The 144,179-nt window shown below is 38.6% G+C and overlaps 1 protein-coding gene across 1 annotated transcript; it reads right to left on the bottom strand.

The window, feature by feature from the left end:
- Positions 1–4,483: 4,483 nt before the first annotated feature.
- Htr4 (5-hydroxytryptamine receptor 4) lies at positions 4,484–107,058 on the bottom strand. The gene is made up of 6 exons (XM_077796847.1): positions 106,982–107,058; positions 95,039–95,164; positions 93,613–93,813; positions 76,335–76,488; positions 65,478–66,046; positions 4,484–4,571 (listed from the first exon to the last, which is right to left on the bottom strand). Exons 1-6 carry the CDS (start codon positions 107,056–107,058, stop codon positions 4,484–4,486), a joined length of 1,215 nt encoding a protein of 404 aa, XP_077652973.1.
- Between the last annotated feature and the right edge of the window lie 37,121 nt (positions 107,059–144,179).

The raw sequence follows: 144,179 nt of genomic DNA on the forward strand, positions 1-144,179 counted from the left end.
AAAAAAAAGGTAAAGGGAAGGAGAAACTTAAACTGAATGAAATTGAACAGTAGTTAAAAATTTTACATAGTTTCCATTTATGTTCCCCAAAGTATGGAATGCAGCATGAACTTAAATCACACGAACTCCTAAAGTCTATAAGTTCATTCTCTTGTAAAATATCATCCTACCCTTCCAATTAGCAGGCAGAGTCCCACAGGGGAGGTGGGGTACCTCTAACAGCTCCTGGACAGGACACTGGACACTTGTCAACATAGAAGTTGAGGACAAGGTGGAATTGTTGGCATGTGGTTCCAACCTAATAGCCTTGTGTTGTTTTCATTGTTTATCTCTATGGCTGCTCTCTATTTATGGCAAGCAAACCTGCTTGTCTAGTTTGGATACCGATATAATGTTTCCTTCTAAAATCAATTTGTGCAAAGGAAAACTTAAACGGACTTAAATAATGATATTAAGTAACTAATAGTACAGGAAGGGCATATATTTGGTAAAATTCCTAACAGAGGCCTTCAGTGACCCGCATGAGACACCTGTGATGACCCTCCCAGCTTAGAGAATCTGAAGGCCACACCAAGGAGGCAAGTGCCCAGTAAGGACCAAAGCGGCAAGACGCACCTCAGTTGTTTAAATCCAAACCAAATACGGAGCCTGAGTTTTCAAGGCTGGGTAGAAAAGAGATTGCAAATTTTGGCCCAAGGAAGTAAATGTATTAATTTTTTTTTTCCTTCCTAGATCAGGTGTTTCAGGAAAGATTTTGACGCAGAGTAATAGAAAGAGCAAAGCAACTCTGATCTTTCACCAGAGAGCTCCAATACCAAGGAGATAAATGAGTAGACAACACAGCACCAAGAAGACATTATTATTTTGTTCTTACTTGAAGACAATATTAAAAGCAATTAAGTTACTCCACTCCCTTGCCCCTCCCTCCTCCACCCCACGCCCACCCCACAGGCCCCAGATAGATAGCAGCTGGCTTCCCAACGGAGCAGGTTAGCAGCATGAAATGAAAATGGTGAGGCGAGGTGAATTTCAGAAAGAAAACGTTTTTCTACAAACACACAGTTGAAGGAGTGGGTTTTATTTCATTTGCCTCCTAGCTGCTAGTGGAGAGGGCTGGAATGAGAGTCTGAGGGTGGACAATCCTCTGGACTGGAATCAAGGGGAGAGGAAGCACACCCCTTTATCTCAGGCACAATGGAGATGGTCTGGCTGCAGCATCCATTGCCTTGGTGACTGTCAAGACAATATGGCAGACTCCTTGGGGCTGTATCACCCTCAGTCTCAGGAGTATCTCTTCTTGACATTGCAAGCTTCCTGGAGAAGGAGGAGGAGGAGGACCTTCCTAGAGAAGAGCACAAGTTATAGGCCCCCACGCCCCCATCCTTGGACAGCTGGAAGTCCTCTCCTTTTGAGTCTTCCATACAAGATATATTATCTGGATTCCAGGAAGCCATAGTTTTAACTAATGTCAGGCTGGCAGCTGTCCAGGCAGAACAAATTTAATCCTATCCTTTGACTGTGGGCATTTGGCTTATCAGCTTATCACCATGTCATCTCAACCCTAGTCCAAAGAGATAGCAAAGCTTGCTTTTGAAGCTCTCTTCTGCAAGGGAGACCACTTTCTTGATAATGACAAGTGCTACTATTTTTGTCATTGCTGTCCTTCCCTAGTCTGGGGCTGTGTGTGACCTCCATAGACACCAATCATGAGCCAGCTCCCAGAAGCATGGCCAGAGAGAGTCAGGGAGAGGGAGAGGGCCTCCACACAGGGACATCTCATTTTCTTTCCTATGTTGTCATCTTTGGAATCTTACTGAATCCAAGTCACTACTTAATATGGAAGACCTGCCACTGAGAAATAATATTTTCCTTGAGCAGATAGATGTGCTTGCTAAGCTGCTGGGAAGAGAAGTATTTCACAGGAAAGAAATCCTACTGTGTTTAAGTATGTGTAAATGCACACCTGTATTAAAAAGTAGAGCCCATCAATGTGCAGGGCATCAAAGTTTACCAGCTCCTTGAAATTAATTCTAAGTGTATTTCTACTCACTGGAATATGATTCTTCTCATTTCTGTTTTATTCTTTCCCTAAGGAGTGCTTTATGCTTCAAGAACGGGGCTGTGTTCAAACAGCATGTGGAGAACTCGATACCTCCAGAGTCACCATTTTCTAACTTTTGCATGAAAAAGTGAAGAAACAAAATCCACTTGAGGAGAGGGATTAGTTCTTTACACAGGGAAGATTCTATAAATGTGGTGATAGACCATTCTCAGTCTGCTCAGGACTCTGAATGTAAAACCAGGTCATTGGTTGCCCTAGTTCTCCATGGGCTCTGATTGTCCCTTTTCAAGATATCTGAGGACAGAGGGAAGATGGATGGCTAAGAAGCTCTGCCCTCATGAGTTAAGGTGGTTCAGATTAAGGAGGCAATGGTGGCTTCTGAGATTCCTGATGTTACGGCTTAGACATCAGGTGTCCCCCAAAAGCTCATGTGTGAGACAATGCAAGAAGGTTTAGAGGTGAAACAATTGAGTTATGAGGGTCTTAACCTAAGCAGTGTGCTAATCCCCGACAGGAATTAACAGGTAGGGTGTGGCTGGAAGAGGTGGGTCTATGGGACATGCCCTTGGGATTTATATTTTGTTTGTGAAAGGATTCTCTCTCTCTCTCTCTCTCTCTCTCTCTCTCTCTCCTGGGTGCCATGTTCCCAGCTGCTTTCCTCTCACTGGAATATGATTCTTCTCATTTCTGTTTTATTCTTTCCCTAAGGAGTGCTTTATGCTTCCAGAACAGGGTCATGTTCAAACAGCATGTGGAGAACTTTATCACTCCAGAGTCACCTCTGCTACACACTTCCGCCTTGATGCCCTGCTTCACCTCCTGCCCCAAGGAATGGACTAAGACCTCCAAGACCATGCGCCCCAAGCAATCTTTTCCTCCTTAAAATTATTCTTATCAGACCATTTAGTCACAGCAGCAAAAAAGCTAACTAAAACACCCGAGGAAGAGAAAGGATCAACAGACCAAGTGGGAGGACAAGGAGAACTTGTGAAGTTTAAATTTCAGGCAGAAATTTACCTTGCAGTATGTGTTATGTATGTACCCCACCATCCATCTTCCCACCACCACCCACCTTCCAACCACCCACCTTCCCACCACCACCCACCTTCCCACCACCACCCACCTTCCCTGTCCTCCCTGTTTCACCATAAGGACCAGCAATTAAATCTTTTCAATAGTTCCCACCCCCACCCTCCTGCAACCAAAGGAAAGGCAGCTAGAAAAAAAAATGGCTCAGAGAGTCTCAACGTGGGGCATATTTAACTAAGATTAAGCCAGATGGTGACGGCTTCAACACTGAATGGGAAGTAGCTTAGAAGTTTGGCGGGAACATGATGCTACTACAATGTGTTGAAAATGGAACCCTGGAACTTGACATTTCCCCCTGTGGTTTTATCTCTTCCTAAAGGAGAAAACCTTCCTGACTGGACCGGGTGCTACTCGGCACAGGGCCCTGAATGTCCCTAAAAGTTGTCCCATGGGACACATCATTTCCCCCATTCTCAATCAACATTCTTGGAAAAGGATAGTTTTCCCATGGTCATGGTCATGGAAGGGAAGGGAATGAGGATTTATTTCAAATGACCCCATCATCAGTTTTCCCGTAAGAAAATGCCAACTTCAAACACACACACACACACACACACACACACACACACACACACACACACCCCAGATCAACGGTGAAGATGCCTTTTAGTAATGGATCTAAAACCTATGCAGCATCTCCAAAGTCTATCCCCAAAGGGTGGGAGACAAAAGAAGGAAGAAAATTTAAGTGTTCATGACTATAAACAAAAGCTCTTGATGCTTCACTGTCAGTCCTTCAGTGCTTCTGGACGACATCCTGGCACGGATGTCATCTGAACTTCATCCAGAGAGCTAGTTCACCCACCAGAGCACACCCAAAAGAAAATGGCCAGAATGGGAAAGGAATGGGAGATGTTCAGTATAGAGGGCAGATTGAAAGCGGTGGTGGATGGCAGGCCATTGTCTTCCAGTATGGAAGGGCTTTCAGGGGGAGAGGGGACAATTGAATGGCCCCTGATGGACAGAACTTCTTTATAATTAAAACTTTCACAGCACAGAAGCAACTGCATGGGGAGGCAGTGAGCTCCTGTCCCTGGAGACACACAAACTGAAATTGACCAACTTCCAGAGAAGCAATGAAAAGTGCTACTTCTGCTTTGGGTGGGAGGCTGGATCTGAAGATTCCTGGAATATCCCTTCACAACTCTGAGATCCTCGATGCTCTGGCCTTGGGTCCTGCCCAACACTCTCCTCTGTGAACCTTCAGAGGGCCCTCGGACCCAATGCCTCGTGCCTTACTGGTGACGATGAGGATCAGGCATGATGTCAAGGTGTCCTGTTTGTACAAACATGAATGGGAATGAATGACCAAATGGTGAGTCACATCCTCTATCAGAAGCATGATTCCAGGGACTCTGGGTCGATGTGTATGGGCAGTTTCTCAAGTTCCTGGTGGTGTCCACTATGCAGAACTGTATACCTAAGGAGAAAGGAAAGAAGGCACAAGAGTTTAACAGGCATCCTTCATAGGCACCAAAGAGAGCACCACCTCTGCTCTTGACTTCCTTTCTTTGCATGTTTCTGAGGGTGAGGTGAGATGGGAGTGGGATGGAATAGAACTTCACAGAAGGCCAAAGAACTCGGCTAGATTGCTCATGTTAAAGGTGAGGAAACTGTTCTGGAGGCGTGAGTGGGTAGCAGACTGGTTGGGGACCCAGATTTCTTTCCTTCCTCCAAAGCCTGGGACTCCTGTGCTATTCACCAGAATGGATTTTTATCGGAGTAGGTCAAGCTTCCTCTACCAGCCACAGCTTCATATTCAGCACTGTCAAATACTGAGATGAATAAACCACTCAGGGGCCTGAAATTCAATGTATTTGTTACTTTGATTCTTTCAACTATAAATTGATTTTGAAGCAAACAGCAAGTTAACTCTAAGCATTGCAGTGAAATTTACTGCTTCACAAGTGTTTATTATTTTTCTTCAGTGTCATACAGTTGCACTCAAAATGTTAATTGCCTTTAAATCCATCTCAATGGCAGGAGTGTCTCCTTAGCAGTCACCCAGAATCTAGCATCTGACAGTCACCCATATGAAATCTGTGCAGTTTAGTATCATGATCACCACCTACTTCCCTGAAACCAGCATCAAGCCCAAGCAGTGAGATAAACACCTACTAGATATTCAGCATCATTTGTTGGCAAAACAATGTGGCTTCTCATGCTGTGCCTTGATGCTTTGCTTTGAATTACAATAACTTAGTACTGACTTGTATTGATCGGTTTGTGCTAATCACTCTTTATGGATTTCTTTTTTTAATCTTTACAAAAGCCCCATGAGATAGTATTATTTTCATTTTATAATTGGACAAGATGCTGCCTAGTCAGGGTTGGTTAGTGACTTGCCCAAGGTAAGATATGACATCATGAAATCAAACCCACTCAATCCGATGACAACATACATTTGCTTAACTGGGCCTCGCACAACCATGGACCACATATAACTCTACGTCTAGAACAGAAGTTCTCAACAAGGAGCACCTTGCCTCCAGGGCCATATGGGAAGCATTTGTGATTGTCATCAAGGGGTGATGCTACTGGCATCTAATGGGTAGACCAGGAGTGTTACTGAACATTGTACAACCGCACAGCATAGTTTCCCACCATAAAGAAATACTGCTCCAAATGTGGTGAGATCAAGAAGCCCTGATGTAGAATAAGCAGTCCTCTTAGTTGGCTAGAAGCAGATCTTTACTGAGGGTCACAGACACAGGGAAGGGCAAGGGTTGGTGTCCACTGCAGCTGTTGCCAGGGCAGAGGTGGGCTGGGGGATGTGGCATACAGAACAAAAAGCATTTGCTACTGCTAGTCAGCTAGATGAGTGTTAGGGAAAAGTCAAAACAGGAAAGAAGAAAGGCTCAGATCACGTATCGTTAGCTGGGGTGTTCAGGAAAGGTCCCCATGAGATACACAGACCTCAGTGAAGTTAGTGCTGCTGCTGCTGAGCCCTACATTCTCCATCTCAAAACCCTCCTCTATTCCAGACACTGTCCTTCTGTAAATCCAATGAATTGCTCTGTTAGCTTTTTGTCAAACTCCTCAAATAGGAGATGTTAGAGGGAGACCAGAACTGGGAGAAGGAAAAGGACTTGTTCCCCCTGTCATTCCATCTGTGGTGGCTACTATGAGCATCAGCCCTGCCGCACTTCTTCACCTGCAGTAGGAGAGCCCTCCGGGAGGGGCTGCTGAGTCTCGTGCGTGGTCTTTCCATCATTCATGAAACAGATCATGAGATATTTTTTTTCCATTTCATTAGATAACAACTCTATGTTTAGTGAACACCTTCTTATGGTACAATGTTGTTTTAATAGCTGGTGTGGTTTGTCTCCAGTCAGAACTCTGTTACATTACTGAGAGAGGGATCATGTGCATACCTGGAAGAAAGATATTCCAGGTGGGGAACAGCAGTGCAAAGGTCCTGAGTCTAGATCCAGCCTGGTATGTGGAAACACAGCAGGGGTAGGAGGTACTGAGGGGGAAGGATCAAGAGGAGCAATGGAAGGTAGCCAGGGCCAGGTGGTTGGGTGGGCTTGCAGATCCCTGTAAGGCTTTGGCTTTTGTACATGTGAGGAGTTTCAGTAATGGTCCCAAACACCTTCCAGTAGGCTCCCTCTAGCTGCTCTATTGAGAATACGTCATGCATTGCTTAACGATACCTTTGGAGAAATGTGCCAATAGGTGATGTCATCATTGTGTGACCATCCCAGAGTATCTCTACACAAATCTAAATGGTAGACCTACTACACACCTTGGCTCTGTGATATAGCCATTGTTCTTAGACGACAAACCTATATTGCAAGTACTGAATATGTAGACAACTGTAACACAATGGTAAGCACAATATACTAGGTAATAGGGATTTTTCAGTTCCATTATAAGTGAATGAGACCCTATCATCATTTATATAGCCAACCATTAACTGAAATGTAGTATACATGGCACATGGCTATAGAGGGGATGGAGGTGAGACAGCAAGACCAATTGGGATTACAGCAATAATCCAAATGAGAAAAGGCAGTGCCTTGGCCCAAATGGTAGCTGCAAAGGTGGTGAGAAGTGATCAGCCTCTGGATATAAAAGTATGACACTCAGTAGAGTTGTAATTGATTTAACCAGAAGGTTAAGCCTGGCGTGAGTGTGTGTGTGTGTGTCTGTGTGTGTCTGTGTGTGTCTATGTGTGTTTCCCTTGCCTTATCTCATTCACTAAAGGACTCCATTATGCAGCATGGTGACCAATACCACAACGTGAATCCAATGGACCTAGCTCCCAATCCTGGCCCTACAAGTTAGCAGCTTGTGATATTTGGCAAGTTATTTCATTTCTCTTTGCCTTTCTTTCCTCCTCAGTGACTGAGGGTAATGATCCCCAGAGACAGTACTATTGTAAGCTTCAATAGCACAATGTAGCACAGGGTCTGGCACACAGTTGAAGCTCAATACCATAAAGCTAAACTCATTCTGTCCACATCTTTTGCTCAATACCTGCTTCAGCCAAGAGTAAGCAGTAATAACGATGATGATATATGCATGGCTCTCAATTACTTAATGTGTTCTTTTGTTTTCTTTGTAGGGAAAACTCAAAAGGCCTCAAGATGTAGAAGGCTCCCTGGTTTGGCCTTTCCTTCCTCCCTTATCAGAATTGCAAGGATTCTTTATCTTCATGCTAGAGCAGCAGCAACTGTTGTCTCCATCCATGGACTCCTTTCGTAGTCATATTGTCTTCAGGTTAAGCCAGGCAGGCAAAACGACCAATCTTATAAAGAAAAAACAAGTGGCTCCAAGCAATTGCGTGAGGATCCTGGGCATCATGGTGAGAGGCAGGGCCTGGCCAGGCCTCAGGTCAGACTCCCACCCTTGGCTTGTCTTGAGCAGCATTGCTTAATGACTTAAATATGGATCTTCAAAAGGGGACTCCAATCCAAAACCCCTGAAAAGTGTGGATATACTCTGGTATCTGAGGGGGAGTGATATGCCAAAAACAGATGCCTATGCATAAAAAACTTTAATATTCATAGTAAGAAATCATGAACAGCTCATTATATTCAGGAATTAGGATGCTTGCCAGGTAAAATTTGTAATAATTACATACATGACTTAGTTTATTTCTTTTGCTTTTTGTAACTGTAAGTGGCAGGCACCCTACTAAGATCTATTTTATAGATGAGAAAACTGAGGATCAGAGCAGTTAAGCAGTCACAGTGTGCATGATAATCATACTCTTCATCTCAAAGCATATTCCCCAACTTTGTCCTGTTCTACAGCTAAGAGATCACTTTCCCTGACAGTAAATGACACCATTACTGAATATCTAGCTCAGAGGTAGAGTGATTGCCTAGCATGTGTGAGGCCCTGGATTCCACCCCTAGCACTGCTCCCACAAACAGAGTTCGCTGGTTGAGAAGGCAACCCCATAGCTGTGATCATGTACGAAGATGCACTGTCACAGAATGCAGGGAAACTTTGCAGCCCTGTGTACTCCACAGCAGCCTCCCACACATCTTTCCTGAGTGTCTGCTTCCTATGTGCTAATGAGTCACTTGCCAGGAAGACTAGAAAACAGGGGTAGGACTCAGGTGGACACTCAGTGCAGGCTCCTTTATTCAGAGACCAGCTGAGAGGCAGCAGCTCTCTGCAGATGTAGGGGGAGAAGATGGATAGATTTTCCACTCACAACATCTGGGTGGACCTCTTGCCTGTTTATGGTGGGTGACATGCACAGAAAGGAGGGACTAGTCTTAGCCTTTTGGCAGAATTCACCACGTCAAGACAGCATCTCAAATGCATCCCATTCTGAGGTACTGTCAAGGTGGGGACATTCCCAAGTCTCCATGTGGTACATATTTTTAATTTTGGTGCTTTTATTTTGATAGTATATAACATGAGCAGATTTGGAAATCATCTGGATGGCTGCCCATAAATGCATACTGTCTGAATTCAGGTCGACTGCCCCAATGTTGCAGTAACAGTGGAAAATTTCCTGCAATGTTTTTCTAAGAAGGGGACTGGAATCCCTAGTAGTCTATGGACATGTTCATGGGCTTCTACACATCCTGGATGTGGGGAATACCGAGAGAAAAGAAAACACATAGCACAGCAGGCAAACAGAACAGAGTTCAAATCTCAAATCTCTAGTTATGTGACCTAAACATGGAAGTTAGTCCCACTCCCTAAAATTAACATCTACAAATGCCTTAGCAGAAGAGGACCCACAGCGAGTGGAGAAATCTTCACTGGAAAGACAAACAAGGTACAGAAAACATGACTTTCTTAGAGTCAAAAAAAAGTAGGTAACTGTGAAATGTTACGAATATGAGCTCCTGAGGAGGAATGCCAAATTCAAATCCTTGCTTGGCCACTTACTAACTCTGGATTATTCTGGTTGATCTGGGCACTGATTCATTGAAAACAATCTTAGGAACTGATCAAGTGTGTTTGCTCACTGTTAACTGGTCACATAGCTGAAAGAGACTTTTTAGATGGCTTTACAAATAATCATCCCCAAAGAGAAATCATCATCTGTCAGGGTGGCCAAACTCTCACAACTCTGTTTGATGAGTGATCTGACTGGGTGTCCGGCAGCTCCCTTGGTGGAAAGCTGCCCCCAGGTGAATCTCTGTACCTGGCGGCTTTAGGTCCTTATGAAGAAGCACTGTGGTTTCCCAAGCAATGGCAGTCCACCAGGAAGTTCCCTTCAAGATGGGTTGTTTTTTCCCTTTACAATAATTTACTCAAACATGACAGGGAGCCACATCAGGTTTGGCAATTACCTGAGTCTACCATCCATTCACTGAGCAATTAGCATCACACTTACAGCAGTCTGGACACGGTAATTAGTAACATGGTAATAGTCTGCCCAGCCTGGCGTTATCGGGAAATGATTAGACTGCATCACACATCACCACAGCCCTCCCCTGCACCACAGTGCTGGCTCATGCAAGATGTTTTAGTTATTAAAATATAAGTTGCCTCAATTTAAAGAGATTCAATCCTCAGGCAGGTTCAATCCCCAGCTGGGGCTGTAGCTCAGGGGTAAACAATTTACCTAGCCTGTGTAAGGTCCTGGGTTCCATCTCTAGCATCGCCCCTAGACCATCACCTCTACGCCAAACTCCTCTCCCCTGTAAAAGCTGGAGTCTTAAAGACCTAGATATTAAGATTTTACAGTGGCTATTTTTTTCAATGTTCAGGAAGGAATGAGACTTTCAAGTCCTAGGACTTTTTTCATTCAGCCATTTAATTTTAAAATGTATTTTGAACTGGGCATAGTGTCACATGTTTATAAATCTCAGCTACTTGGGAGGCTGAGGCAGGAGGATCATTAGTTTGAGGCCAGTCTGGGCAACTTAGTGAAACTCTGCTTTAAAAGTAAAAAAAGGGCTGAATATCTAGCTCAGAGGTAAAGTGATTTCCTAGCATGTATGAGGCCCTGGATTCCATCCCTAGCACTGCAAAGAAAAAAAAAAGTATTTTGTGTATCCCATTGTGATTCAGACACTACAGTGTCCTCATGGAGCTCACAGTGTAGAGTAAGAGACCCACAGTCAGGTGTAAAATTATAGTCCTGAGAAATGTTAGGAGTGAAAGATATTTGGTGGCATTAAGAGAGTGCGTCAGGGGAATGTGGCCTTGTTAGGGTAGGGTCACCAAGGAAATGACAGGAAAAGAGAACTGAAAGATGACTTGTTAACCAGACCAAGGGGAAGAGCATGCAGGCAAAGGACCAGCAAGTGCTAAGGTCCACAGTAGTGGGACAGAACAGGGTGGGCAATGGTCTGAGATGAGGTGCAGAGTTCCTAGAGGCCACCAAGCTAAGGACTGTTGTCCTCATCCTGAGAGCAGTGGGAAGCTGGCCAAGGCTGTAAGCAGAGGGAGCTCAGGAGGACTTTATGCTTTACAGAATCACTTGGCTGTGGTATGGAGACTGGACTGGAATGGGGGTGAAGTGTGAGCCCGGAGGCAAATTACAGGGAGTCTTAGTCTCGTGTTCCTGCTGTAGCAAAGTACCATGAACTTAGTGGCTTCTATGATGCAAATTAATTATCTTATAGTTCTGGAGCTTAGGAGTCCAAAATGGGTCTTACAGGGCTAAAACCGAGGTATAGGCGGAGTCGTGCTCTTCTCGAGGTCTCTGTGGAAGAATACATTCCTTCCTTTTCCAGTTGGTAGCGGACTCCCACATTCCTCGACTTCTGGTCCCACTGCCCCAACTTCTGCTTCCATCATCAGAACTCCCTCTGGGACGCTGATCCTCCTGCTTCCTGCTTCTGAGGATACTTGTGATTACAGTGAGCGCACCCAGAACATCCCAGACGATCTCACAGTCTCCAGAGGCCTAATCATATCAACAGAGTCCCTTTTGCCACGTAAAATAACATGTTCACAGGTGCTGAAGGTTAGGATGTGGACCTCTTTGGGTGGTCATTATTTTACTGACCACAGGTGATTTTTTTTTTTTCTTTTAAATACTGGGGATTGAACTCAGGTGTACTCTACCACTGAATTACCTTCCCAGGCCTTTTGATGTTTTGTGATAGAGTCTCACTAAGTTGTCCAGGTTGGTCTTGAACTTCTGATCCTCCTATGTCAGTCTCCTAAATTGCTGGGATTAAAGGTGTGTGCCACTAGGCTGGGTACCCACAGGTGATTTCTGAGGTGTCCAGAGATGTCTGTGGCTCAGAGTGGTAGTGGTGGAGGTAGAGAGATGTAGCGGGCTTCAGGATACACCTTGAAGTTACAGCTGAAAGGACCTGATGATGCACTGGAAGCAGGGCCAGTGAGGGCTTTCCCCGGCGCAGGCATGGGCTGGCAAAGGCACCAGGCGGGAAACAGTGTGGAGTGGTGAGCCGTACTTGAGCAGTGGTGAGGAGAGCTCACACAGCGGGGCAGAGAATTCCGAGAGATGAGGCCCAGAAGGAGGTGGGGCCATCACTGCTGAGGGTCTTAGCAGACGGAGGAGGCTGAATGCTGAGGTGATGGAGAGTGAAATGAACACTGCTGCACTGGGGAGAGTGGCCTCAAACTCATGATCCTCCTGCCTCAGCCTCCCAAGTAGGTGAGATTGATAAACCCGTGACACTCTGCCCAATCTCTAGACCAATCTCTAGAAGAGGAAAGATGAGGTCCTGAGCAAGAGAAGCAGTAAAGGTGGCAGGAGGGACGAAGACCTTGCTCAGGGCGATGGGCCTGCTGCCATCACTGACTCCAGGTGGGACTGGCTGAGAAGCAGTGTCCAGAGCAAATCTGGGTTTTCAGGTGGGCCAGAAAGTGAGTACAGATGCCATTGACAACAGGATCCCCTCCCCCACTGCACTGCCCCTGTCAGGAGCTAGACCTGGAGTGATCAGCAGTCTCACAGAACAGGGTTTCTGTTCTTCTTCAGCGTGTTGGTTGCTCCACTCTCACATCAGCTTATCTTGAAAATGGATGATCTGAGTTAGAACGTTAGACCCTGAAGAAACTCATGCTCCTTATTACCAGTGAAGGCCAGTATACTTCTTGTTCTGGCAATCCATAGACATCCCTGTATCTTTCCAGAAATGTGTCTTTGGTCTTCCGTCAATATGTATGAATGGACTTACAACCTGTGCTTGACACTATGAGTTACATTCTTGAAAGCATGCACCCACACTTTCTTCTTTCTTCCTGACAGAGACTACCTGTTGCAAGAGCAAAAGTGCCACATGCATGACAGTTAAGGAACTGGCTCGTGATCTATTCTCCAAACCTAAGTGTCTGCTAGGGGAGTCCTCTGGAGAATGTTTTAAATAATAGTGCAAGGATTTCATGTGACTGGGGTTATGTTAGGAGGCTACAATATCTGAAGCTGTGGCAGCCCTTTTTTGACCCTGAGGGGGTCATCCTAAGATGAAAAAGAACAGACTGAGAAGCAGGGTGGAAATATGCAAAACGAAAACTGCAAAACAAAAAAGAAAAATGCAAAAATCCTGATAAATGACCTCATTGTTTATGTTAATTTCAAGTAGGTATTCTAATCCTTGAGGGTCAAAGTGTTCTCGATGATGTACCACCCATGATGCCTGACTTGCATGTCTATGCCATCTTCTCACATTCTACCACATCTAAAATCTACCTACACTTTTTGACCCAGATCAACATCCCTCTCCTTCCAGAAGCCACCTACACATCTATCAGCATTTATTTTCTGTAGGAACACAAATTTTATCTGCTAATGTCAGGGGTCAGATAAGGCACATGTCTGACCTTCTGATGTTTCTGAAAGGCACAGTTTACATCTTAGGAGACATCTTTTCTTAAGACAGTCATTCAGCCCTATAGCTGACTCTGCACTGTGTGCTTTTAAATTTATTGTATTTAATGATTTTATTGTCTATGCTGTCAGTACCCTTAGTTTGTAAGTTTGTATCCCACAGCTGTGTAAACTGAAACTCAGAGTTTAAGATTTGCCAGAGGCCCCTCAGGGGTGACTGGTGGAGCCAGGCCTGGAACCTCGGCAGGTTAGAATCCAGAGCCCCTTATGCTATTAGTGCTTCTCAGCCTTGTTTATTTTTAAGATTTTTAAATATAGCCCTTGATACCTCACAGAAGGTGAAGAATATCATAGAATCTATGGAAATATTTGTTGGATAATAACAGAAGGATATGATCTTCTAACATTGCTGGGCACTTGAATGAGTTACAAAAGATGTGGGCAAATATTCTCCTGTTGATCTTCACTGAGCCCTTATGTGTTACACATGCAGAAAATCTCCGCATCTGTAATGTCTCTTTCCATTTCTCTATGTTCTATGCTGTGTCTTCTCTGTGGGTGTAGGGGGAGGTACAATCCCCTCCACACAGTCCTTTTTTCAGTCATAGCCCCGAAGTAGACTTGTTTTGGGGTTTTGGTTTCCCTCTGTGAAGGACACTAGAAAAATCTTGCTCACAAATCCCGAGTGGGGACATTACCATGGAAACCCTGTGGTTGAAAAGCCAGGGACTGTGCCGTGCATGTTTGTATGAGCCTCCTCCAGCAGCACTTCAGTGATGCAGCATCTCCACTATCTAGACACCTGCACTGGTTGCTTTTAAAAGACTCTGAGTCATAGCACTGTTGTCACAAAAGGTTTGGACTTGTCTTGTTGTATTTCCCAGTTTTTCTCTCAGAAAATATTTAAGCTTAGTTTCCCGCAACACACAGAAGAATAGAGACTGGAAACTAGAAAGAGAAGGGAGATATATAATGTTAGTACTCAATGAACTGTTGGAAGGAAATGGTAGCTGACATTTAGCAAAGAGAAATGAAACCATGAAAGTCAACAAAAATCAACACAGAAAGACTATGGGGGCCATTAACTGTATTTTAGAAAAATATTTCCATATCTCCCAAGGCCATTACTTTACTGCAGGATAATTTAATGGAAATTTGAAAAGATTACCTCAACAAAGTCATTTCAAAACTGATTTGATACTATTTGACACTGGGTAAATCCAAATAAAGTCTACAGTTCAGTTAATAGTACTGGGCCAACTCTCGTTTTCTATTTTTGATAAGTGTACCGTGGTTATGTGAAATATTAGTATTAGGAAAAGCTCAGTGGAAAGTATACAGGGTTTCTGTACTATTTCTATTCTCTACAGAAGTAAAATTATTTCAAAATAAATTGTTTTTGTACAACTGAAATATAAAAGCATTTTCTAGGCTAAAAGTTGAACGAACTGAAAAGATCAAAGGCTCTTCTTAGATATGTTAGAGAGGTGAGGTTGCTGGGCAAGCTACTGACTCCAGACAGACAGACAGATACAGAAAAGAAAATTGACTGGGGCAGAAAATTCCCTGGGAATCAGTGCCAGAGTAGAAATATCTAAACTGCAATTATCCAATTGCTAGAGGCTCAGAGTGGGCAAGTCTGAGAGAGAAAAACTCCAGGGGACCCTGGTAATAGGGGACCCCCCACATTTGTGTGAGTTTTGCTTCCAGGAGCTCAACGAATTTTCATAGTCAATAGAGAAAAATCCCCTTGTGCATCTGGCAGGGAGAGGGAACAGTAATTATTTCCAAATACCCTAGAGCATTCTGTTCTTTTTAACGAGGTCTGCCTAGCACCATATCTCTAAAGGCAGTCCCAGCACATCATATCCAGCTATCAAAAAAAAAAAAAAATTCAAGGCATACCAAGAGGTAAAAAATACAGTTTAAAGGGTGAATCAAGCATCAGAAACAGATGTGGAAGGCATATTAGAATTACTAGATACAGAATTTAAAACACCTATGATTACTATGTAAGAACTCTCATGAATAGACAGCATGCAAGACAGGTAATATAACCAAAGAGATGGAAATTCTAAGAAAGAACCAAATTCTATGGATCAAAAACCCTGTGACAAAATTGAGTACTGCCCTTGGTAGACTTCACTAGACTGGACTCGACTGAGGAAAGAGTCTCTGGACTTGAGAATATCTTAACAGAAAACACAAAAACTGAACAGCAAAGAGAAAAAAAAATACTGAGAAACTAACAGAGTATCCAAGTATCAATAACTACAACAGATAAAAATATGCACAATGGGAATACCAGAGAAGAGGAAGGGGAAAAAAGAGAAATATTTGAAGCAATAATGACTGAGAATTTTCCCCAAATTAAAATTAGACACCAAACCACAGATCCAGGAACCTGAGAGAATACCAAGCAGGACAAATGCCAATAAAATTATACCTGGCATATAATATTTGACTAAAGAAAATCAAAGATAAAGAAAAATATCTGAAAGGAGCCAGAGAAAAGAAAACCTTATCTATAGAGGAACAAACATAAGGATTACATTCAACTTCTCAAAACCATGCAAGCAAAACAATAGCGTAACAAAATATTTAAAGTGTTGAGAGAAATAAAAAAAAAATCTACACTTATCTGGAATTCTGACCCTGTAAAATTGTTCTTCAAAAGTGAAGAAGAAATAAAGACTTTCCCAGAAAAAAAATTAAGGAAATTTCTTTCTTGCCACTATACTTGCAATATCTTGCAAGAAATGTTAACAGAAATTTTTTAGAAAAAGTGAAAATAATAGAGACCAGAATTTAATATTTACACAAAGAAAGGAGAGCATCTAAGAAAAAGTTAAGATAAAATAAAACCTGTTGTTTTTTCTTAATTCATCTGACAGATAAGAGTTTGTTCAAATGATTACAACAATATATTCCATTATGTATGTTTGTATGTGAATATGTGTGTATGTGTACCTACAGGATAAAGAAGGACATTACATAATAATGGGAGAATACTACAAGACGACATAATAATCCTTAACACGTAGGTATCTAACAACAGAATGTCTAAATTCAGGAAGCAAAACTTGGTAGAAGTTCAAGAAGAAACAGACGAATCAACTATTGTAACTGGAGACTTCAATACTCCTCTATCAGAAATGTACAGAGGCAGAAGCCAGAGATTTAGGACATAGTTGAATTCAACAGAACTATCAATCAATAAAATTGATATCTATATATTACTTAACAACAGAATAGACATTCTTCTCAAGATCATATGGAGCATCCTTCATTGTAGACCGAATGCTTTATAAAACACACCTCAACAAATTAAAAAAATAGAAATCATATAATGTCTGCTCTAAAACCACAGTGGAATTAAAGTAGAAGTCAATTAAAAAAAAAGATAGTTGAAAACTTCCCTTGTACCTCCCTCACCAAAAAAAAAAAAAAAAAAAAAAAACCCTTGGAAATTGACATATTTCTAAATAACTCATGAGTCAAAGAAGAAATCTCAAAAGAAGTTAAAAAATATTTTGCACTAAAGGAAAATGATAACATAACCTAAAATTTCTAAAGATGCAATGAAAGCAGTACCTGGGGGGAGGGAATTTAAGACATTGAAAACATATTTAGAAGAGAGAAAAAATCTAAAATCAAATCTAACTTTCTATTTCAGAAAACTAGTGGGTAAAAGAAAACTAAATACAAAGTAAGTACAACAAAAGATATATTAGAGCAGAATTCAATGTAATTAAAAGTAGATCAATAAAAAGATCAATGAAACTATAATGGGGGTCGAGGGAGCATGGGAGGAAGAGATGAACTTTAGACAGGGTAAAGGGGAGGGAGGGGAAGGGGAGCGATGGGGGTAGGAAGGATGGTGGAATGAGATGGACATCATTACCCTAAGTGCATATATGAAGCTATAAATGGTGTGACTCTACTTTTTTAAAAAAATATTTATTTTTTAGGTATAGATGGACACAACACAATGCCTTTATTTTTATGTGGTGCTGAGGATCTAACCTGGGTCCCGCCCATGCTAGGCAAGTGCTCTACTGCTGAGCCACAATCCCAGCCCAAGTGTGACTCTACTTTGTGTACAACCAGAGACATGAAAAAATGTGTTCTATATGTGGAATATGAATTGAATCACATTCTGCTGTCATGTATAACAAATTAGAATAAATAAAATTAAAAAAAGAAAGATCAATGAAACCAAAATCTAGTTCTTTGTAAAGGTCAATAAAATTGATAAGCTTACAGTCAGTCTAGCTGAGAAAAATGGCAGGAATTACTATTATCCAAAATGAAAGCAGGGACATCACTACAAATCCCTTGAGCATTAAAAAGGATTATTCAAGGAGACAACTCTATACTAACAAATTTGATAACCTAAATGTAAGTGGACCAATTCCTTGAAAGATATAACCTATCAAAATTCACCAAGAAGAAATAGAATTGGCTTATATCTACTTAACTTAATAGAATAGGGATATGTTCATTAAATCAATGGAATCCCTAATTAATAGCCTACTGAAACACAACAAAGCAGCTCAGATGTGTTCAATGGTGAATTTTACCAAACTTTTAAGGAAGAAGTTATACAAATTCTCTACAATATCTTTCAGAAGATAGGAGCAAAAGGAATATTTTCAAACTCATTAGTCAGTGTTACCCTAATACTAAAACCAGACAAAGACCTTACAAAAAGAAAATGATTGATCAATATTCTTGTTAGTCCATTTTGTGTTGCCATAACAAAATACTCGAGGCTGGGTAACTTGTAAAAAAAAAGGGGGGTGTTTATTTGGCTCATGATTCTTGTGGCTGGAAAGTCCAACAGCATTGCACTGGCATCTGGTGAGAGCCTTTTGGCTGCATTACAACAGGGTAAGTGGCACATGTGGAAGAGCTACCATGGTGAAAGAAGAACCAAGAGGTTGAGCCAGGAGAGTGGAAATTGAACAATCTAATCTCACAGGGTTGAAACTGGTCCCATGAGACCTGACCTACTAATTTCTGAAGGTACCCTCACCTAATGGCTTTCCACTAGAACCACCTCTATTCATCATCTCACAATATCATTATAATGGGAATTAACCTTCCAACACACGAATCTTTAGGCAACCATATCCAAGCCATAGCAATCACTCATAAACAAAGAACCCATAAAACTCAATAACATATTAGTAAAATAAATCTTACAGTGTAACAAAGGGTTGTCCAACACCAGATAGGGTTTATCCCAGGGATGCAGGGCAAATTTAACATTAGAAAACCAATTAATATAATCTATTCATCACATCAACAGACTAAAAAATAAAAAACACATGATCATATATATAGATCTGACAAAACCTAAAACCCATTAATGAGTAAAAACTCTGAGTAACATGTATTGCTGGTGGGGATGCAAATCTGTATAAACACTTTGAAAAGCAGTATGGAGATTCTTCAGAAAACTGGGAATGGAACCACCATATTACCCAGCTATCTCACTCCTTGGTATTTATCCAAAATAATTAAAATCAGCATGCTATAATGATACAATACTGAAATGTTTACAACAGCACAACTCAAAATAGGCAAATTATGGAATCAATGCAGATGCCTGTCAATAGATGAATGGATTAGGAAAATGTGTCATGCATACACAATGGAGTTTTACTTTTACTCAGCCACAAAAAAGAATGAAATAATGACATTTGTCAGTAAACAGATGGAAATGGAGAAAGATATGCCACATGAAATAAACCAGATTCAGAAAATCAGCCAAATGCTTTCTCCTAGGTGTTTTCTCTCATAGAGCAAAATAAGGGAAAAAAGGTAGGGAGGGGATTGGTTATCATAAAGATAAAGGGAAGATCGGTGGAGTAAAGTGAAAGGGAGGGAGGGAGGAAGGGAAAGAAGAAGAAATATGGGGTAAATTAAACAAAATCACATTACATACCCACACAAAAGCACCAAAGGGATTTTTATCATTTTGTATATGTAGAAAGTATCCATCAAAAACAAATAAATGAAGGAGTGAAAGAAGTTCAGTGTAGAGGAAGAAGAATGGGGGAGAGAGGAGGGAAGGAAAAGTGGAAAGGAATAGATATTGAGAAAAAATAAATCTTCTGTATTTCGTCCACTATTGCTGTGTGGAGAGAAAAAAAAAATTCCTTCTTTAAAGATGGCGGGCTGCAGAGAGGCCGCATTCTGTGTCGCTCTGTGATCCAGATCTCACCTAATCAGAATACTGCATCTCTAAGAGTGTTAGAAAACCCCTGTATAGCTGCTCTCTGCAGAAATCACCAGTGCTGTGACCCCGCGCAGGGCTCCAGGCCTTAGCATTCAAGCACGATGCCCAGCATTTGAGGAGGACTCCTGGCTCCCAACATGCAAAGTCCGAAGTTCTAGCCAATGGAGGGCTTGTGAGTGCCTTAGCAGAATCACCTCTCAACACATTTTCAGATCTCCAAGACTTTACTCCACTCCCATGCAGGTCACTCAGCTGCTACCTACCCACAATACAAGCCATCACCTGGCTCCCCCCTACCCCACCAGACACCCTGGTGCTGAAAGCAGACTGCCTCCATCTTGGTCCAACATTTTCGCCATATTAGGTAGGGGCAGCTCCCAGATCAGATCTTCAGTGGCCAGAAGAGTTCTTGGAACCCTACAAGAGCACTACAAACCTATAGGGTAAAAAAAATAACACCCCAGACCCATGGAGCTGGAAAGGAAGACACGAGTAACATGAAAAAGACAAGGGAAGACAGTGCCCCAAACAAATCAAGACACCACATCATTAGAATCATTGGCAGCCACAGCAGAAGAAATTATAGAGAAGGAGTTCAGGATATACATGGTTAAAATGTTCTGTGAATTCAAGGAAGATATAACAGAACAAATACAGGCAGTGAAAGATCACGTCGACAAGAAGCTACACAAAAAAATACAGGAAGCAAAAGATCACCTCAACAGGGAGATAAAGGTTAAAAAAAACCCCAGAAATCCTTGAAATGAAAGAAACAATAAACCAAATTAAAAGCTCAAATGAAAGCATCACCAACAGAGTAGACAAGTAGTCCACTTGGAAGATGGGACATCAGAAAATAAAAACAGAATATATAATCTTGAAAAGAACATAGACCATACAGTGATAATGGTAAGAAACCATGAGCAGAACATTAAGAAATATGGGATAGCAAAAAATGACCAAATTTAAGTGTTATTGGGATACAGGAAAGCATAGAGGTCCAAACCAAAGGAATGAACAATCTATTCAATGAAATAATATCAGAAAACTATCCAAACATGAAGAATTAAGTGGAAATACAAATTCCAGAAGCCTACAGATGCCAAATATACAAAATCACAACAGATCCACACCAAGGCACATTATAATAAAAATGCCCAACATACAAAATAAGGAGAGAATTTTAAAAGTCTCAAGAGAAAGGAATCCAATTACATATAAAGAAAAACCAATTAGGATAACGGCAGATTTTTCAACACAGACCCTAGAAGCTAGAAGATTTTGGAACAACATATATCAAGCACTGAAAGAAAATGGATGCCATCCAAGAATCTTGTATCCAGCAAAATTAAGCTTTATATTTGAAGATGAAATAAAAACCTTCCATGATAAACAAAAGTTGAAAGAATTTATAGCTAGAAAACCGGCACTAAAAACATCCTTGGAAAAATATTCCATGAAGAGGAAATGAAAACCAACAATAAAAATCAGCAGAGGGAGGTAGTACCCTAAAGGAAAAACTAATCAAAGAAGAAAATTAAGTCAAGTTAAATAATAAAAATGAACAAATATGGCTGGGAATATAAACCATGTCTCAATAATAACCCTGAATGTTAATGGCTTAAACTCACCAATCAAAAAAACATAAGCTAGCAGATTGGATTTAAAAAAGACCCAACAATATGCTGCATCAAGGAGACTCATTTGATAGGAAAAGACATACACAGATCTGAAGGTGAAAGGTTGGGAAAAATCATACTACTCACATGGATTGTGGAAGAAAGCAGGGTTTCCATCCCCATATCAAATAAAGTAGACTTGAAGCCAAAGTTAATCAAAAGGGATAAAGATGGACATTACATACTGCACAAGGGAACTACACACCAACAAAACATAACAATCATAAATATATATGCCCCCAAATAATGTTGCAGCTATGTTCATCAAACAAATTCTTCTCAAGATCAAGAGTCAAATTGACCACAACACAATAATCTTGGGTGATTTTAACACACCTCTCTCACCACTGGATTGTTCTTCCAAACAAAAGTTGAATAAAGAAACTATATAGAATTCAATAATGCAATCAATAACTTAGACTTAACTGACATACATAGAATATTTCAACCTGCATCAATCGAATAGGATATACTTTCTTCTCAGCAGCACATGGATCCTTGTCTAAAATAGATCATATTCTATGCCACAAAGCAACTCTTAGCAAATACAAAAAAGTACAGATATTACCATGCATTTTATCAGATCATAATGAAATGAAATTGGAAATCAATGACAAAATAAAAAATAAAAATTACTCCAACACCTGGAGACTAAATAATATGATACTGAATGAACAATGGGTTGCAGAAGACATCAAGGAGGAGATTAAAAAATTCTTAGAGGTAAATGAGAACATAGACACAACATATCAAAATCTCTGGGACACTATGAAAGCAGTACTAAGAGGAAAGTTCATTATATGGAGTTCATTCCTTAAAAGAAGAAAAAGTCAACAAATAAGAACTCACATTACATCTCAAAGCCCTAGAAAAAGAAGAACAAATTAGCAGCAAAAGCAATAGAAGGCAAGAAATAATTAAAAATAGAGCTGAAATCAATGAAATCAAAACAAAAGAAACAATTTAAAAAATTGACAAAATAACAAGTTGGTTCTTTGAAAAAATAAATAAAATTGACAGACCCTTAGCTACACTAATGAAGAGAAGGAGAAAGAAAACTTAAATTACCAGCATACGTGATGAAAAGGTAATATAACAACACACACAACAGAAATACAGAAGATAATTAGAAAGTATTTTGAAAACTTATACTCCAATAAATAGTAGATATTGAAGGCATCAACAGATTTCTTAAGTTATATGATTTTCTCAGATTGAATCAGGAAGATACACACAATTTCAACAGACCAATATCAAGTGATAAAATAGAAGATGCCATCAGAAGCCTATCAACCAAGAAAAGTCCAGGACCGTATGGATACACAGTTGAGTTCTACAAGACCTTTAAAGAGGAACTATTACCAATACTCTTCAATTTATTTCAGGAAATAGAAAAAGAGGCAGCACTTCCAAACTCATTCTATGAAGCCAATATTACCCTGATTCCAAAACCAGGCAAAGACACATCAAAGAAAGAAAACTTTAGACCACTATCTCTAATGAACATAGATGCAAAAATTCTCAATAAACTTCTGGCAAATTGAATAAAAAAATACCAAAAAGATTGTGCACCATTATCAAGTGGGATTCATCACAGGGATGCAAGTTTGGTTCAACATAAGGAAATCAATAAATGTAATTCATCCTATCAACAGACTCAAAGATAAGAATCATATGATCATCTCAATAGATATAGAAAACGTATTTGACAAAATACAGCACCCTTTCATGTTTAAAACACTAGAAAAACTAGGAATAACAGGAACATATCTCAATATCATAAAAGCTATCTACATTAAGACATAGGCTAGCAGATTGAATTAAAAACAAGAGACCCAGGCCAACATCATTCTAAATGGAAAAAAATTGAAGGTAGTCCCTCTAAAAACTGGAACAAGATAGGGATGCCCTCTTTCACCACTTCTATTTAACATAGTTCTTGAAACACTGGTTCGAGCAATTAAACAGATGAAAGAAATTAAAGGGATATATATATATATATATATATATATATATATATATATATATAACTTAAATTAGCAGTATTTGCTGACAATATGATTCTATACCTAGAATACCCAAAAAGCTCCATCAGAAAACTTCTAGAACTAGTAAATGAATTCAGCAAATAGTAGGATATAAAATCAACACCCATAAATCAAAGGCATTTCCGTATATCAGGTACAAATCTTTGTAGAGGGAAATGAGGAGAACTACCCCATTTAAAATAGCCTCAAAAAATACTTGGGAATCATCTTAATGAAAGAGATAAAAGATCTGAACCCTAAAAAAAGAAATCAAAGAAGACCTTAGAAGACGGAAAGATCTACCTTGCTCTTGGATGGGCAGAATTAATATTATCAAAATGACCATGCTACCAAAAAGCACTATACAGTTTTAATGCAATTCTGATCAAAATCCCAATGGAATTCCTCATAGAAATAGAAAAAACAATCAGGAAATTCATCTGGAAAAATAAGAGACCCAGAATAGCTAAAGCAATCTTTAGCAGGAAGAGTGAAGCAGGTGGCATCATTATACCAGACCTTAAACTATATTACAGAGCCATAGTAACAAAAACAACATGCAACATGGTATTGGCACCAAAAAAGACTGGTACAGAATAGAGGACACAGAGATTAACCCACATAATTACAGTTATCTTATGCTAGACAAAGGTATATGGATTGGAGAAAAGATAGCCTTTTCAACAAATGGTGCTGGGAAAACTGGAAATCCATATGCAACAAAATGAAATTAAACCTCTGTCTCTCACCATTCACAAAACTCAAGTCAAAGTGGATCAAGGACATAAGAATTAAACCAGTGACTCTGCATCTAAAAAAGAAAAAGTAGGCTCTAATCTTCATCATGTTGGATTAGGCCTCAACTTCCTTAATAAGACTCCTATAGTGCAAGAATTAAAACCAAGAATCAAAAATGGGATGGACTCAAGCTAAAAAGTTTCTTCTCAGAAAAAGAAACAATCTGTGAGGTGAACAGACAGCCTACATCTTGGGAGCAAGTTTTTACCCCTCACACATCAGATAGAGCACTTATCTCTAGGGTATATAAAGAACTCAAAAAGCTAAACACCAAAAAACCAAATAACCCAATCAATAAATGGACCGAGGACCTGAACAGATACTTCTCAGAAGAGGATACATACAATCACTCAACAAATACATGACAAAATGTTCATCATCACTAGCAATTAGAGAAATGCAAATCAAAAGTACTCTAAGATTTCATCTCTCTCCAGTCAGAATGGCAGCTATTAGGCATAAAAACAGCAATAAGTGTTGGCAAGGATGTGGGGGGGAAAGTACACTCATACACTGCTGGTGGGACTGCAAATTGGTGCAACCAAGATGGAAAGCAGTATGGAGATTTCTTGAAAAATTGGAAATGGAACCACCATTTGACCCAGCTGTCCCTCTCCTCCATCTATACTCAAAGGACTTAAAGTCAGCATACTACAGGGACACAGCCACATCAATGTTTATAGCAGCACAATTCACAATAGGTAAACTGTGGAACCAACCTAGATGCCCTTCAGTGGATGAATGGATTAAAAAATGTGGCACAATGGAATATTACTCAGTGATAAAAGAGAATAAAATCATGGCATTTGCAGGTAAATGGATGGAGTAGGAGAAGATAATGCTAAGTGAAGTTAGCCAATCCCAAAAATCCAAATGCCAAATGTTTTCTTTGATATAAGATAACTGACTCATAGTGGGATAGGGAGGGGGAGCATGGGAGGAACAGTTGAACTCTAGATAGAGCAGAGGGGTGGGAGGGGAAGGGAGGGGGCATGGGGTAAGAAATGATGGTTGAATGTGATTGGACATCATTATCCAAAGTACGTTTATGAAGACATGAATTGGTGTGAATATACTTTATATACAAACAGAGATATGAAAAATTGTGCTCTATATGTGTAATAAGTATTATAATGCGTTCTGCTGTCATGTATTTAAAAAATAAAATCAATTAGGAAGAAATAAAAAAAAATTATTCTGGCTAGGCCCTCCAAAAAAAACTTTAAGTAAACTAAGAATAGATAGGAACTTTTTCAATTTGATGAAGAACATCTATTAAAAATCTTCAACTAACATCATATTGACTGGTGAGAAATGAAAGCTTTCCCACTGAGATCAGGAACAATGAAAATTAAAGCAACAATGAGGTAATACAGTGGGAAAGTGATAGTTACTACTTCTTTTCAACATCATATTGGAAGTCATAGTGATTGCAATAACACAAGAGGAAACATAAATTATATAGATTAAGAAAGAATAAATAAAACTTTCTTTACAGATGATATAATAATTATTTATGTCAAAAATGAAAAATGAATCTACAAAAAAACTGCTAAGCTAGTAAGCAATTATATCAAGTCAGAAGAATATGAGGTTAATATATAAAAGTTAGGGATTTTCCTATGCACTAGCAATTAACAAGTAGAATTTGAAACTACAAATATATTGCTACTTACATTATAAGTAAGCACCCTTCAAAAAATGTGGCACAATGGAATATTATATACCAAAATGCAGTGCTTTGGTATAAACCTAACAAAACTTGTAAGATCTATATGAGGAAACTATAAAACTATGAGGAAATACATTAAGGAAGAACTATATAAATGGAGGTATATTCCATACCAATAGGTCCAATATTGCCAAGATATTAGCATGTTCCAACTTTATGTACAGATTGATCAAAATCACAATCAAAATCTCAGCAAGTTATTCTGTTGGTAGGTAGAAACTGATTCTAAAAATTATAGGGAGAGGCAAAAATCCAGAGTAGCCAACTCAGTATTGAAGAAGAACAAAAAGAGAGGACTAACACCACCTAAGCCCTACTAGCAACCCACAGTAAACAAGACAGTGTGTGGTAATGGACAAAAACAGCCCATAGACCAATGGAATAGAATATGGAGCCCAGGAAACAGACCCACATAAATGCAGTCAGCTGCTTTTTGACAAAAGAAGAAAGGCAATACAGTGGGAAAGTGATAGTCCTGTCCACAAAGAATGTTCAAACAACTAGACATTCCCATGCAGAAGGATCTAGAAACACATTACATCCTTCTCAAAAATTAACTCAAAGTAGATCATAGGCCTAAATGTAAAATTTAAAACTGAAAACCACTAGGAGATATTATAGGAGAAAATATAGATTTTGGTGTTGACTTTTTAGATACCAAAGGCACAGTCTATGAAAAAAATAATTGATAAGCTGGATCTACTAAATGTAAACATTCATGCTTTGCAAATGATACTGCCAAGAGAATGAAAATATAAGACAGAGACAAGGAGAAGACATTTGCAAAAGATATATCTAATAAAGGCTGTTGTCCCAAGAATACAAAAAGCTCTTAAAGCTCAATAATCAGAAATTTTAAAATCAACGTGATTTTAAAATAGACCAAAGTCTTAACAGATACTTCATTAAATAAGATATATAGAAGACAAATAAACATTTGAAAAGATGTTCCACATGTTATTAAAGAAATGCAAATTAAAGCAACAATGAGATAATACCATTATACACTTATTAGAATGGCCAAAATTCATAATACTGACATCATCAAGTGCTGACGAGGATGGAAAGCATCAGCGAGTCAGGCATTGTTGGTTGGGATGCAAAATGGAACAGTCACTTTGGAACACAGTGTAGAAGTTTCTTATAAAAGTAAACATACCCTTACCATATAACACAGCAATTGAACTCCTTGATATTTATCCAAAGGATTGAAAACTCAATGTCAACACAAAAATCTCCACATGGATATTTATAGCAGATTTATTCATAATTGCCCAAGCTTGGAAGCAACCAAGATGTCTTTCAGCAGGAGAGTGGATAAATAAACTGTAGTGCATCTCACCACACAATATTATTGAGTGCCCAAAAGAAGTGTGCTATTGATTCATGAAAAAATACAGAGAAAATTATGCAAAGTATGAAGACTTGAATTGGGTGTCAACATACTTTATATACAGAGATATGAAAAACTGTGGTTTATATGTGATTAAAAATTGTAATGCAAAAAAAGTACATGTATAAAGTCATAAATTGGCGTGAACATACTTTATATACAGATACAAAAAAATGTGCTCTCTATGGGTAATAAGAATTGTAATGCATTCCACTGCTGTTGTATATTTTAAAAAGTAATAAAATCAATAAGAGATTAAAAAATGGGTAATGCAATGCAGACACACTTAAAAAAGAAAACATAAATGCATATTGCTAAGTGAAAGTAGCCAATTTGTAAAATAAAAAGCTATATATTGTATTATTCCAACTATAAGAAATTCCGGATAAAGAAAAACTATGGGGACAATAAAAATATCAGTAGTTGAAAGGAGTTGGTGGGGGGGAGAAGAAGCAAATATATTGGCAGAGCATAGAGGATTTTTAGGGCAATGTAATTATTCTATAAAATACTAAAATGATAGAAAATATTCTGTTTGAGACTATAATGGTAGACATATGTCACTATGAATTTGTCAAATGCATAGAATGTCCAACACCAAAAGCCCCTAATGAGCACTATGGATTTTGGGTGATACTGAGGTGTCCATATGGGTTCATCAGTTATAATAAATTTACACTCTGGTGGGGGATATTAATAATGAGGGAGGGTATGCATGTTGCAGGCAGGGAGTATACGGGAAATCTCTGTACCTTCCTCTCCATTTTTCTTGGACTCTAAAACTGCTTTAAAAACCAAAGTCTAATCCAATGAAGGGAGCAGGGATGGGAATAGGAAAGAAAGTAGAATGAATCAGATATAACTTTCCCATGTTCATATATGAATACATGACCAGTGTAACTTTACATCATGTACAACCACAGAATGGGAAATTATACTCCATGTATGTATGATATGTCAAAATATAATCTATTGACAAGTATATCGGAAAAGAACAAATAAAAAAAAATAAAATAAAAATTTCAGTCATCCTAGTTGAAGTGAGCTATATTCCATTATGGTTTTTAAAAAATACAAACTAAAGTCTATTTTTCAAAAACATGTTTTAAAGTACTTTGGTTTAGTTACAATCATTTGTTTAGAAAATGGGAAGGGAATAAAAGGCAAATTGGGACATGAATGATAGTCTAGATAAGGGACCACGATTACACTGGGTAAATTAAGTGCATCCCAGTGCTCATCTTCCATCACACTCAAGAAGGCTCTGCTCCCAGATAAGGGGAGAAGCCAAAAACATCATCATGAAATTGAGAGATAAAGCAAATCTCCCAGACCATATGAATCTTTGGCTGTCAAGTCAACAGCAATTAAGGTCCAGAAAAAACATGGTCTCTGCCAATGACCATGAGGCTTCTGTTTCCAGGTGCACACTCAGCCTCACCCAGTGAGGACAGGAGAATGAACATGAAGGATGGTAATTTTGCATGAAGAAATGAATGGATAGAGATGGACAGACTCACAGTACAGACAGGGACAGACTTACAGAGCACGTTCAGAGTTAAACAGGAACTGGTCTATTGCAGAAGAGCAGGAAGAAGCTGGAGACAGAGGAACAGCCACTTTGACTTGAAACAGAAAACAGCCACAGATGAGGGAGAGCCAAGCAGGATTTGAGAAAAAAAAAAAAAAAAAGAGAAAAAGAAAAAAAAAAAAGACAGAAACAAGGAGGTTAGTAGACATGTGATCTCAGTTTAAGTGAGCATTCCAATATTCTTAAAGTACTTTTAAGGGGTAGGAAAGGGTCGTAAGTATGGCACAATAGTTATGCCACACTGTATGTATAAAAAGAAATTTTTCAGACAATATCTCATATTAGTCTTGTAACAACTTGGGGCATTCATAGGTTACTACCTTAGTTGACCAAATATAGAATCTTAGCCTCCTGTTTTCATCCTCTTTACCCAATCTTCTATGATATGTCTATGCTGAAAAATCTTTGAAAATACAGTTGAAACCTGCATGTAGTCATAAATTTATTTAAAATTTTTTTTTATTTGTAAATGGATACAATAGTTTTATTAATTTATATGTGGTGCTAAGGATAGAACTCAGTGCCCTACACACGCAAGGCAAGTGCTCTATCACCGAGCGACAACCCCAGGCCCACGTGTGGTCATTTCTGATCGTCTAATATGATATTCCCTTTTCCTCTCTTGAATAAACATAGTATTTTCTGCTTTTGTGATTCATTTGACAATATAAACTGCCTTGTAACAGCCCTTGCTGTAGTTTGTTAAATGCCACTGTACATTTATTTAAATAGCGTGTTTCCAGATAAATTACACACCTCTGGGAGAAAGAAGCCATGACTTGTTCATCCAGCACAGTGAAGGATTTCACTGACCATTAGCTGAGGAATGGTGTTTGAGAGTCAAATGTCCAGAATTCTAATCTCAGTTCCATTCCTTAGTACCTATGCCTTAGACCATGCCTTAGACCTCCCATGGCTCAATTTCCACATCCACCACCCAGAGGTGATAATGGGACTTCCCTCAGGGAGTTATGGTGACTAGTAGGTGAAGCAAGATGTGTTCATCGTGGACATGCTGTGTTGTACCAAGAGTGCTCATAAAAATCAGCTCATGTTATTTCAGTCAGACTTTAAGTGAATATCATGCCTGATGCATTGGTGGTTTGAACTCCGCTTGTTTTCTTCCTTTGACTGGTTCTCTCTGGTCTTTAAATAGGCTGTCTTTGGCTTAGCTTTGGTAGCCTTAACTAACAAAGATGCCTAAGGGTACCATCTGAACACTCTTTTATGGAATTTTTCAATTTAATAATTACATGTAATCATTAGAAAATTGGAGAAATTCAGAAACTTCCAGTGACTATAAATAATCAGCTAAGGATTCTACCTTCTGAGTGACTGTTTGCTCAACATGCTTTTCTGGAAATCAACTTCTAGGCAATAAGAACCCAGTCACTTACATATCAGGAGCCTTGAGTTTCGGTGCACGATGCTGAAACCCTGCTCTGGACTTCCTACAGCTGGGGATTGGAGTATTCATATGGGGCTCAGGTTACACATGGGATGATATTACTAGAAACCATTATAAATCACTAATATTTGGCATATGTTATATTTTATATGTTATTGTTTTATTAGAGCTTAATAATAATTTAAAAATTCAGCAAATTTTATAATTTAATTCATTCCCATATTTTCTTTTCAACTTAAGTAACAATATTATTTTTCTTGGATATAACCTTAAAAGCCAAATGACTAAACTTTCCAGAGTAATATATATGAAAGTCTTGAGCAAATTCTGGCAAAAAAGAAAATTTTCTTATGAAACCACAGAAGGGGATGTGATGCTGATAAATGCTTGTTTTTTTTTTACATAAAGATGAAATTTAAATATTACTATAATATAAAATTTTTGACTTGGGGAAGCAGTACAATTTTTGTAACACCCATTACAGTCTACGACAATCTTCCTGAATTTGCAGAGTTTTACTGCATGCAATCTCTGGCTGCTTACATTTTCACTGGCTCGAGTGAGCATGTAAAAGTGCTCAAAAAGAGATTGTCACTTAACATCTGTGTGAAAAATGTGATCTTACAAAAGCCTTTATCATCATTAATTTATTCTCTCCTCAACACAATACCATGATGTTGATATTTTCAAAGTTTGAACACAAATGAAGTTTCAGCGTCCCCTCTTCCTACCCACACAATCAAAAATACTTCAAATGACCATGCTAGCCTGTGTGAGCTAGCTAATCTTACCTTTCTTTTTTTTCCCCCCCTGGGGATTGAACCCAGGGGCCCTTTACCACTGAGCCATATCCCATTTTGTTTTTAAATTGTAGATTGATACAATATTTTTATTTTATTTATTTGTATATGATGCTAATTATTGTGGGATGGCCAGCACCCTTCCAAATTAGTTCCCTGCTCAGAAGGTTGTGAGCCACCCGAGAAAACGAAATTCTGAAATATTTAGTAAATAAATAAGAGACAGGGCCAGAAATTAGGTTTAAAGGAAGTGGAGCACCTGATAGATCCAGTCCACGTAGGAGCTGATACTGAATGACTAGAAAATGGCTGCAGTCCTTTATTTAAGGGAGAGTACATCAAAGGCAGGGATGAGATTTCAGCAAGTAGATGCTTGCTTCATGGTGTCTTGCAGTCAGCAGGTTGATTGGCATCTTGGCAAGCCACACCCATCTCTGAGAGGCTGTGTGGCTATGTGGCTCTGGCAGATCACCCTATCTCTAGTGCAGTGCTGAACCTGGCAGAGTTAGGTAGAACATCACATTTTATGGGCATCTCAAACCAGCAGGAGTACCTTGGAGTGCCCAGATACCAGACTTTCCTACCCAATGGCTTCCATGTTGATTTGGTTCATGCACAGTTCATGGATGACTTCCGGCAGCTGAGGATTGAATCCAGTGCCTCACTAGGTAGGCAAGTACTCCACCACTGAGCTACAACCCCAGCCCTTTCTTGAGGCTTGTTTGGTATAGGCAGAGTCTTAGCCTGTCAGCCTGGCACAGAGCTGAGATAGGAAGAAGCAGGAAGAAGCAGGAAGAAGCATCAGAAGCAGCAGCTTGGTTGCCATTTGGCTGGTGATGTGATATGGCCAGGGATTGGTTGGTGCTTAGCCAACTGCCTGGTGGTGGGTGCTAAAAAACTCAAAGCCAAGGCTTACATGGCAGACAGAGGGAAGGGCCATGCAGAGAGCGAGAGCCCCGAAGTAATAGCTCAGGGTGCTCCAGTTGCTCCACCCCTGGATCTGCTTTGACATTCTAAGGACCCTGACCTTCCCTCTTTACTCCATGCCCTTTACCCTTGAGGATAGCTTTGCTACTTAAAAGTATCTTATCCACAATTGTGAAGCTGATTTTCCATCACCTGGGAAGAAAGGACTATATCTGGCTACCGTAGGGACCTGTAGGTGTGTCTCCCTGGGCAAGGAGGTCATCTCATCTTCTTCTTCAGACTGAGAGCTCTATCTCCTGGACAACAGTTGAAGAGTAAGTCCCAGAGCTATTTCTGATCAAAACTTATTGCACCATCACAGGCAGATGTTATTTGCTTACCTGAACATGATGAGTCCCTATCTCCAGAATGTGTTTCATTCAGTCCACTCAATGTGTCAGAAACAATAATAAAACTTCTTAAGGGTAATTTTTATTATTTTTGCAGCATCTTTACCATAAAACACAAATTTACATACTGCTAAGAAATGGAGCATATTCGAGTCCACTGCCTTAAAGAAAACAACAACAACAACAACAACAACAACAACAAAAAAAACAGATGAGCTAAAGCTGTCGTAAATACTACATGAAATGATAGGGTGACACATAGGTATAATGACACCTTTTATGAGCTAATTTTGAAATGTTACCTACTGTTATAGTCATCAGCTCACTCTGATGCTTAACCACTGTGCTGTTAACACTCTCTACAAATATCACTCTGAGGGTACCCTGCTTAAATGAGCCTTGCCATTGTCTTTGGCCCAAACCAAATAAAAATTAGTTCTGATCTAATCACATCCGTTCTGTTGTCAGACATGTCCTGGCTCTTCAACCAAATACTCCTTAACTCCAGGTGCCTCTGTTTGTCCCCAGTGGCAGGTTGAGATTTGGCACATTCGGATGTCAGCTCTGCCCTGGACAGGGTCCATTGGAAAGCACTGGCTGCCTTTGGTTAATCCCTCATTGCAGCATAAACAGAGAGTTCCTCCTGGGGGGTTGTGTTTGTTTGGTCAAGGCTTTTTCCATTAAGTTTGGTCATCAGCAGTTGGCTGGTTACAAATGCAATCCTGAGACCAAATGGCTGGAATTCAATTATCCCAGCTTCCTGTCTGCCAAGCACAACTAGGGAGGAATGAACGTGGTCATGTTTGCCTCCTCCTCAGGCTCCCATGACTCAAAGCGTATCATTTGGAGAAAACTAACAAACAACAGATCCTCAGATATTTTGGTGGAAACTCAGGGAGGTGGGGGAAGAGAACTCACTGGTCTGGGATGCAAAATCTCTGGTGTAGGTCCACATGCTCTCTTTGTGTTGCCATGTCTATCTCTATTTCTCCAAGCTTCACAGTTTTTCATTTATTAGAGAGAGATCATAACACCAACCACTAGGCTGTTGAGAGCTTCTAGCAAGATGATGTATATGAAGAGCTTTGAAAACTATGATGAAGATGATGGTGATGGTGATGACAATACTGACAGCTGACAATTATTGAATGCCTGTGATCATACAGGTGTTCCATGTGTACTGTCTCACTACTCAAATAACTTTTGAGGATTTGATGATGATGTAGAGATGATATTAATCAGAACAGCCAACGTTTCTTACATGTTTGCCCATATACTAGCCTCCAGTCTATGCATTAAAGCTTATCAACATTTGCAACCTTACATCATGTGAAATGAGTACCATTATCATTTCCAAATTACAGATGGGGAAAAGTAGATATGGAAGTTAAATAATTTGTCCACAATCAGGCTGCTGAAAGGCCACATGCAGGACTCACACACAGGCATTCTGAATCTAGAACAGGATTTGCCCAACTTTTGCTATGGGGAAATAGATATCGGGCCACAAACACTCCTGAACTCCCTTTTTTTTTTTTTTTTCCTGTTGTCTGTTTTGTTGTTGTCATCATTGTTGTTACTTGTTTTTACACTTCTTTACAAATGTAAAAGCCATTTTTAGCTTGGAGTTCACCCCCAATGATGGCTGATGGCTGACTTGGCCCACAGTTCTGCAGTTTGCCAATGGTTGCTCTAGAAATAATTTCAGTTTTATAGACGAAAAAAACTAAAGATCAAGAGCTTCAGTAACTTGCCTTAGCTCATTCAGGAAGTGCTGAGATCAAGATTCTAATTCCAGTGTGTGTGCTCTCAGGAATTATGTCAGTGCACACTACACTGTCTCCAGGTATGCTGTTAACATATAAGATATGATCACACGGTTAGGGACTACTCACCTCAGACAATTTACAAACAGAATATGCTTTTCCCTCTTGGAATAGACCTTAGGACAAAACAACAGGCTGAAATTCAGCAATCCCAAATCCTAGCATAGTGCTTGACAGGAAGCAGGCATACAATAGATAAATCCCTATTGAGTGAAATAATTCTGATTTCTGATTGGACTAAGTCATTCTTCAAGATCTCAATCATTTGCTCAGAACTTCTGGACTTAGTGTTTGAGGATATAAATGAAGATAATGATTCATTCCTTAATCTAGTTTAAAGGGAACCTTTTTTTTTTTAAGAAAGCAACTTATGAGATAGTTTGTGTAGAAGTATTGGAAAAATATTTATGTGAAGAAATATCATCTTTATAAATAATAATTCAGTTAATAAAAGTGGCACTAAAGACTCTACTTATGACTTTGAAATAGATATATCACTAACCAGAGGAATGACAATAGAAAGAACTTTGTGATTTCATCATAAATTAACATTGTTGTACTCACCAATAAAGTCTCACATTTTTATTTAACCTTGAGATAAGTGAAAACTTGGAAATGTGTTTAAACTTTTTTCTGCACATGTGAAGAATTTTAGAGAAATGCCAACTATTTCATAAGCATTCCAAAGGTTTTATGAAGGCCTTAGATATTATTGCTATAGCAATCTTGTTTCTATGTAGTTTACACCTGATAAGAAAAGGGGAAAGATGTAAGTTGTTGGTGTATAGTGATTGGCACTAGGTTTTCTAGATGTTTCTGTCAGTGTGGAGCTCTGTTTTATCCTCATGATATCTGCCTGGTGTCCCGAAGTAGCTCCACAGTTCTACTCCTGGCATGGCTTTCTGGGTCTGATATCCATCTAGCTAATTACATCAGTTTAGGCTGGATGCGGCAACCCACACTCAGGAAACCCAGTCATAAAGGCAACCAAAGAAAACAGAAGTGGAAAATTTCTTCCATCTTATCTTTAGCTCCAAAATCAGGCCCACAGAGACAGCCATAACAAGCAATGCCTACTGAACAGTAGGCATTTAACAAAAAATTATTTAAATGAAGATAAACATAACAATGAAATTGGTAACAATTATTCCTTACATTCCCACCTGAAATATTAGAAAAACAAAAATAAAAATAGTCATATTTTAGATTTGTCCTCCAGTCTCATACCTGTTAGAATATAATGTCTCAATTAACCTCACTGGGCTCAACACTTCTTGCTTGGCTTTTGGTTTTTGTGACTATAGCTCTTCTCTCACTCCCATTAACTTGGAAGTCATCAAAGGTCATTGGACAAAACTGATTTATGTATCTCTCCTTTAACAGCACAAAACATTCATCAGGGGAACAAATAAAATTTGGTGAAATAAATGAATACAATTTGGTAATCTAGGGCACTTATTTCACGAGAAGTTCAAGATCAGAAAGATAAGTGGCTTGCCAGCATCCACCCAACTGGTGAGTACAAAATGCAAGGTGGAATCAGAATCCATATTTTTCCCCATTAGTCAAGCAACCACAGTAAAACAATCAGCTGAAACAGGAAGATCAGAATTGCAATGAAATGCCAGGAAATTAGTGAATAAACAGACTGCTTTCTATTGAGAGGGCTACTATTAGATGAGGCAGAATTCTAGAATGATTTTGCCCTTTTAGCTTTACAAGCTCAGTGTTTCCAGAGGCTTTGTGTTCAGGAAAGGAGAGGTAGTAATCAGGGTGTCCTTGATAAGACTTCTCATTCCTGGTCCCTTCCGCTGACTCATAACCCCCAAACTGCCCATGCTCTATCTGGCTGTGACAAGGGGTCCCACTAGCTCGGCCGTCTATAAGCTTTCCACTCAAAATTATGAAACCCTGATTGAGCTCCCTTTTATAAAACGTACTGGTGACTCACAGTGTACCCTGTGGTAAGTTCCTGAAGATGATTAAGAGAGACTGCTGTAAGGCTCTGGAGAAAGAATGTGGTGTGGAGGATGGGTGTGTGTTCTGGCTAAGAATTCCATTATTAAGCAATGGCACATGGGCCCTGATTGGACACTGTTGACAAGGAGATCATATACTGATGACTATCATGCTAATTCAGGGGACCAAGGCTAAATGATATAAGTGACATAAGTGACACTTGTACTAAGAAAGATTCAATTAGAATGAAATTATCCAATCTCAATAGAGTTTCTAAACAATATAGACAATTCTTTCCTTTCATTCAAGGCTCTGGATCAATTTAAATGGCTATTCGTCCAAGAAGCTGCTAGACAGTTATTCATATTACAAAATGTTAAGCTAGGGGAAGGTATTATGTCTTTAAGGTTGATTCTATTGCTTCTGTCTCTCACCTTCTAGACATATGGGAAAATAAGTGTGGATTCTAAGGACTGGCAAAACTAGGTTTGTGTCCTGGCTCTGCTTATTATTATTTGTATGATCTCTGGTCAGAAACTTTGTCTTATTAAACCTCATTTAACTTTTCCATAAATGGGAGTTATGTAAAATTACTAATAAAAAGCATAATAGAAACTATCGATTTTTGACTGGCAACATTCTAATTGAGATTATATATATATATATATATATATATATATATATATATATATATACACACACACACATATATATGGGTATATGGGTATATATATATATATACACACATATATATGGGTATATATATATACACACACATATAATACACACACATACGCATATATGTAATTTTATTTTACAACCTCATGAGTTAGGTACTATTAACTATCTCTGTTTTTATCAATTTTTATGAAGGAACTCAGAGAAATTAGTTAAGTTGCCCAAAGAAATACAACTAACAAGTTGGAAAGCTGGAATTCAATCCAGTTGATACTTTTTTTGAAAAATTAAATATTATTAGATTTGTAAAGTGTCTATGCAGTACTGACATTTCTGTGATGCTCAATAAAGTCTCATTCTTTTACCTTCCTAGAACATGAGGCATGACTGTTACCTATAAGAAAAAGGCATGTGAATTGGAGAAGATCATGAGACATTTTCTTAGACTCTCTGTAACAAGGCACTGAATGACAGCTAGAGTTCATTTTCCATCCAGGGTATCCTTCTGTGTATCCTTCTCAGACTCCATAACTGCATCCCTTAACATCTCTGTCTTCTTTATTGTCTTCTCGGCCTGCACTCTGTCAGATTAGATACCTGGCATAGAAACAGTCACTGTCTGCAATTTCTACCACTTCCCTGCTCCTGGTTTCTCAATACCCTCACCATATGACTCGACATGCTGTTTATGAATTTTGAATGTCACAGAATCCAGAGTAACAATAGCAACCGCTACACTTCAGTGAAAGCTTACTGTGTGCCAGAGACTGTGTGCCCTTCTTTATCTGCTTTAAACCACTGTGTTTCTTCTGAAAAAAAAGAAAGAAAGAAAAAGAAAAAAGAAAAAATGAAATTGAAGTTCAAAGATTTATGTTGGCTGCAGTCACACAACCAGTAAATAGTAAAGCCTGGATATCAATCTATGTCTAGCTAATGCTAAAAGTTGCCAAAGTCCAAGTTCTTAACTAGAGAAAATATCTCAATTTATAGATGGCAAAACTGAAGTTAGAAGGGGCAAGGTTGTGCCCTGACATAAGGAAATTTAGTAAGGATGCTGGGGGGAGGTAGACATTTCTGACATCTTTTGAAGATTCTCTAGTATATCCTAGCCTGAGTAACCCACCCATGGATGGCCACATTCATGACCTAATTCACCTTTTGTTCACTCTATGTCATTTAACAAATGCCATCGGTGGTAAAATGGTGGCCAGTGTCCTCTAGTATTATATAATGTCAAGTAACCCACACAATTTCAGTCTGATTCATCACTGCATTCTAAAAATACAAACCTCTAAGCTTAAGTTCGTTTTCAATAGACAGACATGGACCAGAAAAAAAACTTGCAATAAAGCAGGGAAGTAATGGTATTTTAAAACTCTAATCCTTTTTCTACTTGCAAGAACTATGATAAACATCTTGATTTTATTCAAAATTTGTCACAGAAAGATTTTCCTCTTATCAGAAGACTGCAGCTTTTGCAGTGGGTGGAGTATTAAATAGCAGGCCACAGTGAAGTTTGGGGCTGAGAGAATAAAGTGGGATGATGCAGGGAAGATGTTGTTAACAATTTAAAGCTTTGAATTCTTCTAGACAAATAAATTCAGTGAATTTACTGGGTAGCTTCAGTGTATAAAATTCTAGTGTTGGGCACTAAGGAGGAAAAAATAAATAAAGGTAAGCAATAAGAAGTGGCCATTCCTCAAGGATCTCAAAATTTGGTAGGGGAGCTCAGAAAAGGCATCATGAAGAAGAGACACTGAAAAGCATACCAAAATGTCAGAGAAGAATAAAGCATTTGGGGATTAAAATAGGTCAAAACCTTCCTGCTGTCCTGGAGCCTAGAAAAGGCTCCAAGGATAAGTGGCATTTGAGATGCACCATGTAAGAGATGCCAAGGGACGTGTGCCCAGTGGAAAGAACAGCTGGACCTGCAGCCTGAATGTAAAAATAAAGGCCAGAGAAAGCGTGTGGAACACGGAGCAGACTGCTTGCTTTGCAGAGATGAGGAGAAATAAGTGGAGGCAAAACTGTCATCACCACACTTAGAAAAATGGAGAGCTTAGAATCTGGTAGGTGATGAGGAGTCCATGAGGGGTTTTGATGGGGTTATGGAACACTCTAAAAAGTTTTATTTTAGAGCCTAAAGCCCAAGTCAAGATGAAAGATCATGTCAATCATGAAAGGATGATGTCAGTAAGAATGGAGATAAGGACCCGCTAGAGAAAATCTGATTATATAATCAAGCTGAATTTCCCTTGTTTCTGATAAGATCAATAGTTTTAATAGGAAACCACTTTCTGGCTGGCTGAGAATTTGTTTTTTTTTCCCTTCCAATCAGATACTATTTGGAATTAGTTAACTGAAAACCAATGAAGAACCTATTTATAAATGAAGAACTTCTTTATAAATTTATCTGTATTTGTTGACAGACAGCCAACACTCCATGGAGAGGAAAAGGGAGGCAAGGGGGAAGTGCACAAGGAGAGAGTCCATACATTTTAACGATAGTTCATGCTGAGAGAACAGGTGGACCATGACGTTTCAGTGAGTGATGGAGGGGATGAAGGCTTGACCTGGCAGGATCTGCTTTCCATTTCCAGCTCCAGGGAGTGTCTGCATCCTTGGGCAAATACCAGGTTAACATCTCTGTTCAGCTTGGTTTCTTTATCCACGTGATAGGAAAAGGATACTTACCTTATAGGGCTAAACCATGTGATGTGTAACCATTTCCCACCTGGACAAGCTGGACACACATAAATAACTGGTGAACTAGGATCAGGCTTTGTTTGCTTCTCTCATCCTAGCCCTTGCCATTTTCCTGCTTTCACTGAGCACCAAACACCCCTCAAGCTCATTCCTGCCCCCAGAGCATTTGCATTTGCTGTCTCTTTGCCCAGTATGATATTCCTCCAGATCAAATATATAACAGATGCCTTCTTGTCCCCAGTCACTGGCTTACTTCTTCCTTCAATTCTTCCCTAATTATTCCACGTGAAAGTACACCACTATTCCCTTGCTGATCCCTACTTTTTATTTATGTTCTTTATTTTTTAAAGAGAGAGAGAATTTTTTAATATTAATTTTTAGTTTTCGGCGGACACAACATCTTCATTTGTATGTGGTGCTGAGGATCGAACCTAGCGCCGAGTGCATGCCAGGCGAGCGCGCTACCGCTTGAGCCACATCCCCAGCCCTTTATTTATGTTCTCTAAAGCATATGTCAGTATCTAAACTTGCTCTATTCAGATGTACATGTTTCCTTGTTTATTTTCTAGCTTTCAGAGGAGACTTTGTCAGACTTCTGGCAATAGACCCTGGCATACTGTGTTAAAAAATAAAAAAAACTGTTGAATGAAAACCATAGCACAAATAGAAATGTCAATGCTAGTTTCTCTCCCCTGGATGTCTCTTCCAAAGTGAAGAGAGACAATGTGAGAGAAAAGTGAGAAAGACAGTCTCTCAAGGTAGGTTGTTCTGGAGACAGCTTGTGCAGGACATTTCTAGGGTCTTGTAATCTGCTTGGATGCAGCAGGTGCTTTTTGTACATGGTGAAGGATCCGGTTTCATTCTAGGGAGGAAGGTTCAGGAGGTAGGGTGATCTATATAGGGAAAAAGGTTTCTTAACTAAGTGAGAAGAATGATTCTGAAGTAAAGGTTGTCATCTGGAAAAAAAAGTTCACAGCAATGTTATGAACACTGTTTCAGAAAAACTAAGAATGGGTGGGGGGAGGGGACATGTGCTCTCACAGACCTTTAGAGGAAATTTCCTGGTCTAGCTGTTCCAGGCTTTAGGATCCCAAGAAGGCTCCTTCCAGGGCATGGTTTGAACCAGCAGAGATGGAGATCCAGACCTAACTCTTCTCCATCCTGCTTGAACTGCTTATGCAATGGGATTTAAGAAAGGATTCTGACTTGTAAACTTAATTGTTGCTTATTTCCTGCATTTTAAGTGGAAGAAGACAGAGGCCCCAAAAGCTCTCTGCTCCCTACTATTGGTGGGATCTCTCTAATTCCCCACATTCAGAAGAGAAGGGATCTAGATTTCATTGACACATAATCTGGTCATATGAAAGCTGACTCTAGGCGCCTGGGCAGTTCATAACATGAAATTAAAGGGGGGAAAAAAAACCACTTTCAGTACAGAGGCAAATGTTTAATAAACCTCTCATGCCAAGACCTCTAGGTATACAACTGTTTCACTGCAGTGAAGGGCTCCTGGTGATTTGTGTCCTGAGTGACTGGGTGAAATCGCTATCTTCTGCTCATGGGGTGACCTTGTCAGAGAGGTCAGATTTAGTGCTTGCAGACTTGATGAAAGTGACACAGAGTTAGCTGCGCAGGTAGGATCATATCAAATGGAGACCCCGAGCTTCTGGCTTTGTTTTGAAGGGAACTGATGTTGGAGACAAAATACTTCTGCTTCAAATGAAGCTTTTGGGCAATGCACTGAGCTCCTAGGACAACAGAGAAGCTCCGGAGTTCTGAGACATGGGAATCGACTTTGGAATTTTATTGCATTTTCAAAATTCAGTTATTAGCTTTAGGACTTATACTTTCCTTTAATATATAAGTTATAGAAACATGTACAGAATGCATTCAAATAAATACATGTCATTTATCAACTTAATCAATAAATAGAATTTATCTATTAAAAAAAACTGTGTAGGTTCCTGTTTTTCCAAGAACACATTCATAGGAACTGCATCAAAAAATAGGGAGCTTTCCATGGGAATGAAGTTAGAATTGATCCCAGTATCTTCAAAGCCTTTGCTACAAATAATCACAGACAGAAGTAGCAATCTCATAAAACCAAAGATACAACCATTATCAAAGTTTGTAATCCTTTGAAATTGTAAAATGAAGTTCCATGTTCTGCATCATGGCCCACATGTATTTTGTATAGTGATTATACAAGGGGACTCAGTGCATTATAAACTGTACAAAGTTGTCCCATTTGTTACTCTGCTTTATTAAAAATGTAAACAAAATTAAGGTGTTTGCTAAAATAGCATTAAACCATAATTAACACTCATTTACACAGACAGGAACAATGTCAAAAGTTATCTGATTCAGTATCTTAGTAGACATTTATGCAACCTTCTTTTCAGCTGGTCATTTATAGTGTAGTCCATGTTTGCTTTTTCTTTTTTAATAAAATTCATACATATATATATGTATATATATATTCAATTTACAAAGTGAAATGATTTCAATGGCCCAGGTAGTTTTTCCTTCAAATACATATATTTTTTCATGACAAGCAGGCATGTGAATTAAGTTGATATGACTTTGAAATGACATGAAAAATTAGGCTCATTCTTACCCAAATTAGCCTATAATCTTCCATTTTCTCCATCTACCCCTTTACTTTGGAGAACCACAAAATCCCTTTAAATGAATGTGGTTGTGGTTTAAGAATTTGTTTCTTGGGAAACCTGGAGTGACCAAATGAGGAGGGGCAGACTTGGAAGAATCGGTACTTAAAAAGCATCCTCCTACCCCCCATATCATTTTTGACATAAAAAGTTCATTCTCTAAACTAAATAAACTCAGCCCTTGAGAGCTCAGGCACAATCACAGTAACTCAAAACATCCAGAACACGGTGGGATGCCATTTTATGATTCATAGAATGCATTCACAAAGATTTTTTTTGAATCTCCACATCAACTTTATGAAATAGGCAGAAGACATTCCCCCTGAAGCCAGAGGTGTTCAGCAATTAGTTTGATTCACTCAGTTATTCGTTGCTTCAGTGCACCTGCCACTTCTATGCTACAGCCCTCCTCAGCAGCGTGCTCACGGAGACAGCAGGTAGGTAGGGTGCATGGGCAGCCATGGCAGATTGTTTGATTCTCTTCATTGGGTCCGGAGCTGCGATCTCAAAAACTTGATGCTCCCTTCTTTGTATTACAGAAGAACTATCCTCAAAATGGTGGTTGCTTCTGAGTGAGGGGGGATTGCTGAGCCTGGTGATGACCCCAGAGCAAGGACTTGGAAAATCAAAGGGGACTGGTCCCACCACAGTGTCAGGGTGCAAGTTAGAACTTAAGTAAGCTGTCTTCACATTTGACAAGAATAGATCCCCTGCTACGCTGATGACGGAGAGTCCCAGGCTCCACAAGGAGTGGCTCGGCAGGGAGCACAGTTTCCCAGCAGCAGTCGGGGGGCTGTCAATGAGGGTGCATGCTCTGAGGCGGCTTCCCTTCCTAAGGCGTGGCTTTCTCCCCAACAAAACTCAGCCTTCACAAGACACAGAATCTTCTCTTCTTCATTCCAAGTCTCTTTCCTGTCAAGTTCAATTCTAGAACTTGAGTAAACATCAACGGAAATGATAAGTGATGCTTCATGAGCAGCAAGAGAGAAGACAGTATGAAAGAGTATGATAAATAATCCTGAGATGCTATCAGACCATGGGCACAAGGAATGTTCAAGCTCCACAGCAGCTCTGGGAAGTGGCCCTCCCTCCTTGGGACCTTTGCTCTAGGCCAGTGGCAAGAGCCACAGACTCATCAATGCATGAACGACAACCAGGTTGATTGGACAAGGTCAGGGGTTGAGGAGGCCCAAATGGATAGTAGTTCCTTTGGAACAAAGCCAACAGGCAGGCAGGCCATGGCTTTTCGAGGTAGCAGCTGGCTGTAACAGTTTCCTGTTATCCTAGAAATGGAAGGAAATCTTACTACCCTAGTCCAAGCTTCAGGGTGCAGCTGTGGAAAGTGAGGTTCAGAGATGGAAGGACATTATTTAAGATCTCACAGCCTATCAGGAGCAGAGCCAGAGCTGGCATCAGATCCTCTGGCTTCAAGTCAAACATTGTTTTTTTGTGTGTGTGTTCCCAGCATTGCTGAGCTCTGTGCTCCCCCACCTGAGGAACTATGAGGGTGACCAGGTCACATAGTGAGAACTTCCCAAAGTTTCCTCCTGTGGGAGGCATAAGCCCAGTTCAAGGGTTTTCAGTTGGTACTGTGGCCTTCACCACAAGCTCACAGAAAAGATCTCAAAGTCTCTTAGTAAACATGTACAATGTTGACACCCTGCCCTAGCCTCGCTAAGAGATGTCCGGTTCTAACCCAACAGAAGGATGAGCATCTCAGAGCAAATGGGCCCATGGCCCCCGTACTAGGATAAACCGTCTGTCTTCAGCTCACTCCAGGCTTGCTGCAGAGACCATATTCCACTGACAGTCTCTACTCCTGTGTCTTCTGTGGTAAATAAATGGAGCATGTCCTGAAGAGACAGACTGACAGTGGACAAAGGGAAGAGCAAGTAGAAGTCTGCGACCAAGACAGGGGCTGGCCAAGAGGATGCTTGTTTGGACCCAGACACAGGGAGGAAAGAGTGTGAACATCTGGGACAGAACAGGATGAAGAAGGAACAGTAGGTAGTTTGGACATGACTCTGACGGATGTGACCAAGCCAGAAATGTGAGCACTTGGAACACAACTATGGCCAAGACAGGCACAGGGAAGATGTGTTTTCTGTGAGCAGACACAGCAAAGAAGGCATATTTGGAAACATCTATGATTGAGATAGGACACAGTGAGCAAGAGTGCTTGGAACAAGACTGAGACACAGTCACAGCCAGAGGAACATGTCAGGCATACTAGAGACTGTCAAGCAAGAGTGGAGACTCCAGGAAGATGGAATGTTGGAGAATGAAAAGTGCACCAAGGCCTTTCTGTCCCCTGACTCCCTCAAATCGCCAACTGCTGGAATCTCGGAGGAAAAGCCTGGTGTGCGAGGGGCGCCTGCACCAGCCGAGGAGGAAGGCCTCTGGTGACGTGAATGCCAGGTGCAGTCAGGCACACGCAGCAGCTTAGGACCTGGCCCTCTCTTGGAGCCACAGCTGTCTTCTGGGTCACTGTCCCCCGGGTCTAAGTGTCACTGGGCTGAGCAGCCACCAGAGGAGAAGTTGCTGGGGGGTGGCACTGACTCTCCCACTGGCCACCACACTCCACTGCATCCCTGGAGAGGAGAAGATTAGAGAACCTCAGTGTTGGATTGGATGTCAAGGAACAGGTTGTGAAAGAGCCCACCCAACGCAGGAAGCTTTTGCACCATGCTCAGCTTCCACCTAGGACTCTCCAGTGGCATAGCAGCCTGCAGTTAGTTTTGAACAACCTTAGCTGCTACAAATAGTCTACTGAGGTTTCAAGATCTGCCTTTGTACAACTTCTACTCAGTGAAACTACCATGTCCTCCAGACTCACTCAAAATTCTGCCCTCTGCCGATTATATCCTCCATTTTTTTCTCTTCCCCACCCTACATATACATTCCAATTTATTTAATAATCCATTATATATTACAGGTTTCCAGATTATATCCCATAATGAACTCTGTCTTCTGATCACAGTTCATATTATGATGATTTTTCTCAACATACAATAACAGAAGAAACACAACTTTTCACAGTGAGCCTGGCATATCATGCACATTTCATTATGAGTTTAGTTCACTTAAATGAATGCATCAATTTCAGTTCATTTTTAACAAGGGTGATATACAATTGGCTGATCCTGAGTTTGCTGCCAACTTTTATCTTTTGGACACAACAGTTGTCAATTCCTTTTCTATGGTTCTTTCCTCTGTCATTATAGTGGGCTTTATTTATTTATTTGAGCCAAAATAAAGGATATCACATTTGTCTCAGTTAAGCTTCATTTTACAGGCTTGGTCAATTGAGAGTGTTCTAAATTATAGAAGTTTCAACTTTTAAGATGATTATTATTTGGCACCTACTACATCTAGACTTCAAGGATTCTGCCAAGCACATAGGAAGATCAAACAGTCTATTGTGCTACCTAGGTCTTAGAGTGTATTGTCATCTGCCTTTTAGGTTTTCAATTAAGGTGAAATATTGAGCAGGACAGGGATAAAATGGAGAATCACGGTACACCACCATAGACTTTCTTCCCGCCCCTGAACATAATCCCCGACATGCCTGAAAATGGACCAACCAATGGCAGATGTTGCCCAGTACCTTGTTGAAATATTTTGCTAAACATCAAGTCTGTCCTAATTGATGGGAAACTTATTTGGAATGAACTTTTTAAATGAAATAACACTGATTCTTCTTCATGAATCATTTGTGCAATAGATTTCTTAGAATTTTAGTAAAAACTTATTTGAGTCTAGTTTCTGGAATCTAGTTTTCATCTTTCTTGAGAAGGCTGGGGCAATATTTACTGGTCTCTGGGCTTCCACTATTTCCCCAGTCCTAGCACAGTACCATTCAGAGGTGTTATCTACCAGCCTTTAAGATCCTGAGTTACATGATATGTCTTGGCTCAGAGATAGTTAAATGCTTTCCACCAATTCTGGACAGCAACTTTCTTCCTATAAGGCTCTTACTTACAGTTGGAAGTCTATTCTTATTGCAGCAGAATATACAATATTTCTTCCCTAAGTAATGAGATCTAACTATTTCTGGGTTTGCTACTTGCTCTGAACATAGCTTTTGATTCATTCTTGAATCAAAATAGTCCACATATTCCATGTGCCATTTGAAAGTGGAAGTTATCTGGATGACTCAAGATGTGCCCTCATGTCTTTATGTGTCCCTTATATTTTTATCTATTTCATTTGTTGAACATGATTATTAATAGTAAAAAATGAATGGAAGAGAGAAAAGAAGGAAAAGAAGGAAGAGAGGATTGCTCATCTCTTTTCCAAATTCTATTTGTAGCATATTTGTTATTGTTATCACAATTAGCAATAATAAAGAAAGCCACCCCTTAGAGCAGCACCCTTGGTCAGGCACTAAACCAGGTGCATTATATGCATTGATTCATGTATTTTGTGCCCATTTACCAGATTGAGTTTTCAGAGAGTTTAAATAATTTGTTCAAATGCGGACAGTTAATAAATGACAAGGTCAGAACTTACGTTTGGGTCTATTTTGACTAGAGTTTAAGGATTTTGCAAGCACATGGGAAGATCATCATTTCTAGGTAGCAGTAATTATAGGTAGCATAATTTCTAGGTACCTAGAAATTATGGTGCATTATTGTGCTTTTAGTTGTTCTGCTATATTGTTATTATCTTGAGAACTATCCCATTAAATCCAGTGTTCAGTTCTGCTGTCTCTCGAATTTCCTTGTCCCCCTACAAGCAAACTCCAGGGTAAGACGAATATGTAGGGGGTGATGTTATATCTGTCCCACTTGTGGGAAGCCTGTAGCGTGACATGCCTTCCCCTTTCATTGCAACACAGTATGCCTGAGAGGTTAAGATGGGACTCTTCCCCATAACCTCTCTTGCACGACAGAGAGCCACTGCCAATGGGGCTGATGTTTTTTCTGTGACATACAACTGAAGACACCACGTGGAAAAGGAAAATCAAAACAAAAACCCTGCAAAGATGGGAAGAAATTAGGGGGCACATACTCAAACAGAGGTGCAGGGTGAGTAAACATGGTAAAGAAGATCCTTGAGAAGAAAGGATGGAAGACTAGGCACGAAGACAGAGGCAGAGGAAAAGCACAGCTGGGGGCGTGGAACGAGTGTGTGGAGCCTGGAAAGAGGGCAACAGGGTCTTGGAGAAGTATCCCCAAAGCTTATATTGGCTCTCTTGAAAAATTCTTCTAGGGAGTCAAATAAAGATTGAAAAGAATCTCTGTTATGGTTTAAATATGAGATGTTCCCGCAAAAGCTCATGGGTGCAGAAAATACAAGAAGGTTTAGAAGTGAAATGATTGGGTTAAAAAAGCCTTAACCTAATCAGTGTGCTAATCGCCTGGCAAGGATTACCTGGGTGGTAACTGTAGGCAGATAGGGTGTGGCTGGAGGATGGGGGTGGGGGAGGGGCTTGCCTGGTCCCTGGTGAGGAACTCTCTTTGCTTCCTGGTGCCAGGTCCTGAGCCACTTTTCTCCACCACACTCTACAGCCATGATGTTCTGCCAAATCTTGGGCCCACAGCAATGAAGCCAGCTGTCCACAGACTGAGACCTCTGAAACTTGGAGCTCCAGATAAATGTTTCCTCCTCTAAAATTGTTCTTGTCAAGTCATTTGGTCACAGCAAGGAAAAACCTGTATAAAACATTCTACAATTGCTATTTGATGGCTGGTGCCACTCCTTTGTATTCAGAATACAGTGATATAGCCAAATAGAGGCACCGTGGAAAGGACAGCAGCCCAGCCTCTAACTCCATGGAAGACTCACAGCATCTCCCTGTCAGTGGAGCCAACAGGGACTTGGGAAGAGAGAAAAAGTGACTTAATGTCCTGGTTGACCCATAACAGTCAATGTTGACCTTATGATACTGATGTAATTATTAACAATTAACAGTTTAGTGTCATCTACCTCTTAGGGGCTTCATACAAGATTAAAAAATTCAGGATGTGTTGTACCACACCAGTAGAGACTGGCTTCCAGTGCAGCAGATCACACTCCATGCTCAGGGCTTTAACACCCAGGTGGCACCTTTCACTCTCAGCTCAAGGTCCCTCAACTAAACCAGCACATGAAGGGGCAGAGTACAGCACAATGAGCAGTAAAGCAATACATCAGAAGACAGGGACAAGGCTTCTAAAGCCTTTTAGCCTCCACCTGAGTGACTCTGATGACACAGTCCCTTTCCTGTGCCTCACTTTCCCCATTTGTTAAGTGAGGGGGAGGAGAATCTCCAAGATCCTTTTCAGCTCTGACATTCTGATTCTGTGAGTAGCAGGGATGGTGGGTGACAGACACAGGCCTTCTGATTGGGTGGCAGCTGTGTGTGGGACTGTTCTCCAAAGCTGTGGATAATTGCTTCAAATTTGGCTTTTAATATTCTATTGTTAGTATCTGATACTTTATATTCCATGTAGAGGGAAGAGGGTTTGCTGGAAACCCAGAGAGGGTAATTATTTTTTTGCATTTGTATTAAAGAAGATGAAAGACCTCAATTTTTGAATCTGTAAAATTACATTGCAATGCTGTTAAACATATCTGAGTAGAATAGAACATGGTAGGGCTGAGATGCCACAACTTAAAATGCAGTGAGATCACAACTGTCTCTCCTCAAACATATGCTTGATCAAAAACATTGGCAGAGCTACTCAAAGTCCCTGATGCAAAACATCATTTAAAAAGACTCCTTCTCCAATATTCTAACAGATGAGCTTTTTAAATGCAGTTTCTTGTTTTATTAGTTTTGATGAAATCCTTTGCAATTTATAACACATTTTCATACATTTTTCTACATTAAATCTTTAACACAAGTCTGTAAGGGAGGAACATACAGAGTATTATTTCCATTTCGGAGCAGGAGCAAAGTGCAATGTAGAGGCATGGACTAACTTATAGCTAATGGTGGATCTTATGCTGTAAATTGGGACTTTTGCTCAATTCTGTCCCCCAAATTGGGGTTCTCTATCCATTGGGAAAAACAGTAATCATTTGTGAGGTGGGAAGAGTTTTGTAATGAGGTTTAATTAATTGTCAATTAAACAGGCACAATTACCTTGTTGCATAAGAAGAAGGAGAAAGAGGAGGAAGAGGAGAAAGAGGAGGAGGAGGAGGAGGGAGAGGAGAGGAGGAGGAGGGGGAGAAGGATCCCTAGCTGAGTCATTTTTTTCCCAAAGATCCAAAAACTATCTACATAAGGATCGTATTAGTTACCTTCAATAAATACAGATTCCCAGGTTCACACCAGCCCTGGGAAGATAGGGAAAGAAGTCTGTATTTTAGAAAATTTCTCTCAACTGAGTCTGATACATACAGGAGTAGGAATTTCCTAAGCATGTGGATAGACAGTCATTCTACTCATACCTGAGGGAGAGCTGAGGTGGGGGGAGGGGGGCAGAAGAGAGAAAGAACAGATTAATCCAAAGGGCCAGAGATAGAAGTATAAGTGATTCAGTGGTTCTTCAGAACAGACTGGAATGGAAGCAATGAAACAAACTATAAAGTGTTGAGGGCCACAGACAAGTTAAGATGGCGCCTGGCACTTTACCAGGAGGAGTGGTTTGAGAAGTAATGCCAGCGAGCCATTCAGATGATGGAGATTCCTTAATGACTGACTGCTGTATCTAGATGATGTTAATTAAGTTAAGCTGTGTGTAATTATTAAGATGATGAGGATTCCTTAATGACTAATTGATGTATCTATATGGTGTTAATTGAAACAATGAGTTGGGTATAAATACCTCTGCTGTCCTACAATAAAGGGGCTCCGGCTGTTTCAACCTTCACAAGTTGCTTGTCACCCCCCAGTTATTTTGCCCAGCCAGACTGCAGCAATAAAGCATCCATGTCAGCAAAGTGGACAAGGGGTTATCTATTGGTTTTTATGACACTGAAGATGAAAAGGTAAGAAGGCACTTATAACAAATCATAATAATGAGAAAGCAAAATATGTAACGAGACATATGCAAAACAATATTTTCTAGGTGCTTTTTGTATGATGATAAATACAATACTTAGGTACCATGAGCTGATTAAAAGCTGAGTTGTACAAAAATAGTGAGTACACTGATTATTTAACAAACTTCTTGGAAGTCTGCATATTCAAAAGGCAATACCTCAGGTCAATTTTTGCATTTAACTTGGATTTACCATTAATCAGAACAGAATATTGCTGCTGGAAGACAAGGTTTTCCAACATGGTTGTGCTCCATGGGGGTGCCTGAGAATGGGACAGTATTAAACAGCTTGAATCACCACAAGGGAATTCAAATTATTTCTTGCACTCCTCTGCCTACTTTAAAGAGAAAAACTCCTGGTCCCACTCTACCTTTAACAAGTCTCAAATTCCTAACAAGTGGAGAGTAGCTCTCAAGCTCAGAGTCCTTGGCAAGCAAAAGGATCATGTTAAGTTTTGATAACTATCTTTTGTTTTCATTGCATCTATTTTTAATATCATCTTGTGTATATGTTTTTGTATTTAAGGTTATGATGCAGTTTCCTTTTTAAATACACTTATTTAGATTTAAAATGTATTTAAAGAAAAATAACAAATAAATATTAGCATGGGTAGAAGGTCAGTATGTTTTAAAAAATTGTGAAAGTAGTATGAAAACAATAAAAGACCCTATCAGACAGATGAGAAAACCAAATTGCAGAGGGCAATTCATTCCAGAAAGCAACACATCTTTAGGGCAGACACCAGGGCTTATTAGGTCACTGTTCTTTCTACTATTTTGCATGACTTGCAGAAGGGATTCCAGATAGCTTAGTTTGCACAGTTTGGGATACCAATCCTTGTGGCCTCTGGAGAAAACTATATTTCTAGGTTCTCTTTTAATCACTAGCCTCAGATATGTCTTTGTCCCATCATGCCAAGTGCAAGACCAAGGGTGACCTATTCTAATCTCAATATATCTTGTCCCTATTTCCCAATGTGCATATATAACTGAATAGTCAAGGCAATCTCCTCGTGAGTTTTTTCACCATTGTCTACCACAGTTCCTAACAAATAAAGAGATTAGAACTTTGTCTTTGTGTGGGTCAAACTGTGTGTGTCTCTTTTTTTTTCCTGAATCATTTCAACATGAGAGATTCTAAAAATATTCAGAAGAAAATGTCTTTAAGCCATAGATTTACAGTAAAAACTGCCAACATTTACTGAGTGATGCAGACTACTGTATAAGATCTATAGATTCCCTCATAAAATCTTTATGACATTCCTGTCATGTAAGTTTTATTATTTGCAGCTCTTGTTGAGTAGATTGAGGCCAACAAACTTGCCCAGGTAGAACTCTAGGGGGCAGTGGAGCTGGGATCTGAATTCAGCATCACTGAACCAGCACCACAGCACCCTCAACCACCTGACACTGGTCGCAAGCTGCTTTCCAGGTAAATGAGGTGCATAAAAATATTTAAAGTCTCATGGGATGAACTCAGCTTTTTAAAGAAGAAGAAGCAAATGGCAAAAGTCCAGAGGAAATTCTTGCTCAGAGATGGAGGATCTTGGATGAGGAAAGTTCAGAGAGATCATACTGGAACTGTGTCCAGAAGAAATATTAGTTGGGCTTGTGCAAGGCAGGAAAGGGAGACTGAGCATTCGAGGCAGCCAAATGGTCAGCAGCAGGAGAACTCACTATTTATCTGGGGGAAAGCTGAACAATCTTGTATGTTTATTGCATAAAGAGTTAGGTGAAGGCAGCAGGGCTACAGGGGGAGGTGGGGAGAACAGAGAACAGAGGAAAATGAGCTGGAAACAGAGATTGGGTACGGCCAAAAGGGTTTCATATGCCTTTCATTACTAGCTCACTGTAAGCCACACTATCACAGTTCAAGGTTACTCTAATACAACCCAATCCAGCTGGCATTTGCCATCTAAATCCCACATGTGTGAATGGCCTTTCCATCCTCTTGAGTGGTAGCATGCAAAACAGCTTCTCTCTCCATGTTCATATCAGACACAGTCCCCAAAGGAAAACAGATTCAGAAAAAAATAAAATAAGTTATAATCTGCAACCCTGTCAAGGAAAGAGCTCCCCAAATTCCCAAAATACTTGGATGGGCTTGTGCTCAATGTAGCATACACTTTCCAATAGTCATAGAAGAACTGAATTGAATAAAGAAGTTGCCCAGAATGGTCTGACTAATGTGCATGTGGTGTGTGTGTGTGTGTGTGTGCGCGCGCGCGCGCGAGTTCTAAGGGGAAGGCTTGGACCATAAAAAAGAAGTAGGAAAGTAAAAGCTTGGCAGTGCTTCTTAACTGCGGGGATAGTGCCTACATCTCTACTATATTCCAACCACCTAGATCAATGTCTCTGAACCCTATTTAGGCATGTAATAATAAGGCAATGTATGAATTGATGAATGAATGAGTAGGTGAGAAGTTGGACAAGGAGTTGGACAAAGGAGTTCTTCTGCTATATCATCTTAAGCAAACTTACATCCTCTAAACCTCAAGTTTTTTTTCTATAAAATATTGGGTTCAGCAATTTATTTCAGTTTTTTTTTAATTTTTACAAGACTTAGTCAAATAAGCTCCTGAAATTTCCATTGTAGACATTGCATGGATTGGGACCTCGTCATAATTATGTGCATACACAACTTCATACCAATACCTGTTTTGATTAAAACAGTTCCTTTTTATTGTTCATACTTACCAGTAAGATTCCATTTAAAAAGAAGGTTACTACACCTGAAAGAAAAGTTTAAAAACCACTGCATTACTTGAACTCTGTTATCACTTCTACCAATAAGATTTTAATCATTCATGATACTAAGATACAGGAAAGTAAGATTTGACCAAATTTTGCAACAACTATAACTGGTGGAACAATAGAATTCCTTGGATAATAACAAACTATCCCTTATTGGGAGTAGAAATACACAATTACCTAGCAAAAGAGTTGTAGAAGAGATCACTTTATTGGTTGGTGCTAGAGTTTGGACATTGAATGTTCCCCCAAAGTTCACGTGTTAAAGGCTTCTTCCCCAGTTTGGCGCTATTAAAAGGTGGTGGAATGTTTAGGAAGCAGGGCCTCCTAGGAGGGTCTTAGGTTATTGGGGGAGTGTCCTCGAAGGGGACTGTGGGACCTTGCTCTGTTTCTCTTTCCCTCTTATTTCCTGGCTAATGAAGTCATCAGTTTTGCTCTGCTACTTGCTCTGACCATAATGTACTACCTTGCCACAAACCCAAAGGGATGGGAATACTCAATCATAGACTGGAACGTCCAAAACTATGCCGAAACAAAACTTTTCTCTTTGTAAATTAATGAAGTCAGTATTCATGATGAGGAGCTGACTAACACAGCTGGGTTATTTGGCCAGATCACTTCTGATGCTGTTTCCATAACCGAGAATCAACAGCTCTGCCTTCTTGCAAGAGTTTTGAGTTAACTATCAAGGAACATAATGACTATTAATAAGGACTTTGAAATCTGAAGGACATGTGTTAGAATCCTACTCCTACCACTCACCAATTATGAGACCTTGGCCAAGTTATTTCATCTCTCGGAATTTCAGTTTCTCCATAAGTGAAATGGGGATAATAGTACCTAAGTAACTACTTATTACACATGACAATCCATATATATATATGTGCATATATGAGTGTGTAGGTATGTTAAGGTCTGTAAATAAGTCAAAAATAACACCTGGTATTTTGCCAGACAAATGTTAGAGTTCGTAAACAAGTCTGGATGGTGCCTGGCAAAATGTCAGAGGGAGTGGTTTGAGAAGTAACAAAAGTGAGCCATTAAGTATGGAGATTCCTTATTGGTTGATTGATGTATCTAGTTTATGCTAATTAAGATAAGCTGTGCAAAATGTATAAATGGCTCTGTTGCCCTACAATAAACGGCTCCTATTCCTGCTGTATCAACGTACGCAAGTTATTCGTCACCCCCCGGCTATTTTGCTGCAGCCGGACCCCGGCATAGGTATGTGTTCATGTGTGCTTACACATACATATCTGTGTGTGTATGTATTTATACATACACACACAAAGATCCACATACTTCTTTCCTCAAATTCAGATATTCAAAGATAAGGGCTGGGAATGTGAATCAGCAGAAGAGTGCTTGTGAGGCCCTGGGTTCGATTCTCAGCACCTCATAAAAATAAATACATAAAATAAAGGTATTGTGTCCAATTACAACTGAAGCATAAATATTTTTTTTTAAAAAAGAAACTCAAAGATAGACATGCCATTTTAAAAGCAGAGGGAAAAATAAAATTGTACCAGCCAGCAAAGAAGAGGAGAGTCTGCTCATAAAAGAACATGAGCAGACACCAAATATATTTGTTTGTCAGGTTTATCAAAATAAGGATTCACTCATTTCTTAGAGAATAAAAAAACTCTCCAAGAGCAATTCTAACTGTGAAATGTTTCTAAGAATCTTGTTAAAAATAACCTGAAATAGGCATGGAAAAGAGAAACAGCAATTCAGAAATAATTTTGTGAAAAGTCAATTCCTGGCACTTTGGTTGAATATAACGCAGAGTGTGCTCAGTCTGTTTCTATAAGGAGAGGCCATCTGATGAGGCTCCCTGCTCCAGGATTAAAGACTTTGCAGCATTCCCAGAAGGACAGAAGTGTGAACTTTCTGCATGCCCCCTTACCCCTCAATTTGCCTCCTTGCAATTGAAGCATGGTTCCTCCTCTTCACCAGCCCACTACCTAGGAATTACCCTGTTCTTTTTCAGGAAGACTTAATGGTTATTTTTGACAACATGCCATTTCTTTCATACCCTATTCTGAGAGTGAACCAGTGTTTTAGAAATAGAAGGCTTGTTCCTGCCTTTTTGTCTTATAGGAGGATGATGATTACGATTAAGAGAATACAACTTATCAATAATTTGATGTGCCCCAGGCTCTATGTGCACAGTATCCATACAAGCCTCATAACTGTCTTATTAGGTCAGAACCATCTTTGCCCTTATTTTGCTCAGAAAGATATTAGTTAGCATACCCAGAATCACTTAGCTTCAAGGAAGCAGGACCAGAAGCAAATGGATTTATCAAATACTAACTCCTGTGCTTTTATCCCTAACACTAAACTTCTTCAATGGTAAACAGGTTCCTCCCAGGCTAGGATGCTGCCTGTGCTTTTCAGAGGCTGAAGACCTTGTCCTAACTGTCTCTATATGAAAAAAAAGGAGGAGAGGTCTTCTTAATACCAACTCCATTTCGTTGCAAATCTTTAAGCAGTAATTCCATTAATATTCAAGGTCCAAACAACAAAAAATTATCTTGACCTATGGGTAAGACTAATATCTTCCCCAAGTGCAATTTCAGGTATTAAATCACTTCTATACTACTGAGCATCTATAGAACTTTGGATGACTGTCTCCTTTAGAAGTGTCTAAATTTCCCACCTGCCATAGATTGCTAGAAGAATCATCAAAAGAAGACAGAATGTCCCCTGAAATTTCCATTATCACTTACAACATCTCTACTCACAGGTAATCTTTCCAGATGTTCTCCAGCTTCAACCAAATGAGAAGACTGAAGTAGATTTTGTTCTTTCCTGTATTTTAGCTGAATTGTGAGAAGATGCCTGTGATTCTGGAACTCATGGAATTTTAAGGCAGATCTAAGAACATCTCATTCAGTATCTTACTCCTTCCTCAGAAATTCTGACTGGTGGCTGACAGGCAGTCAGCACTTTTAACTGGTCATCTGTCATCCAATTTTCTCTTTCCACTTTAGTAGGAACTCCCTGAGTAAGGCCATCTATTCTATTTTGAACTAAAATGTGAATTCTTATAACCTTAATTCTTTGTATCCTATTTCTATCATTTCACTCCATGAAGAACAAATCAGATGTCATTTTCCCACAGCAGTCCTTTAAATATAAAAAAAACCCAACCAATGCTTATGATCTGAGTTTTCTTTTCTCTAAGCCCAGCATCCCTTGTTTCTTCCACTGTTCTTCATATATCATGAACCCTGCAGGAAAAAAGTCACTGTATTTACCTTCTTCCAAGAATACTCCCATTTGTCATTTCCTTTTAAGATAATCTCCTACCACTTCATAGGCCTGGGACCTACATCATTTCACTATGGAGCAAACACGCATTTCCATGGGGGTATGGTTTTCCAGTGGGTCTCTTAGTGTGCTTTGGAGGCGATTCCTTCCTGAACAGCTGCTCTGACTAAATTGGGAGGGCTGTGTCCTTGCCAAGTACATGCTGTAAGAGAACAAGAGCATAGAGCCTGCCTTGTGGAAAGGCTTATCTGCAAGGTTACTGCCAACACTCCAGCCATGGAAGTTCAGTACCCTTTCTCCCAGGGAGAGCTCTGATCATCTTCTATGGGGCTCATCTTGTCTTGAGAATGGTAAGGGCTTAAAAAGACCCAAATGGTACAGAGGCTGTGCCTCCTAGCATTGTTGAAAACTCTCCTACTGTCCCCTGGCAATGACAGGAAATTCTCTGTTGTAAAACCCAGGTGACTAGTTTAAATTAGGGTTTTTATTTTAACCTTGGCAGAGTCTTGAAAATTGGGGTCAGGAAATTACTTATTGTGGAGAGCTGTCCCGCGTACTATCAGATTTTTACCAACAACCCTGGCCTCCTACCACTGAATGCCAGTGACTTGCCAGTTGTGACAACCAAAAATGCCTCCAGATATTGCCAAATGTTCCTTGATAAACAAAATCACATCAGTTGAGAACTGTGGCTTTAAACTCACATGATCTCCGTAGTCTAAGATATGAATCTAGGCCTACTGAGAGCATCATCTAATTCAATTTCCTCATTTTATTACTGCTAAGGATGAGGTCTGATTAGTGATCAATAAGGGATTAGAAGACAGGAATCCTGCTCTTTCCAGTATACTGGTGATTCTCAACCCTGCTGTTCAACAGAGCTTTTAAAATATATAGATTTCTGGTCTCCAATCAGACCAAATAAAATAGCATCTTTGTACATGGAGCCCAGGTATTATTTAAGAGCTCCCAAGTAGCTCTAACATGCAGGCAGGATGGAGGACCAGTACCTCCTACCATACTGCCTCCATTCTTGACCTCAGATATACCACTCTGGGCATTTCAAGATTTTAACATTATTTGGGGCTTGCCCTGCATAAGACAAGCATGCATAATCCTTCTTCACTGTGGGTGCCAACCTCAGAGGGCTGATACATAGAACTCTAGCACCCTGAGGGGAGGTACACCTACAGAGCAAAAGAGGGAAAACAAATACACACACAGTGTACTCAGCTTGTGTGGTATGGTTAGCATCTTTTATGTTGGTCAAAGAAATGCCTACAGGTAATCTGGAAGCCAGAAGGCTTATTCAAAATAACAGTCCAACTGTTCAGCACAGGGCACGATGTACCCAGGAAACAAGTCTTGCCTCATGTTGCTTAAATAATTATTTATAAACAGTGTGATTAATTTAACTAATTTCTGGCTTTTCTTTTAGCAGAGGGAGCTCTGCATTCCTTATTTAAAGAGCAGCATTTAGAAATAGGGATTTTTTACTGACTCATTTCTTAGGAGATACTTAAAAAGAAGTTGAGAAAACAGCTGTAAAACTGGAGAAGGCTGTTTTTATTCAGATGTGAAGGATGTCCTATATATACAATGACAATAGTTATAACGTTTTTTGATTCATTGAGTGCTTTCTATGTAATAGAGGCCAGGCTTAGCCCTGCACATATGTCATCCTAACTAACCTTAACAAAAGCCCTGTAAGATGAGTTCTAATACTATCTCCCTTTTCACATGAGGAAACAAACCCATAATATTTGGTCACATGCTCGAAGTCATATTGATACTGATCTGTAGATAACAGGCAGGACTGACCCCAGGTCTGCCAAATGCCAGCATCTGTAGCCACTGTATCAAAGACAGGAACTTATCCTCCACCAACATCTCAATGGGAGAGAAATGTTTCAGCCTAAAACCGTTTATCCTGGAGGTGACTTTAGGCCATCTGATTAACAGGTACATTCCCAAAACAGTCCTAACTTTTCTAATCCTGAGTATTCAGTGAGGCAAGTGGAGCTCGTTGGAAGTTGTCATTCTCCCTGTTTTCCTTGTGGGATTTCAAGATTATGTTTTCTGAGAAGTTATTTCATGTTGGAATTGGAGCAGGTTTGGGAATAGGGCCAATTTGTGGGTGCAGTCAGGTAGGGATCCAGGGATGGCTTTAATGCTATGCTGTTATTTTTAAATTCTCAATAACTTTTATATTTGAACTTGTGAAAATCAAGGGAATATGTATATATGAAGAAGTGAAATAAAAACAGTTGAGTTAGCTTTCTACTCTATTCTGGTAAAACACACACACACAAAATACATCAGAAAATATGACTTGTGTAATTTTGATAATTCTATGTATACATTAAATGATTCTATATTCTCATTTAAAACTAGTATTGTATGATATAGAGAAGAATTGTAATTGTTATGGGAATAACTATTTTTTTTTCTTCTAAACAAGGGTAAATAGATATAAAAACCAACAAAGAGATAGAGAGACACAGTGGATAAATGGAAGTTTTATACTTTTAGTACTTCAGGGAAATTTTCTCTGGTATTTTGAACTAGCAGTCCATGTTTTCATTTTGTTTGGGGCCTGAAAATCATGTAGCTGATCCAAGGGGGTTAAGGGAGGTAAGACAATGTCATCTTCATCTATCTTTGATTCACCTGGATTAAGTCTGCTTTGACTCAAAACAATGAGGTAAATGTTGAATCCAATTGTAACCTCCAAAGTTCAAGTTAAAGGGCATAAGAAATGTCTTTTAAATGTCAAGAACCTTTCCAACATTAGTAGAAACCTCTAAGGCTCAAAAGTGAATCAAACGTAAATTATTTCTTTATCTAGGGGTAAAAATCTTCCAATTCAGTGTGGAAAAACCTTTATTTAAAAAAAATCTGGGTGTGATGATTTGAAAAGTTGACAAGTATTTTCACCGTGGAAAACTACCATTTTAGCCACTAAATTAAAAGATATTTATTAACGCACAGTGGCACATCCCTGTAATCCCAGTGACTCTGGGGGCTTAGGCAGGAGGATCACAAATTTATGGTCAGTCTCAGCAACTTAGCAAAATCCTGTTTCAAAACAAAGAGTGAGTGGCTGGAGATGTAGCTCTGTGGTAAAATGCCCCTGGGTTCCACCTGCAATACTGAAATAATAGTAATAATAATAATAAAAACAATAATATTTTTTTGTGGCGCCGGGGATGGCTTTGCACATGCTAAGCAAGTGATCTACCACTGAGCTACATTGTGAACCCAATAATGGATATTTTAAGTGATGAAAACTTATTCCAGCATACAGTTCAGATAAACAATAGGCTATTCATCCTTCCATTCAACAAATTTATTAATTAAGCAATGTCTCCACCCTGGTAAACTAGGGAGTGAAAGAGACATGTTACTGCCCTCATGTACAGACGTCTGGAGATACAGACAATCATTTAATAAAAATGCAATTATAAATGCTGATAATTGTTACTTACAAAGGAAACAATAAAGGGCAATAACCTAGAAGAATATTTTTTATTTATTTGGGGGAGGAGCTCATTTTCTTTGACTCTTCTCATTTTTATTTTTTATCTATCTGATAATTTCCTTTTCTGTTAACTCTATATAAATCTGAATGTACTGACCTTCTGCATGGAAATGTCAAAGATCTATATAGTACATCCACTAGAATTGATTTATTTATTATTGGGCTTTGATTGATAAGAAGAGTTAGAAAATCTGAAGAAAAGTCACATTGCTTCCTTCCAGAGAGAATGTTCATAAAGTTCTAGAGCTCTTTTTGTACTCTTAGAACTTTTTGTAATCTTAGAAATGTTCTACATTTCCACTGTCTAATCCAGAAGCCAATTTACTACTTACAGGTAGAGGCTAATTAGCACTTGAAATGTGACTGGGATGACCAAGTAATTTAACTTGTAGTTTTATTTCTTTTTACTTATGATAAAATGCAAACAGGCACATGTGGCTAGTGGTTACCCTAGCCTACACAGCTGTTTTAAAAAGTTTTGTTTTGTTTTGATATTCATTGCTGCAACCAAAACACTTGACAAGAACGATTAAAGGAGGAAAAGTTTATTTGGGGGCTTGTGGTTTTAGCATTCGAAGCCCATAGATGGCCAATTCCATTCCTCAGGGCCTGAGGTGAGACAGGACATCATAGCAGAAGGGTTTGGTGGAGGAAAATGGCTCAGGACATGGAGCCCAGGAAGGAGAGAGAGAGAGAGCTCTACTCAAAAAGAACAATATATATAACCCAAAGGCACACCCCCAGGAACCCACTTCCTCCAGCAACACTCTACCAGCCCATAATTACCATCCAGTTAATCCATATCAGGGATTAAATTGCTGATTAGGTTAAGGTTCTTATAACAATCATTTCTCTTCTAATCCTCCTTGCATTGTCTCACATATGAGCTTTTGGGGGACACCTCACATCCAAACCATAACAGCTCTAGAGATCTTTAAGTCAGTGGAAAACTTGCCTATCTTGGGGCTTATGGGAAGATAAAGAGGGATGATCACCAAGAAATAAAGTAGGTGAACAATGAGTTCCCTGGAAAGTACTTCTAGAGGTTCTCACCTTCTTAAAAATTGGCCATGTCTTAAGTTTGAGTAAGATTGAACTTGGGAAATAGAAAAGATATCTAAGTCCTATAGGAGAGAAGAAAAACCCATCTCCATAGCCCAACTCTGTATGCAATCTCTGTGTTGCCTAATTTATCAGACGTCTGTTCTTATAATTATCTTTCCCATATGGACAGAACTGTGTAGTTAGCAAAATGATTTCACATCCACTATTTTGTTTGATTTTCACAATGAGATAGTGAGATAGGAAGTCAGGGATTATTTATCCACAAAACCCAAAACTGAAATCTTTAGCAGATTTCACAGAGAGAATCTCTTTCTAAAGTAATAGCACCTTGAGTCCCTGCTCTGCCTTGCATTATCTGAGCTAAGCATCATAAAGATGGTTAAACAGAGAAGCAAGGCCAGGAAAGAAGCTTTCCTTCAACCCCTTGCCAAGTACTGCAGTGTTGCAGGCATATTTAACTAGGCCCTCAGGAAACAGCAGTGAACAAGAATAGCAAGGTCCTCAGCATTAACTCAGTATTAAAAGAACTCCAAAATCGAATCCCCAAAGAATCCCAAATCAAATTAGAATAACCTGTTCTTACCACCTGTCACCTAGTCGTGGACACAAGGCATGTCTACGTAGTCATACTGTCTCCCAATTAAGGAGAACCATTTGTCTTAAACTGGGCATGGTTGAATTGAGGCAAGCTTTCAAAAGGAACTTTCTATTGCACTTTACTAGTTAACCTCAGATCAAACTTTTACCCTTTAAGAGATATTATAAGAACCCAACAAGCTACAATATGTGCCATAACCTGAATACCTAACTCGTCATTCTGATCCATGAAAATCTGGGACTGTCGTTCTTATAAACCACACACTAACCGATTATGCCACTGGAGCTCCAGGAGACTGTCATTCTTGAAGCTTAGTATTCATAAGCTTAATATTCATCTTCATTAAAATTATTTTACTAGCCTGACCATGATTGAGTGAACGGGTTCCAGGAATCTGTTCTTTTTCCAAGCTACTAGGTGACATTAGCACAATTAGCCTCCTGATCACACTTTGGTTATTTTTTCTTTTTAAATATTTCAGTCATCCTTCTAAAGAAATGACTTAGAAATGTAAGAAACATGGTAGAAGCTGAATCTACTTGGATAGGGAAGACTCAGGAATCTTGTGGCTAGATGAAGGAGGAATATAGAACCAAGAGTTCTGTTTGGTTGTATTATAGTTGAGATTCCTAACAGACATCTACATAGTGCATATGTTCAGGAAGCAAATTGGATCTTCTGATCTGGAGCCCAGAAGAGAACTTCGAACTTGAGATTATAATCGAAGGGAAAGCTGAGAGCATGAAGATGGCACTGCACTGGGTGGTGCAGTCAGTCATACAGAGGAAGAGCATGGTGGAGAAGAGTAGCAAGAACCAGGCACTGAACAGTTCCAACAGTGAGAGGCCAGACAGAGAAGGAAGAGCTCCTCAGAGGGATGGAGAATGGGTTGCTAGGACTTAGGAGGAAAACCAGAGAACTGCAAGGTTTAGGAAATATGATGCAGGAGGAGTTTTAAGAAATAAGCTGGGCTGACTACAGGAGGTCAAAGAAAAAGACTGTTTTCAAAATTGGAAATATCTAGAAGATAAAAGTTATCTAAAGTTAAAAACCAAGCAGAAGAAGAGGAGATGTATTGCAAATCAGATACTAAAGGATTAATATCCAGAATATTATAATGAAAACCAGAAATTAATAAGAAAAATACAACAAAGTTGTCACCGAAAGGATAAAGCATAGAAAGATATAGTTCATGAAGGTCAAATATGAAGAGTTAAGAATTAATTTAAAATAGTTTCAACCTGACAAGAAATCTGAGAATTGTGAATTAAATAAGAGTGTCTTTTTAATTAACAAAATGAGAAAAGATGGATAATAATCAATATTGGTGAGGGAAAAGACTAAATAACACTCTCATATCCTGTTAATGAGAACATAAAATTGCCACAGTGTTCTTGGAGGTCAATCCTAAATGTGGTCACATGTTAATTAACAATTTCGCTTTTTGTAGCTCTCAGAAAGAAATACTGGCACATGCACACACAAAAAAAATGTGTTCAGAGCTCTATATAGTACAGTTAGTAATAGCAAAAAATTGGAAATACCTACGTGCCCACTAATGGAAAATAATTAAATAATTAAAAATACGTTTAATATGTATTTTTAGTACAGAAGAGTATGGAACAGTTAAAAAAGAATGAGCTATATCTGTACGCTCTCCAACAGAATTATCTTTAAACTGTGCTGTTAAAGAATAAAAGGCAAGATATAGAGAAGTACATATCCAGTGGTACCATTTATATAAAATAATGGGAGAAAAAGCTATGATTTTATGCTTTTATGAATGTTTGTAAATACATTGAAAAGATCTCTAGATTAATGTTAATTGTTGTCTCTGGGGATAGGCATTAGCAGGATAAAAACTGATTTTACTTTTTTTTTTTTTTTGCTTTATATTTCTTGAATTCACCTGAATTTGTTGATGATGTACTTGTGGAATTTTTAAGAAAATTGCAAAATCATCTTAAGATGCATTATGTTAGAACAATTGGTTTGGAGAGCTCATTTGTGATTTATTCATCAAGAGTTTAAGTTCCTATATATATATCAGGTAACATGTTGACAATTTTGTTTATTTCTGTGAATCAAATAGGCACAACTCCTGTCCCTGTAAGAGTTACCCCGTAGTGGATTCAGGTTGGAAATAGTTTTTTCTTCTCTAAATAGGCTACATTCCCTTTACTAAGACTCCTCACCCCCACAGAAAAATACCTCCATCCGGTTTCCTGTACTTTCACGATCTCATGAAGAGGTGTAAGAAATAAATACGGAGGACACATCTGTAAGCTATCGCTAAACCTCCATCTCTTTGCTTGATGACATACTACACATTACGAAAAAATCAGAGGAAAAAAATTGTACCATGTTAGTAAAACAGGCTTTCTTGAGCTGCCCTAGAAACTTCCAAGTTCTTTCTGTGTTGGTGTCTGTGGGAAAAAGCCACCAACTTGTAAAAAACCATCTTAGGACATGTATTGCTGAAACATATGATGTTTGTAACTCACTGACAGCCTGTACTTAGGTAACTGCGAGCTTAAATAGCTAAAAAACTCTCCAGCACCCACACGGAAATTCTTATACGCACTTTGTGGTTGGATTCCTTCTCTGACACCCAGTAAGGCATAATAATTAGGAGAGACTATCAGACTCTTAGAGGATCCTTTGGGGCCCTTCCACCAGCTGGGACCTCCACACCACACTAAGGCTTTAGCTCCAAGACTGCCCACACTGGTAGCTAAAAATTGGATTCATGCTTCTGAGGAGTCTCTGTGACACTGTGTTTATATTTCACAGTAGTTCTGTTTTCTCTTCTTCTTTTCTAACACAAGTAAACGAAAATTCCCTAATTTTCAGCTGCCAGCACAGCTGAATACTGACATCATCAGAATAACTAAATGCTGGTGTCAAAAAGGAGCTGCTCTTTAGGAATTCCGATGTCTCTCAGGGCAAAAAAGAAAACATCACTGATAACTCACTTTGCTACAGAATGAACATCCGTATTACACATGAGTTTTAATAATCGAGAAAAATTCTATCACAGGGTGACCACAAAGTTCTCAGGGACTAGCTACTGAACATTCAACTCCAATGTCACTTCAACCTCCACCAACCTGTGTGACCTTGGGTAGGTCACTTGACCTCTCCATGCTTTCATATTCTATTTCCTTCTTCCTGTTCTTCTGTCTGCTTCCTGATATGCTCTCCATGTCTCAAATTCTTATAAAAATGCCTTTCTGTGAAGTCGTTTTTGAATTCCTTCAGCCAAAATCAGCTTTCTTCCTACTCATACCCTTCTTTGAGGTAGTACAGTCCTCTATTACATCATTTATCACATGGCATTACTATTGTATATTATTCTATTTATTTTTGTTGTTTATATTACTTTAGGGCTATCTTAGACTATCAGGCACCATGAGATTACTAACAGTTCTATTTATATTAATCAGATTATTAGTAATAGTATGAGTCCTTATTCTGTGTCAGGCCCTATAAATACATTATTTCTAATTGCCACAAAAATCCAGTGAGAATGACACTATCCTTATTGTTGTTTCTATATTTAAGGAAAGCAAATGCAAGAATGATTATACAGAAGGTGAGTAGGGGCACTGAGAATCAGGATAAGGACCAGCCTGCTTTAAGTCCATGCTTTTGACTATTCCTCTGAGATACTGCCTTTAGAGAGTGGCAGATCCCCTTTCCTTAGTGCTTACCAGGTGTCAGGATCTATGCTATGTGCACCACATGGTAGCTAATTTGATCCTCACAAAAATCCTGTGATGTAGATAAAGCAATTATAATCTGAAAAAAAAAATCAGGCTCAGAATTGTTAAATGACCTCCCTAAGGTCAGAGAACTAGGAGACCGGGTCAGAAGGTGGGTTAGTTCTCCCTCCACAGCCAGAGTCTTATCCCACCACTTTATTTCATGATCAAATGGTACAATCTTCCAGAAGCTCTGCAAACCCTATGCCAGTTTTCAGAAATAAACCTCCTGGAAACAGAAGGCTGGAGCATTACCCCTTATAAATAAAGCAAATGAACCAAATGGGCCCTGAACACTCACCTCAGTACATGCGTGGATCCGTTAATGGTTGTGGTTGAACAGGGGACAGTCTGGCCTAGAATGGAAGGTCTTCTGTAACGTTCATCGTCACAACAGAGGATGATGAGGAAGGCACGTCTGAAAGACTTGTTCAAGAAGGCGTAGAGGAAGGGGTTCAGCCCAGAATTGATATAGCCGAGCCAGAGGAAAGCAGTCCACACCTGCCCGGGCACAGTGTAGTCTATGAAAGGATCCACAATATTGGTGACAAAGAATGGAGCCCAGCAGAGGCAGAAGCAACCCATTATGATGCACAGGGTCTTGGCCGCTTTGGTCTCTGTCCTCATGCGATGAGTGCTGTGCTGGTCAGCTGGCTGGGGCCTGCCCTCTGAGGGGGCTCCTGCCCGCTGCAACATCTGGATCTGGTGGGCATGCTCCTTGGCGGTGACGTAGATGCGATAATAGGCCAGCACCATGAGGAGAAACGGGATGTAGAAGGCCACCACGGAGCAGGTGATGGCGTAGGGCTTGTTGACCATGAAGATGCAGTAGGTCGAGTTTGAGTTCTGGTTGAATTTCCTCTTTTCTATCTGAGAGTTGGAGGGAGACAGGAAATGAGGAAGGGAGGGAGAAAGGGAAGGAAAAAAGTGAAGAAACGGGAGGACAAAATGAGGAAAATATAAGAAAAGAGAGAAAAGAAGAAGAGAAAGAGGGGAATAGGAAAACAGAAAGAAAGGAAGGGGATTGAGAAAAGAAGAATTAGAGAAAAAGAGAAAGGGAAAGAAAGAAGATATATCAGCCACTTTGTTTTTCTTCTAAAGACAAGGATAAGATGCTTTATTTAAAATGATTGGGATGAATACCTGCATTTAGTGGGTTCAGGGGAGAATGGGAAACAGTGAGTATTACCTAGGTCTCAACGCGGGTTGAGTTCCCAGTTCCCTTTGGTCTTGCCCCACTCAATCTACGTAGAGAAGTCTCCTGTTATCCACAGGGGATACATTCTGACCTCCCTGGTGGATGTCTGAAACCACAGATAATTTCTTCTTTTTCATGACATTTGAGAAGTGAACCTCAATCATTATCTATTTCACTACTGACAGACATTTAGACAGTTTTCAGGTTTTAGCTATTTTGAATAAGATTGTTATGAATATTCTTTTTTTAAAAAACATTTTTTATTGGTTGTTCACAACATTACAAAGCTCTTGACATATCATATTTCATACATTAGATTGAAGTGGGTTATGAACTCCCAATTTTACCCCAAATGCAGATTGCAGAATCATGTCGGTTACACATCCACAATTTTACATAATACCCTATTAGTAATTGTTGTATTCTGCTACCTTTCCTATCCCCTACTATACCCCTTTCCCTTCCCTCACATCTTCTCTCTCTACCCCATCTACTATAATCCATTTCTCTCCTTGTTTATTTTCCCATTCCCCTCACAACCTCTTATATGTAATTTTGTATAGCAATGAGGGTCTCCCTTCATTTCCATGCAATTTCCCTTTTCTCTCCCTTTCCCTCCCATCTCATGTCTCTGTTTAATGTTAATCTTTTCTTCCTGCTCTTCCTCCCTGCTCTGTTCATAGTTGCTCTCATTATATCAAAGAAGACATTTGGTATTTGTTTTTTAGGGATTGGCTAGCTTCACTAAGCATAATCTGCTCTAGTGCCATCCATTTCCCTGCAAATTCCATGATTTTGTCATTTTTTAGTGTGTTATGAATATTCTTGTACAAGTTTGTATATGTAAGCCTTCATTTCTCTTAGGTATATACCTAGGGCTGATGTCATTGCGTCATAGGTAAATGTATGTTCACCTTTGTATGTACAGCCAAAAGGCTCCCAAAGGGACTGTCAGTTGACCTTCCTCCCACCAGGCTAGGAGAGCCCCACTTACAGTGCCTCCTCACCGACACTTGGTATCGTCAGTGTGGGGTCTTATCTCATTGTGGGTTTGCTTGATCCATTAATGGTTGTAAAGTGGATTCGATTACATCAGTAAAACACTCCACATGTCTGTGACTCTGCCGATATGTTTAGATTAGGATTTGTCTTATTTTTATAACTTTGGTACCAAAATCGTCACAGGCATCCCTGCCCAGGTGATTACAGTGCACTGACATCGCTTTCTTTAGAAACTGTGTGAGACTAAATTTCTGCTTCTGTTTCATGATTATCACTGATTCCCTCATGGGACCAGAGTATTGTCTTTATATGATGAAATACTGCCTAGCTCTTATAGGCACATTCTTCTTGGGGTCCTATCCTCAGTCTCAAGCCAAGTAAGTCATCTCAAGTTCCATGTGCTCTGCTCTCTGTACCTCTGTTCCTTGTTTGCCATCCCCCACCAGCCTGATTAAAATTTGGATCAAATAAAATAATCTGAATCCAATCTAAACTCATCAGGACCCTTCAGAATCTTATTGTGACTTTTCTATGTATTTTCCAATGATTAGTGATATCAATTACCATTTTGCCATTTAGATATCCTCTCTTATGAGGTGATTATTCAGGTATTTTCCCATTTAAAAAACTGGGTTGTCCTTCTTTTTCTTATTTATTCTTTATAGTTCACCTATATTCTGGATATGACTTATCAAGTTTATGTGTTAAAGTCTAAACAGTTTTCTCTTTTTAGAATCTGGTGATAGAACCTACACTTTTAGTTACACTCATTGTGGCCTGTTTTAGAAATCTTTGTTTACACCTCAGTATAAAGATATTCTCATATCTGTTTTTAAAGACATTCTCCTATATTTTATCTTAGCATATTATTGGGCTAGTTTTTGCATTGACTTCTTTAGCCCACCTGGGATTAGTTTTTCAATATGGTATGATGTAGGAGATAAGATTTAAATTTTACTTTATGGATAGCTAATTAACACAGTATCATGGATTAGAAGACCACCCTTCCCCAGCTACACCACAGTATGTCCTTGGTCATAAATCAGGGAATCAAACATCCATGGCTCTGTGCTTGAATCTTCTATTTTGTTCTCTTGATTTGTCTCTTTGTGCACTATACCATTTTAATTTGTAACTTTATTAATTTTGGATACTCCACATTAAAATCTTTGAACTGTGGGTCATCATCTTAAAGACTGCTTTGGTTATTTTTATATCTCAGTATTTTCATATAAAATCTAGTCATAGTCTATCAATTTCCATGGAAATCTTCAAAGATTTTGGTTTCTGGAATTATAATAACATGATTCAGAACATCTTTGCAATAATCCCTCCCTTTATGTAAGTCTTTTAAAATCTATTTCAGTAATATTTTATATTTTCTGTATAAACATCTTGTACATTTTTATTCATTTGCTCTTAAGTGTTTTAAGTTTTTATTCAATTTTAAATGATACCATATTAAAATTCTTATCCTAAGTTGCTGCTTGTATATGGAATTCTGTGAAGATCTTCTGGTGTATTGATTATGCATTCAGCACCTTGATTAAATGAGTTATTAACTAATAATTCATCTCTAGATTCTTGTCAATTTTCTCCATGAATATGCACATGAGTATTAATTTTTCATTTCATTTTTAATGCTTTATTGAATTTCAAAATATCTCTATTATAATTTTGAAAAAAAGTTGTAATAGTAGACATTCTTGCTTTATTTCCAGGTTTAGGGAGCAAACCTTCAGTATTTCACTACTGGGTATGACATTTTCTATATGAATTTTGTCAGTTTAATTGAAGAAGTTCCCTTTTATTATTTTGTTTAATGAGGTTTTAAATTTTTCTAAACCTGGATGAATATTGTATTTTATCAATTCAATGTTAGCAGTAGTGAGATGGGTCATGGGGATTTTCCTCCACTTCCTTTTAGTAGTCTAGTAAATTACATTAATTATTGTAATTGCATTACATTCCTTTATAGTTGTCCTGGACCCTGTAAGACACTAGATTTCTAAGACTGCAACTGTGAACACAGATTGCTGACAGCTCTACCTCAGTCACCTTCTCTACTAATAGATCTTTACTAAAAGGAGCCTCTTTCAGTGTCCCTTCCCCTGCTTGGGGTCAGCCCACACCATTGTGGTTATATACATAAATAAAGACATGGAAAAAATGCATGTGTACATACATCTAATATGTGTATATATGAAACACATATGCATATATATGCATACATGACACACAAATACAAAATTTTATTAGTTTTGTACGTATTTAGTACCTTGTTTTATAATGTAATATGTGATAGTATGTCTGACTATTCAATTGATGACTTTAACATTATGTAATATCTCTATCTCAAGTAATGCTACTTACTTTAAATTTTATCACAAACAGTAGGGCTATACCACATCTTTCATTAGTATTTGTATGGCATGTATTTTCCCAACATTTTATTTCAACCTTTCTGTCACTTTACATGTAATGGACATCTCTTCATGTAGCATATATATGTATTCTGCTTTGATTCAGTCTAAAAATTTTTATCTTTTAGCAGGTTTTCTTTGAAGAGTTTTTTCATTAATATTTACTATAATCACAGATTGACTTAGATCAAGTGTACTCTCTTACTGTTTTGTATTTATCTCTTGTGTTATTTTTGGAATAATCAATTTTTATGATATCACCATGATATTCCTCCCTCTATTAGGTTATGGTTATATATTCTTTCACTATCTTTGTTTTAGATGTTACAATTTAATTCATTCTACGTAATACATTTACCATGTCCTTGCTGATGCAAAGATTGTAAGCTCCTTACTTCAATTTTCCTACCCAATTCCTGCCTTTTATAGTATTGTTTTCATGTATTTTAATTCTATGTATGCTTTTAAAAGTCACAAAACATTAATATTAGTGTTGCCTGAACTTTCAATACTCTTTTATTCTACCTACTTCTGCATTTTTCCTGTTATGTGACATATTTGTATAGGTTTCCTTTATTGTTGTTGCTTTATTTTTTGACTAAAAAATATTTTGCTCCTGAAAATTTCCCTGTTTTTGCTTGCTTGAAAATGTCTTTAGTTCATCTTAAGTTTTGAAGAGTACTCTCATTGGATATAGAATTCTATATTGCAGATTTTTTCATCATTTTTAGATGTCATTACATTGCCTTCTCATTGCCATCAATTCATTGCAGGGTCAGCTGTAAGTCTTAACTTCCCTTTAAAATTAATTTATATTTTTTTCTTTAATTGCTTTGAGGTTTATTCTTTCATCTTCAATTTTCAGAATTTGAAAATATGTATCTTCTAGATAGTTTTCTCTTTTTTAACTTAACCTACTGAGGTTCATGAAAATTCTTGAATCTGTGACTGATGCTTTTTGTCTGTTTTGAAAAAGTCTTAACCACTTTTTTTTGAATATTATTTCTGTTCTCTGTTCTTCTGGAGAATATCTCTGTGTGTGTGTGTGTATGTGTGTGTGTGTGTGTGTGTGTGTGTGTGTGTGTGTGTGACATAATTGTTCCTCAATCTGGAGGTTTCTACACACCTACACTCCAGTTTAGATTAGGTACATTCATCTGTGTTTTATCTACTATTAAATTCATCACTCTTCATTCACTATATTTCTTAGTTCCAAAATTAATTTATATTTTCCTTTCTTTCCTTTCTTCCTTCCTTCTGTCCTTTCTTTTTGCCTCTTTCTGTATTTCTTATAAATTCTAGTCTTCCAGTAAAGTTCTCCATATTTCTCCTTTTCTGTTTACCTATATTAACTGCAGTTACTGAAAGTTCTTATGTAATAGCTCCACTATCTAGATTGTCTATGAAAATGTAATGTTGCATTTTTCTGTTCTTTGTTTTTGGTTCTTTATTTAGGAGTAGCAGATAATTCAAGAAAAAATGTGTACTAAAAATTCACATTTATCTCTCTGAAGCTTTCACCTCTCTAGAACTTCAGTCACTCAAATCTCAGGTAAATTGGCACCTTTAATCTCCAAAATATTCTCCCAGTTTAGAGAGACAATTATAAGCGCAAGGCTCTTGCTTTCCATTTAGCTTCTATCTCTCTCTCTCTCTATTCATGAATCAAAGACTTTTTTGATAAAATTTTCTTTTTCTATTTGGAATAATAGCTACTCAAGTCTCATTTGCCTTGGTTACTTTCCAATGCCTTCAAACAGTGTTTCATTTTATTGTCATATTTTAAAATTTGTTTTAATTAGTTATACATGACTGTAGAATACATTTATGCATTTTGAAATATCATACATAGATGGGGTATAATTTCCCATTTTTCTGACAGTACATGTTGTAGAATCACATTGGTATGCAGTCATATATGTACATAAGGAAGTAATGTCTGTTCATTCTAGTATCCTTCTTATTTCCATATCCTCCCCTCCCTTCAACTTCCCTCTACTTAAATCTAAGGTAATAATGTAGTGTCTTTTATTCAGTTTTATAATTATGATAGTTTCCATTGTATGCAGGAACCTAATTCTCCTTTCTTAATTTTAATGTGTTATTAATTTGGCTTCCAAGAAATTTATCTCTGTTTTCTTCCTTACTGTTTGTTCCTTTGAATACTCTTGTAAGGGTCTTTGTTTCTTAGAGGTAAATTTCACATGCAAAATAATAGCATCTTCCTATAACTCATCATTTTTTTACTTAATTTTGTTTTAAATAAAATTTAACCCCTGATATATATATTAGTTTCTCCTCACTAGATGTGAAGTGCCATAAGAGTTGAAATGTTTTTCACCACTGACTTTGCAGTTTTCTATAGAATATAGTCAGCATTCAATTACTGTTGCCTGAATAGAAAAATGAGCAAATAGGGTATGTATTGTGAACTCAGATTATATATTGTGAACTTGGATTTCAAAGTCATGAGGTTTCCTTTTAAAAATGAATATTAACATGTGTTGATTAGATAAAATTAACATGTAAAAAATTAGTATATTGCCTAAAATGTTTAATAAATGTTAGTGATGAAAAAACTCAAATAATATTACTAAGTAGGGTCTAGGTTTAGGAACATAGTGGAGAAACAGTCTAAGTTATTAATATGTGAATTTTTAGTGGCTTTAAATTTTTAGGGAGCTTCTTTTACATTATATAAATAACTGCATTGAGTTGGTGTGGTTGCAGACTTGTACAATTTGGGGATAAAGTGGAGATTTTAAGACAAGTCTACCTTTAAAAGAACAGGTGAGTCAACTGAGCAAAGTAAGTCCTTGGAGTAGGTTCCTGCCCTGGGCATTCTCTCTATGTATGTATGTGCAGATTTAAACATGTGAGTATACTTGTTCATTATTAATGGATTACATATTTGTAAATTTACCTGCTCACTAAAATTTATTTGTAGCCTCCAAAGATCAATTCTTATGGTGTTTCATTTTCAGACACACTTGTGCACAGAACAGTGTAGAATCTGAGTGCCTGATAGCCATGTTCCCAGTTGAAGTCAAACAGCAATGTTCTATCTTCTCATTCCACTTCTCAAGTGTTCTTTTTGCTCTTTACTGCCACATATTTTGCATTTTCATATGGGGCATTTTTGGTGATTTCTGTATTTATAATGGCCCTAAAGCTAAATTGCTGTCTAGTGTTCCCAAGTGCATGAACACTGTGATGTGAATTATCGAAAAACATGCATGTGTTAGGTAAACTTCATTCAGGCATGACTTATAGTGCCTTAGCCATCAGCTCAATGTTAATAAATCAACTATATGAATTAAATTGGTGTCTTTAAATAAATATAAAGGGAAGATAAGGCTGAGTATTGATTGGTTGATGAAAATGTGACTTGCTGAAATCTAACCCTCTGTTTCCCCTGGGAACAAAGATTTAGCACTTCCTAATTCAGTGTATGTAGTGACTTTATAAAATGTAATTACTATAAATAACAATGAGTTGTATATGTATTGGGATCTTTTAGCAGGTTCAATGTGCAAATGAGTGGAGAGATATAAATATAAAGCATATTAATAGAAAATAGATGCCCCCTTAACTGATTAGGTGAAGTAAATAGGGGGTGCCTCTATCTCATTCCCGTGAATGAAAAAACACTTCCCAAATTATTTCCCTTGGAACTTCCTCATCAGATAGTAAAAATGCTGATCCCTCACAAAAATTCCCCATGAACAAAAAGCATATGCTCCAAAGGTCTTCTCCACTAGGGAATAAATGTTGCAGAAAAATTAATAGCATAGACTCTAGAATGCAGTAAGCCTGGGCTCAGATATAGTCACCAGCAATTCTTACCAGTGACTTTGGTTAATAACTTAACCTCACTGAGCCTCAATTTCCTGATCTATAAAACGAGGACAGTAATAGTGTCTTCTTCATAGTGGTGTTGTGAGGCACAAGTGAGATTCCCAAGAATGGTGATTAACATGGGCTTTGATACACAGCACATACTCACCTTTTGTTGGCTGCTATTGTTTTTATTATTGGAATATCAATATTTTTTGGAAAATTGGATTTCATTTCTCCAAAAATGATAAAACTCACAGTCTGACAGAACTGGATTGGGATACTAGAAAATACTCTCATGCTCTTCCTGTTTGAATCCTCTTTCTACTTCTCTACTTTCCTGCCTCTAGTATTTCTTTCAGAAGCCCAAGCACTCTGATTCTGACACACCACATGAAAATCCTGGTCCAGGCCTTGATATGGGTGTATTTTCATGGACAAAGAAAAGGGCAGGACTAGGAGCTAAGAATGGGGTAGAGAGAGGAAGGGGCAGTTCCCTCTCCCACGGGTCCTGTGGAGCTGGAGCTCACCCTCAATCTGTCCTCTCTATTCCCCATCCTTCATTAAAAGGAATCCCAAAACTGATTTGAAATTGATTGCCTGAAAACTTCCTGAGGAGATAGATATCCCTGTTGATGAATACTATGGATTTTGATTTTCATTAGGATTTTGGTGCATCAGAGACACTGGCCTCTTAAAGAGCATCCAGGCACAGTGAGATGGTTCATTTTGTGTGTCAACTTGACTGGTCACAGAGTACCTAGACATTTGGTAAAATATCATTCTGGCTATGAGGATATTTTGGGCTTGAGATTTCCATTGGAAACGGTTGACTGAATAAAGCAGATAGTCCTCCCCAACGTGAAGCCTCATACAGTCCGATGCAATTTGTTGAAGGCCTGAATACAACAGAAAGGCTGAATAAGAGGAACCTCCTGCTACCTTATTGCTTTCACGCTGGGACATAATTTTTTTTTTCCTGTCTTAGATCTTGAACTGAAGCATTGGCTTTCCTGGATCACCAACTTGCTAACTATGGATCTTGAGACTTGTCAACCTCCATAACCACAGGAACAAATTCTTTATCATAAATCTTTTTCTGTGTTTCTCTCTACTGTTTCTATCTATTTACACACACACACACACACACACACACACACACACACACATACACACACAATTGATTCTGTTTCTATGGGAAATCCATAAACAAGGGCTGGGAAATGCCTGGCACACAGGTCGCATGTCCTCCTATACCTAGCAAACACTATTTCCCACTGAGAACAGTGACGGAGCTGGGCTCAGGGTTTAGTGCTCTCAACTTCTGCCCCAAGGCTCTTTTCATTTCCTGGCAGCCTCCATCCAGATGAAATATCCTCTTCAGGTCAGTGGAGGCCATATAGACTCTCAATGTGAAGTGGGACAAAGACTTTTCTGAACATATGACAAACCCAGGGATCTGACTGCTAAGCCTTGAATTTCTGTTCCACTAGTTGCAATTTGTGCAGCATTGAGAGGGCTACTTAACCTTGTAAGCCTAGGTTTTGTTATCTGTAAGAGGAGAAAAAATTATACTATTTCCAAAACAACGTTGTTAGGATTATATGTAAAGTAGTGTGCTGTTTAGCATATAGTAAGGTTAAAGAAAAGATTATTCATGATATTGTTACAGTGCTAAGGCATTTGGCATGGTGGCACATGCCTATAATCCCAGCTACTTGGGAGGCTGAGGCAGGAGGATTGCACATCTGAGGGCAGCCTTGACAATTTAGTGAGATTTTGTCTCAAAAATTGGGACAAGAATGAGATCCTAATTAGAATAAATTACACTCCATGTATGTATAATATGTCAAAATACACCCTATTGTAATGTATTTCTAAAAAGAACAAACTTTTTAAAAAAGGCAGGGAGGATGTAGCTTAATGGTAGAGTACTTGGGAGTCAATCCTCAGTACCAAAAATAAATAAATAAATAAATCGCCTGAATGAAGTTTACCTAACACACGCATATTTTCCTATAATTCACATCACAGTGCTCATGCACTTGGGAACACTAGACAGCACTTTAGCACTATGCTTTAGGGCTGTTATAAATACAGGTATCACCAAAAATACCTGTATTTTAGGGTATGAAAGTGCAACAGTAACCACCATGATCAAGTTGTGCAGTAGAAGAGAGAGATTGGGCTCCACCTACATATCAAGGAAAAGTTGGATTTTATAGCCAAGAAGCATGGTGGGTGAGAATCATTGGATGGAAAAATCTCTAAGAGGAAATATCAGTGGTAGAGGAGATCCTAACTAAACCAACATAACAGGATTCTTCCTGAAGCCAGGCCAGGCTGATCACATGTCACTTATGGATGATGGAGGATGAAGGACCTGACCAGTATTGAGGGCAGAGGGTTCTGGCTAAATCAACTTAACAAGATTCTTGCTAAAACAGCAATGTGAATATGGATATGAAGACTAAAATTGGAGGACTAGTTGTGAAGAAAATTCAGAAGACCATGACTAAAGTTGAGTCGAGGAGACTCAGTCGGTAAGCATTCAAAAATGTTAGCTTTTAAACAAACTGTCCCTGAGGCTACTGTCAGATTCTTCCTTTGAGCATTCACCCAGCTTAGTATTATTGATTGAAAATTCCAAGCAAACTTGATCAGATGGTAAACCTGTGGGGTTTGTGTGGATACTCACCAAATCAACTATGCCAATGTTATTCCAGCCTTGCATTATAGGGAGGAAAGAGATAAACATGGGGATGACCCAGCAGCCTCCCAGCATTAATGCGATGCGCAGAGGGGTCATCTTGTTCCTGTAAACCAAAGGCTGGCAGCAGATGGCATAATACCTGGGGAGACAATGGAGGGGATGGGGCCATGGGCAAGGGAAGGAGTAGGGAGAAGAATAGATGAGAGAAGAGGGGACAGAGGGAGGGGAAGAGAGGGGTGTAGAGAAGGGGAAATAGTAGACGAGAAGAATTGGAGACAGAAGCAAAGAATAAAAATAAGAAAGAAAGAAAAAGAAAGATAGGAAGGAAGGAAGGAAGGAAGGAGAATAATGGGAGATAAAGGAAACAGTAGACAGTACAGGAAGGGAAAAAGGGAGGAGAAAAGAACAGAGAAAATAAAATAAGTAATTATGTGATAATATATGTTAACATATGGCCAGTGTTCATAAAAATATACTTTAGATCTCATCTGAAAACGGTCACCTGGAGTGGCTCCACATCCCTCTTGATAACCCATTATCTGGAGATGTCTGACACATCTGAGGGTCTTCTCAGTTTCAGGCACAGTTTCAAAATGCCTGGGCATTTAGGAGCTTCTGCCCAGCCATCTGGGCTGCAAGTCCAGGCATCGTAGCTTCTCTGGTTACAATTGGAGGGGCCCATCCAGGCTTTGTCCTATGTCAGATTTGTTCCCTTCATTGTTTTTTTAAATTTTTTTTTGTATTTGTTCTAATTAGTTGTACATGACAGCATAATGCATTTCTAGTCTTTGTACACAAATGGAGCACAACTTTTCATTTCTCTGGTTGTGCATGATGCAGAGTCGCACCATATGTGCAGTCATACATGTACCTAGGATAATGATGTTCACTCATTCCACCATCTTTCCCGTACCCATGCCCTTCCCCTCCTCTCCCTTTCCTTTGCCCATTTTATCCACACACCCTCCCCTACTACTGATCAGCATCCACTTATCAGAGAAAACATTCAACCTTTGGGTTTTTTGTTTTGTTTTGTTGAGTACTGGGAATTAAACTCAGGGGCAGTAGACCACTGAGCCACATCCCCAGCCCTATTTTGTATTTTATTTGGAGACAGTGTCTTAGTGAGTTGCTTAGCATCTTGCTGTTGCTGAGGCTGGCTTTGAACTCACTATCCTCCTGCCTTGGCCTCCCAAGCCACTGGGATTACAGGCATGTGTTACCATGCCTGACATGGCCTTTGTGGTTTTAGGGATTGGCTTACTTTGCTTAGCATGATATTCTCCAACTCCATCCATTTACCTGCCATAATTTTATTCTCTTTTAAAATTTTTTTTAGTTGTACACAAACCTTTATTTTGTTTATTCATTTTTATGTGGTGTTTAGGATCAAACCCAGGGCCTAGCACATGCCAGGCGAGTGCTCTACCGCTGAATAATATTCCATTGTGTATATATGCCATGGTTTCTTTATCCATTCATCTATTGAAGGGCATCTAGGTTGCTTCCACAGTTTAGTTATTGTTGCCTTCTTCTTATCACCTGCCTGCACTGAGGAGGTATTCTATGTCTGCATTCTTTAAACTGTGGTCCAGGGATTCCTCTCTATTCTCCCTTCCTCACCCTGCATCAGAATTCACCTGAGGAGGCCTTTTTTAATTGCAGAGCTCAAGAGTCTTCTGAATCAGAGCCTGTTGGAGCCACCTGGAGTCTGCATTTGACCACAGGAGTCATTGCTGTTGTTTGCTAAGTATGTTCTATGTCTTTCCTAGGGGCACATGCACTTCCTGGCCTTAAGTTGGGGGAACCAAGTGACTGGTTTGGGCCCATGAGTCATGAACAGAATTCACATGCATTACTTCCGGGACAGCCAATTTAATTGTTTTTCTGATGCCAAGAATGTAAAATTCCAAATATTTTCTCCTCCATCATTTTCTACATATTGATTGAGAACCCCTATCCTCCTGGGACTCACTGCTTACCCTTTATTGAATCCACGTCCTTTCTACAGCACTTTCTTCCTATTTCCAGGTACAGGTACAATCTGCTTCATGAAGAGCCCTCATCTTTATCTCCCAGATATTATGCCTCTACATGATATTTCACCCTGAGAGACCATCCCTTCTATGCCCAGGCATGGCAAGGAATTTGCCAACATGCACAAGACTGTGGGAGATCAACTACTTCTCTTTGGAAGAGTCGTAAAATAAGTACAAAAAGACAGGCTAGAGACGAAGCCTTTTCTGTAAGATTTTTGCACTGTTTAATAATAAGCCACCCCTACATGCCCCTAATCTTATGCAGTTCACTTTGTTAATTTTTCCCGCCTCTCTTTTTTTTTAAAATTCAAAGCATAACTAATATAACAATGGCTATATTCTTTGAAGAGGTGGTGGTAGGATGGGTGGGGAGAGAGGGTGGATTAGAAAGAGCCCAGAGTTTGAGCAGGAGAATTGGGTCTTTCTGGAGCCAGGAGGGACAAAGTCTATCCTTCCCTCTAAGGTCTCAAGGAACTGCTGACTACATCCTGCAGGAAGTGTTACCTGGCCAGCAAGTCATGTGGGGTGTGCTGATTGAGACCAGAGATCCTGAACAACGGAGAAAAGAATGGGAGAGGGGCTTGTTCAGGAGCTCAGGTTTTCCATTGCAAAACTGACATGGTCACAAAATAGAATTAAAGACCATTCGGTAATGGAAAGAATCATGATGAGCTAGAATTCCCTTTATATTCTTATTATAAGAAAGGCAAATGTAGCTGGGTAGCTGACTTTTCTAAATGGTGACATTAACAGTCATTAGAGGTTTATTATTAACATAGAATTAATGACAGATTTAGAATAGATAAAAAAAGATGCCTTTTTTTTTTTTTTTTTTTTTTTTGTAAATTTGCCCCTTGCCTCATTTCCTGCTTGGGGTGTGTGTGTGTGTTGGGGGGGTCTACTTAATATTCTTTCTCTTTGCTCTTGGTAATAGTATCTCAAATCCTTTAGGAATTAACTCTTTTCCTTTGCAGTATTACTGGGAATAGTAATGGGATTCTGACTTTTCTACCTAAGGAGCAACCCAATCGGACCATCTTCTGGGACTCAGTGTCACGGAGATGACAAAGATGGGAAGCCAGTGGTGTGGCCCCATTCCACAGCAGCCTCTGGGCAGGGCTGGGGATTAGCTCCTGCCCATTGGATCTTTGGGCAGCTATGGTCCTGCATCTTCTCAGCTCTCATTCTTTTCTCCTTTTATCAATTAAATAAACAATTTCATATCTTATCCATAAATTCCATTTTGCTTAAACTGGTGTTATGGATTGAATTGTGTTCTCCCTGCCTCAAAAAACATGTTGAAGTCCCAACCCTCAGTACCTGGCAATGTGACCTTATTTGGAGATAGAATCCTTACAGAGGATGTCAAAAGAAGGTCATTCGGGTAAGCCCTGATCAAATTCCACTGACACTGTCCTTGAAAGAAAAATTTGGACATGAACACTGTTATACACAGAAGGAAGATAGCCCTGTGAAGCAAGAAGACCAGAGTGATGCAGAGTGATACATCAACAACCCAAGAGATACCAAATGTGGATGCTAGAAGTTAGGGAGAAATAAGGAAGAGTCCTCCCCTAAAGTTTTCAGAGGGAACATGGCCTTGGTGCAACTTCACTGCAGACTTCAAGGCCCTAGAACTGTGAGAGAGAATGGATTTCTGTTATTTTAAACCATCTGTTTTGTGGACCCTTGTTGTGACAACTTTCACAAGCACCATTGTTGAAAGACAGTCTGTTGCTTGCAACCCCAGGCCCTGCCTCATACAGAGGAGTGCGGATGGCTTTGGATGCCAGATATGTCCTTCATATCTTCAAACAAGTTCTTGTTTCATTCAAGACACTTCCAGATGATAGCTGAGGTTATCCTTCAACTACCACCCCAAAGAAGCAACAGAGGAATAAATGAAGAACAGGTGCCTTTTTTTGTTGTTGTGTTATTTATGACCTTTGAGGTTTGAAACCAGGTACCAAGATACTGAGAAAAGAGCAGACTTGAGAAATTGTGGATGGACCTCCAAAGTCACCAAGACCCAAAACTTCAAGAAAAAATTAAATTAAATATCTTGCAAGAAAGTAAGTGGGTTTGGGGAAGATATCTTACTTGAGGAGATTATTTTGATTTCAAAGAATGTTCACATTTACATGGAATTTACAGAAGAGAACTTTAGAAGATATGATTATACTGGTGGTCATAACATTTTTGTGAAAGCCTTTTCTTTTTAAAAAAGAAAATTTTATAGTTGTAGATGGACAGCATGCCTTTGTTTTGTGTGTTTATTTTTATGCGTGCTGAGGACGGAACCCAGTGCCTTACATGTGCAAAGCAAGCACTCCGTCACTGAGCTACAGCCTCAGCCCATGAAAGACGTTTCTAAGTCTAGCTTGGCCAAGGTTATTGCTGATTCCTGTGGCATAATAAACATTCCACGAACAATGAGATCTCAGTATTCTGCTAAGTTGTTCTGTTTCAATTTGCATTATCTACATTACTAGGAGCTCTTGCTACAGAGAAATAAGAAGTGGTGATATGTTTTCTTTTCAATTCAACTTTGAAGGGCATGCTATGGATATAGAGTTCAGTTTACCAATCCCCTATACATTTATACATGCAATCAGTTCTCTGGACAATGAATGCCTGCAATAAAGTTGCCTAGAGAGTTCCTTTCATAGGGAACTCAGGTGAGATACAGAACAGAAGTGTCCATTCACCCAGACAGTTTAGAAAATTATTCTTGCATGATCTGGGGTAGGTTAACAAAAAAAAAGGGGGGGGGAAATCCTTTATCTCTGTCTTTAAAAATCTGCAATGATTAAAAGGGAGACAAGAATCTTATTTAAATTTAAATTAGGTTGGCCAAATTATGATTGCTGTAAAATATGCAATCATGTCTAGATACATTTTACTTGAATTTTTCTCTACATCTACACCCTATTTCTCTTACAATAAATATGATTTTTAGGGCATGGAATATAAAATATTAGGCTTTTATCTGAAGCTCAAATTATACATCCACTTAAGTGTTCAAGATTTTTACCAAAGCTTTGACACCTTTGAGACAGCAATGTTAAATAAGCCACTTCAAATCCTCTCAATATTTTTCCTCATATCTTTCCTATCTTTGCTCTAAAGCAAAGGATCTAGAAAAGGTTCACTTGAGAACTGGAATTAAGTATGTGAACACGAACACCACTGGATAAAATAATTTATAAAAACCGAGTCTTAGTATTAGCTGACTAAGGGAGCTTCCTTAAAGTACTAATATTTACTGACAGAACAAGGTCTAGATAGAAATTGAATAATATTTTTTTATTCATTGTGTTTGCTTTTTAATTTCTATATTTGTCTTCCCATTGACCTTGTTATTAACAATACAAACAAAAATGTCCCATCATGAACTTCCCCTACAACACCCACACCACAACTAGACAGAAGTTGCTAGTCAAATTTGCAAGGTTTAGGAGATCGGCCAAAGCACACTGGCTGAGTTAATAAATCATAGCTACTACTGATTTCTTTACCAAAGGCTCTCCTGTTGTCTTATTCAATCCTCATAATTCCTTTTGAGGGAGGTACTGTAATTGCATCCATTTCACAGATGAGGAAATGGAAATAGAAGGGTCAGGAATGTTTCCAAGATCTCAGAAGTAAAAAGAGTCAATCTGGCTCTGGGCCCAGGCAGTCCGCCTCAAGGACCAGAACAAAACCTCTGTCACTTCATTCCTCTGTCTCTCCCAAATCCTCAAGAGATTTAATTATTGAAAAAGTTACTCTAAAAATAACACAAACAAAAAAATCAGGACTTAAAGGATGCTCAGAATTATGAAATACCAAATTCTACAAATATGAAGGGTATATCCAAGCTTGCGTAAATTTGCTAGAGACTGGGAATTCACCAAGTCCTATCGCGGTATACTCTAAACTTTAGGTGTCCTGAAAGTTAAGAAAATTACCTCTAATATTGAATTTATGTAACTTCCAATTTACCCTCTGGTTTAATTTAAAATTTATCTGTAATTGTTTTTCTACATGTTTGTCTTAAAGCCATCTGAAGAGAACATTTACATTCCTCTAAAGTCTTACTCTCTGCTGGTAAAAATATTCCTAGTTGCTTTCAACTAAAGTATTTTGCTTTTCAGGAGATATTTGGCAATCTATGGAAACAGTTTTCTGTTATCACAACTGGGAAGTAGATACCACTGGTACCCAGTGGGTAGAGCTCAGGGATATATTACTAAATAGTCCATACTGCACAAGGAAGTTCCCCATCACAAAGAATTATCGGGTCTATAGGTCAATAGGGCTGGGACTGAGAATTGAGAATCACTGGTTTAGATGAGGTGATTTTCACATTAGTAAACATTCCATATCCTTTCTGTTCTATAACATATCATTATCTCTTAAGAGTGGGGGACACAGCCACATCATGTTTATAGCAGCACAATTCACAACAGCTAAATTGTGGAGCCAACCTAGATGCCCTTCAGTGGATGAATGAATAAAAAATGTGGCATATATACACAATGGAATTTTACTCAGCATTAAAAAAGAACAAAATCATGGCATGGCATTTGCAGGTAAATTTTTTTTTTGCAGGTGTTGGAGAAGATAATGCTAAGTGAAGTTAGCCAATCCAAAAAAAAAAAAAAAAAAAAAAAAAACCAAATGCCAAATGTTTTCTCTGATATAAGGAGGCTGACTCATAGTAGGGTAGGGAGGGGGAGCATGGGAGGAATAGATGAACTCCAGATAGGGAAGAGGGGTGGGAGGAAAAGGGAGGGGCAGGGGATTAGCAAGGATGGTGGAATGTGATGGACATCATTATCCAAAGTACATGTATGAAGACTTGAATTGGGTGTCATATAAACAGAGATATGAAAAATTGTGGTATATATGTGTATTAAGAATTATAATGCAAAAAAACCCAAAATACATGTATAAAGGCATGAATTGTCATGAACATACTTTATATATAGATATGAAAAATTGTGCTCTATATGTGTAATAAGAATTGTAATGCATTCCACTGTTTTGTATTTTAAAAAAATAAAATCAATAAAAGATTTTAAAAAATTAAAAAATAAAGGAAGAACAAAAAAAAAGGAGTGGGGTGCCATAAGAGGAGCACAATACTCTGGGGAATCCTACAGAAAAGATTACAAGATCGCCTTCCACCATACACCATACCATCACAACTTTTTTCAGGGGGTGGGGGCGGTCTGGGTACTGGGGATTGAACTGAGAGGCACTTAACCACTGAGCCATATCCCCAGGCTTTATTTTTTTTTTCTTTTTGACATAGGGTCTCACTAAGTTGGTGAAGTTGTCTTCAAACTCATGATCTAGAGATAGAACAAGTCAAGTCTACATAGCTACATGTCTTTTAAATTGCATTTTTAGAGACTTGAAAACAATGGTAGAGGAGAAAGTGAAATCCAGGTGCTATAGGCAGCAGAAAGGCCTGGATAATGAAATTATATATATGATATAATTTACATATGATATATATATGATGTAATATGCACATAAAAATATAACAAATATAAGCTGTGTGTGTATCTATATAGTGTATATATCTATATATGTATGTATATATCTATATATATATATATATATATACACATACACACACATACTCATATGTCCACATACTATATAAACAGAGTATAAGTGAGCTGGATCATAGGGGTTTTAAGGCATTAAACATAAACAGGCTGGGCAGGTCTTGGAGCAGAGGCTCTCAAAGCTTCTTGTGTATTAGAATCATTTGGAGGGTTTGTTGAAATACAGATTGCTCATAAGTCTGGAGCAAGGTTCAAGAATTTGCACTTCTGATATGCTCGCAGGTAAGGCTTCTGCTGGTGGATTGGGGACAATACTCCAAAGCCCACTATCTTAGTAGTTTTGAATGCTAGGTTAGAAGGAGTTAAAAATATTATTTGAACTAGAAAATGTCCATCTCAATAAACACTACTGTCTGTCAAAATTAGCTGAATTACGACAAATTCTCAAGAAAATATTGATTTGCAGGCTAGATGGACAGTGTTGAGCAGGTAAAGCAATTGTCTCATCTCAGAACATATTAATCCATAAGGTCTATTCACCATGGGACATTTTCCATTCTTCTTTAACTAAAAAACTTTTATAAAGTAGTAAAATGAATATTCAAATGACAGGTAAGTTTCCAGATGGCCAGGATTTACTAAACTGTAGCAAGGTTATTTACAAAGTAATTTCTTATGCAAAACATTTCAAAGTATTGCTTGTAAAACTTCATTAAAATCCCTGTTGTACATCAGCTACCAGCTTCCCCAACTATAGCCATGTGCAAATGTGTGATCAAATTGCTTTTAAATGTCTCTGGGGACACAATTTACTTTGACAACTCTTAGAAGACAGCTGAGTATTTTAAGCTCTATACTAATCCATTCCCTGCTACTCCTGCAATTAAAGAAAATTCTACCTCCTCACTTCCTGCCCTCCCAACTACAGGAAAAGACAGAAGAAGCAAGGAGAACAACTTGGAATCCTATACTTTCAGAACTGTCAGCGATCTCAGCAGTCAACTTTGTGTCTTTGCAATTGGGAACTAACTATATCTTTACTTAATTACTTATTAACTCTGTGGTCAGACACTTAACCTCTCGAAGATACATTATCATCTATAAGTGGGGAGAACTATTCCTACCTTGTTGATTCACTTAGCGAGCGAATTGATCAAATTATAGTTGAAAACACAGGAAGCGCCTAGCACATAGGGCTTGCTCACTCTCCCTCCACACATATATTTGCACATACACATGCAACAAATACATATTTATTTTATAAATATTATAAATTGTATTTTATAATTACATTCCAAAATACATTTTGGAACTAGGGTCTCCACACTAACAAATACAATTGATGTTACTTGGTTTAACATCTCTCCCAATAGTGGATTCTAAGGAAGAAAAGGTGAAATGAGTTGAAGGTGAAGTGCTATGAGCAGAGGAGTTGCTTGTGTAGGATATGAAAGGCATACACGGTTGTTAAGTCTCTAAGTTTGGAGGTTGATGTTACATAATGAGGGATCACCCAGCAGGGGTTGGCAGGTCAAATATCACCTGGGTAATGGTGGGATTCACTGGCTGGACATCAGTTCTCCCTCCAGGCAATAGCCCAGCATGTTTTATGGCAGATCTGACTCCGGATGAAGAAACTGGCCTTTCTGCTCTTGGTATTTGCTTTTAGTATATTTTCGTGTTTTTTTTTTTTTTTTTTTTTTTTTTTTATTTCCCGCTGAGGAGGTAGAAAATACAGAAAAGCGGCAGTAGGCTTAAGAGAGAACTAAAGGCCTCTTCCTGTGGTCCCCAGGCTTGGCAAGCTGTCAGCAGGGGCACTCACCAGGAGCCAGGGACAGGAAGGGGGCTGAGAATGTATCCAAGGGCAGAGGCAGAACCTTGGGTTCTAGGATGGAAAAAAAACATAGGGTTGGGGAGACAGGAGGAGAGTCACTTTGTTAGAGATCTGGAGGATGTGGAGATGGGGTATTTGCAGAAATCTCAATCCCCTGTGCAATCTGCAGATTTAATGTTGACCGTGTCCTCTCTGTTATATATTCTTCTGGACATTCATGATAAGAGAACTTGCAAGAGGAGTATCAGCTGCTACGAAAGGTGTCTTCTTCAACTACTAAAGGAAAAGGGATAATCTGTCACAAATATCTGAAAACACCTTGGCAGGGGTTTACCTGGGTTAATGAGGTATATTTTGTAGCCTATGAACTGATTAATCTGCCAGCAAATACGGACTGATTATCTCAATAATTCTCCCAGACTGAGTTCAGTGGTATCATGCCCTGGAAAACCCTTTCTGGCCCTGAAAGCAGTGACTGGTTCCCAATCTCTGCCCTGTTTAAGTGGAGGACCTTGTCTGTGACACTGCATTTCTTTAATTGTATTGCAATTGCTCATTTTATTCTCGGTTGCTACAACTACTACTATTCCTGCACACATACCACCAACTTACTGAGGGCACACTATGAGGCAGGAAATGTCTTCTACCACATAGTGTGCCCTACAATTTCACAGATTAGGAAATTCCTGCAATGACTCTGCAACGCAGTTCTCAACACGCTCATTTCAAACATGTGGAAACAGAGGATCAGAGAGTTTAATACATTTGTTCAAGTTCATACAACCAGGATATGGTAGAAATGGGCCTTAAAACACAATTTCCAAAGTCCCTGTACTTCTAATACTGAGAAGTGGGACAAGGCCAGAGGATAACAATTCCATCTAGGAATAGGAGAGATGTTATGCAATGCTTAAGGATTTGTTTTTTTTCTGAAGACACAGGAAAAAGGAATATTTAAGAATAAACCTGGCAGATCAGATAATATTCAGAAATAATAATGAAAAAGCTTTTTGCGGTAATTCAGAAATAGGAAAAAGGAATAAAAAGAAGGAAGATGGTATCTAAAAGTTATTTATGGGAATATAGCAGCTATTTGGCATCGGTGTGATCATGGTGGACAAGTAAAAGATGACCTCAAAGAATTGCATTTAAATGACAAAACGATGACTAATAGATACAGTTTGATGCACAAAGTGGAAGAGGATATTAATTTACAGTGGAAATTTTCACTTTGAGCATTGGATTTGAGAGAACAGGAAGATGCTTAAGGCAAGATGTTTAACAGGCAGGTAGAGATAAGACTTTGGAGACCAATGTAAGGCAAAATTAAAGGAGAGAATAAGAGCAAAGTACAGTTGAAAAATAAGATGGGTGAGCTCTCTAAAGGAAAGAGAGGAGATTCCCAGGGCTGGAAGACTTAACACTCAGCTGTGAGGCAAGAGCCATCATAGCAGTCTCTAAGAATCTGCATTTGGAAAGGAAAGCAATAATGTAGCAATATTTGTGGCTAATGTTAGTTGAAGGGCTGCTAGATGCTATGCACTGGTCTATTTGCTCTTCATACCCTCATTTATTTATTCCTCACAAAGGTGTGTGTTGGTGGGATATTACCAATGAATACAATTTTACAGATTAAGTGGAACCCTGAAAATTTAAGTACATTCCCAAGATTATACCTCTGGTCAAACTAGGATGGAATCTAGGCAGTCTAGCACCCCAAGCTTTCTTCTCAACCACTTTCCTTATTAAAAAAATATAGAAAAACTAATATTAAAGTCATATCAAACAAGTACAAGACATACTTCGGAGCCTTCTACACACTCAGACAAACATTCTGGGAACATCCACTGTGTGCCTGTAATAGAACACAGCAGTGGATGAGATGGGCCAACTCCCAAGGAGCTCATACTCTGGGGTGAGACAGGCAAAGGAACCAATAACAAAACTGAGATGCTCTGCTTATATTCAATGCTCCGAGGGTGCTCAGTGGGAGAAAAGACAGGTCCTTGAGAGTGAAGCCGTTCAGTCATTGCAGAAGGTGACGCATCTTATCTGAGTAACTGATTTAGGGTGATGTTCACCGGGAAAAGAAAAGGGACTCAAGGCACAGAGTTATGAAGAGACACAACTTAGGGGAAGATAATAGCTCATTCATGGGTGGGAGGTGAGGTAGGAAAAGCAAACTGAGGACATATCGGGAAAAACACTGAAAACCAAGCTAAGAATTTAGCCTTTAGTTCATAAGGTATCACTGAAAAACCTTCTGGATCTTTTCACATGCTGCTTCCTCTAACAACCCCTCTCCTGCCCCTTCCCTTACAGGTACCTACATCATCCACAGATCTCAGCTTCAGTATCACGTCCTCAGAAGCCTTCCCTGCTGTGGAGACAGCATGCTCCAGCTTTTTTGACTTATTCTATTTCAATGATCAGTAATTTTACTGTAATTACCTATTTCCTATTTCTGCATTCTTCACTAGACTAAAAGCTCTGCAGCTCAGAGCTTTTTTTTTTTAATCATTCACCACTATATTTGCAGTGCCCAGAAGTGCTCCTAGCAATTAGTAAGCATTCCATAAATATTTGATGAAATGAATATAAAAATACCAGTTCAGATCCTCTGGCCCGAAATTCAATCCAACAAATACTACTATTACATACAAAGCATGAACCTGCCTGCAAAGAATGTGTGAGAAAAAGAAAACTTTAATATGCTTTCCTTGCAGAAATATACTCAATTCGATTGGGAAAACAAATGTCATTGTGTGATATGAGTTCACCATGACTGACACTTTTCATTTATACATTACAAAATTGAGCTATACTCCAGGGAGAACATTAAGAAATGTAGACACACATCTAGCACAGGATAAAATATGCAACCTTGGAGTCGGAATCAGACATTTTATAAGTAAAGCTGTTTTTAAAGAAAATCTGTGACTGAAGAACCTGGTGGAGGATTTTGCAGATAAAGCACATCAAGTTTCTGGACTGCCCAGAGAGTGATGATTCAGTTGAACAAATCACAAAGAAAATCTTGCAATGCTTACACAGAACAGCATCCTCAATGAAGAAAAGTATTTTTTAAAGGCAATTTCATTTGATTCTAAATATAGAACAAAGTGCAGCATGTTCAAAGAGAGGGAATCAAAATGGTTAAGTCTGAAAAAACATAGCACATGAGGCCAGTGGAAAGATCGAGGGCTATTTAGTCTAATGTAGAGCAAACCTGGGGATGGCACATCTCTGTCTTGTTGTGGAGACTCCAGAAAAATCTCTCTTGAACTTCACTCACCTAACAGAAGCTGGCATCTGCTCTTCCTGTCTGCCCAACAGCCCTCTTTCTGGTGGGAACTGTCAATCTTCCAAGTCATGTGCTTGTACAGCTGAAAGTCATGGTGCCTCACCTCTGCCCAGTAATCAGAATGTGTCATCCCAACACCATGGTGACTGGCTAAAAATGGCAGGTGTGACTCAAGCAAAGCCAACCAAAGTTCTTCCCTAAGAAACAGCATTTAGGTTTCTTGTCCTACGCATTTATGTGTCGAGAGTGGTTTTGGATATGTTCCCTATGCTATTTGCTTTCCGAATGGAAGAATCCAGCTTGAAAATGAATCCAACAGAAATCAGAGCTGAGAAACAGAATGGGGACAAAGAGGACAGATAAAAAGAGAGAAGATATAGATATAAGGAAGCAGAGAGGAAGACAGAGAAGGCAAGATGGAGACACAGAGTAGGAGGAGACAGAGTGAAATCTGTTGACATTGCTTCCTTCTTTGTAGACAGCCATGTCTGCCAGATTTTTCAGTTGAGTGAACCAAACAATTTAGTTCCGGTCACTTGTTGCTGAAAGAGGCCTTACTGATAGGCCATCCGATAAGCACGTTGGTAAGGACACTCTCTTCACACAATTCATTGGCATATATCCAAGAGAAAGTCCTTTTTAAAAACTTACTTAAAACACAAACTTGAAATATACTCACATAACAAGTCCACTTACTGCACATGAAGTGCTACAATTTACAGTGGTCACCTCAGGGCATGCAGCTGTGAAGGTGAGGGGGGAGAACTGGGGACATTTTATGTTGTTCTTGTAAACCTAAGATATCTTTACACATGTTATGCTCAGGTGTCATTTTGAGTTAAGATTTTTTTTTTAATTTGTGACTATTAGAAAAGAGATGAACTAGATCAAATGTGAGTTGTGGGATGGGTGAACAAAAATGAATGAGAAGGAAATCTGTTTAGAGGAGATAATAAGGGCAACCTCAGAGGGAGTATTTTGGGGGTATTTTGTGAGAAAACATTAGCCAGGAAGATCCTGTGCTCTTTGCCTTGCTCTGACTTCACAGGGGACTCCCAGCACTGAAGTCAGAATGTTCTCAAAGAATTGAGGAATGTGACACCCCAGGAACACTTGCAGCTAAAGTCCAGTCTGGGTGCACTTTTATGTGAGAAGGTTAAGGTCAACCAAAGGGGAAATTGAAGTTTAAAGGTGTATTTCAAAAATTAGTAAAAAAAATGAGTCAGCCCTAATGCCATTGACCATCCAATGTAGCCAACACCATGCCCTCCTCTCAACCCCTCATAACTTTATCTTTTAATGCTCTGGTGGAAATTCATTCCCCTTCCTCTCCCCACCCCCTCAATCTCTCTTTCTCTCCCCTCACCTCACTCCCTTCCCCCACCACTACTCCTAAATGTTCATCTATATATTTATTTTATAAAAGTGGAATTATGTTAAACATTTAGGTCTGAAAGTTGCTTTTTCTCACGTGACACACCTATTATCTCTTTCCATACACACTATTTCTCATGATTTTTAATGTCTTCACTATATTCCACTTTTATTTTTTCTTTTTTAAAATAAGCTCCTGTTTTAAAAAAATGTTTTATTTATTTTTTAGTTGTAATTGGATACAATATCTTTAATTTATTTATTTACTTTATATGGTGCTGAGGATCAAACCCAGGGTCTTTCTCATGCTAGGCAAGCACCCTACTGCTGAGCCACAACCCCAGCCCCAGTATTCCACTTTTAAAACAATGTTCTAGTACAGCTACTTGGCTGTTTTTCATTAACCACAGAACTTCAGATTTCAAAACGTCAACTACGCTATAAAGTTTTTAATGTCATTTTTGACCTCTCATGATCCATACTGTTGAAGCATTTATTTTAGTTTTGGTTTGAAAATAATTTTTAAGAAGGTGATAAGCTTTCATTAACAGGATTCAATTCTCTGGTGCCAAGGAAGAACAATGGACTGAGAACAGTAGTTGGAGAAAGGCATTGTGTCATATTGAAAGAGTTCTGCATTCTGCTTTGATCCAGGAGACTCATTTGGAGGGAATTAGGAACCCAAAGTGAGTGTTCTTTCCAAAGGTACTAGCCTGCATCAGTCACCCTAGAAGACAGGATGTCTTGCCAAGAATCTCATGGCTAACGAGGACATCGCACCTCAATGAGACACTTGCTTTGTGTGCTTTGCCACAGCCAGGCCCTGCCCAGTTGCCAGACAAGGAGGCACACAGCAAGAACTGGATGATAAAACCATATTCTTCCAAGTTAAAACACTGCCTTGCAATATTTAGGATAAACCCTCCAGCCCGATGAGAGTATCACTCTTGGGACAGGGAGCACTGGAAACAAATGACAAGTTTCCCAGGCTCCCAAAGAAAAGCAAAACAAAACAGAGCTATCTGACCCCATCTCACTTATGGTACTGGAGTGTTCAGTGTCCACTATGAGAGAAAGAAATGGAATTTTTGGCAGCAGTGCTCACAAAGAGAATGTGCCGATCACTTTGTTCAATTGCATTTGAAAAATATCTAAGTAAACATTTACATAATTACTGTCTATTTGCCAATATCTCCATTCAAATGCAAGTTCTGTGAGGGGAGGCATCATCTTAATATCCTACTGGAGTGAACACTCTGCTCCAGGTGGACCCATACTTCCCCCATTTCTTCCTCCATGGCTTATTGTCTTACCCTTGATTTTGCCCAATCCTCAAGGTGACCACTAGCCATCCTGTTCCCCCAACCTTGTCTATGTTCCTCTAATACTTTCAGTCTTACTGTTCATTTCAGCATCAATCATACATGCAGGTTTCAAGATATCCATGTATTTTTTATTTCTCACGTTTACTTCCTGTATTATAAACTTTCATGTGGTATATGCCAAAGACTTTTAAAAAGTCTTTCACTGTCTAAAGTTGAACTGTTGTAAAATTAAATAAACACAGTGTCAAATTATGACAGGTGAGGGATCTGGCAGTTTGATTTTACCATTGTTCTTTATCTCTAGCCATACAGTGTAGTTTCATTATGCAAGCATGTAACTTAGGCACCTTCAACTATATGTTCTTAGCAGAAGAAAAGAGTGAGCAATTTAAACAGAGCAGGCCGGTATGCTTCCCATTCCAATCAATGAGCAGATGTCCTGAGACCAGATGAATCTGCTGTTCTCTGTACTGATTTCAGTCCCTAGCAACACCCCCTCTACCAGTATAATTCTCTGGGAAGGTTATGATTTTACTGTTTTAAGGTAAATATTTTAGGTATTCCACAATCCATAATTTTGGCCAACAACTTTTCCTAGTCTTCAAATAAAGAAACAGTGATCTATCCCAAGATGGGGAATGCATGGAATCTGCACCCCACACTTTCTTTTGGAAACTAAATCCTTAGCTATGACTAGAAACATATGTTCCTGGAATCATCTGACTTTTAAATTGCATTCTGCCTTTATTATTCAATAAAAATAAGTAGGAATTGGAAAACGAAAAGTGCTGATACAAGTGATAAATACACAAAATCTCCAACAAATAAGGCAGAGATGCAAATCATTACACCTCCTGAAGTCAAATATGAAGAAAAAGAACAAAATTATGCAATAGAAATGAAATTCTAGACCTGGGTACCCAAAACAGGTAATTATTGGAAATTTTATTATTATCTTTAGTTTTCTAGTAATGAAACTGCAAAATCACATGCACATGCCTAGATATTACTACATAGATGTAGTTTAGGGAATGACCAAGTTCAAATATAAGGCACTATCATTTGGAAATGGTTCAGCTGCCCATCAGGCAGATGTATTAATTATTTTTTTCTTTTTTCATTTTATTTTGATTATGCATTACATAATACACTGCATGCTAATAATATACTGCATAACCTCCCAACAGGGGTAGATGACTCAGTTATTTTTTTCATCTATCAGGAAAATGCTTCCTTGAATCAATGTCCTCCAAACCATTTGGCATGCAATAATAATTACTCCATCAAACTCCACTGATAGGGACAATGGGAAATCTTTTTTTCCCCTTGAACTGACAGTTGTGTGCAGTGGCCACTCTGGGGAGGATAAGCAAGCACATGTTCATGATGTCCAGCAAAAATGCCCAACCACACCTTGACATACATACCTAAGGCAAAACCCTACCCCTGACTCCTTAAAGGTGATCTTGATTAAGATGCCTTAATTCTTGTCAATTGGTTCCCTTAGAATTTTGTTCATGCCATAAGTACAGAATTTAGAGCTATAGGGTAAACATGACTGCTAGTGTCTTTTGCTATCTAGATATCTGGTAAGTTCCCTGCAGCAGGTTCTAGGTCTTTCTAATATCTAGATCTGCAGAACCTTAGAAACCGCCTGTCTAAAATGGAGTCCTCTGTAAATTGAATGAATAATTGAATAACCAAATTTGCCTTTCTGAGATTCATTTCTTGCAATAAGTTAGAGAAGAAGAAAAGACATTGTCCAGTATACACAAGGTCACTTCCGACATCCCCAAGATTCACGAGACACCCTGCTCTCCCCTTACCTATCCAGGGAAATGCAGCACAGGTGAAAGATTGATGCTGTTGTGAGTAGGACATCTAGGGATGTACGCACAAGACAAAACATCTCTCCATAAATCCAGATGTCTTGAACCAGCTCAATGGCACCGAAGGGCATCACCAGCACCGAAACCAGCAGATCCGCAAAGGCAAGAGATACGATGAAATAATTAGTTTTTATTTTCCTGTGAGTGAAAAAGTATAAGGAAGATGAGAGAGAAGGGTGGGGGGAGAGAGAGAGAGAGGGAGAGAGAGAGAGAGAGAGAGAGAGAGAGAGAGAGAGAGAGAGAGAGAGAGAAGGGAGGGAGGAAAAGGAAAGAAGTCACACATTTAACATATTCTGAGATTCTGTGTGCTCATCTGCTCTTCTGTAACACGCTGAGAAGTTCCTGAGTGGTCCGGCCTCTCTGACTTCTTCAGACCCATCTCAGGTCCAAAGCCCTCTTTTTCCTTCTTCCTTCTGGTCACTCTTTGCATCCTCCCTTCCAAGGGTCTTCGCATGGGTTCCCTCTCTCCAATTACTGGCCCAGTTACATCTCATCCTCACTTTAGCCCCGAGCAGGGCATTCTCAGGGACCCTCGCAGCAAGGTGTTCCCCTTACAAACAGCAAATTTGAACGTTTTCCACCCTGAGACTGACTCTTGTGTGTCTCACATTTGTACCACCAGTCAGGATTGTGTTTTTACACCTCATTCACATCATTATTGATCAGTGCTGGCCTTGCTCAGAAAGGAACTGTGTCATGTGTCCCCTCTGGTGACTCAGTGGCTCTGACTTCAAATCGCACACAAGAACTACACACTGCATTTCAATATATCTTGGTGCTCCTGGTTACATCCCAGATCCATTAGTTCATAAACCTTGGTTGCTTATTATCTCCCTCCCCACAAATATTTTCAGATAAAAACCCCAGTTCAATGTGGATCTTAATAATATTTTTATAAGTATGTCCAAAATATTTCATGGGACATAATTACACCACATAGTAACATTTTTTTAAAAAAAAGCATTTTAGGTGATTCTAATTGTAGGCATGGGTGGGAATAATGAAGTAAAAACATAAGAAGATCCATGTTTAAACCTATAACCATCATTAGTCAACTGCCTCTTCCCAGAACCATTGGTAAAGTCAGGGGCTTAGATTCAATGTGCTCTCCACAATTGTGTATACACTGATCACAACTACTAAAAGCCATGACAGGGAAACAGATGGTACACCACAGTGCTTATACTGGAGATGTTTGAGTTGTAGGATTGTGTGTCATCCCTCTTCCCTTCTCTGTTTTTTAAAAACTATTCACGTGAACTTTTTCCTTCATAATTACAATGAAAATGTTGAGACCCAGCTCTCCAGGGAGATTCCAGAACTCCACTCCTGTTTCCCCAGGAGGTCCCCTGGAGTGGCTTACCGGAGCTGCCTGTCCCTGCACACAGCCACCATCACCAGCAGGTTGCCCAGAATGGCCATCAGGATGACTGCCGAGAGAAACGTGAGCAGCAAGACCTTCTCCAATGAACCAAAGCCCTCCTTGGAACTGGAAGACACAAAAACACAAAGAATTGCTGGGGACTGAGACATGGGAAAGAAAACTTGTCTTTTCCTCATTGACCTTCAGGAAGCAGCTGCAGCAGACATTTATCATGCACTGAATACATGCCAGGGTCTGAATCCATCAGTGGACAGGCCATCCTGGCTAACTTCTATATAATAAAGAGATGAGGCCAAAGAGGTGAACACACTAGCCAATGGTTGCACAGCTATTCTCCATCCGATAATAATTCATGGTTTCCCTTCAGAGACTACACCTCAGCAGGTATTCAGAAATGTATTTGGAAGATTACCGTTTCGCATGTCTAATCCAACTATATTATAAGCTGCACAAGTCAAGGACCTCAGCTGTTGTATTCACTGCTGTATGGTTAATGTGTCATTCACTTTTGTCAGATGAAGGAAGGATGGCGCTGCATGAATGAATGACAGTACCTGGAACCAGGGTCTGCAGGCATACAAGGGTCACTCTGTTTTCAGTACCCAAGTCCAGCCCACACAGAAGCCACTGTTCACAGGTGGGCTGCCCCAAGGAGAGGAGATCAGATTTTTTGAGGTGCAGAGGACAGACAGTAGCCAACCAATGAGCTGAGGGGCTTCTGCAGCTGCCCTCAACTCCACTTCTCTTGGTACCTAGCAGATGTCACTTTTTTACAGTTCAAATTTATTTTCTCGTCAATTTCAGCATCTGATTTAATCTACAAATTCTTCCTTCCTGGTCTAAGTCAAAAACTTGCTTTATTAACTTGAAGTGAGTGACCTCTATTAATGAAAGTATAATATCTGCAGGTTATTCCAACGTTACAGGAAAACATTTTATTTTAATTGTGTTAATAAAATGTTTGTTTTAATGAAGCTCCAAAGGATCTTAAAACTCCTGAACCCAAACCCCACATTTGGGAAATGTGGGGGAAATTGGGGATCTGAGCTGTCAGAACACATTAGAGGCTGCTCATCCTGGAAGCCCACCACTGAGAACACAAGGTCCAGAAATGAAGGATTATCTGTTCTTACTGAACTCCTTTGACTGATAAATCAAGGTAGGCACCGACCCTCAATGGCAGCAGTCTGTCAAGTCTGGCTTTGTTCCAACTTCTTCCTTTAGGCAGGCACAGGAGACAAAGTGCCAAATGGGATGAGAAACCAGCCTTACTGTGGTTGGAGAATGAGAAAGTTCCTCCACTATGTTGAGAAGGGTTTCTACAGATTGATTGATTTAAATATCCAGGGCTGGATACAGATGAAAAGAAAAGGTATGTGCTCCTAAATCACCCTTCCACATTTAAGTGCCAACTATCAACAGTACAAATATTGGACAGGGAAGATTTAATAAAATGTGGGAAAAGACAACAAAAGGATAATGTGGCCATGGAAAACTTATTTGATTTTAGGCCATATCAAGTAAGGTGAAGTATCCAACAAAGGAGGTGATGGTGGTTCTTTTCCTTGTGCTGCTTACAGGCTCTGACTCAGAGTCCCTCTAACCACCACCCCCCAATTAGGACCCTGTATTTGATGTATTTCTTTTCTCAAGTGCTTCTTAATTGACTGAATACTCCTTGTCATTCGGATCTCATATCAAATTCAACTCACATTTAATATGCTACTGCCAACAAACATTTTTCATTTCTTTATACCATTTGTTGTTATTGAAATGACTTTTTATTGATTATTTCTGTTTATCACCCTCACATATTGACTTTAGTTACTTTTATTAACTAAAGGTGCTGGGGATTGAACCCAGGGATCTTGTGTGTGCTAGGGAAGGGCTCTACCACTGAGGTACACCCCAACCCAGACTTTGGTTATCTTTTTCACTCTTCCAGTGCCTGGCACAATATCTAGTCTATGGTGTGAGTAGCATGTAGGTATATGTAGTACACAATAAATATTCTATTGTTTGCTGATTGAGTGAAAGACAGACTATGCTCATAATGGTGAGGTTAGTTTTTTCAACACTTTTGAAAATTGGTTGAAAGTATATGGGAGATTTTACCTAGTAAAGAGAAGTCACAGGGATAAGACAAAGCTGTTTTTTTAAAACTACCTGAAGGACTGTCATTTGAAAAAAAAAATTAGGTTTACAGACTCACTCATTCAACATTATTTTTTGAGCACCTGCTCCATGGTGGGCATCATATGACCCAGGGAAACAGCAAGAAGCAACTCAGAAGGCAGATGATAAACAGATACACATGAAAATATGAGAAATAGCAACTGGTACATGCACTCTAGGGAGAAAATCTGGAAGGGTGAGGAGGTCGGGACTGCCCGTGAGGGCTGGCTATTGCATAGGGGTTGTCAGAGAGGGATCAGCGGTAGATGTCACAGCTTATGATGCCTGGGTTGTGTGGTTAGGAGGGATCAGTGAGTGGGCTTTAAGCAGAGGTTTCCAACCCTAGCTGCAAAGTCTTCAAGGAGATTTTTTAAATGCTGATTCTGGGGCCTTACTCTCAAAGACACTGATTTAACTGATGTGGCTTGCAGCCTGAATATTGGATTTTTTTTAAGCTCTCAGTGATTCTGATGTGCAACCAAGGCTGAGTGCTCTCAGTAGATGACAGACAGATTTAGTGGTGGATGAAAAGAATCACCTAGCAACTAAAAATAATCTGCGATGCCTTCCTGGTGTTATATTAAGCTCCCCGGTACAGAAAGAATTGAAGAACACCTGGGCCCACTGAGATACAACTTCATGTGCAAGAGGACAACCATTAAATAAAAAAAATAAATAGAAAGATACATAAATAAATAAAAATATAACAAAGTTGGCATGAATGTAGGAAAATTGGAACCCATATACAATGCTGGTGGGAATGTAAAAGGGTACAGCCACTCTGGAAAGTGTTTTGTGGTTTCTCAAAAGGTAAAAAGTATATCTCAAATACTTGAAAACAGAGATACAAATGGACACTTGCATACCAATGTTCACAGTGGGATCAGTCATAAGAGCTCAAAGGTGGAAATTACCCAAGCGTCCATGAGCATATAAATAAACATAATGTTGTATATACATACTATGGAATATTATTTTGCCATAAAAAGGAATGAAGGTCTGACACATGTTGCAGGATGGTGTACCCTGAAAATGTTTTGCTAAATGAAATACACTAGACACAAAAAGATAAATCTATGATTCCAATTATATGGAAATCCAGAATAGGCAAATTCTTAAAGGGAAAGAGGTAGAACCTCATAACCCAGAGTTGAGGGGAATAGAGAAGTATTATTTAATACGTATAGAGTTTCTGTTTGGGATGATGGAAGAATGCAGGAAATAGGCAGTTGTATCAACAGTTTCACACTTTTACAGATGTACTTAATATCACTGAAGTATACACTTAAAATGCTTGTTTTACATATTAATGAAAAATTTCATGTTATTTATACTTTATTACAATAAAAAAGAATACATGGATGACCAGACGCCCAGACACTATTTGGGGCTCCTGTATGAGGGGCAGGCTGGGCTGGGTTGTTTTAGGTCCCTTTCTTGTCTACAACCCATGATTTAAACACATCCTCTAGTGGGAGGAAAGATTCAGAATGCTTGGGATGAACACATCTGGCTCCAGAGAGCATGTATTTCAAATCAAGAAGATGTCAGGATCAGAGGGCACCAAGTTCAAGATACGGTTCATTTGTGACAGGCCAATTAAGAGCCAGAAATAGCTCAACTGTAACCTGTGAGTGACAAGCAAAATTCAGCCACAGAAAGAGATCTTTTAATTAGGAAGAACTGTCCATTGAACTAAATGTAAATCCAATAACAATAATTAAAATAAATTAGGCATCACTTTTGTCAATTCATCTTTGACTCCTGGGTTGCCTCTGACGCCCTCAGAGTACTGTCAACTACTTACTACCAGCTGACTCTCATCTGGCCAAAGAGTTGTCCCCTACCCTGAATTGATTCCCTGACAGCTAATCTTATGAAAACTTTTACTCTCTCTTCTTTGTTTTAGCTTTTTCAGTGATCTTTCAATCCATTAATAAAGAAATTCCACAATTTGTTGTCTATGCTTTCCATTTTCTCTGTTTTTAACGAAAGAAAACATAAAGACATTAATTCTGGGCAAGATTCCACCTAGGTTAGTGTATGTGAGACTAGATTGTAAATGACAGAGTATAATACAAAGAACTAATTGTCATCAATACCAGAAGCCTATACAGGCCCCATAGCAGAGGAAGTTATAGGTTATGCTGTGTTACACACAGACACACACACACACACACACACACACACACACACACACACACTTTTTTCACAGGCAGGAAGATACTTTTTGATTGGTTTTGCACTGGATTTGTTAACAAGAACCTGTGTGACTTCCAAATACTTCTCTGAGCCTGTTTCTTCATGGATTAATTGAGAAAATTAGATTGAATCTTTCATTCATCAAATATGTATTGAGCGCCAACCACCTGCTAAGTAGTGTGCTGGAAATGAACAGAGTCCCTGCCTCACAGAACTCGTACAATGTACAGGGCAGTTAAGGCAGTCAATGCAGCCAGATCAGTGCTTCCAACTTTCATGTTTATATAAACCTACCAGGGATCTTATCAAAATGGAGATTCTGGCTTTGTAGGTCTGGGGTGAGGTCTGGGATTCTGTATTTCTGTCCAGCCTGAGGTAGTCATGCTGGTGCTGCTGGTTCCTGCATCACACTTGGAGTAGCAAGATTATAACAGGCCTAAACATGGCAGTGTGATAGAGATGAGTAGGATAGAGGGCAATGACTGGTAGCCAGAGAACACTGCAGATGATGTTTGGCCGAACTTTGATCTTTGCAGAGGATTCAGAAGTGAGAAATCAGAGGATTCGGGAGGAAGAGAGAAGAGCGGATGCAAAGGCCCTGAGACAGGCAAGACCTTGTGTTCACTATAACAGGGGAACAGCAGGGGCTGACCTATTGAGATAAGCTCAGAAAAGGAATCAGGAGCTACATATGCTCTGAGCGTTTGTCATGTTCTGGTGAGCAGTGGATGTTCTATTGGAAGGTAAATGAGAAGATACAGAACTGTTGTAAGCAGAGCAATGACAGCGTGGGGAGTGAATATGTGAGAACAGAGAAGTAAAACTGCCAGGGGTCCTTGTGAGAGTCCAAAAGGAAGTGGCCTACATCAGAGGGGCTGAGGTGGAGAGAAGTGGGTGGGATAAAGGTATATCTGAGGGGTAAAGGATAGATAAGACTAATAGATTGCATGGGTAAGTGCAGAAAAGTAAAAATGCAAAACACTTCTAATTTGCATACCTAGATAAATGTTGGTACAGTTTAATGAGAAGGGAAAATGTAAAGTGTGAAATAACTAAGATATTCAAGTGGGGGCGTGAAATAGGAGACTGGATATGTATCTGGAATTCAGAGGGAATGACTAGGCAGGGAGTGCACACAGGACGGCCAGCATTTCTCTGGGACTGAGAGTTCTGGAGAGGGATGTGATCACCCAAGAAGTAGGTCAGGGTCTTTAAGAACTCCACTACCAAGTAATGCTATCGCGAAGGAGGAGCTGGCAGAGGACACTGAAAATGTCCAGAATGACCAAGGAATGCCAGAAGAATGCATGGTATTGCAAGACCAAGAAAAGAAAGTTTGAAGTGACAAGAAAAAAAAAAAAAAAGAACAAGTGTTCTTGATAGTCCTCCAGAACTACTGGAGGACCACTTCTGGTCATAAAGGAAGCAAAGTAGACAGGACACCAGAGCAATTATTTTGCATTTCACATATTTAGCTTTGCAATAAAATAGTGCCAGCTCAGCCCAGGATCACGACATTCACGTGGTACATGGAAGGATCTGGAGACTAGTGTGTTAAAGGAAATAAGCCAATACCACAAAACCAAAGGTCAAATGTTTTCTCTGATATGTGGATGCTAACATACAATAAGGGGTGGGGACAGAAGTTTAGTAGAGTAGACAAAGGGGAATGAAGGGAAGGGAGGGAGGACGGTAACAGGAAGGACTGAAGTGAATCAGACATAATTTTCGCATGTTCATATGTGAGTACACCACAGTGAATCTCACCATCACATACATCCACAAGACTGGGATCTTAGAATAAGATATATTCCATGTTTGTATAAATAGATCAAAGTAGGTTCTATTGTCATGTGTAACTAAAAGAAGCAAATAAAAAACAATCTAAATAAAAATTATTCTTAATCACACACACACACACACACACACACACACACAAAAGGAGCGCCTCCTCTCCCATCTGTTGAGTGCCTTCTGTACAGGAAACATCCTTGAAAATGATACACACAGCATGTCCCAAAAGATCCCAAGCAGCACAAATGCTCCTGTGGAAAGTTCTTCCTCCATCCCTCCTGACCAGCCTGCTTTCTCTCACCAATAAACAGCCAGAACAAAGATTGCAGACATTCTGACTTAAGAGAGATAATACGTCTAAAATTACTTTTGTTCTAGTGGGAATTTTATTAATCTTAAATGTAAGGTCCTGGGTTTTTCTACAGTGATGAGATTGGTATTGACCAAGATGGTCCCAACATTCCATTCAGCTGGATTAAACTTTAGACAGGCTTCTTCCTGACTCTGGAGGCTCTGAGATCCCTTTCTTTGAGCACTTTAGACAACTGTAATTGGAATTCTTTCTTTGACCTTTCGAGATGAACAGCTTTTTAAAAGTCTCTCGACAGTTTTTACAAGCAATTTTTGATTTGATAGTACTCACCATTTTTACAACTAATTATGTCATGCATGTTCTTTCTTCATTACTTGCCATGAACATAATCCATTACTATTGGAGTGCTTGCAGGAGAGTTCAACTCATGATATTTGCATTGGCAATATCTTACAAAAAATATTATTAGCAGTAGTAGTAGTAATGCTTTTTGGTGTTGCTGTGGATTGAACCCAGGGCATCACAAACACTAGGCAAGTGCTCTACCACTGAGCTACATCCCCAGTGCTTATGTTTATCTGAATTAATTTTTAAAATATATTTGTATAAACAGCCCAATGAATAAATGGGCAAATGAACCAAACAGACACTTCTCAAAATAGAAATTAAAAATGGCCAAAAAATATGTGAAAAAGAGTTCAACATCTTTAGCTATCAAGGAAATACAAATCAAGACTCTACTGAGATTTCATCTTACTTCAGTTAGAATCAAAAACACCAATAGTAATGCTCAAGAAGATGTGGATAAAAAGAAACATGCAGTGTTGATGGGATTGTAAATTAGCACAACTACTATAAAGATATGTATAGAACTTCCTCAAAAAAAGTAGAAATGGAACCACCTTATGACCCAGCTATTCCACTTCTCAGTGTTTATCCAAACGATTTAAAGTCAGCATACTATAGTGATACTCCCATACCCATGTTTACACAAGCACAATTCACAATAAACAAGTTATGGAACAATAGATAAATGGATAAAGAAAATGTGGTATATATATGTCATGGAGGTTTGCTCAGACATAAAAGAAGAAAATAATGTCATTTGCAGGAAAATGGATGGAAACGGAGAGCATCATGCTAACTGAAATAAGCCAGATTCAGAAAGTCAAAGGTCATAGGTTTTCTCTCATATGTGGAAGATATAGATGAAAAAGGAATAAAAAAGGGATTCTAAAGAAAATACAAAAAATAATAATTGAAAAGAGGTAAGGAAGAAGAGAGGAAAAGGGGGAGTGGTACTGGCAAATAAAATGGACCAAATTATGCTATGTGCATGTTTAAATTTATGACAATGAATCTCATCATATGTATAATTATAATGCACCAATAAAAATAAAAAGACATTTTTCATTAAAGTAGAAATAGTACAGACAATGAATTTGCTAATCATTTCCCCCGCTATAACCAACTCAAGCAGCAATGAAATTGTAGCCTCTTAAAGTTATTTTCTACATATATATATATGCACTCTGTCCTCCATCCCAGGTTTATTGAAAGACTGGAACATACAAATGGACAACAGCCAGACGATAGATAACAAACACACTCTGACAATCTCTGCTGCAAATGGTCCAGAATGGTTATGACTTGATCTATGACTACAGACTTGCCTATTTTTGTCGTCCCACTTACGTTCAAATCAAGAACCACCAGAGAGAGACAAGTAGGCTCCAAAACCAATTACACAAGAGGCCCCACTTCTTGTTACTGTACCACTCTCACCCACCAGCAACCTCTAATCAGGGAGCACCGGAAGGCTTTTTTCTCTAAACTGCTTTTCTGCTTCCCTACTCATCTTTCAGGCTTTGGGAAGAGTTGGTAGCTGACCCTCTTGCTGTAGCACACTCTGAATAAAACCTTCTGTTTGTTTTCATTTGTGTTGTCTTCATTTATTACTGCATTCAAGATACATTCTAGATGTTATACTTAAACTAGTCATACATTTTAAAATTAAATATAAGTCTTTCTGGAGAATAGAATCTTCTTATCATTCATTTTACACTACTTTGAGTTCTTCCTGGAAATTTCAAGTTCTCTAGTTATTTTTTTTTAACAATATGCTCCCCTCCCCATTTTTTTTTGTTTTAGAGAGAGAGAGGAGAGAGGGAGAGAGGCAGAGAGAGAATATTTTTTAATATTTATTTTTTTCAGTTTTTGGTGGACACAACATCTTTATTTTATTTTATGTGGTGCTGAGGATCGAACCCAGCGCCAGGCGAGCGCGTTACCGCTTGAGCCATATCCCCAGCCCCCATTTTTTTTTTTTTTACAGAAGGACTGAATAAGACCACTTGTAAAGAATTGTTCCATAATAAGTAGCATCATAGCAATATTATTTCAGACTGGCCAACAGCATTAGAAATCATCTGGAGGGCTTAGTGAAAGCAGGGATTGCTGGAACCACCCAGTTTCTAATGCAGTACATCAGGGACAGAGCCACAATTTTTACATTTCTAATAAATTGGCATGTGATGTTGATACTACCAGTCTAGGGTCCCAATTTAGAGAGCCATTGACCTAGAACTTTGTAAAGGATGCCCTTAATCTTAATTTTCATTCCCACATTGTAAATTATGTCCTTATGTTACTAGGTTCAGAGCCCCTGCTTGGAATTGGGTAGATTTTGACACTGATTTATTATTGATCACCTATCGTATGACAAATAAGGCACTAAGGAGACTTTTTTAATGTTGGCTCATTTCATCTTCACAATTATCATGTGATCTAACATCTCGATGCTCCTTTTTCAGAAGAGTCTGGCATGCAGCATGGTTTAGAGACAATATCGTACAACTATCAAGTAGTGGAGCTCAGGTTTAAACCCTTACATTTTGATTGCAAGTCCAGTGCTATTTCCATTAAGTCTCAAGCATGCTAATTTATAACTGAATAAATTTAGCATAAAAAGACATGCTACAAAGTTTGACTTTTTGTCTAGAAAATTAAGATACCAAATGTTGATAATGATTCCTTTATATGCCTTGTTAAAAAAAAAAAAACATGCTGTCTATGGAAAATAGGAGAACAATAAGGAATAAATCCCCTGTGATGGAAATCATGCATAATGAAATTTCAATGTAATTTTAAAAGGACTCTTTCCTTGTTTTTGAAGACCTTAAAGATAAAGAGGAAAAGAAGAGGGGTGGTTGGTGCACAGCTGGTGAAGTTAGGCAATTTTCAACTGTGAACATGTGGAATAAAATTCTTACGGCAAGCTCTTACTAGAGTTTTGGAGGACCCAAAGATCACACATGCTGCAATCAGAAAAACTTCAAAGTCTGTATAGTGCGTAATGGAGTTGAAAGCTACCCAAAATACAAAGGATAGCAAGATCAAAGACACTGTTCTCTAAGGCCACAACCCAATGTAAACCCAAGTCATAACAGATGCCACAAGGTGACATCTATATTTGTGAAAGTCCACACTACTGTACAGTATGTTAACTACCAGGGATTTCCTTCTTGGAAACAAAATGCTGAATGATAGTGCACATGCATTAAAGGGGTAGCACTCACTTTGAGACAAGTCATTCTTTCAAGATTGTAACTGAGCAAACAGTTCCAGAGATAATTAATTTCTTTTTCTTTATATTTCGATTCTATATAGGGTTTCTGGTTTGTTTTGCAAATGTCTCTTTACCCACAATTGTTCAGGAACATGCTCCAAAAGCACAGAAATGTCCTCTTTTGTAGTAAAACACATAGCATGTTTTCAGTTTTTGACTGATTATTTCCTTGAAATTACTTCTGTGATGGTGAGAAATCCAGCACAGGAAAAAAGCCTGGACCACACGCAGCCTTTCCACTGTGGTTGATCATTTACCCCAAGGGTAAGTGCTCAAGGAAAGCAGAATTCCCTTCTCTAACAATGATCTGTACCCTAAGTTTTTGCTGCAGCTGGTCTGTCTCAGGTCTCAATTGCCAAAGCATTCAAGACTGCATATTTAGCCAGGATCCTGGCTTGCAAACTGTTGCAAAGTATTATGGTTTCCCTTCCTTCCCTTGCCTCTGATTACATAAAAATGTAATGTCCCAAAGAAGGGAGAAACTGCTTAATGTTATTCGATGTAGTGTAGCCAAACAATGGCCAGGGATTGAACCCAGAGGCACTTAACCCTTGAGCCACATCCCCCACATCCCCAGTCCTTTTTATGTTTTATTTAGAGACAGGGTCTCGCTAAGTTGCTTAGGGCCCCACTAAGTTGCTGAGGCTGGCTTTGAACTCATGATCCTCCTGCCTCAGTCTCTGGAGTCTCTGGGATTATAGGCATGAACCACTGCACCTAGATGTCTTTTTTTTTTTTTTTTTTTTTTTAAGGCTGTGTTCACACTACCCAGGCAAAACTGAGTAATTAAGACAGAAACTGTGTGGTCAGCTAAGCTGAATCTAATCTCTGGAGCTTTATGGAAAAAGTTCCATGACTCTGCTCTTTTGGATCCAGTGGTATTTGGTCTAAAGAATATAGTATAGGGCCACTAAGTTTCTAGACTAGTTTCATAGGTAATAACAAAAAACCCTCCAAAGGGAGCCAATTTATCTGGGATTCACTCTATCTTCTCTCACTAAGTGGAAAGCAACACCATTCCAGCTGACCATGCCAGAAAAGAAGCATCTTAAACAAATTTTTTCTTCTCCTTCACCAAAGTCATTAACTACTTTGAGTATCCTTTAGATCTCCTTACTTCTCTTCAAACTGCTGTCTCGAACCTAACAGAGGTCTTTCTTCTGTCTTTGCCTCGCTAGACTACCCCAACCACTGATATCCCACTACTCATTCTGTCTTTAGCCATTAGTTTATTACACGGCAGAAATTTAACGTATCTTAAGTTGGCTTCCCATCCTGTCTCAGCAAGTTGCAGATCTGTTTTTTCCAATTGCTCAGGCTAAAATCTGGAGATATGTCTGTCTTCCTCCCCTCCCCCTTTTTTTTTGCAGTGCTGGGGGCTGAACTGGGGGCCTGGCAATGCTAGTCAAGGACTCTACCATGGAGCTACAGTCCCAACCCTGGGGTCAATACTGACAAGCCTCTTTTCTAATACTGCATATATTTTAGCAAATAATTCAGATCTATCATCAAAATATATCCAGATTCTGACCCTTTACCAGCTGCTCTGCTATGGTCTCTCTAGTTTCAAGTGCATCATGTTCCTTCCCCTGGGTGACTGCAAAGGGTGTTGCTGCTCCTATTGTTTCCCACACCCAGTCCACTCCTCACCCACTAGACACAATGAGCTTTTTCCTAGACTATTTTCTAGTTATCTCCTGGGTATTTGCCCTGGTGTGGCTTGTCATCCTACTGAGCGAAGAACCCTTGCCACAGCCTAAATGATCTTACAAAACTGGCTCTTGGCTGCTTCTTTGACTTCTGCTCTTACCATTCTCTTCCGTTCCCATGCTGCTCCATCTGTGAAGGCTCCGGGCTTCCTTGTTGTTCCCAGAATGAGCCAGTCATGCTCTCACTTGAGGTCTCTCACCTGATGCTGCCCTCACCTGAGTCCCTCCATCCTCCTGGCTCTCTGTCCCGAGGAATCCACACGGCTTCAGGTCTCTGTTCAGATTCACCCATGCAGAAAGACATTCCTGGCCACACACATTTAAAATAGACCCTCCCCTTCCCTCACTCCCTTGTCTTGTATTATTGATCTCACAGCTGTTACCTGGCGTGTGCCACTCCACACACAGCCTAGAATGACTTCAGTGTCAGATCACTGAAAGCAGGAACTTGGTCTGTCACGTTTAATGATGTATAAAAGAGTGACCAGCACATGCCAGCACTGAAAAGGTATCTGTAGAACAAATGCATGAATGAATGAATAAATGAGCAAATGAGCTACCTTTTAATTGGTAGTTCAGCCTGTTCCCAACCATTCTCAGCACTGATGTCAAAATGTGGATTTTTCTCTTTTCAGGAAAAAAATTTGCTAACCTCTTCTCCCTGGTCCAAAATCCCGTGATGTCTCTCCATTACAATTTCAGTAAAATAACAAATCTTCAGGTAGATGTCATGCCTGTGTTGACCTCTTCCTATTCTTCCTCTTCTTTACCTGGTAAGCCCTTTCATGTCCTTTGGTACTTGGTTAAAATATCTTATTCTATGAGAGGCCATCCTCCACCCCAATATGTCTCTAAAAACTTCTATGCCACCCTATAATTACATATCATACCTTATTACAGTATTTTTAAATATTCATTTAAAGATGCTCCCCCCCACACACACTGTCTTACTCATTTGGTATTGGCACAGCCTAGCACAGCAAACATATTTAACAAATGAAAACACAAACAAGGTAGCCCTCACCCAAAAGAAGCTTAAATTCTAATAATCAACACAGGTGTTTTTCTCCCTTTTTCTACAACTCAATAGTCCTATTTAATCCTGTGTCTAAACCACTCCCTGAGTCAGGTATATCATGCCTACCAAACACCCATTTGGGTTACAGCTTATTGACTTCATATACCAACATCTAAAAAGTTAATAAGTTTCTCCAGAGCGTATCAGAGGCCTGTCACAGGTCATATACTAAAGGCTAACAGTTCTTCCTATTTTCTAGTCATCTCTTGGGCACTGAAGTTGTTGTGAGAATTAAGGAAATACACATAAAACATTTAGAATATTGTCTGACATGTAGTAAATACTCTATAAATATTATCTATTCTTTTTCATCTTTTCTTTTCATTTCACATATATACTAGCTAGAGCTGGTCCTTCTAGTTCACAGTACAGGAAAATACGAAGCCTGGTCTATGACTGATCATTATAACAGAATGCTGTAATTTGGCAGGGGCCTGTTGAAATGACAAGTATAAATTATATCCAGAGAATGGAGATGGTGAATAAGGATGTACTGAAGATTTTCCAGACAGAACTTGTAGAAAAGCAAATGTGGCAGAGCAGATAAGAAAAAAAAAATGTGCCGAAAGTTCATAGAAAGAAGGTGAAGTTAAGGGAGATGGTCATCATTATACAAAATACATGTATGAAGATATGAAAAAAAAAGAAAGAAGGTGAAGTTGAAAATTCATACAAATGAAAGGTGTAGGAATCTGGAGCATGTGGAGCTACTGTAAGCATAATAGAAGTAGGGAGTATCCAATATCTTGATGGAACAGCAGAATTTTTTACACTTCTGCTTTGTAGCTCACCATCAATGAGCTTGCACCCCCCTCCCTGTGCCATTACTCACACAATGCAGGAGAGAAGGCTGTGGAGGACAGGGGATGGAGGAAGGCAGGTAGAGAATAATGGTAGATTACCCGAGGTTAGACATGGACGTTCAGTACCTGGGTTAAACCTACTCACTTCTTCTCCTCCTGCACATGCTATTAGGCCTCTCTTAAGCCAAAGAGAGTGCTCCACAGTAGGTGCATCTAAAATGCCTGCTGTGGGGCTGTGGGTAGAGCTCAGCATTAGAGCACTTCATGTGAGTCCCTGGGTTCGAGCCTCAGCACCACATAAAAATAAAGGTATTGTGTCCATCTACAACTAATTTTTTTTAAAAAATATAATGCCTTTTGTGACCTTCCAGCCTGACAAACCTGTGAACTGTATTACCTACAGCATGTCCCCAGGTTGGTTGTAACAAAAGTTGAAAGAGCCTTAAGAGCATTCATGCTCCAAACCTCCACCTCTAGTATGCATTCTTAAAAAAAATTATTAGAGCAGTACATAAAGATTTATTTTCATTATTATTCCCAACAATGTTGTTCATTATTGGGAAGAGTGGAAACAATCTATATGTCTCAATTTGAGTATCATTTACATAGACAATTTAAACAGCCATTGAAATCCAGGTTTGAAAAGGATATCTAATGACTAGGGAAAGTTTTTCATAAATACTCTACAATGCTAAAAATAGGTGTAAAACAATTTAAAAAGCTCTATTTTCTGTAGGAAAAAACTCTATATTTATAATTAATCCAGAGAGAGAGAGAAAAAAAAGATTAAGATTGTGAACTTTTTCTTAAAACCACAAAATGTTTAGAAGGAATGAGAGGTTATCCTCCTTCTCTTTCCCAAGAACAACACTAAGATTTGTGTTTGGGTTCTCAGCAACTTTAGCTTGGGTTTTCAAGATGCAGGGCTGAAAATAAAATTTCCTGGCAGGAGCAAAATCACCTGATCTAGACTCAGAAGTAGCCAGCTGGGGAAGGATAAGGTTCAAGAGCTGTGACTTGCAGAAGGCAGGGTTTCAGATTTAAAAAAGAGAAGGAACCTCACTCTCTCCCTCAGTGCCCAGAGGCAGACCACTCAGATGAAAGGCCCCAGTATTCAGCTTTGCATGGAAGCAGCAGAGTCTACCACTGTGGGGGGACCAGGTAGAGGTGTTGGTGGCCAGTGCAGACTGAAAAGTTAACGCTCAGCTTGACCCCAAAAGAAGAAGAGGTCCACAAAGTGACTAAGATTAAATTTCCACTTCAGACCTTCCTCAAAAGGTACATAGAAAAGTTAATTAGAGGTTGAAAGAAATGTTTGATTCCTTACGCCTGATTATCATGGAGCAAAATTTAAATGCATGCTTGGTACATGTATGAGATATACATAGGTACATACCTATTCACATATGTATGTATGTATGTACATACACAGGTAAATGATACTAACACACGCAACAACACATTTATTATAATTACATTACATTAAACCCATATATTATAATTACATACATTCAACATAGATATGTCTAGGTGATGTTTTTAGAAGAAATTGAATTTCTTCTTTATACCTTTCCACAATTTTTCAAATGAAACGTATATTCCTAATGCACAAGTTATTTTTGCAAAATGCATTGTCTATATATCTAGCTTTGTTCATAAAATTGTCTAGATAAGTACATTGAATCTGCAAGTACTGTGTCTCCAACCAGTTATTATCTTACTAATTGGAGCTCCTGATGCAAAAAAAAAAAAAATCTATTGTAAATGTAGCTTTAAGCTGTCAAGCTTAAAGGAACAGATTCTCAGTTTTTGCCATCTACCTGAAGTTGCTATAAAGAAGTAATAATTTTAATATATTTTGCAAATTCTTTTCCTTTCTAGGGATACTTTAGAGTTTACAATTTCATCCTAAGTCTTGCCACTTCTTATCATTTGCACAATTAATACTAGTCCAAGCCACCATCACCTCAAACCTATTTTGTACAAGTTTATTTCTTACAGTAAGTTTTTGTCTTTCGACTTTCAGCCCTTATGGCCTATTTTCCACACAAAAGAGTTATGTCTCCAATACCTGAGTCAGAAAATGTGTGTTCCCTTCTCAGAATTCTTCAATGGCTTTCTATCTCAATCCAAATTCCTACCATGGTCTTCAAGAGTACATGGAATTTGGCACCTTTTGAGCTATCCTTTCTCCCAACTGCTCCATCCACAAAAGCCTCCTCACTGTTTCTCCAATATATCAAGTGCACTCTGACCTTTGCATGTGAAGCATTTCCTTCCCAAAATACTCACCTCCTAAATGTCCACTGGGTTCCCTCCTTGCCTTCAGTTAGGACTATGTTAATAGTGGCCTCATCAAAGAGGACACTCCTGACCACCATGACTAATGCAGCCTACTTTGTCACTCTTATATTCTCCATGCTGCTCTAGTTTCTTCATGGCCTTTATCTAACATATTGTACATTTTAGTGTTCATAATCAATGCAGAGGCTTTGTGAATTTTCTTGGCATATACTAGGCATCCAACAAATATTTGAATAAATTATGTAATGAAGGATGCTGTTACGGACTGTCTTGGAAATATGGTTACATCACTTGCTACAGTAATGTGTATTTATCCATTTTGATCAAAGTGCTGCTTTCAGATACTTCAATCATCTACTTGCAAATCAAATGGGTTATTTTTTGCACAAGGCTTGAGAGTATTACATCCAACAGAGGCCATAGAAGTCTGTCCTCATCAATTCCATTGTCTTTTTCAAAACTCAATTCAAGCATTATCTTCCCAACCACAAAGTTTAGGGCTCTTAACCACCCTCAGCCTCACTATTTATTCCATAACATTGTGTTCCATAAGTATTATAGGACTCATTTTCCACCAATTATTTCTAGTTCATATTCTCTTATCTCTTTAGAGAATGTTTAAGTATAGATGAGGTTCTGGTCCATTAGTTAACATACAAATCAATATTTGATGCATATTTACGACGCTTGGACTACAGTGCAGAATGAGACAGACGTGGCCCCTGTTGTCATAGGGCATGTCATGTTTTACACACACACACACACACACACACACACACACACACACATATATATATATATATATATATATCTTTTTTATTTTCTCTTCATTTTTATTATTTTTATTAAACATCATCTATGAACTTACCCAAAGATGCATGCATTTGCAAGTTGTTGGGGTAACATAAAACAATAAGAATTAATTTTCGCTCATCAGATTGGAAAAATACTACACAGGTAATCTTTTACTCTGTTGTGGATGTGTGAAAGGGCACTCTCAGGACCTGCTGTGGGAGGATACTTTGGCAAGATTTTTTGGATGCTAATTTGGCAGGAGCTTAGCAATTTTTGAATGCACATTTTCATCTATTTTGTGGAAACACTCCAACACTTGCTCAGGAGTCCAAAGATGCAAGTAGAAGTACAAGTGTTGCTATCTTGTTTGTAAAAATGAGCACTTGGAAACAGTATAACTATCCACAAATCCACGAGTAAATCATTAAAAAGTCACACTTTGATACCCTTAATTACCATGTCTATGCCAAAAAGAATAAGAAGGGATAGGGATTCTTATATGTGTAAATAAAAAAAACACATAAAAAGTTGCAGGCAGGCAAATGAGTTGATAATAAAACCAAAGAAGTTGTAGAATGGGGACAGAGAAAAAAGATGTAGCTGTTTGATTCATCAGAAGGTTTCAGCTGTATTTGTAATATTATATATACCTAGCTCATGGGAACACAAGTGTTCTTTCACTTTTTTCACTACTTTTTGTTATATCTGAAATATTTACTTCCTGCAATAAAAAGATGCAACTCATATATAAAGAACACAAATAGACTTTAAGTAGATACATAGATTTTTAAAATTATAGCTAAATATACATGGTATGATATCATAGGACTCCAAAAGAAGACAAAGTTGAGAGAGAAAGACAGATGCACATATGCATGCATGCATGTGTATCTGTAGATACACTCACACATATAAACACACACACACACACATATATATAAATATACACACACACATATATATAAATATACACACACATATGTATATGTACCCAGAGGCCATGGTCATAAAAATGGCCATCCAACTGTTAATTACAGCTATTTGGGGCAGAGAAATGGAAGGTGAAAGGAGGCATTTTCTTTCAGGATATTATTGGATCTTTAATCTGTAAGAATTTGTATGTTTATGCACTGCTTGTTCAACTGAAGATTAAGACTTCCTAACCAACGAATTCCATCTTCTCTTGCATTTTTTAGTACTCACAAGTCCCACTTCACTCTAGAAAGTTAATACATTACTCTTGCCAAATAGGTCATGCATGAGAGTATCAAGTTCTCCAAGCAACAGGGTAAAAACAAAAAACAAACAAACAAACAAAAAAACCCATTCCTTTGTCTACCTAATCATTTGGACATGCGCCCAACAGAATATTTGATAATGCACTTATTTGATAATGCACTATTTTAGACATTACGAAGAGATAATAAGCTAGTCCCTTTCCTCAGGAAGCTCAGAGGTTACTGGGAAGAGAGAGATGAATCCAGTAAGCAAATATATGGAAAATCAGAGCCTCAGTGGATGCTATAGGTGGAAGTACACATGGCAGCCTTGAGTTGATGGGAGATTAGAAAAACGCTTTTAACAAGGAAGTGGTCAATGAGCTAAGATTTAAAGGAGAACAGGAGTTACTGAGAAAAAAGGCTGTATGGTTGTATGGTTGTAAGTGTAGCAGTGAGAACTATGTGAGTTAGTCTAGCAGATTAAGAAAGAGCACAATGACAGGCACCAGGCCAGATGAAGTCAGCAAGGGTCAGATCAGGAGGAGGTCGGAGATATGCATTTTGACCTGTCTGATATATAAAGATGAGGGGGCAATGGGTGGATTTATTTATCTGTAAGGATGGGTTGCAGGAACTTAAAACATTTTCCTTGGATGTATGCCAGTCAATTTATCTAGAACATGGTTCTCAGCAGAAATGGTATCATCCTCAGGGCCTGGAGGAGTATTTTGTGGGACACTGGGTCATGGTCATAATGAGTGGGGAGCATTGCAGTCCTTTAGGGGAAGGACAGGTGACATGTAACAATAAGATGGAGAATCACTCCCACATTCTCCATGATTTTAGCATGTCCTGCAAGCCATTTAGGTATTTGGAAAGCTTGTTCATAATCACCTAATCTAGAATTCAACTCCTTTTACATAAAAATACAATAATTATTTTTGCATGGTGATTTCTACACACTAAATGAAGAGAAGATGGCATTTTGTTCAGAGCAAGTACTTGCTACATACCACCTACAGTGGTTCATGATATCAGAGCTGCCAACAAAACATACTTGTTTTAGACTTTGTTGGTAGTTGTCACATGCTGATTCAATGTACGAGGACACAGGTCTGACTGCTTTATTATGACTTCTAATGCAGATGAGCCTGAGCATTTACAGACTCAAATATGTAATATGTTATTACAAATCACTTCCCTTTTTATTGTTTCTTTGTGTTCCAGTTAAGGCATTATGTTGATAATTTTTACTTATGTATATATAAGGTTATAGTACCCACGGATCTCACTTCAGTATAATAAATGGGCTTTAATTTTATTTTACTTTTTTTAAGAAAGAGGAGGGTCAGGGTTGATATGAGGCAATTGAGAACCACTGGAACAGAAAAGTATAATAACTTTCAAGAGCATGGCAGGTTTTATTTATTTATTCATTTATTTTTAAGTTCTATAGATTGAACCCAGGGGCACTGTACCACTGAACCACATCCCCAGCCCTTTTTCATATTTTATTTAGAGACAGGGCTTCACTATTGCTGAGGCTGGCTTTGAATTTGTCATCCTCCTTCCTCAGCCTCCCAAGCCATTGCTGTGAATTTTTTCAACTTATTTCTTGAACTCAGGTGTTTTATCTCATGAATGCACTGGAGTACTCCTGATTTATCAGTCCTGGGCATCTGCAGTTACAGAGACTCAGTGAATGGCAAGGCTTGGAGAGGACAGAGCAGAGGCAGAGGACACACACCACTTTCCTATCAATAAAATTAGAAAGATCTGCTCTAGTTTTGAGATTTTCCTCACAGCCCTGAAGGATTTTTAACAGCTGCAATACACAACTTCCATAAAAAGCCGTATTTCATCATGTTATGAATATCTATCTAATTTGTCAATATTTACAAATTGAGTTTGTGGCATTCTGGTGTGTCTGTATGTGTGTTATTTTTTTTTTTTTTTCTCAGAATAATTTATGGGGTAGAAATGCTGTGCTAGAAACTGCTGAAAGAGAAAAATTAATCTTGTAGTTAGCTTGAAAATAAATGCTATGCAGTAATATGCAATGTGATGCGCTATAATGTAATAAGGGCATCCATCGCCTTAGGGTGGACTGGCTGCCTTCCAATCCTCCCGCCCTCTTTGGCTTCTGCGCTTTTAGGAAAATGGAAGACAGAAGAGGTATTCTCATTGTCTAAGTGCTACTGTGTGCCAGGAAGGTGCTGCTTTTCATGTATTACCTCATGCACTTTATTTTTTCCACAATAAGCTTATGGAAAAAGGTTTTATTACTATATCCAATTTAAAGGTGAAGAAACAGTCTCAGTGACTTGAATGACATAAGCCACCTAGGTAATGAACAGTAAATTTTAGAATGTGAACACAGGTCTTTCTAACTCAGGAAGCTGTTCTCCTAATTTCCATGATGTACTAATTTAATACAAATACGTTGATCATAATTTATTAAATTATGATCTAAAAGTTAAAATTAAAAGATCTGGAATACAGATAAGCACAAATGCTGGCCTCTTAAAATTCTTTTCTGGTAACTCCTTTGAGCACCACACATTTCTAGACCTGTATTCCTCATGTGAGTTTATGCTCCTTACTTCCTCAGTTACTTCACTCCCATGTTCAAATCTTGAACTTGCCATCACCAGTAGTTACATGTCTTAAGTTATTTCAGTTTAGAATAGGCCACTCTCCAGCCCTCACTCCTCTCTCAGGAACTCTTGCATTCCGACTCTGGCAAGCCACTGACTTTCTCAGCATATTCAATCCCTTGATCCTAAGGCTTTCCCACTGCCCCTCGCCCCCTCACCTCAGAACATAGGGCACCCTCAGCAAGAGCATTCTTAATCTTAAAGAAAATGAATGCTATAGTGCTAGAACACCAAGAACTGTCACAGATGAGGCTGATCCAGAGTTACTCAGACAGAATTAACCAGTAAGTAGGGTTTGGAGTTATTCCCTGCTCACAGGAAATACAGATCTCAGCCTTGAGGCCAAAGACTCAGAGGTGCTGAAGTGGTCAACTCCAATCTCTAAACTGTCTCCTAGGAGTATGACTCTCCTAATCAGGGAATATACTGGAAAGTAGAATTCAGCTCACACTAGGAAAATAACAAATACTTTTCTCCTCATATTACAACTTCAATCCAACAGTAATGCTGAAATGCCATAATGATCAGATTTCTGATAATGGGTTCTCAGCCATCATTTTGACATTTGGAATGGGCTGGATGATACTCCAGCAAGAACCCCCAATCCTCCATACTCAGAAACAAAGGCTTAGTTTTCACTCACTGCACCTGCCCATTCAGGATTGTTAGGGAGATTCTACTCATCACACTTACTTAGGGTCCCAGACAGATGGAGTAACCACCAGGTGCCATGCTAATAAAAAACAGAACTCTGGGGTGGGGTTGGGGGGTGGCAAAGTAGGGGGTTAAGCAAGTGTGTGAGTTACAAACTAAAGAAAATGCTCCAGCCAGAAAGTGACTTACATCACTTCCACTCAGCTACCCATTGGCTAGAGCGAGTCAGAGCCTTGTCCAACCATAAAGGAACTGGGATGTTCAACCCTACAAACTGTCCAGAATTTGAGACAAGTGTCAGTGTGAGCAGTGGTGGACCTCTGGAAGACAGGGAAGGCATTCTAGAGTTTCCCCCTCATCCCTGCCCTAATCACCAGGATCATCCTGCAGAATCTGAGTGTAGTGATCCGTCCCAATACCAGAGGTGCAAGCCAAGGTTAGAGGACTTCAGGTGAATGACAACATAGAGGCTATCCCTATATCTAGTACATTAAAGGAAACAAGAAGGAGGCCCACAGCTCTAAGTTTCTACATGTGTCCCTTGCCACATGAAATAAGAAGAATTAGACATTATTCAAACCAGTTAAATAGCCAAGCACTGGGGTGAATTTTACTTATCTAAAATAGAACAAACATGGGCTGACCATTATGCTTCCCCACAGGAGCTCACAATAGCTGTCCCCCCCAACAAGAGAAGATGATTGGAAAAATCACACATAAAGTAAGGCAAAGGATTTCCACTGGAAAAATAGCCTCTGTGCACAAATTTGTGATGCTAAATATTTTCTCACATAAATCTGAACCTATCTGCCTCCCAGACAACGATAGATAGCACAGGAAATGGTGGGCCAAGGAAACGCATTGCTATTCACCCGGGACCATTAGCAGCCAGGTGCAGTAATCAACAATGGCTAAACATATGGAAACATCTGAGGAGAGTGCACATATGCAATAAAGTCTGACACACCCTCACGGATAGATTTGTAAAAATTACTTCTGGAATCATTTTTCAGGTGGCAAACGCTCTCCCAACTATTCCTATTTGAACCACATAATTCAGAGAGGTTGTGATTATTACCACAGGTGGTGATATTATTTTCAGATAAGGAACTTAGATTCTAAAATATCCATTCCAGGGCTGGGATTATGGCTCAGCAGTAGAGCGCTCGCCTAGCACAGGCAGGACCCGGGTTCGATCCTCAGCACCACATAAAAATAAAGGCATTGTGTTGTGTCCATCTACACCTAAAAAAATCAATAAATAAAGATTTTAAAAAATAAAATAAAAATCCATTCCATCCACTCCTTATCTAAGTGGGTTTGTATTCGTGCTGCACAGGAAGGCTCCTTGAGTGGGTATGAACCAACACTGACTTCTTGCTCTGTCAAAGTTGACATCGTCACACCACCACCACTTCCCCTGCAGGGCTGGTGATGGAAAGCTGGCCTTGAGGGACCATTATTATATAACATAAGGTACCTCTGTGTTCTCAGGGAAATCATTTATCTTTGACATTCTACATTAAGGCAGATTTCCACCCACCACAGATTTCATTTTATTTTTTCTATTGTCAAGAGCCATAAAATATTTTTTTCTGGTTTCTGTTGTTACAATATCCTTATAATAGAGCTGATCCGAATATCCCAAGGAGAAACAAGCATTTTAGAGTAACTTCTGTCTCTTCTCCCCAGCCTGGAGCCACTACAGGCTCCTATCAATCTCTAATTCTAAGGGTAGCATTGTTCTTAGTAGAAGAATAGGAAAGCAGACCCTGGTCAACTACAAGGAGGTCTACACCTCAATTTAGACTTCCTGAAATTTCAGTTTTGGCTCATCCAGAATATCGAAGTTGCAGACTAGCTGAGCAACTAGGATTCTTTGTTTTCCTGCACTTGATTTCTTTCTCTTTCCCTCCTGTTTCCTCCTCTCCCCTCTCATTCCCTCCCGCCTTTCTTTCTTTTTAATTACATGGGCAAAACACGAACACACGCTTATTGTTAACAAAATTGCATTAGTAATAATTAATGTCTGGTGTGGCCATATGGTGGCAGGATCTGGAACAATGGAGCCTCTTACGCACTGCTGGTAGGAGCATAACCACATCAGCGTGTTGCGTCACTACCTACTAGAGACGTACGTACCCCACACCCACAGTAACTAAGGAAATTCACACATGTACCCAAGATGGCATGGTTACTTATGGAACAATTCTCTATAATTGCAACACAGTGGAAATTGTCCACATGTTTATCACCGGAAGAATCAAAAAAATATAATCACTGCACCAAACTGAAAAGCTTTAAACTAGATACACATATCAATCTCCATCAATTACAACATAAATACCAAGGTTAAAAAGAGCAATAGAATAATAGTAGAATATTATTCTAGGACAATATATTGTGTTTTATTTATCTGAAGCTAAAACATAAAAAATACTAAATGTCACTTTGGAATATATGCTTAATGTACTAAAAATTATTTCAAATTCACAGGAATAATTGACTCCAAATTTTGGGGAAAAAAGCAAAAAGGGGTAAAACTGTATTGGTCACATTTTCTTTTCCAAGCTGCAAATTTGTTCCATGATGGAGATTTGTTCAATCGTACTATGTACTATCTTGTTAGCTGACTTATTTCATAATAAACTGTAAGTACTCCAGCAAAATAATCCAAGCATTTTAAATAAACCTAAACCTTACCTTGAGTACCATCTAACACCTAACCCAGTAACCTTGGGCATTCTCCCGAGGTAGCTACTGCTATTAGTCCTTTTCTCCCCCGACCCCCATTCACATATATATCTTGCAGTGTTTGGGCAAGGGTATCTCTTTCTTTGCTATATTGTAACACACATACTTTCATTTAACATGACATTTGGGCCAGGTAAATTTATCTTCCTCTTTAACAGTAATATATTTCCTGGAATTTGGGCATTTTTCCCTCCGCAGAAAGGTCTAGTGACTACAAGCACAGTGACAAACTTCCTGGCTTCCAATCCCAGAGACAATGCTTAATATTTATATGGAGTTAAGTTGTAGAAGCTTTCTGGGCTTCTCTTCTATAACACAACAATATCACAGAGTCTACCTCTTAGGCTTGTTTAAGAACTAGATGGGGGAAATTCATGTAAAGCCTCCAGGTGGCTGGTACATAGGTCTTGATCAACACTATTATTATTTGTAGCTATAGTCTATGCCTTACAGGGAAGGGTCCCTTGTAGTGGGCATCCTTACATCCAATACAACTCATAGCCAGTCCACAGAGAATCAAGCTGTTCTTTCCCCCACATCTGCTGCTGTAGGCTTTGAAAACCAGTTGTCCTGCAAAACACTGCAGAGATGTGGCAATGTCCACTTGTCCAGTTCCTGCACACCACGTCCATGTTCCAGGCATTCTTTTCTTACAGGAAACGTTTTCCAACTCATTCATAGCTGTCAATTCCTGCCAAGTTAACTTGGCAAGTAGAGAAATACACTTAGATGTTTATATGTCACATTCTTTTTTAAAAAATAAGCAGGGGGGCATGGCTAACCTTCTTCCTTTTCCACATACATTATAATAACATGTTATGTTGAATTTCACATAAAAATGTAACTTTTAGGCAATTTATTTTTCGCATATTTCTCTGGATTTATTCCAAATTCATCACATCAACTACATGCATATAGACTTGTACTTAGCAACTTATAATACAATTTTGTTTTTTTTCCTTAATAGAAAATTTGGGATTTTTAGTATATAAGAAATATTCAGAACAAAAACTTCAGAGTTGGTCAGGCCTGAATTCAAATCCTGGCTCTGCCACTAGCTGGGCATGTATCCCTAGGTAAATATAACTGATTACTACAATTAGATAACAAATTACTTCATATTTAGTGGTTTAACAAAATACCCATTTGTTAGCTCATGGTTCTATAAGTCAGCAGTCTAAACATGATGATGGGGTCTCTGCTCAGGGCTAAAAACAAGATGTATCAGAGCTCACTGCAGACTCCACTAGGAGCCTGGCTGTTGACTTTTTAGCTCACATGGTTGTTGGCAGAATTTAGTTTCTTGAATTTGTAAGAATAAGGTCCCTAGTTTTGTGCTGCTGTCAGCTGGCCCACTCTCAGATTTTAGAGGCTGCCCGCATTCCTTACTGCATGGTCCCCTCCATCTTCAAAGTCGTATCATATCAAATTCTGTCCCTGTCTCTTACTTCTAGACCCAGATAAAAGGGCTCATAAAACTAGAATCAAGCCAATCTGGAGAATCTCCCTATTTTAGGATCAGCTGACTTAGGATCTAAATTATATCTGCAAAATCTCTTCATGCAGCATCCAACTTCATGATTGATGAAGTAAGTACGAGAAGGAGCATGTGCTCAGAGGAGCAGGAAACCTTGAGGGACATCTAAGAAGGCTGCCATTCATAGCTACTTGCTTTGGCTTCATGAGCCTCAGCTGTAAGAGAGGGACAATGGAGGTCACTATAGAGGAAAAGTCATTTGGAGAGAGTGAACATTAAGAGCTCCCAAATACTAACTATGCTCAGATTAATCTCTGTTTTCATTAATTCATTTCATGCTTCCCCTTCCCCTTACTGATTTTATTGAAGTACAACTGGTCTACAAAAACTTCACATAATTAAAGGATGCAATTTAGTGAGTCTGGATATATGTTTATCGATCACCGCAGTCCAGGCAGTCAACTAATCTACTGGCTCTGAAAGTTCCTTTGTTTTCTAACAAGACCTATTAACAAATGTGTGAGTACATTCTACTTTATTGTTAACCATAGTCATCATTTGTACTGCAAATATTTGGAACATGTCACCTGTCACCTGTGTAACTAACTTTATATCCATTGAACAACAACTTCCCAGACTCCTGCCCTAACCCCTAGAAACCACAATTCTATCATCTACTTCTATAGTTTTGACTATGTTAGCTGCCTCATATAAAATAAATCATGCAGGGTTTGTCCTCTTATGAATGATTTATTTCATTTACCATAATTTTTCCAGATTCATCCACATTGTCACAAATGGTAGAATTTATGTTTTGTTTTGTTTTTTAATTTTGTTGTTGTTGCTGTTGTTTTGTTTTTTTGGCAAGACAGAACAATTCTACATTGCATACATACACTGCATTTCCTTTGCCCATTCATCAGCGGATGGACATCTGGCTTGTTTTCAGATTTGGGCTATTATGAATAATGTCCAATGAACCTAAAAGTGCAGACAGTTCCTTCAGGATCTGGATTTCAATTATTTGAGATATTTACCTGAAAACAGTCTAGTTGAATCATATGGTAATCCTATTTTAAATTTTTCTGAGGAAGCTCCATATTGTTTTCAATAGCATTTACATTCTAACAACAGTGCACAAGAAAGAGTTTTTACTTCTCTGCAACCTCACCAACACTGGTTTTCTTTTGTTGTTTTGGGGTGTTTTTTATTTGATAATAGCCATCCTAACAGGCGTGAGGTGATGACTTATTGTCGTTTTGGTTTGCATTTCACTACTGATAAATGATGTTGAGCATCCTTTCATATAGGGGCATTTCTGGAGATGTGCTTTTTCATGGGAAGCTTCTAGGTCATTTTTCAGCTGTAATTTTAATACCCCAGGAAGGAGTGTTGAAGCTCTAGTTCTGGAACTGACAATGTCAGAATACAGAAGCTTCCTGTCTCTTCAAACCAACTTGATAGTGGGATTTGCACTGCTGAATGCAAAATGAAACCCTTTTAACATCTATATTTGTTCTTTGTTATCTGGTTATTCTGCTTCCTTTATCTAATTTTATCTGTTATTTGTTTTAGGGCTTTACACTCTGCTTTACACAACTTTTGGTGAAGACGAGTAGTATTCAAAAGCACTATCACATCTTGTAACAGTCTATCAAGCATTTCATGCTATTAAACTAACTCCCTTCATTCTTTTCAAATTTCAATCCATAATTGACATCCACAGGGTCAGTGAAGAGTGGTACTCAAAGAAGCTTTAGACTTCTTCTGGTACAAACATTTCATTTTACTGATGAAAAACTGAGGCTTACAGCAAATAAAAAATTTGCTTAAAGTCATGAGGTAGTGGCAGAGCCAGGACTAGACAGACTTCAGGAATCCATTCACACAGTGCCACAGGACACCACTAGGCATCTGGCTCTTATTCCTTACAGCTCTGCTTAGTAACTAACTTCTTTTAATTTTTATGTGTTTGTGTTTACAAATAAAGTCCCAAACAAGTTATTATAAAGTGAAAATAGTTCATCATAGTTTAAAAGGACTTCTGAGCAATCAGAGATTCTGTGAAGATTCGGTGGCCATGTTGTTCTGAACAGACAGTAGCCAGTATTTTCTCTTTTTTCCTAGACAACAGAATTCCAGTTGGGAGGCACCAATATACTCAGCTCCATCTCTTTCCAACATGTCCTACCAGAGGTGACAAAGTACAGGTTTGGCTGGTGAGTTATACAAGTTTGGGCCAGTGACTTACATGGGTTTAGGGACCTCTTTTGCTCTCCTGAGTAAAAGAATAGATATTACTGGCATCATCTTTTCTCCTTTCTTCTCCTTGAACTTGAACTGGATATTTAGAGAAACAGCAACCATGGTGAAGTCATACACAAAAGACCACAAAATGGAAAGATAGAAGCATGGATCCATGATATCGCTAAGCTTCTACTCAGTCCTGAACTATTTGTATGTCTTATTCAGGATAAAAACAATAATTTAGAAAACAATAGGTATAGTGCCTAAAGCCACTGTTTGAGAGAGACCTGAATTTGAGTCCTGGCTAGGTGCTTGACATTGAGAAAGTCACATAACTTCTCAGAGTATCAATTTTCTCAACTCACAGGATTTATTTAAAAATTAAATAAAATAATACATATAAAGTGCTTATAGAGGTGCCAGGTACATTACAAAACTTTATTGTAACCTGGTTAAATTCAGGAATATATCTCTGAAATCATTTTATTATTATCTAATGTGTACCCAGGGATGTATGCAGAATCTATAATTGGTCAGGAAATGACATGCAATTTTATATCTAGATTAGTCTAGGAAGACACAAATTACCAAAACAAAGCTAATGAATATTCATTACATTGCCTTAGAAACATAGATTACTGAGGCTAGAAAGATTGCTTAATGTTGGTCCAACAAATATTTACTGTGTACCAATTATATGTTCAAAACCATGCTGGCCATCGCAGATGCCTGAGTATATAAGTGAAATAAGATCCCTGTGCTCATAATGTTTATCTCCTAGTGGGAGCATTCCCTAAAGTGCAACTAATATGATCATCTCATTTTACAGCTGAGAAATCTGAAGTCCAGGGAGATTAAAAGATTTGCAGACACACTTACATGGCAGTTAGTAGCACGATGTTGGAGTTCAAATTCAGGCCTCCTGACATCTACTGTGCCGGTCTTTTGTCTCTATCCTGATATTCTTGATTTAAACAGCCATGTATAAACAAGGTATTCCTTACTGTCTTCCTTGGTAGCTGAGAAACTGAATGTGATCCCTGTGTTTTCTTCATTTCCTGACACCCTCCTCCATCTCACTATGTTCCAGAAAGTGTGGTCATGGATTCATTTCTTCAAACTGGCCAAACTTGTTCTTGGCTCAGGATTCTACACTAGCTAGCCCGTCTGTCTTGCTGCTACTCCTTCCTAACTTCATTTAGATGACAGTCTTTCATTATTTAGGTCTCACTTTGAATGTTACTTTCACTGTCCCTAAAAGATCACAATCCCTACCCTAGCATTTCCTTTTTAGCACATTTAGCCTGTAACTCTTGTACTTTTTTTTTTTTATTATTCTTACAGGTTTGTTGCTGCTCTACATGAGGGTAAAAACTTATCTGCATTGCTCACTTCTGCTTTCCTGAGGCCAGAGCAATGTTTGGAACCAGAGTTGTAACCTAATAAATATTTATCAAATAAATGTTGAGGGATGCTGTTAGCTCTAGAAGAGGTGATCTTTAATGAATATTTGTGAACTATGCCTATAATTCATATTGAATGAATAAGCAAATGAATGAATACAGGAATGAATCCTGAAACCATTTTATATTTAGTTTCATAGGATGCAAGATGCAGAAGGTATCTTAGAACAAAGCTACTAAAATCCTTTCATATGAAACAAGAGGAAAGTAAAGACCCAGATGTGCATGGAGATCCAGTTGCCTGAATTGAATGGTTATTTAAGAGATGTGAGGTCGGGGTGAAATCTGTCACAGGCTACCTCTCTAAAAAAACAGAGATGGAGCTGGAGTTGTAGTTCAGTGGAAGAGCACTTGCCCAGCATGCATAAGACACTGGATTAGATCTTCAGCACCACATAAAAATAAATAAAGGTCCAACAACAACTAAAAAATAAATAAATAAATAAATAAAAGAGCAGATGACTCAGGTGTGGAGACACAAAATTAGTTGACTATAATACTCTCCTACCTCTCTCACCTCTCACTTCCTGCTGTCTCCCTTCTTCCTAAACCTACTACTATGGATTTCTGAAATTCTATCACAGATTCTCCTTTTCTTTCGTTAGGAATTGCACATTGGTGGTCTTTGGCAGCCTAGAGATTCTAAAAGATTCCCTGGATCTGTGCCTTGGGTAAGGCAGGCACTCTCCAGCTACCCTGTACCCCCACTGCTCCCTATTGTATTACACCTGGCTACTTCAGAAAGTTTTGTCACCTCACTGGTTCCTGGATGCTGTCTTTGTGATAGGGTTAAAATGTTGTCCAGCTGTTACGAGCAGACCACACTTGACTGCAAGTGGATAATCCAGAGCTAATTTCATAACATTAGAGGAAATTTTGAAGATACGTACAGTTGCATACAATATCAAAGGTAGAAGGAACTAAAAATAGTCTATTTTCACTACTTTCACTTGAAAAGGAGGAAACTGAGGCTTAGAAATGGTAGGTAACATGCTTAAGGTCACAGCAAGTTAGTGGCAGATCTGAGGACTGAACTCAGACTTGGTTGTGTAACACCAAAGTGGTTTGGTGCACGCAGGGCAGGGATGCATTGAGATAGTGAGGGTGGAAGGAAGCTGAGAAGGTGGGTGGCAGGATCTCAGAACATCACAAAGATTCTGCCTGAGCTGAGCCCACTTTTCTCCAGTGTTTCCTTCCCCAGAACTCTGAAAGGTGGGAAGCTTGCTCCTCCTGCATAATGATACATTTGTGTCCTCATACTCCTTCACTAATTTGTATCTGTATCTTTTCTGTCACTTTACATAAGTAATTACTGTTTATTCTTCCCCAGCAGGTTGTGTGGGGATCCAGACTGTGGGAGAGTATGATGTTCCCTTAATGAAGCCTCTAAGGGAACCAGACAGTCCAGAACAAAGGCAAACTCAGGCTACAGAACTGTCTTCTCTTTTCTTGTTAGGGCTTCACATCCTCCCACCTGGGCTCCACCAAAAGTCCCTTCCAGATGTGAGAGTCAGAAACTTGAGTTCAACACCTCTCGGCAGCTGTCAGAGCTGAATCCTGCCCACCTCCCGCGCCCCCATGCTCCTCTCGTGGCTGTGCTTGCCTCACCAAGGGGGTGACCGCTCTCGCATTTTCCTCTTCCCAATATTTCTAACTGGATTTAGGGACCTTTGACATATTTCAACCCTTTAGGAAGGGGGAAGAAGCAAAAAACCCCAAACTCTAAAGGTTTGAATCTAGTCCTGCTTCTGCCACCAACCAGGTGAACCTCCCTCCCAAACATCAGTCAGACCTACCGACGTTTTAAAGCATTCGTCCAACATAAACTCTGCAACATGTGGCATTGTTGATAAAGCTCTTCTTTAGAATAATTTCTAATTAGGACATTTCCAAAAGTACAGAAAAGAATATATTATGTTGAACAAACAAGGATGAAATAACCATACAGCCATCTCTGAGCAGTTTGCTAAGAAAAAACTCAGGTAGCTGACAGTTGAGCTCTGCAAGAGGCTCAGGATTTGGAGGTAAGCAAGTACTAGTTCTGCCTAATGCTTCCTCTCCATGTGTTGTGGTAGGTGCCTGGCATGCAAGAGGCTTTAGGTTTAGTCCCAGCACCACTGGGAATTTAAAAAATCCTCAATTCCTCCCTCTCCCTCTCCCAGGACTTATCATTGCACTAAAAGTCAGTATATATCATTCACAGGTTTTTTTTAGTCCTTGCATTACATATGCATGTAGATATGAACAAAATATACTATTTTCATTTTTATTGCATATTTTATGTATTATTGTGTTTATGTGAATAATGGCATAATGCTGATTAGTATCCTTTTGAAAGTTGCCTTTTTATTCAGTGTCACTTTTTTTGAGATTATCTGTAGTATGCACATAGACTGAATTAATCAATCTGCTGTCTTCTATATGAATATACCATATTTTGTTTATCCTTTCACTTGGGAGCAAACCACTTTGCTGTTATAGGCAAGCTACCATAAACATCCTCAAGCACAAGTTCAAGAATTTTTCTAGGGCAGAAATCTAGGAGGAGGGTTTCTAAGTCATTGGGTATATGTTCCTTCATTTTACTCTTCTACAAAACAATTTGTAAAAAAAACTTAGTGAAATATTTGCCAATATGCTCTTTAAAATAATTAACTCACTTAACTTCCACACAAAGAACAGTTCCTGTTTCCTCACACCCTGCCATCCCTTTGTGCTCTTCAATTTATTAGTTTTCTCAATAGCATTTCATAGGAGATAGTTGACATTACCCTGTTTTCTTGTAATAGCCTGAAGCTTTTTCATTTCCTTATTGGTCATTAAGATATCTTTCTCTAAGAATTGTCTTGTTTCTCATTTTCTGGTTGGGTTGCTTATTTATTTATTTATTGTCTTATTGTTTTCTAGGGGATCTTTTATGTCCTATACCTTAATACTTTGTCAGTTACATGGTTTACAAACAATTTTTCCAATTTGGTTTTGTTTTGCATTTTGCTTTTAGTGCATTTTTTTCATACAGAAGTTTTAATTCATTTTTTTTTAATTTCCGCAGCTTTCTGGAGGCATAATTTACAATTAAAATTATATATATATATATATATATATATATATATATATATATATATATATTATACATGTACATAATATATATATATATGTATATGTGGTATATAATATGATGTTTTGATATAAACATGCTATATACTGGGAAACAAATGAATCTAGTTTAACATATCATTTATCTCACATACTTATTTTTTGTGGTGAGAACATTTAAAATCTACTCTTAATACTAACTATAGTCACCAGGCCATACAACAGATCTCCACAACAACTTACTCATCCTGCCAACTGACACTTCATAACCTTTGACCAGGATCTTCCCAGTCCCTGATACTCCCCAGCTCCTGGAAACCATTTTGCTGTCTGCTTCCTTGAGTTTTACTTCCATAAAGTTTAATTTGAATGTCATCAAATATCAATCCAATTATGGGATTATGATTTTTGCATTCCATTAAAGATGTTTTATAACACCCCTCTAAACAACAATATTATGTGTGAGACCCTGGGTTCAATCCCTAGCACCACAAAAATAAATAAACAAATAAAAATAAATAAATAAAATAAAATACTGCTTCCCTCCACCCCCAGGGATTTTAGCATTATCTTGTTTTTATTCTCTCCATTTTTAAATTTTTAGTTTCATTCTTCCAAAAGTTTTAAATCTTACTTTATTTATCTATTTTTTAAATATTTATTTCTTAGTTGTAGTTGGACACAATACCTTTATTTCACTTATTTATTTTTATGTGGTGCTGAGGATGGAACCCAGGGTCTCACTCTTGTGATGTGAGCACCCTACCGCTGAGCCACAATCCCAGCCTCTCACTTTATTGTATTTCTATAGAACAGAGAACAAACACATGGTTAGCATTATTCTCATGTTCATCAAGTTCCTTGCCTATTGTTGCCTTTTGCATTGTGTGTCTACTATCTAGTTCAATTTCCTTCTTCCTAAATTCCACCTTCAATAATTAACTGAGAGGTTACTATGCAAATGCTCAGTCTTATCTGAAAATGTTTTTGTTTCAACACTGATATTAAAATATTTCTGATGCCTAAGTTAGCAATCAGACCCTCTCAGTTTGGGGGAGATAATGGGTCTGCATCTTCTAGACTCTGTTGTTGCAAGTTCGTGTTGCTCTGCTGATTCTTCCTTCAGATGACATTTTATCCTCTATGTCTTTGACATGGTACAGCTTCGGTGATGTGTCTTATATAGATTTGCTTTTATGTATTCTACTTAGGAAACATTATGATTCCTACACATCTGTTTTTATCTCCATCAATTCCAGAAAAACTTTCAGGCATCCCTTTTTTGAATATTGCTTCTCCCTCATTCATCGTGTGTGTATGTGTGTGTGTGTGTGTGTGTGTGTGTGTTTCTTTTTCCCCCGATGGTTTTCAAACTTTCAGATATTCTCTCTCTCTGTGCTAGGACTGCTAATTTCATCCCTTTGTTCTCTCTGTGCATCAATTCTCTCTTCCACTGCAGTTCAGCTCCTGTTTAATCTTTCTTTGAGGATTTTAATTTCAGTTAATGTATTTTCTTCTTAAAAGGCTTATGAAACTGTGCGGGTTATTCTTCATCACACTGTCAATATCACATGACTGTCTTAGGCTTTCAATTCTCTCTTTTAACTCTATGCTAATTTTAAACATTTTGTAGTCTCTATCAACTTGGTCTGGTATCTGAAGTTCTTGTTATAATCCTGCTGATTTGGGGGTCTGCAGACTCCCACTGAAAGCAGATTTTCCCTCATATATCTTGAAAAATTTTTTTGTTGTAAATTCATCTTCAGTGGAACTTTGTGAGAATTCTGGACAACTTGGGTTCACCCTGCGTCCCTGCACAGGCGTTCTGAATATTCTTCAAGCAGGTCCTAATTATGTATTTTCTTGGCTTGTGCATTCCCAGACCATGAGAGTAGCATAAATTTGAATCCTGTATCTACATTACCAAACAGGAATTCTCATCATACATTCTCTTTTTTTATTTCACTCTCATCAGTTGATCTAGAAAGGAACACAGTGTCATCCATAGCATCGCACATTTCCTTACTCCCTGGTGAAAAAAAAAGTCCTGTGGCCTGCATCCCTTTACTTTATTTTTTCTGGATTTCATCTGTTTCTCTAAATTTTCAATGCTACTAACATAGCTCTTCTCTGTTAAAACTGAGCTAAATCTTCCAGTTACTGCCTCTGCCACCAGCCCTGCCCTCCTCTACTGCATTAACTACACTGTAGCCAGACATATTTTTCTAAAATTCAAATCTAATTAGCCAGTCTACTGCTTAAAAACCTGCACTGCCCCTCCACTGACTTCAAAACAGAGCTCACAATTCTAAGATAAACCTTAGTGTCATTGATAATCTGATCTGGTTTTTGTTTTTATCTCAGTGCCTCCAAATAACCAATACCTCAACCATACTAAATTTTCAATATGCTTGAATTCCACAGAGCTCTTTTAACATGCTAGAAAAATCAATGAGCTGATCCATAAAATCTAGGGTAGGCTTCTCAGCATGAATTACTATTACATCTTTCCTGGTGGTTAAATTGTTATTCTTCATTAAGTTTAGTGATGAAGACATATTAAATTGTAGTCAACAGCAATGTTCTATTTTTTTAAATGGTAGTGGAATTAGTTTTATATTTCAGTCACAGTATAAAATATATTCCTAAGAATAATATTATATTAGATGTCTTTTAAATACACTGTCAATGACAAATGTAATAATAGAATTCTCACAGACAGATAAATGCTTGTCTTAAGACAACTGAGCTCTTAAGGGAGAACTAGGTTCTTAGATATTATATGAATAAAAGGATGGAATCAAAAACTCTTTTCCAGTTTAGGATTCTGGAATTCTGTGTTCTGGGCATGCATGTGAGTGTGTGTGTGTGTGTGTGGGGGGGGTGATGTATGTGAAGCTACTTACCAAATAAATCAGCAAGCATATTTCACGGGAAAAGTAATGCAATCATAAAAAATTAGGGACCAAAGAGGCCTTTTAATATGGCTGGATTGTTTCTGAAATCTGATGTTAGCCAAGAAACTAATTTTCACATTTTTTCTTCTTATATTGGTCATTGAACCCAGAGGTGCTTTATCACTGAGCTATTCCCCCAGCCTATTTTACTTTTACTTATTTTAATTTTAGTTGGGGGTCTCACTGAGTTTCCCAGCCCTTGACTGGAACTTATGATTCTCCTGCCTCAGCCTCCTGACCAACTGGGATTGAAGGTGCGTAGCACTGTGCCCCGCTCAAAGAAAAAATTTGAAATCCAATGTGTGAGAAAGATAAGTGTAAATTTTCTTAGCTTCATTTAAGGTCTATACCACTGCAGCCCAAGACACATGCAATCCACACACCCCCACCACCAGAGGCAATGTGGAGGTTACACAGAGCCAACTCAAAAAAATCTCTCGTCTACTCAACTCAGTCACTGTGAAAATGAAAGACTAGAAGTCCAGAGAGGTAATGATGTATTTAATGTCATGCAGTTGGTCAAGGACAAAGCTGACCCCAAACCTGAGCTTGTAAGTTTCCATGATATACTATGGATATGACATTTTTAAAAAAAAAATACAATAATTTTAATCCAATCTCAAAAATCCAACACAGTTTTTCATTTTTCATATTCAATAAATGGATTGGTGTCATAAAACAATGAGTTTTCTCATGTGTTTATGTCCTTGATGCATATAAGAAATATTTGCTGGCTTGGTGTTGTTGCTCAGTGGTAGAGTCCTTGCCTAGCATGTATGAAGCACTGGGTTCAATTCTCAACATGCCATATAAATAAATAAAATAAAGGTCCATCAACAACTAAAAACATATTTTTAAAAAATTTACTGCTTATAGAAAATTCTGAAAATAAAGACAAGCAGACACTAAAAGAAATCCTGCCTGACATAAATATCCAGGGTTAGATTTTTCTTCCATACAAAAATCATTTCTTTTAACCAAATGTGATCATACAGGGGGTATCAGTCAGCATTTCTAGTTACAAATAGCAAAATGTTCTTTAGCTAATTTAGGTAGTGAACACATTCACTAAAGGACATTTAGCAGTTCTGAAGTTCTAGGAAGGCCAGAATCAGAGTTGTAATCAACTCAACCAGAAGAACACTCCAGTTACATTATAGGACTGCTCCAGGGAAATATCCCGTGCCACCCCCACTGGGGACAGATGCTACAGTTCATATTCTAGACTCTAGAGTAGGTAGGCACCAGAGCCAAAGACACCTCTGCTACCCTTAAAGTCAGATTACTCACTGTCTCCCAAATCCAGAAAAAGTATTTCCCAAGGGATCTAAGTCATCAATTCCCATCTTCCAAACATAAGCCTCCTAAGTTGAGCCCAACTGATTGTGTTTCTAGGTCATGCTCTAATCAGGAGAGCAAAAAATACCCTAAGCCTGGGACACTATGTTCACAGATCTCACAGTGCAAGGACATAACATTTGTAACAGAGGAGCTCTTCATGTATGGTTGTTTTATATATACTGACATAATATATTGACCTGATAATATTGACACACATGAACCATCTTGATAAAAGCAATTTATATTAATCCCAAATATAAAGAATAACTTAATTTGTCCTGATCTATTTCTTCATATGAGATGTGAGAGGTAATTTTTAGGTTTCCAATTACTTTTCCTCATTCCACACCCAAGCATTCTCAAAAAGAAAAAATCATGTTGAAAATCTTCTCCAAATTAGATGATTAATTTTTTAAATGATGCAACTCATTTATAGGATGGCAAGCCATAAAACTGTGGGCTGCATGAGAAGTTAGAGTAGTCACACACTTATTTACTCCCATGACTAATAATCATTGCCATATCATGTTTTTATCTCTCTAAATTAGTTAAAAATATAGTACAGAATATCAGTTGTTTCATACACCAATCAGCAGCCCACAGACTTCCGATCAAAGTCTGTGGCTGCAAATCAATCTCAGCATATGGCATTTTTTGTTTCTGTTACAGTCCAGAGCAGCAGTTGAGGACATAGTAATTAAGCAAGTGCTGATGAGCTTTCTAACATTCCAAGGATATATGGATTATGAACAAGCATAACCTGTGTAAAGGTGTGCTTGTTGAAGCCTTAGGATGTGGTAATGATGACTTCCTACTAGTCTCTGAATGTGTCCTGGGAATCAATCTCTCATTATATCTTTTAATTGAAATAGTATGATTATCACTAACTCACTAACAAGTAATCTTTTTCTTAAGAGAGAGAGAGAATTTTTTAAAATTATTTATTTATTTATTTTAGTTTTCAACAGACACAACATCTTTGTTGGTATGTGGTGCTGAGGATCAAACCCGGGCCGCACACATGCCAGGCAAGCACGCTACCGCTTGAGCCACATCCCCAGCCCACTACCAAGTAATCTTGACTCATCTTAAAACAAACTGAAATTTGGTCACTCTGAATTTCAACTTTCAATCAGTTTCTCTTGTATACAGTTCTTACCTGGGCATTCAAAGCCCTATATTAACCAACCAGAAGCCATTTTTCTATTTATTACCCCCCCTCCATTCCTCTTGTTTCTAACCTAAGCTTTCTCAACTTTGGCATTATTGAAATCTAGGGCAGAATTTATTATTATTATTATTATTATTATCATTGTCATTATTATTATTGACTGATCTATGCATTGTAAGTTATTTAACAACATCTCAAGCCTCTAACCATTAAATGCCAGTAGCATCACCATTCCCCATCAATGTCACAACCCAAAACGTCTCTAGACATTTCCAAGTATTCCCTGGTGGTAGTGGCACAGTAATGGGTTTCCCCAGTGGAGAACCACTGCTCTATCCAAACCGAATTACCACTCTTTCCTAAGTAAATTTTGGGTTTTCCTACCTCTACATCTATAATTTCTTGATTTACCAAATATTTGTTGAGCATTCACTCTGTGAAAGCCACTCTGCCAGGGGCTAGAATATCAACAGTGTAAGAAATGGACATGACCTCTGACTTTCTGGATCTAATGGTCTTGTGGAGTAAGCCAAATCAAGTATAATAAGCCAAGACTATAAAGAGATGAGTAAGCAGGCCATGAAGAGGTTGAGTTGAAATGCTCTGAGGGCAAAAGCCTACACCTGCCTGACTACGATTTCCTTTCCAGAATGCAGAATATGTCAACTGAACCCATTCTATCATGCCCAGTTCAGATGCTGCTCAGTCTTCTCCAATAGGAGATGAGGAGGCAATCACCCATCCTCTGAATCCTACAACACCAAACATCCACAGCGGACGTTCCCTGTGGTACTTGGTAGCCCTCTTTATATTGTTTATTATTTACTGTTCTGTTTTCTCTGATTATATGAACTTCTTCCATAAAAAATCCATGTCAGATTCATTTCTGATTCATCCACAAGCTTAAAACATCCTTCCATCATTCTTACAATTAAGAGCAAAACCCTAACTGTAGTACCAAAAGTTTCTAATGTCCATATCATACTTCTTTAACAGTATCCTTTGTAGAACATCTTCCAACGATCCCTTTCCAAGGTAGACTTACCTGACTCTCCAGATCATTTGTGGTTCTTCTGGAACCTATTATAATATTCTCTCTTCCTCATTCAATCTAACCTGTTTTCTTATTCCTATGATTGATTGTGGCTTATCTCCTCTACTACATCATAAGCTCAATGAGAACAAGGACATCCTGTACCTGTGACAGTGTCTGATATTTATAAGGAGTTCCACAAAGAATTTTAACAAGTTGGTGAACAAATAGATTGTTAAAAGGAGTTAATATTAGGATGAAGATGTCTATAATTAAACATTCAACATTCTGAACACATTTATATAAAAAGAGACAAAGTATCTTCATTCCACAATGTTGGAGGCATAGGAGGATTAATATAAGGATTTAATAGCACATAGGATATGGATAAAGAAAGTAGTAAAAAAACCAGGAAGATAAATAAGTAGGAAAAATACTGATTGGAATCATAGTGATAGCAGATACATGGGACCCACTGAAAAAGTCTAACATGTATTCAATTAATATTCCAGAAAGGCGGAATGAAGAAAGAATCAAATGAAGTATTTGAAAAACAAAATTCTGAAATTGCTGAAATATATCATAGATTCAAGAAATACTATGAATTCAACCAAGAGCAATATGAAGTATAAGTACACCTAGACACAAAATAAAAATTAAAAACTTCCTACAAATCATATAAAAGTAGGAAATTTTAAAAGCAATCCTAGGGGCTGGGGATGTGGCTCAAGCGGTAGCACGCTCACCTGGCATGCATGCAGCCCGGGTTCGATCCTCAGCACCACATACAAACAAAGATGTTGTGTCCACTGAAAACTAAAAAATAAATATTAAAAAATTCTCTCTCTCTCTCTCTCTCTCTCTCTCTCTCTCTCTCTCTCTCTCTCTCTTTAAAAATAAAAAGTAAAAGCAATCCTGGGGAAGAAGTAGGAACACAGAAACACTCCTTCAAAGGAGCAATAGGACTTCTCAACAGTAAGTTTGGAATTCAAACGACAATGGAATGATCTTTACAGGGATGAAAAAAGTAACTGTGAACCTAGAAATTTTATATTTATTGAAAATATCCTTCAAAACTGAAAGAAAAATGCAGGCATTTCAATGCAGATAAAAACAGAATTTGCCATCAGCAGGCCTGCACTAAACATGATGTTAAAGTGAGTTCTCAGAGAAAATGAATTCAAAGAAAAATACAGAGATGCAGACAATAATGAAGGACATGGATTATAGACAGAGCCTCTAACAATCAATAAGGGAAAGACAGTCAATTCTATAGCAAGATAGACAAAAGATTTGGACATAAGCTTCATTTAAAAAGAATATCAATACCAGCACTGTCAAAGATGCAGAGAAATTAGAGTTCTTAGATATTGCTAATGGGAAGCTGACTGAATATTCTGAAGCTGAATATACACATGGGCTGTAACCTAAGCAATCCCACTATTAACCTGTTACACCCTAGGAATGGTACATACATGCACCCAAACAAAAACTTTGCTTAGCACTAATTGCAATGGTGTAAAAACTGAAACAACTCAAAGATATACTATAAAATAAACTTTAAATTTATGATATATTTGGGCCGGGCATGTGGCTCAGTGGTAGAGCACTTGTCTAGCATGTGTAAGATCCTGGGTTCGATCCCCAGCACCACAAATAAATAAATAAATAAAATGAAATAAAATAAGGATATTGTGTCCATCTACAACTAAAATATATTTTTGAAAAATTATGGTATATTCATACATGGAATAGTTAGCCATGATAATGGGACATACCAACTTCCACCAAGAAGTATGCAAAACCTTGGATGCCAATGAGTCAACACAGCTCAATTCTGCACATCCTATGATATGTTGGGACCTTAACTATACTTAGTGAAAGAAGAGTATTTAATAAATAAGGCACAGTGATTGCTTTATTTGTCTCATAATCTGATAGGAGAGAAAGGTCCAACAGGTTGTTTGAACATAAAGGAGATTTTTCAAAGGTTATTGATCATACAAACGGAAAGGGAAGAATGTATTAATTTGGAATTGAAGAGATTGAAGGGAAAGGGAAATGAAGACTAGGTGACTTTGCTAATGGGTTTCAAATGTAAGGTCTTTGAAAAGCAGTAAAAAGAGCTATCCCATACCTTAGTTTATACCCAAAGGTTGCATACTTCAGTGATGCAGCCACATCAATATTTATAGCAGCTCAATTCACAATAGCCAAACTACAGAACTAACCTAGATGTCCTTCAACAGATGAACAGATAAAGAAAATGTGGCATTAACACACAATGGAATATTGCTCGGCCTTAAAGAAGAATGAAATTATGGCATTTTGCAAGTAAACGGATAGAGATGGAGAATATCATGCTAAGTGAAATGAACCAAGACCAAAAATTCAAAGGTTGAATGTGTTCTCTGATATGAGGATGCTAATTCATGATGGGAAGGGTGTGTAGGGAAAAATAGTTACTTTGGATTAGGCAGAGGGGACTGAAAGGAGAAGAGAGAGCATTAGGTGGAAAGGACAGTGGAATGAATTAGACATTATTACCCTATGTACATATATGATTACACGTCCAGAGTGACTCTACACCATGTACAGTTGGAAAAATAAAAAGTCATACTCCATTTTATGTATGATGTGTCAAAATGCATTCTACTGTCATGTATAACTAAATTAGGACATTTTTTAAAAAAACAGAGAAAGATAAAAGGAGAATGTTATATGGAAGCTGGAGATAAAAAAGAAAAAGAAAGTTGTGTGTGAGGGGGTGTCTCATGAAAATCTAAGGGAGATCAATAGAGTAAAGGATAGGGACCAGGAATGTAGGAGAGAAGGAAGGGAGAAATGCTGGGGAATGATATTGGCCAACTTATTTTGTCTTCTCATTTGTGAATATGTAACAATGAGTCCCACCATTATGAATTATAATGTGCCAATAAAAATGGGGGGGGAGTTAAGTACATTTGTGTTCTTTTTGTGTGGGGGTGGGGATGGTAACCAGGGACTGAACTCAGGGGCACTCAACCATTGAGCCATATCCCCAGCCCTATTTTGCATCTTATTTAGAGACAGGGTCTTCCTGAGTTGTTTAGGGCCTCACGTTTGCTGAGGCTGGCTTTGAACTTGTGATCCTCCTGCCGCAGCCTCCTGAGCTGCTGGTATTATAGGCGTGCACCACTGAACCTGGTTAACTTTTATGTTCTTAATACTGTGCCTAGGCATATGAAAAATACTTCTTTTCCACATTTTCAGAATAAACACAAACACTGTTCAGGGAAAACACAGTAGGCACAGGCTAAGCCAGAGAACCTGAGATGACTTCAAGCTTCATGTTGACCTGGCCTGTGTGTCCACTGATACAGGCAGCAATAATGATGCTCTATAGGGGCCATGGATGGATTAAAGATTGTTGAAGAAATAAAATTAATCTATTTTGGTGGTCTTGGTTCCCCAAAATGCCCCTCCCCTAGCATCACTTCTCTGTTCTCCAACATGGCGCTAAGTCATCTCTGATGAACCCCTTCACTCCCTCTTACAATCCAGGAGCCCTGGGTGTTGCACCATTTGCTTCCAGGGATAAAGCATGTGACACAGGCCAGGCCAATCAGAGAACCAAATTTCTCTGGCCCAACAACTGGGTTCATCACTGTGCACATGACCCAAGTTGGTCCAGTGATAAGAGCAAGGAGCTCTTTGTAGGAATGATCAAAAGAGATTCTTTATCTTTCTTCCTGGCTCTGAATAGTTAGAAACTGACATATAATTAAAGTCCCATGGACTAAGTTCCATCTTACTGTCTAGAGTTTTTAGGTGAGTCATGTGGAAATAAATGCAAAAACCATGGAAGTTATGTATTTTCACTTTCAATGTTAACCTGGCAAAATAAAATCCTGTTACATTCCCCAGAGCATCACAATCAGAATACTGGAGGGTGACAGCTAAGATGAGGAAGGTTCCAGAAGCACTGACTCTTACTTGGACTAACTGCAATTGGAAACTTATACAGTGTGGACCACATCAAAGATCTATAGTCCATCCAAAAATATGTCTTGTCTGGATAAAAAGAGGAAACTAAGGAGCCAGGTATGGTAGCGCATGCCTATAATCCTGGAAGCTTGAGAGGCTGAGGCAGGAGGATTGCAAGTTTGAAGTCAGCCTCAGCCCAGCAACCTAAGAAACTTATAGAGACCCTGTCTCAAAATAAAAAATAAAAGGGGTTGGGGATGTAGCTCAGTGGTAAAGTGTTCCTGGGTTGAATCTCCAATAGCAAAAAAAAAAAAAAAAAAGAAAGAAAAAGAAAATAAGAGTCTTTTGGAGGCAAAAATGAAATCCTGGCTTACATTCATACTCATTCATTGAATATATAAATAAAATATATACACATATACACATATATATGGATCGTATACTTATCGAAGAAATTGGGTAAAATAAGTCAGTGCCTGTCTTCATATATCTTCTTTTAAAATACTAAACACTATGGTCAGGCTGTTTATTAAGGAAGCAACCACACATACAAGCTTGGCTATAGAAATATTTGCATCAAACTTTGTATGATCTAAAAAGACCATGTGTAATGTCAAAAATGGACACCTGTACAGTAAATAGAAAATCAATTTAAAAATACATATTCTAGATCATCCTAGGGTTATACAAACATCTGGGGCCAAATATGTATCTAATTTTCTCTCAGAAAACATTAATTTATAAAAGTAATGTTTTGAGATAATTTTTAAAAGTATCTGACAATTATCAATGGTCCCCTATTTTACTAAATGTGATTTTCAGGGTATGAAAACTGAACAAAGTCAACTCTGCAGAGAGCACTTTGCATTATACTAACAAATGATCCAGCAAATGCTCAAGTTAAGAATATTTATATTTTTTTTCCAATTCTTTACACTTTCATTAATACACTTACAAAAAATAGCATTCAGACACTGAGAAAATTAAATAACTTTGGAAGCAGAGTTCATAGTTTTCTATTTATATATAAATGACAATTCTGGGCTGTTGTCACAAAATAATAAACATTCGTAAAACCCTTACTACTATATATCAAACATAAGTTAAAATCATAGGCACTAGTTTATCAAATCCACATTTCTTCGGTAAGAGTGACCACAGTAAATCCTCAGATTTTCCCCAAACAGGAAAAACTGGCAATACACAAAGCCTTTCTAGTAAAAAGGCAATTTTCTTTCTCTGTAGGAAACTAAAAGCCAATATTCTATAGTATGACAACAGTAGGTAAAATAATGCTTCACCATACTCAGATCCAAAATGGTTTTAACAAGTGATAAAATGGTTTAATTAAAAAAAAGACATTTTTCCCCAGATGCAGCCATTTAAAAACAAAGTTAAATAACCTCAACATTTCTTTCAGAACTGATTACTAACTAAAAAGGTAATGGATGTTTCATAACAGGGTTGAAATTCCTTTTAATTATTAGATTTTTTTGAAGTGTTGCACTGAAAATGGAGACCTGTTTTGTTTTTCATTGGTGTTATTTTAAAATGAGACAGTGGCTAATTCATTATTTACTTAGATTTACATACAATAACCCCCGCTCACCAAAGCAGATACTTTATTTCCTCTGAAAAAGCAATACTTTTCAGTTTATTCGCATGCCGAATTCTGATGTCATTCTTTCCAGATCCACTCCACCACTTTCAAATTCAAGGATACAATTTCTTCCTTGCAATATATACCAAAATACACTGTACTGACAGTTTAAATCTGCAGCTACTTGTGCTAACCCAATGCCTCCCTAATGGACAAACCAATAAAGATGACCCCAGGTGTCAGTCACAGCAAAATGGGAGTCTTGGTTTTAAGTTATGTCATTCTTTTAACCTATCAATCTCAATGCTGTTCTGAATATCAGTTTCCATTTCTCTCTTAATTTCTTTTGTCAACTTACAAATGTCTTTCATTAACAGGAAATGAATTTGTATTTAAATCTCTAAAATCTTTTAGGTGACCCAATTGCCAATATTTTAGAGCTGTTTGCAAGGCAAACATGTAAATGGCAATTATTGTATAATTATCATAAGTTCCGAAATAAGAAGGTATGTAAAATAGTATGAGTACATGTCAGAGGGGCAGTTAATCAAGCTTGGGTAGTCCACAGAAACTTCCTGAAGAAAGCGACCTCTAAGCTGTGACCTGGAGAATGTGACATAACTAGCCAGGCCAAGAGACAGGGGAGAAATGCTCTCAATAGCAATTTATGAATAAATGGAAGTAATATGGTAGGACTGAAATGTAGGCAGAAAAAGTAGAAAGAGATATGATTCTATGAAGACTTACCAGAAGCCAAATAACAAAATCCTGAATAGCCATGGTAAGAAATTAAGATTTTAATCTGAAACCAATAGGGAACTACTGAAGGATTTTATTCAGTGACATGGTAGATCAAGATTCACATTTTAGAAGCATTAGTCCAGACGCAGGACCAATTGGTGGCAGATAAGAGAGGAGATTATTTCCATCAGTCCCTCGGCACAACCAAGAAGGAGCGAGATGATTGTGTTCTGAGTCAAGATGTTGTCAGAAACATGTAAAAAGATTTCAGAGAGACTAAAGAGGTAGAAGCAGTAGCACTTAATATTTTATTAGTTCTTGAACTTGCCTGATTTTTAGCCACTCACTTCTAGACAGCTAATCAATATTTTATGTATATTTGAATATATATAATATATACTGCGGAATATATATATATATTCTTAGGTCATATAGGAGACTCATTCATATGGCGTACTATTCAAATCTTCAGTACTTTGCATCTATTCTGAAGATATGGAATAAGAATAAATAATTATTTACTCACTGATTTCTTGAATAATAAAACCAGGAACCCTTTTCTTGTCTGAAAATCGGTAAGATCTTGGAAATAATAAGAAAGCACTACTTCTAGTGGTGTTGCATTATCTTCATCTCAGAAAGCCACCAATTGAAAGCTGCAGGCAATTCTGCTCACTATTCCAGAAAATGATCACGTGTCCCCAAATAAGCATGGCATGGGAGCTGAGCATCTGCTGCTCACTCAGCCGGCTCAGTTCCCACCAACCTCACGAGGTAGAAAACTTGGTACTCTGCTTGTAATTCTGGTGATCAAAGATGTGCATTTTTAAAGTTTCAAACATCATGCCTCCCCCAAATATAAGCCAACTACTTCACACCATTCTCAGGAGAGAAAACATGGATCTCTTCTGACATTAGAAATATGAGGTTGTGCATTTACTGAAAGAGACACTATTTTCTAATTGTGTATATGATACACATACAGTTTAGGGAATTTTCAAGGGTCATTTTGACTACCTGGAAATTCACTTTAGCTGTTGATATTAGAAACCTTTCAGTGGGATTTAAGATCAAGGAAAAGTAATGAAATTCAATATCCTGGAAGCTATAGAACTGGAAAATAAAAATTTTATAAATTCCAGGAGGAGTTTTAGGGAAGCCATAGGGATTTAAGAACAACCTTAACATGATGTTGTCCTTCTATTAAAACAATGCTCAAAGCATTCTGAGAGGAAGAAGGATTTTCTTCAACCCTCATGAACTAGCAGAGAAAAAGTTCCTATGAAATGGTTAAATTCCTGGGGACTCCATTCTTGCAAGCTGCTCAGGTCAAATGCTAACTCAGAACTTTTGCTTGTCAATCAATTTCTCAAGTGGAATCAAGTGATTTCCTGATTTAAATTTATTCAAATGCTGTGATTTAATTTGCAACTGGAAGATATAATTTGGGATTTTTTTCATTTCTTTTTCATAGTCTCTCCTCCTTTTTCTATTTTTTTTTTACTATAAAATAAAGAACAAGACTTTACAGTGATTAAGAAGCACACATAGCAATTCCATTCATGTTGCTAGGCAACAAGGGCCATGTATGAGCTCAGTGAATGGATTCTGGACATCTGCACAAAGGAGAGGTAGAAAGTGCTAGCTTGTGAGCTGTCTTGATAACCTCAGGGGTTAGCACTTTTGGTCACAGTCTCCTGGATTTGCCTGAGAAAGTGAAAAGTCTCATTTATTTAAAATTGTTTTTGATAGTCAATTTTTCCAAAAATGTTTTTAGAAATCTTTCCCATGAGAAGTTTACACAGTATGCTATAAACAATCATTTCAAGAGGGAAAAACAGATGCGAATGGGCTCCATTTCCCTAGCTCAGGGCTGCACTATCTGCAGCCTGAGTTATTTCAATATCAGCTTGCCTGATTCCACTAGGCATGCTTTCTCTCCCTCCCCTACCAGCCCATCCCCCGGCAGATTAATTACAAGGGTATTTTCTGTCTGCTTGTCAGCAAATCTTATCCCCTGTGATCAGCATTTACCCTCTTCAGTTGCTGTGAAAAATATAACATTATTGACTGTAATAAGTCTGTTTTATTTTGCTCCTATTAAAAATCAATGCATGATTATCAATAAGACAAGATAAATAATATAGACAGGTGAATAAATTTAACAATCATTGTCTTATTCACCAAAGACAAAGCAATGTAAATACCTTTATGAATATCATTCTAGATTATTTTCTGTAAATACACAGATTTTTTCCTTTATATTACCTGGATACATAAAGTTATAGCTTTAACTTATAAACTCAACAATAGCCAACATAATTTTTAATGACTTCTGTACTATACAAAAATCATTTAAGTATTTCCACAAAACCTGGAAGAATAAGTAACAGAATAAGTCACCAACTGCAAGGTGATTTTGCTAATATTATTACATTTTCCTGTTCATCCTCTGAACCTAACCAGAGTTAGATAGCTTTATACATTCCTTGTTCTTAATAATCATTTCCTAGGACTAGGGTTGTGGCTCAGTGGTAGAATGCTTGCCTCGCACAGGTGAGGCCCTGGGTTTGATCCTCAGCACCACGTTCATAAATAAATAAATATATTAAAAAATAATCACTTCCTTTCCATTTCTTCTAATATTTCTCTAGGTCAAGTCTCTTACTGGCCTCTTCTTGAATGAATTAAGTAGGACTCTATGGTTTTAAGTGTCACGACCTTAAACTAAAAAGTATTTTATGCAAAAGTAAATGCACATTACAGCTCCAAGTTCCAGTGCAAAGGACTACCAAAATGCATAGTGGGGCTCCACTCCCTCCACCTCTCAGCAATTTGTTTTGCTCTGATGACTTCATTCTTGGGTAGACTGTCTCCTAAATGTGATGATATGGCCATCAGCATCTCTAAACCTTTATGTTCTCAGGAACTCGAGGGGAGAAAGCATTCCTCTGATCCAGTCCTAGGGGGTCACTCTGAACCCACCTGAATGAATCCCTGGGGCTGGGACCAGATGTTCCAACTGGGGTCAGACCTAGAGAACATGCCTACTCTGGAGCCTGGGGAACAGTTCACCCCTCCTAAAATACAAGACCCCAGGAATCAAGGAGGAGTCATTCCCTAAAGTAAAAGCAGGATGCTACCACCAGGGAAAGGAGAAATAGATACTGGGAAGACAAAAGTGACACTAACCACTTGCCTCATTTCGCCACCGTTAGCCTGGGTGTTCCATCTGTTCCTCCTATCACCTTACTCCCTTCCCTACCCACACTCAATATGTGGACCATATCCACAGGTTTCCTCTCCCTTTGGCCATTATTTGGGTTTAGTTGACAGGAGGCATTAGTAGAAATTTGGTCAGAGTATTTCTCCATCTCTCTCCTTGTTGGAACAGAGGTTGACAGTAACTAGGCTCCTGTCCTTAAACCCACTGCTTCTGTTGAATTAACTTCTACACTCAGCAGCTTTGGGTTCTGATAATAACTCTCCCCCTAGGCCCTTCACAGGGGAAGAGACTTGACCTGGAGGCATCAGAGGGGCAGCAGCTCAATGCTGTTGTAGTTCCCACCATTCTTTGTGCTCTTAACCTTGAACACACATTTACCCCTTCCATGTGAGCCTTCTCTTTCCTAGGGGACCTTCAAAGATACAGTCTCCTAACAAGTTATCAGCAATCCTTCATATCAACTACAATTCTGGGCAACCCTTAAAGTCCTCATTTAAGAAATAATTGTGAATATTGAGAGTTCAAGGCTAAGGAGGTCTCTTAATTTAATACAAATTCCTAGTCCCTATCACTTAGACTTTGGTGATCAAAAAGTACAGACGATGATAACATACGCTAGCTATTCCTGCTTTCATCTGGTTGATTTAGTAGCATCTGGTACATGCCCCAGGAAGATTAACACTTTTATGCAATTGATCCAGATTCCCTAGCAGGAT

Source organism: Urocitellus parryii, chromosome 1 (assembly GCF_045843805.1).
Source record: "Urocitellus parryii isolate mUroPar1 chromosome 1, mUroPar1.hap1, whole genome shotgun sequence".
NCBI classification, from domain to species: Eukaryota; Metazoa; Chordata; class Mammalia; order Rodentia; family Sciuridae; genus Urocitellus; species Urocitellus parryii.

Excerpts from the sequence above, each read along its gene's own strand:
- Htr4 (XM_077796847.1), bottom strand. The coding sequence starts at position 107,058 with ATGACTGGCTCATTCTGGGAACAACAAGGAAGCCCGGAGCCTTCACAG. Across the intron at positions 76,489-93,612 it reads TGCTGCATTTCCCTGGATAG|GTATTATGCCATCTGCTGCC; the intron begins GTAAGGGGAGAG and ends TTGTCTCCCCAG. Across the intron at positions 66,047-76,334 it reads ACATTGGCATAGTTGATTTG|ATAGAAAAGAGGAAATTCAA; the intron begins GTGAGTATCCAC and ends TCCAACTCTCAG.